The 144,179-nt window shown below is 36.6% G+C and overlaps 3 protein-coding genes, 1 long non-coding RNA gene and 2 other non-coding genes across 7 annotated transcripts; 3 read left to right on the top strand and 3 right to left on the bottom strand.

The window, feature by feature from the left end:
* Positions 1–24,869: 24,869 nt before the first annotated feature.
* Positions 24,870–31,270, top strand: LOC130975260 (uncharacterized). Its single transcript, XM_057900077.1, has 5 exons — positions 24,870–25,727; positions 28,403–28,939; positions 29,844–29,899; positions 30,719–30,803; positions 30,902–31,270. Exons 1-5 carry the CDS (start codon positions 24,870–24,872, stop codon positions 31,268–31,270), a joined length of 1,905 nt encoding a protein of 634 aa, XP_057756060.1.
* Positions 31,271–64,760: 33,490 nt separating this feature from the next.
* LOC130973777 (uncharacterized) lies at positions 64,761–70,120 on the bottom strand. 2 transcript variants are annotated; one of them, XR_009084287.1, is made up of 5 exons: positions 69,731–70,120; positions 68,975–69,110; positions 67,273–67,656; positions 66,937–67,172; positions 64,761–66,257 (listed from the first exon to the last, which is right to left on the bottom strand). It is a non-coding gene; the product is annotated as an uncharacterized LOC130973777 (long non-coding RNA). The 2 variants fall into 2 exon arrangements; XR_009084286.1 differs by having other exon boundaries at positions 68,975–69,043.
* A 12,442-nt stretch (positions 70,121–82,562) lies between these two features.
* On the top strand, positions 82,563–83,332 carry LOC130975259 (uric acid degradation bifunctional protein TTL-like). The gene is made up of 3 exons (XM_057900075.1): positions 82,563–82,643; positions 82,738–82,864; positions 83,010–83,332. The coding sequence occupies exons 1-3, from the start codon at positions 82,563–82,565 to the stop codon at positions 83,330–83,332; spliced, it is 531 nt and encodes a 176-aa protein (XP_057756058.1).
* A 2,033-nt stretch (positions 83,333–85,365) lies between these two features.
* On the bottom strand, positions 85,366–113,523 carry LOC130975258 (uncharacterized). The gene is made up of 6 exons (XM_057900074.1): positions 113,498–113,523; positions 113,362–113,401; positions 112,476–112,849; positions 111,539–111,665; positions 111,416–111,451; positions 85,366–85,488 (listed from the first exon to the last, which is right to left on the bottom strand). The coding sequence occupies exons 1-6, from the start codon at positions 113,521–113,523 to the stop codon at positions 85,366–85,368; spliced, it is 726 nt and encodes a 241-aa protein (XP_057756057.1).
* A 19,356-nt stretch (positions 113,524–132,879) lies between these two features.
* Positions 132,880–132,987, top strand: LOC130977774 (small nucleolar RNA R71). The gene has a single exon (XR_009085450.1). It is a non-coding gene; the product is annotated as a small nucleolar RNA R71 (small nucleolar RNA).
* Positions 132,988–141,622: 8,635 nt separating this feature from the next.
* LOC130978638 (small nucleolar RNA R71) lies at positions 141,623–141,730 on the bottom strand. The gene has a single exon (XR_009086259.1). It is a non-coding gene; the product is annotated as a small nucleolar RNA R71 (small nucleolar RNA).
* Between the last annotated feature and the right edge of the window lie 2,449 nt (positions 141,731–144,179).

The following is a 144,179-nucleotide window of genomic DNA, read 5'->3' as shown; positions in this document are numbered from 1 at the left end:
TCCGCGAGGGCAGGGCAGCATTTGGACTGATGCACAAATCTGGCGCACCACACACAAATCTGGCGCATCACAGCTCGATCCTGGCAGCACCAAGCACGCACCGTGGCACATTCTGGCGCACCAATTTTTCCTGCCCTGCCCTCGGCGCAGGCAGGGCAGCGTTTTGCGCACCAACATGCACCAGGCCGCACCAAAGCCGCACCAACATGCACCAAATCCTGCCCTGCCCTCCACAAGGGCAGGGCAGCCTCCTGGGAGCAACTTCTCATGGGCCGAAAATTCAAATTAAATCCCCATTTTAATTCATTTCTTCACCAATTCAAAAGCCCATCCAAATCCAAAAATCCAAGAATAGAAAGTGTATAAATAGGAGTTAGTTTGGTGTAATTAGGACCTTTACTTTAAGCTTTAAACTTTCACTTTTATTTTGAGCTTTTGAATATTCTTGGTGACTTCACTGAGATTTCTGAGAATTCGGGAGGAGAATTGATCTCTCTTCTCCTCATTCTTGCCTGAGCACTTCTAATCTTCTGTTTCTGAGTTTTGGGTGTGAGAAATTGAGGAAATTCTGTCTCAATTCCCATTCAAATTCTCTTTTAATTCTTTTCTGCATAATTGAATCTATTTACATTCTCTTTACTGCTTCTTCTTCTAATTCTTGTCAATTGCTTTGTGAGCTTGGATCTAGGAAGGCAAATAGAGATCTAGGCTCTGCTACCTAGTCTCTTGAGACCTGAGACCCAATTTTACTTTTGGTTCTTTTGTGAACCTCTGCTACATTTTAATTTCCATCTCTGTTTGAATTTTAGTTTATTCCAATTCATCTTCTACTTAATTAATTGTTGCAATTTACTTTCTCTTTGTTTAGATTCTGCAATCCCAGTCCTCGAAACCCTTTTACATTCAAGCAATTTACATTTCTTGCCATTTAAGTTACTGCAATTTACATTTCTTACACTTTAAGTTTCAGTCATTTACTTTCTTGTTCTTTAAGATTCTGCAAGTTTACTTTTCTGTTCTTTAATTTACTGCAAATTCCCCCTCTCCCTTTACATTCCAAGCAATTTATCTTCTGCTAAATACAACCCACTCAACCAAAACTTGATTCGCTTGACTAAATCAACCACTAAACTAAAATTGCTCAATCCTTCAATCCCTGTGGGATCGACCTCACTCATGTGAGTTATTATTACTTGATGCGACCCAGTACACTTGCCGGTGAGTTTTGTGTTGGATCGTTTTCCACACATCACCCACTGTCAAGCTACTGACATTAAAGAAGCGCTTGTTGGGAGGCAACCCAATGTTATATTTATCTATTTTCCTTTGTTATTTTATGTTTTTTGTAGGTTGATGATCATGGAAAGTCACAAAATCAATTGAAAAAGCAAAAATAGAATGAAAAACAGAAAGAAAAACAGCACACACTGGAGGAAAACCTTGTTGGCGTTTAAACGCCAGTAAGGGCAGCAAATGGGCGTTTAACGCCCAGTCTGGCACCATTCTGGGCGTTTAACGCCAGAAAGGGGCACCAGACTGGCGTTAAACGCCAGGAAAGGGCAAGAAGCTGGCGTTAAACGCCAGAAATGGGCACCAGCCCGGCGTTTAACGCCAGAATTGGCATAAAGAGCATTTTTGCTCGCCACTTGGTGCAGGGATGAATTTTCCTTGACACCTCAGGATCTGTGGACCCCACAGGATCCCCACCTACCCCACCACTCTCTCTCTTCTCCACCCAATCACCTCAACACCTCTTCCCCAAAAACCCCTCACCTATCAAATCCTACTATTCTCTTCACCACTCATATCCATCCTTCATAAAACCCCACCTACCTCACCATTCAAATTCAAACCACTTTCCCTCCCAAACCTACCCATAATGGCCGAACCCTACCCCTCTCTCCACCCCTATATAAACCCATCTTCACTCCTTTATTTTCACATAACCTAAACACTACTTCTCCCCCTTGGCCGAACCACAAAGCCTCCTCCATCTTCTCTATTTCTTCTTCTTCTACTATCTTCTTTCTTCTTTTGCTCAAGGACGAGCAAACCTTCTAAATTTGGCGTGGTAAAAGTATTGCTTTTTGTTTTTCCATAACCATTTATGGCACCTAAGGCCGGAGAAACCTCTAGAAAGAGGAAAGGGAAGGCAAAAGCTTCCACCTCCGAGTCATGGGAGATGGAGAGATTCATCTCAAGGGTGCATCAAGACCACTTCTATGAAGTTGTGGCCATGAAGAAGGTGATCCCCGAGGTCCCTTTCAAACTCAAAAAGAGTGAATATCCGGAGATCCGACATGAGATCCGAAGAAGAGGTTGGGAAGTTCTTACCAACCCCATTCAACAAGTCGGAATCTTAATGGTTCAAGAGTTCTATGCCAATGCATGGATCACCAAGAACCATGATCAAAGTGTAAACCCGGACCTAAAGAGTTGGCTTACAATGGTTCGGGGAAAATGCTTAGATTTTAGTCCGGAAAATGTAAGGTTGGCATTCAACTTGCCCATGATGCAAGGAGATGAACACCCTTACACTAGAAGGGTCAATTTTGATCAAAGGTTGGACCAAGTCCTCATAGATCAAAGGTTGGATCAAGAGGGAAGCCGGTTCAACTGAGAAGGCATGACCTCAAGCCCATGGCTAGGGGATGGTTGGAGTTTATCCAATGCTCAATCATTCCCACTAGCAACTGGTCCGAAGTTACTATAGACTGGGCCATCATGATTCATAGCATCATGATTGGAGAGGAGGTAGAAGTTCATGAGGTTATAGCCCAAGAACTTTATAAGGTGGCGGACAAGTCCTCTACCTTGGCAAGGTTAGCTTTTCCTCATCTCATTTGTCACCTCTGTTATTCAGTTAGAATTGACATAGAGGGAGACATTCTCATTGATGAGGACAAGGCCATCACTAAGAAAAGGATGGAGCAAACAAGAGATCTCACTCATCATGAAATCCCTAAGATACCTCAAGGGATGCACTTTCCTCCACAAAACTATTGGGAGCAAATCAACACCTCCCTAGGAGAATTGAGTTCCAACATAGGACAACTAAGGGTGGAGCACCAAGAACATTCCATCCTCCTCCATGAAATTAGAGAAGATCAAAGAATCATGAGAGCGGAGCAACAAAGGCAAGGAAGAGACATTGAGGAGCTCAAGCACTCCATAAGATCTTCAAGAGGAAGAACAAGCCGCCATCACTAAGGTGGACCCGTTCTTTAATTTCCTTGTCCTTTATTTTCCTGTTTTTCGAATTTTCATGCTTATGTTTATCTATGTCTGTGTCTTATGATCATTAGTGTCTTAGTGTCTATGCCTTAAAGTTATGAATGTCCTATGAATCCATCACCTTTCTTAAATGAAAAATGTTCTTAATTGAAAAAGAGAAGAATTGCATGAATTTTGAATTTTATAACAGATTAATTATTTTGATGTGGTGGCAATATTTTGGTTTCTGAATGTATGCTTGAACAGTGCATATGTCTTTTGAATTTGTTGTTCATGAATGATTGGCTCTTGAAAGAATAATGAAAAAGGAGACATGTTACTGAGGATCTGAAAAATCATAAAAATAATTCTTGAAGCAAGAAAAAGCAGTGAATATTCAAAAAAAAACGAAAAGAAAAAAAAAGGAAGAGAAAGAAATAAAGTTCTGATCCAAGACAAAAAGAGTGTGCTTAAGAACCCTGGACACCTCTAATTGGGGACTCTAGCAAAGCTGAGTCACAATCTGAAAAGGTTCACCCAATTATGTGTCTGTGGCATGTATGTATCCGGTGGTAATACTGGAAGACAGAGTGCTTTGGGCCACGGCCAAGACTCATAAAGTAGCTGTGTTCAAGAATCATCACACTTAACTAGGAGAATCAATAACACGATCTGGATTCTGAGTTCCTATAGAAGCCAATCATTCTGAATTTCAAAGGATAGAGTGAGATGCCAAAACTATTCAGAGGCAAAAAGCTAAAAGTCCCGCTCATCTAATTAATACTGATCTTCATAGATGTTTTTGGAATTCACTGCATATTCTCTTCTTTTTATCTTATTTGATTTTCAGTTGCTTGGGGACAAGCAACAATTTAAGTTTGGTGTTGTGATGAGCGGATAATTTATACGCTTTTTGGCATTGTTTTTAGTATGTTTTTAGTATGTTTTAGTTAGTTTTTATTATATTTTTATTAGTTTTTAGTTAAAATTCACTCTTCTGGATTTTACTATGAGTTTTTGTGTTTTTCTATGATTTCAGATATTTTCTGGCTGAAATTGAGGGATCTGAGCAAAAATCTGATTCAGAGGCTGAAAAGGACTGCAGATGCTGTTGGATTCTGACCTCCCTGCACTCGAAGTGGATTTTCTAGAGCTACAGAAGCCCAATTGGCGCGCTCTAAACTGAGTTGGAAATTAGACATCCTGGGCTTTCCAGCAATGTATAATAGTTCATACTTTGCCCGATATTTGATGGCCCAAACCGGCGTTCCAAATCAGCTCAAAACTGCCCGGCGTTAAACGCCGGAACTGGCACAAGAATGGGAGTTAAACGCCTAAACTGACACAAAAGCTGGCGTTTAACTCCAAGAAAAGTCTCTACACATGAAAGCTTCAATGCTCAGCCCAAGCACACACCAAGTGGGCCCGGAAGTAGATTTTTATGTCATTTACTCATTTCTGTAAACCCTAGGCTACTAGTTCTCTACAAATAGGACCTTTTGCTATTGTATTTGATATCTTTGGATCTTTGATCATCTTTAGATCTTTGAATCCTTTGATCACGTTTTGGGGGCTGGCCTCACGGCCATGTCTAGACCTTGTTCTTATGTATTTTCAACGGTGGAGTTTCTACACACCATAGATTAAGGTGTGGAGCTCTGCTGTACCTCAAGTATTAATGCAATTACTATTGTTCTTCTATTCAATTCAGCTTGTTCTTGTTCTAAGATATCACTTGTTCCTCAACTTGATGAATGTGATGATCCGTGACACTCATCAACATTCTCACCTATGAACGTGTGCCTGACAACCACCTCCGTTCTACCTTAGATTGAGTGGATATCTCTTGGATACCTTAATCGGAATCTTCGTGGTATAAGCTAGAATTGATGGCGGCATTCAAGAGAATCCGGAAGGTCTAAACCTTGTCTATGGTATTCTGAGTAGGATTCAAGGATTGAATGACTGTGACGAGCTTCAAACTCCTGAAGGCTGGGCGTTAGTGACAGACGCAAAAGAATCACTGGATTCTATTCCAACCTGATTAAGAACCGACAGATGATTAGCCGTGCTGTGACAGAGCGCGTTAAACATTTTAACTGAGAGGACGGGACTGTAGCCACTAACAACAGTGATGCCCAACATACAGCTTGCCATGGAAAGGAGTAAGAAGGATTGGAAGAAGACAGTAGGAAAGCAGAGAGATGGAAGGGACAAAGCATCTCCATTCGCTTATCTGAAATTCTCACCAATGAATTACATAAGTATCTCTATCTTTATACTTTATTCATATATCATTCATAACCATTTGAATCTGCCTGACTGAGATTTACAAGGTGACCATAGCTTGCTTCATACCAACAATCTCCGTGGGATCGACCCTTACTCGCATAAGGTTTATTACATGGACGACCCAGTGCACTTGCTGGTTAGTTGTGCGAAGTTGTGAAATTATGTTTAGACCATGGTATTGAGCACCAAGTTTTTGGAGCCATTACTGGGGACTGTTTGAGCTGTGAAAAGAATGGATCACAATTTATACGCCAGAAACACGTCACGAACCAGAGTTGAACGTGATGAGCGGATAATTTATACGCTTTTTGGCATTGTTTTTAGGTAGTTTTTAGTAAGTTCAAGCTACTTTTAGGGATGTTTTCATTAGTTTTTATGTTAAATTCACATTTCTTGACTTTACTATGAGTTTGTGTGTTTTTCTGTGATTTCAGGTAATTTCTGGCTGAAATTGAGGGACTTGAGCAAAACTCTGATAGGAGGCTGACAAAGGACTGCTGATGCTGTTGGAATCTGACCTCCCTGCACTCGAAATGAATTTTCTGGAGCTACAGAACTCCAAATGGCGCGCTCTCAACGGCATTGGAAATTAGACATCCAGAGCTTTCCAGCAATATATAATAGTCTATACTTTATTTGGGAATTGATGACGTAAACTGGCGCTCAACGCCAGTTCCATGCTGCTGTCTGGAGTAAAACGCCAGAAACACGTCACGACCCGGAGTGACGCCCAAAACACGTTATAACTTGGAGTTCAACTCCAAGAAAAGCCTCAGCTCGTGGATAGACCAAGCTCAGCCCAAGCATACACCAAGTGGGCCCCGGAAGTGGATTTATGCATCAATTACTTACTCATGTAAACCCTAGTAGCTAGTTTATTATAAATAGAACTTTTTACTAGTGTATTAGACATCTCTGGACGCCTACTCCTTAGACCTTCATGGGGGCTGGCCATTCGGCCATGCCTGAACCTTTCACTTATATATTTTCAACGGTGGAGTTTCTACACACCATAGATTAAGGGTGTGGAGCTCTGCTGTACCTCAAGTTTCAATACAATTACTACTATTTTCTATTCAATTCTCTTTATTCCTATTCTAAGATATTCGTTGTACTTCAACTTGATGAATGTGATGATCCAAGACACTCATCATCATTCTCACCTATGAACGCGCGTGATTGACAACCACTTCCGTTCTACCTTAGGCCGGGCGCGTATCTCTTGGATTCCTTAATCAGAATCTTCGTGGTATAAGCTAGAATTGATGGCGGCATTCATGGGAATCCGGAAAGTCTAACCTTGTCTGTGGTATTCCGAATAGGATTCCGGGATTGAATGACTATGACGAGCTTCAAACTCCTGAAGGCTGGGGTGGACGAAATTGTGATCCATGTTCTAATTATTTTGAGATGAAGGCTTCTAAGGGGCACCAGCTGAATTCACAACTCCGTTCAACTAACCAGCAAGTGTACTGGGTCGTCCAAGTAATAAACCTTACGTGAGTAAGGGTCGAATCCACAGAGATTGTTGGTATGAAGCAAGCTATGGTCACCTTGTAAATCTCAGTTAGGCGGATTAAAAAGTTATGGGTTTCGAAAATAGAAATAATAAAATAGAAATAATAAAAAGGATAGAATACTTATGTAGATTCATTGGTAGGAATTTCAGTTAAGTATATGAAGATGCTGCATGGCTCAAGGACGCCTGCTTTCCCACTGCTTCAACTCAATCCTTCTTACTCCTTTCCATGGCAAGCTGTGTATAGGGGTTCACCATCAGCGGTGGCTACTTTCAATCCTCTCGGGAAAATGGTCCTTTGCGGCTGTCACTCGCATGGCTAATCGTCTGGAGGCATCACCCATGGTTGATGGCTACATCCCATCCTCGCAGTGAAAACTACGCTCACGCACTCTGTCACAGCACGGCTAATCACTGGTTGGTTCCTGCGCCTACTGGAATAGAATCCCTTGATTCTTTTGCGTTTGTCACTAACGCCCAGCACTTGCAAGTCTGAAGCACGTCACAGTCATTCATTACCGGAATCCTACTCGGAATACCACAGACAAGGTTAGACTTTCCGGATTCCCAGGATCCTACTCGGAATACCACAGACAAGGTGAGACTTTCCGGATCCTCATAAATGCCGCCATTTATCTAGCTTATACCACGAAGATTCTGTTGGGGAATCTAAGAGATACACATTCAAGCTCTGTTGCATGTAGAACGGAAGTGGTTGTCAATCACGTGCGTTCATAAGTGAGAATGATGATGAGGGTTATCTAATCATCACATTCATCATGTTCTTGGGTGCGAATGAATATCTTGGAATAAGAATAAGAGAGATTTGAATAAAAGAAAATAGAATTGCATTAATACTTGAGGTACAGCAGAGCTCCACACCCTTAATCTATGGTGTGCAGAAACTCCACCGTTAAAAATACATAAGTGAAAGGTTCAGGCATGGCCGAATGGCCAGCCCTTTCCATGATCAAGTGACCGAATGATTAAAGACTTCCAATGGTCAAAAGATAAATAATACATTAGTTAAATGTTCTATTTATAATAAACTAGCTCCTAGGGTTTACATGAGTAAGTAATTGATGCATAAATCCACTTCCGGGGCCCACTTGGTGTATGTTTGGGCTGAGCTTGATCAATCCACGAGCTGAGGCTTCTCTTGGAGTTGAACTCCGAGTTATGACGTGTTTTGGGCGTTCAACTCCGGATCATGACGTTTTTCTGGCGTTTAACTCCAGACAGCAGCATGTACTTGGCGTTCAACGCCAAGTTACGTCGTCATTCTTCGAATAAAGTATGAACTATTATATATTGTTGGAAAGCCCTGGATGTCTACTTTCCAACGCCGTTGAGAGCGCGCCATTTGGAGTTCTGTACCTCCAGAAAATCCATTTCGAGTGCAGGGAGGTCAGATTCCAACAGCATCAGCAGTCCTTTTGTCAGCCTTCTTCAGAGTTTTGCTCAAGTCCCTCAATTTCAGCCAGAATTTACCTGAAATCACAGAAAAACACACAAACTCATAGTAAAGTCCAGAAATGTGAATTTAACATAAAAACTAATGAAAACATCCCTAAAAGTAGCTTGAACTTACTAAAACTACCTAAAAACAATGCCAAAAAGCGTATAAATTATCCGCTCATCACAACACCAAACTTAAATTGTTGCTTGTCCCCAAGCAACTGAAAATCAAATAGGATAAAAGAAGAGAATATACTATAAATTCAGAAATATCAATGAATATTAATTATAATTAAATGAGCGGGACTTGTAGCTTTTTGCTTCTGAACAGTTTTGGCATCTCACTTTTTCCTTTGAAGTTCAGAATGATTGGCTTCTCTAGGAACTTAGAATTTTGGATAGTGTTATTGACTTTCCTAGTTAAGCATGTTGATTCTTGAACACAGCTACTTATGAGTCTTGGCTGTGGCCCTAAGCACTTTGTTTTCCAGTATTACCACCGGATACATAAATACCACAGACACATAACTGGGTGAACCTTTTCAGATTGTGACTTAGCTTTGCTAAAGTCCCCAGTTAGTGGTGTCCAGAGCTCTTAAGCACACTCTTTTGCCTTGGATCACGACTTTAACCACTTAGTCTCAAGCTTTTTACTTGGACCTTCATGACACAAGCACATGGTTAGGGACAGCTTGATTTAGCCGCTTAGGCCTGGATTTTATTTCCTTGGGCCCTCCTATCCATTGATGCTCAAAGCCTTGGATCCTTTTTACCCTTGCCTTTTGGTTTTAAGGGCTATTGGCTTTTTCTATTGCTCCTTCTTTTTCTATATACTCTTTTTAGCCATTTTTTTTTTCACTGCTTTTTCTTGCTTCAAGAATCAATTTCATGATTTTTCAGATCCTCAATAACATTTTTTTTTGTTCATCATTCTTTCAAGAGCCAACAATTTTAACACTCATAAACAACAATATCCAAAGACATATGCACTGTTCAATCATTCATTCAGAAAACAAAAAGTATTGTCACCACATCAATATAATTAAATTAAATTCAAGAGCTATTTTCGAAATTTATGTACTTCTTGTTCTTTTGAATTAAAACATTTTTTTTCTTTTAAGAAAGGTGAAGGAGTAATGGATTTTATTCATAGCTTTAAGGCATGGTTACATACTAGTGATCATGAAATAAAGACACAAAACATAAATAAACATAATACTAAAAACCGAAAACAGAAAGAAATAAAGAATCAAGGAATGAATCCACCTGAGTGAGGGTGGCGCCTTTTTGAAGAACCAATGGTGCTCTTTGAGCTCCTCTATGTCTCTTCCTTGCTTCTGTTGAATGATTCCTAGTAATTTTTGTGTTCCTCCCCTTAGTTGCTTCCAATATTTTTTTTGTGGAGGATAACTTATCCCCTGAGGTATCTCAGGGATCTCTTTGATTTGCAGCCACATGTTCTACCACTGAGCTATGACGGCTTATATTTTTAGTCTTTCCATCTTCCAAGACTCAGAGGTGGAAGCTTTTGTCTTCCCTTTGAGGTTTCTCTGGCCTTAGGTGCCATTAATGGTAATGGAAAAAGCAAAAAAGCTATGCTTTTACCACACCAAACTTAAAATATTGCTCGCCCTCGAGCAAGAGAAGAAAGAAGAGAAGAAGAAGAAGAAGAAGAAAAAGGAGGTGAGTGAGGGGAGATGGATTCGGCTATATGGGTGGGATTGGGTGGGAAAGAGAAGTTGAATTGTAAAGGTAGGTGGGGTGTATGGGGAAGAGTGGATAGATGTAGGTGGTGAAGAATGTTGGGAATTGTGACATGGGGAATAGTCATCACAAAAACTAGGATTAGGAGGTAAGGTGGGAATATGGTAGGTGGGGATCCTGTGGGGTCCACAGATCCTGAGGTGATCCTGTGGGGTCCACAGATCCTGAGGTGTCAAGGAATTCCATCCCTGCACTAAATAGGCATGTAAAATGCCTTCATGCATCATTCTGGCGTTCAAACGCCCATTGGTGCACGTCTTGGGCGTTCAACGCCCATGTAATGCATGTTTCTGGCGTTGAACGCCAGTTTCATGCTTGTTTCTGGCGTTCAGCGCCAGTTTGTCCTCTCTGTGCACGTTCCTGGCGTTTAACGCCAGGTTGTTGCTTGTTTCTGGCGTTCAGCGCCAGAATGGTGCTCTGTTCTGGCGTTGAACGCCAGTCTGCGCTACCTCCAGGGTGAAAAATTTTTTCTTCTGTTTTTGACTCTGTTTTTAATTTTTTTGATTTTTTTCGTGACTCCTCATGATCATGTACCTAATTAAACACAAAAATAACAAAGAAACAAAATAAAATAAAATTAGATAAATAAAATTGGGTTGCCTCCCAACAAGCGCTTCTTTAATGTCAATAGCTTGACAGTGGCTCTCATGGAGCCGCCAGATGATCAGGTCAATGTTGTATAGTTGTCCACACCAAACTTAGAGTTTGGATATGGGATTTTAACACCAAACTTAGAGTTTGGTTGTGGCCTCACAACACCAAACTTAGAGTTTGACTGTGTGGGTTCCTTTTGACTCTGAACTGAGAGAAGCTCTTCATGCTTACTCTCTTTTGTCACAGAGGGATGGCCATGTGCCTTAAACACAAGGTAGTCCCCGTTCAATTGAAGGACTAACTCACCTCTGTTGACATCTATCACAGCTCCTGCTGTGGCTAGGAAAGGTCTTCCAAGGATGATGCAATCATCCTCTTCCTTCCTAGTGTCTAAGATTATGAAATCAGCAGGGATGTAAAGGCCTTCAACCTTTACTAGCACGTCCTCTACTAATCCATAAGCTTGTCTCAATGACTTGTCTGCCAGTTGTAATGAGAACAAGGCAGGTTGTACCTCAATGATCCCCAGCTTCTCCATTACAGAGAGTGGCATAAGATTTATCCCTGACCCCAGATCACATAGAGCTTTTTCAAAGCTCATGGTGCCTATGGTACAAGGTATTAGAAACTTGCCAGGATCTTGTCTCTTTTGAGGTAGAGTTTTCTGAATCCAAGTATCTAGTTCACTAATGAGCAAGGGAGGTTCACTTTCCCAGGTCTCATTACCAAACAACTTGGTATTCAGCTTCATGATAGCTCCTAAGTATTGAGCAACTTGCTCTCCAGTTACATCTTCATCCTCTTCAGAGGATGAATAGTCCTCAGAGTTCATGAATGGCAGAAGGAGGTTCAATGGAATCTCTATGATCTCTGTATGAGCCTCAGATTCCTTTTGATCCTTAACAGGAGATTCCTTCTTGCTTGAGGGACGTCCCAGGAGGTCTTTCTCACTAGGATTTTCGTCCTCCTCCTCCCTTGTGCATTCGGCCACATTGACTATGTCAATGGCCTTGCACTCTCCTTTTGGATTCTCTTCTGTATTGCTTGGGAGAGTACTGGGAGGAGTTTCAATGACTTTCTTACTCAGCTGGCCCACTTGTGCCTCCAGATTTCTAATGGAGGATCTTGTTTCATTCATGAAACTGAAAGTGGCCTTTGACAGATCAGAGACTATATTGGCTAAATTAGAATTGTTTTGTTCAGAGTTCTCTGTCTGTTGCTGAGAAGATGATGGATATGGCTTGCTATTATTCAGCCTGTTGCATCCACCATTGCTAAAACCTTGTTGAGGTTTTTGTTGATCCTTCCATGAGAAATGTGGATGATTTCTCCATGATGAGTTATAGGTGTTTCCATAAGGTTCACCCGTGTAATTAACCTCTGCCATGGCAGGGTTCTCAGGATCATAAGCTTCTTCAGAAGCTGCCTCTCTAGTACTGTTGGATGTATGTTGCAATCCATTCAGATTTTGAGAGATTATGTTGACCTGTTGAGTCAACATTTTGTTCTGGGCCAATATGGCATTCAGAGTATCAATTTCAAGAACTCCTTTCTTCTGAGGTATCCCATTGTTCACAGAATTCCTCTCAGAAGTGTACATGAATTGGTTATTTGCAACCATGTCAATGAGTTCTTGGGCCTCTTCGGGCGTTTTCTTCAGGTGAATAGATCCACCTGCAGAATGGTCCAATGACATTTTCGAAAATTCAGAGAGACCATAATAGAATATATCTAATATGGTCCATTCTGAAAACATGTCAGATGGACATCTTTTGGTCAGCTGCTTGTATCTTTCCCAAGCTTCATAGAGGGATTCACCATCTTTTTGTTTGAAGGTTTGAACATCCACTCTCAGCTTGCTCAGCTTTTGAGGAGGAAAGAATTTATCCAGGAAGGCAGTGACCAGCTTATCCCATGAGTCCAGGCTATCCTTGGGCTGTGAATCCAACCATATTCTAGCTCTGTCTCTTACAGCAAAAGGGAAAAGCATGAGTCTGTAGACTTCAGGATCAACTCCATTCGTCTTTACAGTCTCACAGATCTGCAAGAACTCAGTTAAAAACTGATAAGGATCTTCAGATGGAAGTCCATAAAACTTGCAGTTTTGTTGCATTAAAGCAACTAGTTGAGGCTTAAGCTCAAAGTTGTTGGCTCCAATGGCAGGAATGGAGATGCTTCTTCCATCAAACTTGGATGTTGGCTTTGTGAAGTCACCAAGCATTCTCCTTGCATTATTATTATTTTCGGCCATCTCCTTCTCTTGTTCTAATGTTTCTGAAAGGTTACCTTTAGAATAATTTAATTTAGCTTCTCTTAATTTTCTCTTCAGAGTCCTTTCAGGTTCTGGATCAATTTCAACAAGAGTGCCTTTATCCTTGTTCCTGCTCATATGAAAGAGAAGAAAACAAGAAAAGAAGAGGAATCCTCTATGTCACAGTATAGAGATTCCTTTATGTTAGTAGAAAAAGAAGGGGTAGAAGAAAGAAGAGGGAGATTCGGATTTTGGATGAAGAGAGGTGAAGAGAAGTGTTAGTAATTAAATAATTAAATAGAAGAAGAAAAGAGAAGGGAATTTTCGAAATTAATTTTTGAAAAGGGGTTAGTGATTTTCGAAAATTAGAGATAGATTGTAATTAAAGTTAAAACATGAAACAATTAATTAATTAAAAAGAAATTTTTGAAAAAGGGGTGAGATATTTTCGAAAATTAGAGAGGGAAAAGTAGTTAGGTGGTTTTGAAAAAGATAAGAAACAAACAAAAAGTTGGATAGTTGATTGAAAAAGATTTGAAATCAAATTTGAAAAAGATAAGAAGATAGTAAGTTAGATAAGATATTTTTGAAATCAAATTTTGAAAAAGATAAAATTTTTTTGAAAAAGATCAAATAAAAAAAAATTTAATTTAAAAATTTTGAAATTATTTACTTCACTAACAAGAAACTACAAGATAAGATTCTAGAACTTAAAGATTGAACCTTTCTTAACAAGAAAGTAACAAACTTCAAATTTTTGAACCAATCACATTAATTATTAGTGAATTTTCGAAAATTATGATGTAAAGATAAGAAAAAGATTTTGAAAATAATTTGAAAAATGTTTTTGAAATTTTTTCGAAAAAATAGAAAAAATGAAAAAGATATGATTTTTGAAAAAGATTTTGAAAAGATAAGATTTTTAAAATTGAAATTTTGACTTGACTTGTAAGAAACAACTAATTTTGAAAATTTTTGAACAAGTCAACCCAAAATTTCGAAAATTTGGAGGGAGATAAGGAAAAGATATATTTTTTATTTTTGAATTTTTAATTATGAGAGAGAAAAACAACAAAAATACTTTATGCATGAAATTTTTGGATCAAAACAATGAATGCATGCAAGAATGCTATGAATGTCAAGATGAACACCAAGAACACTTTGAAGATCATGATGAACATCAAGAACATAATTTTGAAAAAATCTTTGATGCAAAGAAAACATGCAGACACCAAACTTAGAAATCTTTAATGCATGGAAAATATGAATGCAAAGATGCACATGAAAAACAAGAAAAGACACAAAACAAGAAAACATCAAGATCAAACAAGAGGACTTATCAAGAACAACTTGAAGATCATGAAGAACACTATGAATGCATGGAATTTTCGAAAAAAATGCAAGAAAAATTTTTAAAGCATGCTCTTGACACCAAACTTAAAAACTGACTCAAGATTCAAACAAGAAACACAAAATATTTTTAGTTTTTATGATTTTCTAATTTTTCTGGGATTTTTATTAAATTTTTCGAAAATAAAGTTTAGAAAAACGAAAAATAAAAGAAAAATTTTGAAAAAGATTTTTGAAAAGAAAATTACCTAATCTGAGCAACAAGATGAACCGTCAGTTGTCCATACTCGAACAATCCCCGGCAACGGCGCCAAAAACTTGGTGGACGAAATTGTGATCCATGTTCTAATTATTTTGAGATGAAGGCTTCTAAGGGGCACCAGCTGAATTCACAACTCCGTTCAACTAACCAGCAAGTGTACTGGGTCGTCCAAGTAATAAACCTTACGTGAGTAAAGGTCGAATCCACAGAGATTGTTGGTATGAAGCAAGCTATGGTCACCTTGTAAATCTCAGTTAGGCGGATTAAAAAGTTATGGGTTTCGAAAATAGAAATAATAAAATAGAAATAATAAAAAGGATAGAATACTTATGTAGATTCATTGGTAGGAATTTCAGTTAAGTATATGAAGATGCTGCATGGCTCAAGGACGCCTGCTTTCCCACTGCTTCAACTCAATCCTTCTTACTCCTTTCCATGGCAAGCTGTGTATAGGGGTTCACCATCAGCGGTGGCTACTTTCAATCCTCTCGGGAAAATGGTCCTCTGCGGCTGTCACTCGCATGGCTAATCGTCTGGAGGCATCACCCATGGTTGATGGCTACATCCCATCCTCGCAGTGAAAACTACGCTCACGCACTCTGTCACAGCACGGCTAATCACTGGTTGGTTCCTGCGCCTACTGGAATAGAATCCCTTGATTCTTTTGCGTTTGTCACTAACGCCCAGCACTTGCAAGTCTGAAGCACGTCACAGTCATTCATTACCGGAATCCTACTCGGAATACCACAGACAAGGTTAGACTTTCCGGATCCTCATAAATGCCGCCATCTATCTAGCTTATACCACGAAGATTCTGTTGGGGAATCTAAGAGATACACATTCAAGCTCTGTTGCATGTAGAACGGAAGTGGTTGTCAATCACGTGCGTTCATAAGTGAGAATGATGATGAGGGTTATCTAATCATCACATTCATCATGTTCTTGGGTGCGAATGAATATCTTGGAATAAGAATAAGAGAGATTTGAATAAAAGAAAATAGAATTGCATTAATACTTGAGGTACAGCAGAGCTCCACACCCTTAATCTATGGTGTGCAGAAACTCCACCGTTAAAAATACATAAGTGAAAGGTTCAGGCATGGCCGAATGGCCAGCCCTTTCCATGATCAAGTGACCGAATGATTAAAGACTTCCAATGGTCAAAAGATAAATAATACATTAGTTAAATGTTCTATTTATAATAAACTAGCTCCTAGGGTTTACATGAGTAAGTAATTGATGCATAAATCCACTTCCGGGGCCCACTTGGTGTATGTTTGGGCTGAGCTTGATCAATCCACGAGCTGAGGCTTCTCTTGGAGTTGAACTCCGAGTTATGACGTGTTTTGGGCGTTCAACTCCGGATCATGACGTTTTTCTGGCGTTTAACTCCAGACAGCAGCATGTACTTGGCGTTCAACGCCAAGTTACGTCGTCATTCTTCGAATAAAGTATGGACTATTATATATTGCTGGAAAGCCCTGGATGTCTACTTTCCAACGCCGTTGAGAGCGCGCCATTTGGAGTTCTGTACCTCCAGAAAATCCATTTCGAGTGCAGGGAGGTCAGATTCCAACAGCATCAGCAGTCCTTTTGTCAGCCTTCTTCAGAGTTTTGCTCAAGTCCCTCAATTTCAGCCAGAATTTACCTGAAATCACAGAAAAACACACAAACTCATAGTAAAGTCCAGAAATGTGAATTTAACATAAAAACTAATGAAAACATCCCTAAAAGTAGCTTGAACTTACTAAAACTACCTAAAAACAATGCCAAAAAGCGTATAAATTATCCGCTCATCAGCTGGGCGTTAGTGACATACGCAAAAGAATCAAGGGATTCTATTCCAACCTGATTGAGAACCGACAGATGATTAGCCGTGCTGTGACAGAGCATTTGGACCTTTTTCACTAAGAGGATGGGATGTAGCCCTTAACAACGGTGATACCCTACATACAGCTTTCCATGGAAAGGAGTAAGAAGGATTGAAAGAAGAAGTAGGAAAGTAGAAAAAGAAAGGGCACAGTATCTCCATACGCTTATATGAAATTCTCACTATTAATTTACATAAGTATTTCTATCCGTTTATTTTATTTATCTTTTAAATATCTAATCCAATTACATTTGACTCTAACTGACTGGGATTTACAAGATGACTATAGCTTGCTTTATACGAACAATCTCTGTGGGATCGACCCTTACTCACGTAAGGTATTACTTGGATGACCCAGTACACTTGCTGGTTAAGTTGAACGGAGTTGTGTCCACACATAGTAAAGAGCTATTATCTCGAATTAAATTTCATACAAGTACAAAGAATACGAATCACAATTTCGTCCACCAGAACGCCAAAAACACGTTACAACTTGGCGTTCAATTCCAATAGAAGCCTTAGCTCGTGTGAAGTTCAAGTTCAGCCCAAGCACACACCAAGTGGGCCTTGGAAGTGGATTTCTGCATCAATTACTTACTTCTGTAAACCCTAGTAGCTAGTCTAGTATAAATAGGACTTTTTACTATTATATTTTCATCCTGGATTGTATTTTTGATCGTGTGATCACGTTTTGGGGGCTGGCCTCTCGGCCATGCCTGAACCTTCATCACTTATGTATTTTCAACGGTGAAGTTTCTACACACCATAGATTAAGGGTGTGGAGCTCTGCTGTACCTCAAGTTTTAATGCAATTACTATTATTTTCTATTCAATTACGCTTGTTCTTATTCTAAGATATTCGTTGCACTTCAACATGACGAATGTGATGATCTGTGATACTCATCATCATTCTCACCTATGAACGCGTGACTGACAACCACTTCCGTTCTACTTTAGGCGGGGCGCATATCTCTTGGATTCCATAATCAGAATCTTCGTGGTATAAGCTAGAATTGATGGCGGCATTCATGGGAATCCGGAAAGTCTAACCTTGTCAGTGGTATTCCGAGTAGAATTCCGGGATTGATTGACTGTGACGAGCTTCAAACTTGCGATTGTTGGGAGTGATGACAAACGCAAAAGAATCAAGGGATTCTATTCCAACATGATCGAGAACCGACAGATGATTAGCCGTGCTGTGATAAAACATTTGGACCATTTTCACTGAGAGGATGGGATGTAGCCATTGACAACGGTCATGCCTACATACAGCTTGCCATAGAAAGGAGTAAGAAGGATTGAAGGAAGGCAGTAGGAAAGCAGAGATTCAGAAAGGACACAGCATCTCCTTGCACTTATCTAAAATTTCCACCATTGAATTACATGAGTAACTCTATCTTTATTTCATGTTTATTATTTATTACTATTCGAAAATCCATAACCATCTATTATCCGCCTGACTGAGATTTACAAGGTGATCATAGCTTGCTTCATACCAACAATCTCTGTGGGATCGACCCTTCTTCTATTTTTGTTTACTCTGAAGCTTTTATTGTGTTTGATTGATGTTGCCCAATTGACTGTTGATATTGTCCATGTTAGAATTGACATTTTTATTTAATGATATTTGAGGTATTTCAGTTTATGATTGTTCCTTTTTATTATTCCCAATCTGAAGACATTTTCATTCTTGTAGATTTAATTTCCTTCCTTTTGGTCTTGGTTAAGAAATCAGTGACTCAGGAGTTATCTTAGCTCAACATAATTGATAACTGTTATCTTTGCTAATTGGACTGAACTTCAATAATCCCAACCTTTTCTTAGGAAATAAATAGGGTTCGAATGTCTAACTAATTAGTCCCTTGACTTTCCATTGCTTTAGCAAAGGTTGACTAAGTGGAATTAAGATTCAACTTTCATTATTATTGCTAAGAATAACAAAGTCTGGACTTCCAATTTCTCATACCTTGCCAAAAGTTTTCTTTACAGTATTTATTTATTTTAATTGTCATTTAAATTATTTTCCATATTTATTCCTTATTTCCAAAACCCCCAATTTTACCTTTTTCATAGCCAATAATAAGAACATACCTCCCTGCAATTCCTTGAGAAGACGACCCGAGGTTTAAATACTCGGTTATCAATTTTAAAAGGGGTTTGTTACTTGTGACAACCAAAACGTTTGTATGAAAGGACTCTTGTTGGTTTAGAAGCTATACTTGCAACGGGAATTTATTCTGAATTCTAGACCACGCAAAAGTTCTCTCATCAGCAATCCTAGAACTTCAAACAGATAAATCAAAGCTTATAAACAGGCTAAACCATAAATGGCAACTGACTAAATATCTTCAGTCTAACTAATAGTTTCCTTTCCAATTCCTTCAGACCTCCCAACTACCAGCAGGAGTATAATATGACAAACACAGTTATATCAGACAAGAGATATACAAATAGGAAACAGATACGGCATTTAGACAATTAGCAAGTATTACGCAGTCAATTAGGCAATCTCAAACAAGTCACATAATATGCATATGATGTATGCCTGTCCTAATGGCTGATGATATCATCTGTCGATTATATAGTCAACCCGACAAGTCCTGGTAGCTAACTATTGGACTGTCCCTCTGTCGTACATCCCCAACTCGAGTTATACTCAGTATGATTCATATTCATAATTCATATCCAACACCCTCACTAGTGTATATTCACGGGGGCGAGCTCATCCGAAACTTTCACAACGTCCGGCCACACTTACGACATAGGGTCAGCAGGGTATCGAGTCTCCACCTGGAGCACATGGTGGCTAGCCACTGCTTTTTCCCAGGAAAACTCGTGTCTCAGATAGTGGAAGTGCAACATTCACATTTCATTCAATAGCATATATGCATTTTTACTCGGCCATAATTCAATAATGGCTCCACCGTAACTCGGCAATAACTCAGCCATCCGGCTCATAATTTAATCCATATCCAACCAATGTATTAACAAATACAGCCCTTCAGTTCATGGCACATAAAGCACTTCCACCGCCATCCTCTGTATCTCATATAATCATCTATGATCATCATTGATCATTAATCCTCCCCTTTCTTCTTTCACAAGTTACCACATGCCCTAACTCCTTTCCCATTGCTAGGAATATCATAATAATTTAAGACATAAGGGGTGAGATCAGAGGCTTGGAAATATGAAATTTGGCTTTTAAAACTCAAAAATCAATTTTGGGATGAAAACAGGGTCACGCGTGCGCGTCACCCATGCGCACGCGTGGAACACCAAAAAGTTCATTGATGCGTATCCGTCACCCACGTGCATGCGTGGATGGATAAACAACCGAGCGACGCCTACGCGTCAGCCACGCGTACGCGTGGGTGCGCTTGTGCCCCACGCACAAAACTGGCACAATTCTCGCATAATTCTCGGGAAATTGCCTAGGCATTTAGTGCAGCGCATCGACGCATACGCGTAAGCCACGTGCACGCGTGGATAGTGAAAATGATGCGTACGCATCAATCACACCTACGCGTGGGTGCACGTTCTACCAAAAATTTTTCAAAGTTAAAAGCTGCAGAATTCACAGTTTTAAACCCCAATCTTCCGACGGACATAACTTCTTCGTTTAAAATCATTTTTCGTCCGTTCTTTGAACGGCATGAACATTCCGGATCCAATTTCATTTCTAAACAAGTTTGGTACAAAACGGGGATCCGAAGTCCAAGTTATGCCCTGTCAAAGTATGCCCAAAAACTATATTTTCATACAAAATCACAAAGTGCCATTTTCTAAACAAACCAATTTCAACCCTTTTCAAAATCAACCAAAATATACCAATTTCAATCCCTTTTTAAAATCAACCCAAAACATAACAAAAATCAACCTCAAGCCTCCTCAACTTATACATTGACATTTTTACCAAAATTCATAAAACCACCATCCAACCATTTTAACCCATCTCAATTAAATGGCTAAATTACAAACACATTAACATGTCATACATTCTTCCTCATCCCAAATTCCAACAACACCATTTCCAATCAACTATCATTACACATAACCAATATCATACTCACCATCAACATGGTTTCACCCACAATTATTCATCAAGCATATATCACAACATGCATTTTTCTCATACATCACACCATCAAGGCATCAATATTCATAATCACATAAATGACCACATAATATATCTCAATCATTCAACAACATCAACAATTCAATGCATATCTTAGGGCCTCTAGCCTAAGTTTTCACGCTACATTACATTTTGGATATAGGAAACCGAGACCATACCTTAGTCGATTTCCTCCGCTCAACCGGAGCATTTCCAAATCACTTTTTCACATGCTCTCAAGGTCTCAACACCTCCAAGAACAGATTTTTAGCACACCAAAACCCTTTCCCAATATTTCCAAAATCTCAATCAATCTTCAACATTCACATACACACTACCTAAGCTACAATTATCACATCCAACACAACAACTCAATACCCAAACATTATAGAACAACAAATTCCACTAGGTTAAGAATCTTACCACACCCAAGGTTCAAGGAGACAAGATTAATCTTTTCCTTCAAGAGAGTTGGGTCCTATAACATCAAAGAGCCCAAAATCTCAACACTTTTCTCCATGAAATTCGAAATTAAGGGATGAAGAACTGAAATGATTTTGTGGCTTACCTCAAAAATAAAGTAGTGGGTTTTGTAGAGCTCTAGATCAAAAGTTATGGTGGTTTGAAGATCAACCAAGGGTTAGAACTTGAGAGAGTGTTCTTTCCCCATTCTTTGCAATTTTCAGCGTGTTCTTAGTGTTAGTGAGGAGAGAGAGTGCTGAAATGAGGGTTTTAAGTTTAGATAGGTTGGGCCAAGGGCTTAATATGGGTTCGGTTGGCCCGGTTTGGCCCGTTCGGTCCAATCTTGGTCCGATTTCTACAAAATTGGTATCAAAATTCTCATCTCAATCTCCTCTATCATATTAAGCCATAAAAATCACATTTTTTGCTTTCTAGAATAAATTCTCATTTATGAGTTAATTAGTCATTAATTAACCAAGTTTTATAATGCCCCTCATTAGTTCTTGTGCTAAGATGGGTTGCCTTCAATTTAGGAAGAAGTGTCACGATCAAGCCTTGAAGAATGGGGTTCATGGGGGTGCTACTGGTTCAGAACTCTCTGATTCACATGTATGGGTGTTGTGGTGATGTTGGAGTTGGTTCCATGGGCATGCATGCTCCGCGATGGTGTTGTCGTGACGAGAGTTGTGAGTTTGACTGTGTGAGAGAGTGAGAGGGAGGCAAAATGGAGGAGAGAGGCGTGACGATAGAGATGAGAGGCACGGTAATGGTGAACCGAGGTGAGAGAGCGTCAAATTAAGAAGGAGGAAGAGGAAGAAGAAAGGCCAATTGAGAGTTTGCTTAATGAACGGCGTCATTTTGTTATATTTTAGGTGCCAGAAGTCAACTAAATGTGCCACGTCACTTTTTCAGTGACGAAAATGAATGAAGAAACCAACTTGAGTCACATCTTAAAATTTTAAAGTACAATTTGAGCCAATAAAAAATTGAAAGACTAAATTAAATTGGGATCAAATTTCATCGGGAGCCTATATATATATATATATTGGGTTTTATCATACTAATAAGTATGTATAATATGATCTATATTTGATGCTGGATCATATCTGCCTTCGAATCTAACCAGATAAGATTCGACCCACCCGTGGATTGAATGTAACTTGCAAAATTCAAATCGGAAATTCTGAATAGAGGATTGGACGGATAATGGATGCTAGCCTATGCTTGCTTTTTGTTGGACAAATTAAATATGTGGATTGCATACTACCTCCCTACTTTTAAACATGGTCTTGTACGTATTAAGAAGTATGAAACCCAATTTAAGAGCCGCAAAAGATCCCCCAACTTGTTTGACTTTCCAAACTTTAACTCATAGAGTTCATGAGATTTTTCTATAGGATTCTCATTTTCCACACCTTATTTAAGGACTTAATACAATTGGTAGGAACCCATATTCAATAGTCCCATTCTCGGCTCATACCTAACTCCTATAATTAGGGAAAACGTTCAAGCCACTAATTAACTATAGAAAATATTATTTGTACTTATTTAAATCAACTATCAACTATATATATATATATATATATATATATATATATATATATATATATTTAATTATTTTAATATATATTTATATTTTAATATATATTTTATACTAATAATTAATTTTAATATACATCTAATATATATATATATATACTTTTTGTTGAGATTGTTAATATTCTGAAAATCGAATTAAATTGATCGATTTTACTGGATAATTAAAAATCGATTTTTTAAATAATTCGATTAATATTTAAAATCGTTCTATAAAAATCGATTAAAAAATCGATTGAACCGACGGTTAATCGATGAACTGATAAAATTGGCTCAATTTTTTAAACTTTCGATTCGATATTTCTTCCTCAAAACAACATCGTTTCGATCTTCAAAAAAAAAAAACTCAGCCCAGAACATACCCTCCCCCTTTAATCTCTCACAAATGTCCAAAGCCCCAAACTGACTAACCCTAATCCTACTGAGCAAAATCAACAAAGCAAAACAACCACCATCATTTTTCACTATTATCAGTGCTATTGGTGACAACTAGTGGTTGCCATCCTTGCCTCACGAAAGTCTTCTCTCCTCCTCATGTCATCAACCCTAAGGGTGCCATTGAGCCTAGACCTGTCCTCATCGTCGTCGCCAAAAGGTCGTCAAGCCCAGACCTGTCCTCATCGTTGTCAGCCGTCCTGGACTCGTCGTCTCTGTCCTCCTTGTCTAACCCGAGGATGTTGTTGTTGTCGCTGAACATTTCTGCTGCTCGACGTCGCGAATGTCTACTCAGCTCTATTCTCCTCACCATTGCGAAGGTTCCTGCTTGGTTGTCTTCTCTTTTCCGTCACTTCTGTTCCATTGCTCGGCCATCACTTCCACACAAAAAAATTCTGCTACTCGCCTGTCTTCTCTTCTCTGGTGGTAAGCACTCATCTACTACTTCTTTAGTTGTGTTTTTTTTCATGTTAATTTTTATGATTGTTGTATATATTCTGACTCATGAGTTAATTGTATATGGATATTGAATTTTGAGTTAGTTTTTTGGATACTGGATTCAAACTGGGTTTCTCTTCTGTGCTTATTTTTCAAGTTTTTGTTGTTTCAAGATCATTAATTGGATTTTCAAGTACCTTTTGAGTTTTTGAATCTTTTAATTGCTTAGTAATTTGGTCTTCTTTGTTTATTTAATCTTTCTAGTGATTTCTTAAAAGTTGTAAGATCTTTTTGTGTGAGTTGTTGATTCTAGTTCTGATTTTCTGCATTGTTTATGCTGCTATTATTTTTTTTTAAGTTTTTATAAAACTAAAATAACTAATGATGGTAGAACATACATTATTTCTTTATTTGTCATTTACGTGTATTTTGATTTTTGTTAGTTATGAATGTTGATATTTAAAATTATTTGTGAATTTTTAGTGGACAATTTATTATGTAAAATTGTAAAATTTTAAATTTTACCAATTTAAAAAATATCGAATTTAAATATTTAAAAATATATATTAAATTTTTAATTATTTTATTTTATATTTAATTAAACTGGAACCTATGAACTATTGAACCAGTCACTCCACTAATTCATTGACCGTCGGTTCAATTCTCGCAACTTTAGAGGTTACAAACTTACCAGATTCCGAGACCCTAAATTGGATAATATTAATACTAGATCTAAGAGGGCAACTTGCAAAGATACTTGGATATTTAAGTTCAGTAATATTTTTAGCGTGATTGTAACAAATTGTGTCTTACCTCATGAGTTTTTTTTTCTAGATTACACTTTTCTGGTATAAACGTTAGGGATTTACTATCCTTAATATGTTTTAATATCATAATTTGTCAGTTTTTTGAGATAATAATACTATTTACTTTATTAACATATTAATTGACTATTAATGAATTAGTAATGTGATATTCTTATTTAGTCGGATTTTTGGGGTTTAGAACCATATATATAATTAAAAATATATTTAATATCAAAATCAATCATTAAAATTAATTGCTAATGTATTTATATATAAATGTATATATAATTTAATTTATTTTTAATATATATTTATATTCTAATATATAATTTATACTAATGGCTAATTTTAAGATTTAAGTAACATGATATATATATATATATTACTAGTTCAACTCTCAAATCTCTCCAAAACGAGCCACTTTCCATTCCTTTTATATCAAATGTCGTCTTCCTCAGTAAAATCATATTCATCGGCTCTAGACCCTCTCAACAAGGCATGGAAAACTCCACTCCTCTTCTCCACCGTGAAACCCATCAGCTCCCTAATCTCTCTCTTTCTCAAAGCAGGTCTTGCTCTTTCAACAGTCTTCTTCTTCTCCCTTCTCCTCCGCCTCTCCATTTCCCATTACGGCCAACCCTACAATAGCACCACAACCTTCAACCACATGCTCCATACTCAACGAACACAACATGAGCCGACCAACATCGGCCACATCGTGTTTGGCATTGGCGGCTCAGCCGCCACGTGGCACACTCGGCGCCACTACACCGAGCTCTGGTGGCGTCCAGGAGCCACCAGAGGCTTTGTCTGGCTAGACCAAAATCCGTCAGATACTGACCCGTGGCCAGAGACCTCGCCTCCCTACAAGATCTCTGACAACACGTCATCCTTTAAATACACGTGTCCATACGGAACGCGGTCTGCGATTCGCATGGCAAGGATAGTGAAGGAGAGCTTCGAGCTGGGTTTGGAGAATGTGAGGTGGTTTGTGATGGGTGATGACGACACGGTGTTCTTCCCCGACAACCTCGCAACGGTTTTATCCAAGTACGATCACAATCAAATGTACTACATTGGTGGGAACTCTGAGAGCGTGGAGCAGGATTTGGTACATTTTTATACCATGGCTTATGGTGGTGGCGGCATCGCCATTAGCTACCCTTTGGCGGAGGAGCTTGTGACGATCTTGGACGGGTGCATTGATCGGTATGCGCATCTTTTTGGGTCTGATCAAAAGATTCAGAGTTGCATCAGCGAGATAGGGGTTGAGATTACCAAAGAACCTGGTTTTCATCAGGTATAGTGGTTTAAACTTTCTTTTAAAAAAATAAAGAAATAAAGGAAAATAACGGTACATTGAGTAAGTTACCAAAAAGATTGCGATTTTATCAGGATTTGAATGTTATCTACTCCATAGAGTTTTAAAAGGCGTTTTAAAATTTAAGGCATATAGTAAATTGAGTTGAGAATGTTTAGGAGATTAGTATTTTTATTAAAATTTGGTCAACATTTAATCAATAAAAAAATAGTGAATAATTTTATGTTATTAGATAAAATTTTACATTATTAAAAATATAAATAATGACTAATTGATTGATGGTTATAAATTACAAAACTTAATGACCCAAACACTCCTTAATTGAGTTATTGTTACCGGAGATTTTTTCGGTGTCTATCAATTTTTTTATTAAAATAGTGTAAAAGTAAAAATAGAAGAAAATAAAACTTTCTTTTTATTTTTGAAGTCTATATTTAAAATTTAATCACCATAAAAAGAATTTATTATTATATGCTAAACTATCTATTATTTCTTAAAACAAAAAGATTTTGTACCAAAAAAAAAAACAAATTAACGACCAAATATTGTTCAACTCATTTTTTTATTTTAATTTTATATTCTAATATGTATTTATACAAATAATTAAATTTTTATGTACATATAATATGGTTGTAATTTAAAATTTATATTTAATGTTTAATTAATTTAATCTTTTTAGTTATAAAATTTTTACTTTTTAAAAGATTTAGTGTTTATAGTTTAGAGTTTAAAATAAAAATATAATTTTAGAAATAATTGAGGCTTTTTTTGGTCTTGACTGACGCTCTTTAAACTCAATATATATTTTTGCTATATAGAGTTTAATTTAAGAAATCTTAAAACAATACTAAAACAGGATTTAGCAACTAATTCTTTTTAAAAAATAGTTTTATTCACACTTATTGTGACGTTGTGATCAAATGTCAATATTCTTGTATATAATTCACCGTTTTTGTATATGATTCCACCGTTTTTTAATTTTTGTATAGGATTCCATTTTTTTTAAATAAGTGTATATATTTTAATTTTTACTTAGTAGTTGGAAAAAATTCACTTAGTAATTTGAATGTATTAAAGCTACTGAGACTAAAAATGAATTTATAAAATTATCTTTTAAATTAATACATTAATAATTTTTTCTATAATTACTTTATTCATTTATCCTGGAAGTTATAAATTTATAATAGTATTGATAAGAGGTATAATTTATTTTTAAATTTACATTAATTTGTTGATTCGTTAAGTAAATATTTTTGGAATAAAAAGAAAAATTTAAAAACAACACTTATTTAATAAATTTGAGTTAGTAAAATAATTAGTTCGTTCAAATAAAATAATTAATTAATTAATAATAAATTTTTAAATAGAATAAAACTACAATAAATTAAATTTTGATATGTCAGGTTGAAATAAAATTAAAAATTAAAAATTACACTCATTTTAAAGGAGAAAAATATTTTTTAACATAGGTCAACGTGATCATTCAAAACGACTAACCATGGGTAATAATTAATATAGAGGAGTCCTCTTGTTTATTTATTTATCTTTTTCCCTGTTGAAAGTCAATTTAGAGGAATCACTAGTGTTAGGCATGCCATGCATTAGCATTAATAAGTTTGAGAGGGACGGCCAAACAAAGAAGATAATCATTTGTTCAAATAATAAAATCAAATTTAAGGGTGGCCAGCTATCTCTTGATCCAAGAAATGAAAAGTGAAATCCAGTTAATTTCATGTAAACTTATAATTAAAACTATTAAATAATAAATTAATAAATTTAATTAAATTATTATTTAAAATTTTTTAATTATTAACTTCACTTATACTGATATACACCAGAATTTTTACTATAGGACAAATTCTGTCATAAATTTCCGATTTTTAAAGTTAATTAATTTTTACTTTTTAGTTAAATTATTAATTTTTTTAATGTTTTTATTTTATTCTTTTTATGTATTTTTACTTAACTAATGTTAATAAACTTTTTAATTATTGCAGAAAACTTTTTTAAATTCTTATGGTTTAAAATATTTAGAAATTAGAATATAACTCTAATTTGACTTATTAGTCTTTAGGATAAATGAATAAATGATTAAATTTATCTTTAAAAAATATTTATTTTTTAAATTGGTGTTCAAAAAACTTTTTTAATTAAATTCATTTTTTAAAAAATTTTAATTAATCACGTTAATCATTCAATTTTTTTGTTGACCGCACTAAAATTTGTTAACCTAACATCTTATATGATACAACAACACACATATAAGAGTTTTAATAGACTATTAGCATAATAAATTTATGAAATTAGATCAAATTAAAATTTAATTGAAGAAAAAATTTAAAACATTAAAATTTTTCAATTTAGCATTAATTTAATCTAATTTTATAAATTTATCATATTAACTGTCAATCAAAATGATTAAATATGTGTTGTGGTGTCATTTACTATATCATGTTAACAAATTTTGATGTCGTGAGTAACGAAAGTAACAGAACAACCAAAATGATTAACTTAAAATTTTTTAAGAATAAATTTAATTAAAAAATTTTTTTCAAAAACTAATTTAAAATATGAATAATTTTTTATAGGTTAATTTGACTATTTATTTTTATTTACTAAGTGACCAAAAATTAATCTTATTAAAATATTCTCAGGTTGATATTCGTGGGAACCCATATGGGTTATTGGCAGCACACCCAGTGGCACCATTGGTGTCACTCCACCACCTTGACTACGTAGATCCAATATTCCCAAACATGAACAGATCCGATTCCATTCAAAAGCTTGTGACAACATACAAAGCGGATCCGGGCCGGACTCTCCAAAAGAGCTTCTGTTACGACCCACTTCGAAACTGGTCAGTCTCGGTTTCATGGGGATACAGCGTGGAACTTTATCCTTCTTTGGTTACTACCAAGGTTTTGGAAATGGCGTTTGGGACGTTCAAAACTTGGAGTAGTTGGAGAAGTGGGCCTTTTACATTAAATACCCGACCCGTTATCAACGACCCGTGTGAGATGCCCTTGGTGTATTCTTTGGATAGCGTTGGAAACGCCGGTTTCGGAGAGACCCGGTCAAGGTACAGGAAAAATTTGCTAAGAGAGTGTCAGCGCGAGGAGTACAAGGAGGCTCTGGGTGTTCAACACATTGACGTTTTGGCCTCACGGTTTACACCAGAGATGTGGATAAAGGTATGTAAAATAAGATATAAGACTAGAATTAAGGGTTACTAATTAAATTAGTTTTTATAAAATAAGATATTTTTTAAATTTATATTTAAAATTTTTTTTAATTAAATTAATTTTTTAAAGATTATAAATTAATCATAGTTATTTTTTACTCGTTTTATTAATAATTTTTTTTTAAAAAAATTAATACTTTAAAACATTAATTAATAATATATATAATGCATAATATGTCTAATTAGATATTGATCAAATTAAATATATTTATAAAAATTTATTAATTTAGTTATTTTTTTTAATTATAAAAATTTTATTCTCAATATCATTTAATGACTAAATTAATAGATTTTTTTAATTAATTAACGTTCAATTAAATATGTTATGTGTTATGTGTGTTATCAGTTAACATTTTAGCTCATCAATCGTGATAAAAATTATGAATAGAATAACTGAATGATAGATATGATTAATTCTTAATTTTTGAAGGACTAATTTAATTGAAGAAATCTTTTAAGAACGAATTGAAAGAATGCCTTATCTTTTAGGGACTAATTTGACTATTAATTCGTATAATTAATAAAAAATATATAATTAATTTTTAGTCCGTTAATATTAATTATTTTTAAATAATAATTTTTTAAGAATTAGTATCTATAATTAAAAATTAAATATTAATAATTTATGATTAAAAATTTAAAATAAATAAAAGAATTTTAAAGATTGATTGAAAAAAATTCATTCATTCACATTACTTAATTAATACAAATCATTTTTAAGAACAAAAATATTCCTTCGCACTCTTGGTTGAATTTGTGCGTTAAATGGTTGAAGAGAAGAGTCTTATATTTTTACATTTAATAATGTGTTTTTGCTTTGTGTCGTATTTTTGTTGACGTGGATGAATGATCAGGCACCACGTAGACAATGTTGCGAGGTAATGAATGATGGAGGCAGCAGAACGAAAGAGTCATTCCAGGTCATGATTAGGGAATGCCATCGATTTGAGAGTGTGACTCCTCCATAAAAAGCGAGAAGAATGATACAACAAACCCAGATTATGATTTAAGAAATAAAAGTGGGTATAATAGCCCTATTACATAAATGTCAATAGCTAGTAGATTTTAGGAAAAATTATTGAAATGGAATCTAAAAATTTATATTATTGATAAAAATAATACTAAAAAATATAAATGACAAATAAATTTGTGAAAAATTTTGAAAGGTAACAAAAATAAGTTGATATTAAAATTATATTTTAAAAAAGGATTTTAAAGACAAAATTTTTATTTTATTTTATACAAGTATTATTAGAAAAATATAATCCTTTCATCTTTAAAAATTGGTCATTTTTATCTCAAGTAATTTTTTTTATTGTGAATCACCAGTTGTTTTGAAAATTGAAAAAGATTTTAGAGATTAAGTTTTGTTATGATATTTTGTATATAAATTGTAGATATTTATTCAAATGTTGTCACAAAATATTTGAATTAAATAAATAAGTCGTTTTTTATATACAATTTTTTTTTGTCATTTATAAAAAATATAATATTTATTAGTTATTTTTGTTAAATTTTTAAATTTTTTAAAAATTTATTTGTCATTTGTATCTTTAATATTTATTTTTGTCATCGATATAAACTTTCAGATACTATTTTAGTGTAATCAAAGATGCAAGAAATTAGTTAATTGATATAATTCCTTCTTGAATAATTCTTTTTTATCCAATATTATACTCCTTAGTCCTTACAATGATGCTTTCTTAACCACCATTTTTAATTTCTATAGTGGCTTGCCAGACTCTATTGGAAAACAATCTGGTAAAGTTACTACATATTACGACAATTTGAAGTCTTATGCAAAAAGTGTTAATGTAAGTGACCTTGAATTATTGCTTTTTTGATTCATTAGTGGATTAAAAATTAAGATAACTAGAACTTTAATTTGTTGAAAGCTTGGTTTAATACAAAGATACATGAAATAAAATTTGAAGATGAGAAACAAACAGATTCAGAATTTCAAGCCAAATTAGAATCAAATATAGAACAATTAGAAAGTTCAAAGTCGGAAATTAAAGATCAAGCGTCTGATCAAGTACAAATTCAAATCCATAGTTCCATAGTGGAACTAGCAACAATATTAGTCCATCCAAAACATTCCAAATTTCAAATAAGCAACAACAATCAAGCAAATCAAGAAATGAAAAATCTAGATCTACAATTGGAGCTTCCAAGTCTAGAACCAACTGACCTAGATGCAGGAACAAGATCTCTGAACGACCACAATCCTAATAAGTGGGGAATAGAAGCCGAAGAAGAAGACAACATCCACGGCGGCTGAACAACTTTGAGAGAAGAGGAGGCTGAGGCAGAAGTCAAGGCCATAGAATTGAACTTGTCACGACCTCACTATGCAGCAGTAGTGAGCGAAGCACGGGCAGTAGCGGCATCGAGGACAGTGCCTTTCCAAAGAGAGAACGTAAATCGCGATGGAATGACAACGGTTGAAGATGGAGTAACAACGATGAAAGACAAAGATTGCCAAACTCATGGGTTCTACTGCGTCTTTTCGGTTGTGAGTAACCCACCACCACTCATGGCGGCTGTCTTTGGGATCATGAATGTAAGATTCGAAGTATGAAGCGAGATGAGGTGGCAGTGTCAAGAACAAGTACGAGTGGAAGAAGCGGCGGCCGAGGTGTGTAACATTCCGATATTTTGTATTGAAAAATTTTAGAATTAGCGGTACATCACCTTGATGACATTAGTACACTCCTTTGTACATGTGCTGTTATTTGGCGCAAACCTATCAATAGAAAACTTAAGATTAGTAATTTCCTAAAAAATTATTTAAAGCAATCTATAAACTAAGATTATATTTTGATTTTTTAGACATTTTGGCAGGGTCTTATCTATAACTAGAATGCGCCGCAAACTCTATCCATCAACAATTCACTTAAACAATTCACAAACAAACTAATATGGAATTATATGACTTAAGTAGGAATATGAACATCCATAAACAATCAAAAATTTTCGAACACTTTCAGTAGTTCAAACCTACTAACTTAAATCGAACCTATCTAAATATACTAACACTTAAAAATTGAGTGTAACTAAATTAAACTAACTAACTAAAATAGTATGCATATAAAGACTTACAATAGTGCTTATGCTGTCAAACCATCAGGCCAAATCGTCATTTGTATGATGAGAAGTGGTGGAGGGGCATCTGGTTGGGATTCGTGAGAGGATTCTAGTACCACAGTATCTGTTGCTAGAGGCGTCGTCGTCGAAATAGTAGACTGCTGAGCGGATGGAGGTGGTGGAGGAGTCCAATCTGGTGAAGCAGTTGGACGATTTTTGGTTGCGGGGGTGGCACAGAAGAAGGAGCCATGTAGTTGGGATTAGGGACCATGATGAACGGCTGATCCTATTTCCTATAACATCCCAGAGGTAGTCGGAGTAGAGGGCGAGGACCGAGAAGTCCATGGGTACCAATAGACACCCTCCCTCTACCACGATCACGAGGTCGATTCATGACACCTCTGCCTGTCGTCATATTTACAAAGAGCATACCAATTAAATACAAATTTGCATCTATTAAATTTCACTAAAACTTTTCAAAATATAATTCTTTACTTAGAATTAATCAAATTAAAATTTTATTAACTTTTATAAAATTCAAATTTTCAATAACAATTCTCATTATTCTTATTTTTCAATTTCATTCAAAATCTTATAAAAATTTTGATGAAACCTCCTTAAAATTTGGATTTCTCCATCCTTTAAAGGTTCCATCCAAACTAAATATCTCTCAATTATACTCAACTTTTAAAATATCAAACAATTTACTCAATATAAATTTTCTTGGTTTATTGTCTTTAATTGTATTTAAGTTATTAAATTCTTTCGATCATTAAGACAACAAACAAGAGTTGAAATCCTAGTCCACCCACTAAGAAGCTTAAAGCATTGTTACTAATAGATTTTATTATTAGAGCTATTAATCCCTTTTAATCTTTAATCAAGTTCAACTCAATCATTTAAACAAACTTCAATATTCAAAATTAGATTAATAAAATCTTTAATGAAGATAATCAAGCTATAAAATATTAATTAACTCATAAACCTAAATCATAATACTAATTAATAACTAAAATCTAAATTAATCTTAAATTTAACTAAAATAAAAAGAAAATTAATTAGAAAATAATGATGTTACCGAAAAAGGGAAATAGGTGGCTGGAGGTGGTTGTCAATGATCACCGGAATGTCAATAACTGTTGCTGGAGGCAGAGGGAGCAACGACGACAGCAGCAACAGTGGCGACGGTAGAATGTTAGTGGTGGCCGGCGCTACGGGAGTGCTGGAAGAGGTTGTTGGCGGCAGTGTGGGAGAGAGAGAGAGAAAGAGAGAGAGAGAGAGAGAAAGAGAGAGAGAGAGAGACCAGAGAGATGAACCGATGGACGGCGAGAGGGGGCCGTCAGAGGGGCTGCCGGAGAGAATGTTGAGGGAGATATGAGATTAGAGGGTTAGAGAAAGTGGAATGCGAGAGAGAGAGAGAGAGATTCAAAATGAGGAAAAAATGATTTGCAGTCCAAATTTAGGGCATGATTATCGTCGAATTTACCAACAGATTTGATGGTAAAGCTTTACGGGTACTCCGAAACACAACATTTCATTAATCAAGATTACCGTCAAATTTTTCCATCTGTAAATCTGACGATAATGCTCGTAGCAATTATTTTTTTTCCAGCAAATATTACTGACAAGTTTATCGTCAAAAATTAAAATCTATCAATGAATCCAACGCTAACATCTGATGATAAATCCGTTTGTATTTAACGTTTTTTATAGTGTCTTTCCAACCTTATGTATAATATGGTTATTAATAGATCATGATTGTGTCTTTTGTTTGTAGGTTGCTAACTAATCTTCTTATCCACCTCATGATGCATGATGTCAATCTTTCTTGAAATTACAATCATTTACGTTTAAAGTATAACACACTCATGTCCCGTATATCACATTCATGTCCAATATAAATATATAGATATGTATAGACTTCCATAGGTGGACAAATTGGTAACTCTTGGGATGTTACAAGATGCGTTGTGAAGGGTACACTACAAGAAAAAAAGTTTGTTGGCACACTTTTTTCTTGCACGTTTTAAAAGCGTGCCCAAAAGTAGTCAATGGCCACGCTTTTGCGAGGGTGACCATTGATTTGAGATTTGACCACGCTTTTTTTACAACACTTAACAAGCGTGACCATCGCGAAAAATCGGCACGCTTTTATGAGGGTGGCCATTTATTTGAAATTTTGCCACACTTTTTTACTGCCACGTTTGAAAAGCGTGGCCTTAAAAGGTAAATTGGCACGCTTTTACGAGGGTGGCCACTGATTAAAAATTTGGCGACCTTTTTTTTGTCACGCTTAAAAAGCGTGGCTATAGAAGAAAACTGGCATGCTTGAAAAGCGTGGCTATACCGTGTTTATTTTGGCACCGTAAAAAAAATATGCCAATAGAGTTCCATCCCCTAAAATTTAGTTTCCCACCTATTTCTTCCCACACTTAACAATAATACATGATTATTTCTTTAAAATAAATTTCATTATGATTTTAGGTTTTTTCACAATAATAATTAATATTCAGAATATTGAATTATTCTAATTTTTTATTTTCTATCGTTAGTAGTTAATCCCAAATTAAAAGGATTATGTTGAATTGTTGAATAGTCCAAGTATAACCGGAGTTAATTTAGTTTATTTGTTTATTAATATAATTGATTGAAAGCATAAATGATAAATAAGACAAGCAAATAATTAGAAAAATAGAATGTTTGTAATTACTTAAAATAGATAACAAAATAAGTTATAGAAAATTACTTTATTTAAATTATTAATAATTAAAAGAATAAAGGGTCAGTAATTATTTTTAAAATAGACATTAAAGGTACTAATTTATTTGAGTTGTTAATAAAATTTTATAATTTTCAGATTTATATGTACTCAATTTATGTATTTTATTTTGTTCTACTTTAACAAAAAATTGAGACGTGTCTTTTTAATTATTTATTTATATAGTATAGCGAAATGAATTATATCAATTATAATTAATTATCGATAATTGATATCAATTAATTGATTGTATTAATTTATAAGATGAATAACGTATAATAAATGTCGTGAAATTAATTATAATAAATTAATAATTAATAAATAAAAAACTAAAAGGGACTTTTTTATTACATTTTAATGGCTATACGTTTTTATAATTTCACTTTCTCTTTATCTTTTTCTTTCATATTTATTTTTTTAATTTATTGAACTAAATCAATTATACTAATTATTTGTATTAACTAATTAAGTACTTTTTAACCTGTGCAGTTATATTTCATCTTATAAATAACATTTCTATAATAATTTTTTATAGAAATCACAAGACAATGAAGGTGAAAGAACTAGTAATCTTATATATATATATATATATATATATATATATATATATATATATATATATATATATATATTGACTTTCGGATTTTGGTCTCTAACACATCAAAGTCACCTTTGTAATTTTTTTTTCATAAAAAGAATTGTAATTTTTTTTTCATAAAAAGAATTGTAATTCAACTCTATCAGGAATATAGAAGGTTTTCAAAGAATAAGGAAATGGTCTGAATTTACACGAATTCTAAATGTTTGAACTTACGATGTTGTTTCAGTTGAATCTATACGTGTCTAAGGACTAGAATATATTAAATATTATTTCAGTAATTTATTTCTAATATTGGTATTTGATTAAATTAGTTTTAGAGAAATTTAAATTGTTGGCTCAATTTATATATTACGACTATTCTTTTTGAATATATTATTTTTACATTTTTTAATATAAAGTTTCTTTTTTTTCTGATTTTTAAGTTTATTTTCTCTATTGGAGATGTATCACTTTTTTTTTCATTTTATATTTCAGATTAGTAATGTAATTATTAATAAAAATGTATTTAAAAAAAGAAAAAGAAATATTAAAACATCATTATTTTAAAAAATGAAAGATACGTGAAAAAAGGAAAACGAAAAATTAAAACATCACTATTAAAAAAAACTATTAATATGCATATAAATGGGGCCAAAATTGACGAATATATATATGGATATAAAAAATAAAAAATTATTGCACGATTGTAAAATAAAAAAACATATATATAAAATGAAATAATTATAAAAAATAATTAATATATGTGATTTAAATGTTTTTAATAACCGGTAACATAGAGTTTAACAAAATATAATTCATATATTCTTTTATTTATGTATATATATATATATATATATATATATATATATATATATATATATATATATATATATATATATATATAATATTTAACAAAATTAATATATAAGGTTATGGAAAGTTCCATTCAAATTTGACAAGAATAAGACGACTTACAAAGAAATGGTTCTTATGAATAATAAGGTAAGTTGAATATTTTTCATGATTTTTTCAAGTGATGCTAGGTCCATTTTATAAATATTTTTGGTTTATATTTTAAGTTTATTTGGTAAGTAAACCCTTGCACGAATCAAAGACAGTGCGATTTTATTGATTTATAAGTGCTAATAGCCTTTATATTTAATTTGTTTTATAGTGTGATAATATCCAATATATTTGTTGGTGGATTTAATTATTACTATATTATTTATGATCACATTCAGTATATATGTCTAATTTATTGAAAAAAGTAGATTATTAAAACCGATTAATAATTATTTTAGAGTTAATCCAATTAACATTATATTAAAAAAATAAACAATGTATAACATGTTACTTTTTTAGTTTTTTATTAATCAGATTATTATAATTTAAAATAATTTTAAAAATAATTTAAAATTATAATTTTAATCTTATTACGTGCATGACACGGATAATTATACTGGTTATAATGTTAAAAGTGAGTGGTGGCATATCATAAGTTTTCCCACATTTTTCTCTTTTTCACATATGAATACATTGATCATTATTTGTCCTTACATACGTCATTTATATATTCATGCATTTATTACAATCAAAATTCCATATATGCGTACCTACATCATCATGTATCTTTACATACGTTACTTATACATACATACATTTAGTACAATTAAATGCATATTAATTGCTCTTCACTCTTCTTGAATGAAGATTACATATACTAGTGGACATGCCCGTTCGATGCATGGAACGACACTATTGGTAGCGACAGATAAATATTATATTTGAATTTATAAAAAAAATGTTGAATAGTGATATCTATAAACAATAGCTAAACTTTTTTATAATATATAAGAACTTATATTTTTAAAATGTAATAAAAGTTTTAAAACAAAGTTTTTTGAATATATATCACATATGAAAAGTAACAAATCCACTTGATTAATTTAAGTATAAAAATGATGAGCGGATAATTTATACGCTTTTTGGCATTGTTTTTAGGTAGTTTTTAGTAAGTTTAAGCTACTTTTAGGGATGTTTTCATTAGTTTTTATGTTAAATTCATATTTCTGGACTTTACTATGAGTTTGTGTGTTTTTCTGTGATTTCAGGTAATTTCTGGCTGAAATTGAGGGACTTGAGCAAAACTCTGAAAAAAGGCTGACAAAAGGACTGCTAATGCTGTTGGAATCTGACCTCCCTGCACTCGAAATGGATTTTCTGGAGCTACAGAACCCCAATTGGCGCGCTCTCAACGGCGTTGGAAAGTAGACATCCAGGGCTTTCCAGCAATATTTAATAGTCCATACTTTATTCGGGAATTGACGATGTAACTTGGCGTTGAACGCCAAGTACATGCTGCTGTCTGGAGTTAAACGCCAGAAAAACGTCATGATCCGGAGTTGAACGCCCAAAACACGTCATAACTCGGAGTTCAACTCCAAGAGAAGCCTCAGCTCGTAGATTGATCAAGCTCAGCCCAAGCATACACCAAGTGGGCCCCGGAAGTGGATTTATGCATCAATTACTTACTCATGTAAACCCTAGGAGCTAGTTTATTATAAATAGGATGATTTACTGATGTATTAGACATCTTTGGTCTCAGTTTTGTTTTATTCTTCATCCTAAGAGGCTATTGATCACGTTTTAGGGGGCTGGCCATTCGGCCATGCCTGAACCTTTTTCTTATGTATTTTCAACGGTGGAGTTTCTGCACACCATAGATTAAGGGTGTGGAGCTCTGCTGTACCTCAAGTTTCAATGCAATTCTATTTTCTTTTATTCAATTCTCTCTTATTCTTATTCCAAGATATTCATTCGCACCTAAGAACATGATGAATGTGATGATTAGATAACCCTCATCATCATTCTCACTTATGAACGCGCGTGATTGACAACCACTTCCGTTCTACATGCAACCGAGCTTGAATGTGTATCTCTTAGATTCCCCAACAGAATCTTCGTGGTATAAGCTAGATAGATGGCGGCATTTATGAGGATCCGAAAAGTCTCACCTTGTCTGTGGTATTCCGAGTAGGATCCTGGGAATCCGGAAAGTCTAACCTTGTCTGTGGTATTTCGAGTAGGATTCCGGTAATGAATGACTGTGACGTGCTTCAGACTCGCAAGTGCTGGGCGTTAGTGACAGACGCAAAAGAATCAAGGGATTCTATTCCAGTAGGCGCGGGAACCAACCAGTGATTAGCCGTGCTGTGACAGAGCGCGTGAGCGTAGTTTTCACTGCGAGGATGGGATGTAGCCTTCGGCCAGGTGATGCCTCCAGACGATTAGCCATGCGAGTGACAGCCGCAGAGGACCATTTTCTCGAGAGGATTGAAAGTAGCCATCGTCGAACGGTGAACCCCTATACACAGCTTGCCATGGAAAGGAGTAAGAAGGATTGAGTTGAAGCAGGAGAATGGCAAGCGTCCTTGAGCCATACAGTATCTCCATTCGCTTATCTGAAATTCCCACCAATGAATCTGCATAAGTATTCTATCCCTTTTATTATTTCTATTTTCTTATTTCTATTTTCGAAACCATAAACCAATTTATATCTGCCTAACTGAGATTTACAAGGTGACCATAGCTTGCTTCATACCAACAATCTCTGTGGGATCGACCCTTACTCACGTAAGGTTTATTACTTGGACGACCCAGTACACTTGCTGGTTAGTTGAACGGAGTTGTGAATTCAACCAGTGCCATAATAATGATTCCTCTCACAATAGTTTTTGTGTACATACCAAAGAGCCAATATTGTTGATCACAATTTCGTCCACCAAGTTTTTGGCGCCGTTGCCGGGGAACAATCAATTTCGAACAACAATTCAAACAATTGTTTCCAACCCACAATGGTGCCAAGTTTTAATCCGGCAACAACACCAAGTTTTTGGCGCCGTTGCCGGGGATTGTTCGAGTATGGACAACTGACGGTTCATCTTGTTGCTCAGATTAGGTAATTTTCTTTTCAAAAATCTTTTTCAAAATTTTTCTTTTATTTTTCGTTTTTCTAACCTTTATTTTCGAAAAAAATTAATAAAAATTCAAAAAAAAATTTCATAAAATCATAAAAAAAAATATATTTTGTGTTTCTTGTTTGAGTCTTGAGTCAATTTTTAAGTTTGGTGTCAATTGCATGCTTTTAAAAATTTTTCTTGCATTTTTCGAAAATCCTATGCATTCATAGTGTTCTTCATGATCTTCAAGTTGTTCTTGATAAATCCTCTTGTTTGATCTTGATGATTTCTTGTTTTGTGTCTTTTCTTGTTTTTCATGTGCATCTTTGCATTCATATTTTCCAAGCATTAAAAATTTCTAAAGTTTGGTGTCTTGCATATTTTCTTTGCATCAAAAATTTTTCAAAATTATGTTCTTGATGTTCATCATGATCTTCAAAGTGTTCTCGGTGTTCATCTTGACATTCATAGCATTCTTATTGTTTTGATCTAAAAATTTCATGCATAAAGTATTTTTGTTGTTTTTCTCTCTCATAATTAAAAATTCAAAAATCAAAAAAATATCTTTTCCTTATTTCCCTCCAAATTTTCGAAATTTTGGGTTGACTTGGTCAAAAAATTTTTAAAATTAGTTGTTTCTTACAAGTCAAGTCAAAATTTCAATTTTAAAAATCTTATCTTTTCAAAATCTTTTTCAAAAATCATATCTTGTTCATTTTTTTTCTATTTTTCGAAAATTTCAAAAATATTTTTCAAAATATTTTCAAAATCTTTTTATTATTATCTTTACATCATATTTTCGAGAATTCACTAATAATTAATGTGATTGGTTCAAAAAATTTGAAGTTTGTTACTTTCTTGTTAAGAAAGGTTCAATCTTTAAGTTCTGGAATCTTATCTTGTAGTTTCTTGTTAGTGAAGTAAATAATTTCAAAATTTCTGAATTAAATCTTTTTATCTTTTATTTTGATCTTTTTCAAAAATTTTATCTTTTTAAAATTTGATTTCAAAAAAAAAAATCTTATCTAACTTACTATCTTCTTATCTTTTTCAAATTTGATTCCAAATCTTTTTCAATCAATTAACTAACTTTTTGTCTATTTCTTATCTTTTTCAAAACCACCTAACTACCTCTCCCTCTTCTATTTTCGAAAATATCTCTCTCTTTTTCAAAAATTCTTTTTAATTAACTAAATTATTTTATGTTTTAATTTTAATTACAATTTACCTCTAATTTTCGAAAATCACTAACTCCTTTTCAAAATTATTTTCGAATTTTCTCTTTTCTTCTTCTATTTAATTATTTAATTACTAACACTTCTCTTCACCTCTCTTCATCCATAAATCCGAATCCATTCTTCATTCTTCTACCCCTTTCTTCTTCTACTAACATAAAGGAATCTCTATACTGTGACATAGAGGATTCCTCTTCTTTTCTTGTTTTCTTCTCTTTCATATGAGCAGGAACAAGGATAAAGGCACTCTTGTTGAAATTGATCCAGAACCTGAAAGGACTCTTAAGAGAAAATTAAGAGAAGCTAAATTAAATTATTCTAAAGGTAACCTTTCAGAAACATTAGAACAAGAGAAGGAGATGGCAGCCGAAAATAATAATAATGCAAGGAGAATGCTTGGTGACTTCACAAAGCCAACGTCCAAGTTTGATGGAAGAAGCATCTCCATTCCTGCCATTGGAGCCAATAACTTTGAGCTGAAACCTCAGCTAGTTGCATTAATGCAACAAAACTGCAAGTTTTATGGACTTCTATCTGAAGATCCTTATCAGTTTTTAACTGAGTTCTTGCAGATCTGTGAGACTGTAAAGACGAATGGAGTTGATCCTGAAGTCTACAGACTCATGCTTTTCCCTTTTGCTGTAAGAGACAGAGCTAGAGTGTGGTTGGATTCACAACCCAAGGATAGCCTGGACTCATGGGATAAGCTTGTCACTGCATTCTTAGATAAATTCTTTCCTCCTCAAAAGCTGAGCAAGCTGAGAGTGGATGTTCAAACCTTCAAACAAAAAGATGGTGAATCCCTCTATGAAGCTTGGGAAAGATACAAGCAGCTGACCAAAAGATGTCCATCTGACATGTTTTCAGAATGGACCATTTTAGATATATTCTATTATGGTCTCTCTGAATTTTCGAAAATGTCATTGGACCATTCTGCAGGTGGATCTATTCACCTGAAGAAAACGCCTGAAGAGGCTCAAGAACTCATTGACATGGTTGCAAATAACCAGTTCATGTACACTTCTGAGAGGAATTCCGTGAACAATGGGATACCTCAAAAGAAAGGAGTTCTTGAAATTGATACTCTGAATGCCATATTAGCTCAGAATAAAGTGTTGACTCAATAGGTCAACATGATCTCTCAAAATCTGAATGGATTGCAACATGCATCCAACAGTACTAGAGAGGCAGCTTCTGAAGAAGCTTATGATCCTGAGAACCCTGCCATGGCAGAGGTTAATTACATGGGTGAACCTTATGGAAACACCTATAACTCATCATGGAGAAATCATCCAAATTTCTCATGGAAGGATCAACAAAAATCTCAACAAGGTTTTAACAATGGTGGACGCAACAGGCTGGGCAATAGCAAGCCATATCCATCATCTTCTCAGCAACAGACAGAGAATTCTGAACAAAACACTTCTAATTTAGCCAATGTAGTCTCTGATCTGTCAAAGGCCACTTTTAGTTTCATGAATGAAACAAGATCCTCCATTAGAAATCTGGAGGCACAAGTGGGCCAGCTGAGTAAGAAAGTCATTGAAACTCCTCCCAGTATTCTCCCAAGCAATACAGAAGAGAATCCAAAAGGAGAGTGCAAGGCCATTGACATAGTCAATATGGCCGAATGCACAAGGGAGGAGGAGGACGAGAATCCTAGTGAGGAAGACCTCCTGGGACATCCCTCAAGCAAGAAGGAGTTTCCTATTGAGGATCCAAAGGAATCTGAGGCTCATACAGAGACCATAGAGATTCCATTAAATCTCCTTCTGCCATTCATGAGCTCTGAAGACTATTCTTCCTCAGAAGAGGATGAAGATGTAACTGGAGAGCAAGTTGCTCAATATTTAGGAGCTATCATGAAGTTGAATGCCAAGTTGTTTGGTAATGAGACTTGGGAAAGTGAACCTCCCTTGCTCATTAATGAACTGGACACTTGGATTCAGAAAATTCTACCTCAAAAGAAGCAAGATCCTGGCAAGTTCTTAATACCTTGTACCATAGGCACCATGATCTTTGAAAAAGCTCTGTGTGACCTGGGGTCAGGGATAAATCTAATGCCACTCTCTGTAATGGAGAAGCTGGGGATCATTGAGGTTCAACCTGCCTTGTTCTCATTACAACTGGCAGACAAGTCATTGAGACAAGCCTATGGAATAGTAGAGGACGTGCTAGTAAAGGTTGAAGGCCTTTACATCCCTGCTGATTTCATAATCTTAGACACTAGGAAGGAAGAGGATGATTGCATCATCCTTGGAAGACCTTTCCTAGCCACAGCAGGGGCTGTGATAGATGTCAACAGAGGTGAATTAGTTCTTCAATTAAATGGAGACTACCTTGTGTTTAAGGCACATGGCCATCCCTCTATGACAAAAGAGAGTAAGCATGAAGAGCTTCTCTCAGTTCAGAGTCAAGAAGAGCCCACACAGTCAAACTCTAAGTTTGGTGTTGTGAGGCCACAACCAAACTTTAAGTTTGGTGTTAAGATCCCATATCCAAACTCTAAGTTTGGTGTGGACAACTATACAACATTGACCTGATCACCTTGTGGCTCCATGAGAGCCACTGTCAAGCTATTGACATTAAAGAAGCGCTTGTTGGGAGGCAACCCAATTTTATTTATCTAATTTCTATTTTATACTATTTTATTGTTATTTTGTGTTTTATTAGGTACATGATCATGAGGAGTCACGAAAAAAATCAAAAAAATTAAAAACAGAGTCAAAAATAGAAGAAAAAATTTTTTCACCCTGGAGGACACACAGGCTGGCGTTCAACGCCAGTAAGATGCATCTGGCTGGCGTTCAACGCCAGAACAGAGCACCATTCTGGCGCTGAACGCCAGAAACAAGCAACATCCTGGCGCTGAACGCCAGGAATGTGCCTAGAGGAGACAAGCTGGCGCTGAACGCCAGTAACAAGCATGAAACTGGCGTTCAACGCCAGAAACATGCATTACATGGGCGTTGAACGCCCAGAACATGCACCAATGGGCGTTTGAACGCCAGAATGATGCATGAAGGCATTTTACATGCCTATATGGTGAAGGAATGGTATTTGTTATCACCTCAGGATCTATGGACCCCACAGGATCCCCACCTACCATATTCCCACCTTACCTTTTAATCCTAATCACACTCTCCTAATCCTAAATCTCATTCTTCCTACTCCCCATGTCACACTTCCCAACACCCATCACCAGTCACCTCAATTCCTCTTCCCAATTCTCCCATTCACCATTCACATCACCCCACTCTTCCCCATAAACCCCACCTACCCTCATAAAATTCAAATTCATTTCCCACCCATTCCCACCCAAATTGGCCGAACACCCACCCTCCCCTCTCCCTATAAATACCCTTCCCTTCTACTTCATTTTCACACAACACAACCCCTTCTTCTCCCACATAGCCGAACCTACCTCCCTCCCTCTCTACCTTGTTTTCTTCTTCTTCTACTACTCTTCTTTTCTTTTTTTGCTCGAGGACGAGCAAAATTTTAAGTTTGGTGTGGTAAAAAGCATAAGTTTTTTGTTTTTCCATTACCAATGGCACCTAAGGCCGGAGTATCCTCTAGAAAAGGGAAAGGGAAGACAAAAGCTTCCACCTCCGAGTCATGGGAGATGGAAAGATTCATCTCCAAGAGCCATCAAGACCACTTCTATGATGTTGTGGCAAAGAAGAAGGTGATCCCTGAGGTCCCTTTCAAGCTCAAGAAGAATGAGTATCCGGAGATCCGACATGAAGTTCAAAGAAGAGGTTGGGAAGTCTTAACCAACCCCATGCAACAAGTTGGAATCTTAATGGTTCAAGAGTTCTATGCCAATGCATGGATCACTAGGAACCATGACCAAGGTATGAACCCAAGCCCAAAGAATTATCTCACAATGGTTAGGGGGAAATACTTGGATTTCAGTCCGGAAAATGTATGGTTGACATTCCACTTGCCTATGATGCAAGGTGATGAACGCCCCTACACTAGAAGGGTCAATTTTGATCAAAGATTGGACCAAGTCCTTATGGACATTTGTGTGGAAGGAGCTCAGTGGAGAATAGATTCCAAAGGCAAGCCAGTTCAACTAAGAAGACTGGATCTCAAGCCTGTGGCTAGAGGATGGTTGGAGTTCATTCAACGCTCTATCATTCCTACTAGTAACCGATCCGAAGTTACTGTGGATCGGGCCATCATGATCCATAGCATCATGATTGGAGAGGAAGTAGAAGTTCATGAGGTCATCTCCAATGAACTCTACAAAATAGCCGACAAGCCCTCACCCATGGCACGGCTAGCCTTCCCTCACCTTATTTGCCATCTATGTTACTCAGCTGGAGTTATCATAGAAGGAGATGTCTCTATTGAAGAAGACAAGCCCATCACCAAGAAAATGATGGAGCAAGCAAGAGAAGCTCCTCACGGCCCTCAAGAAGTGCGTGAGGAAGCTCATCATCAACAAATTCCTGAGATGCCTCAAGGAATGCACTTTCCTCCAAACAACTATTGGGAGCAACTCAACACCTCTTTAGAAGGATTGAGTCACAATGTGGAACAATTAAGGGTGGAACATCATGAGCACTCCATCATTCTCCAAGAAATAAGAGAAGATCAAAGAGCAATGAGGGAGGAGCAACAAAGGCAAGGAAGGGACATAGAAGAGCTAAAGAACATCATTGGTCCTTCAAGAAGAAGACGCCACTAGAGGTGGATTCATTCCTTGTTCTTATTTCTTTCTGTTTTCGATTTTTAGTATTATGTTTATCCATGTTTTGTGTCTTTATTTCATGATCATTAGTATGTAACCATGCCTTAAAGCTATGAATAAAATCCATTACTCCTTCACCTCTCTTAAAAGAAAAATGTTTTAATTCAAAAGAACAAGAAGTACATAAATTTCGAAAATAACTCTTGAATTTAGTTTAATTATATTGATGTGGTGACAATACTTTTTGTTTTCTGAATGAATGCTTGAACAGTGCATATGTCTTTTGATCTTGTTGTTTATGAATGTTAAAATTGTTGGCTCTTGAAAGAATGATGAACAAAGAGAAATGTTATTGATGATCTGAAAAATCATGAAATTGATTCTTGAAGCAAGAAAAAGCAGTGAAAAAGAAGAAGCATTCGAAAAAAAAAAAGAGTATATAGAAAAAGAAGGAGCAGTAGAAAAAGCCAATAGCCCTTAAAACCAAAAGGCAAGGGTAAAAAGGATCCAAGGCTTTGAGCATCAATGGATAGGAGGGCCCAAGGAAATAAAATCCAGGCCTAAGCGGCTAAATCAAGCTGTCCCTAACCATGTGCTTGTGTCATGAAGGTCCAAGTAAAAAGCTTGAGACTAAGTGGTTAAAGTCGTGATCCAAGGCAAAAGAGTGTGCTTAAGAGCTCTGGACACCACTAACTGGGGACTTTAGCAAAGCTAAGTCACAATCTGAAAAGGTTCACCCAGTTATGTGTCTGTGGCATTTATGTATCCGGTGGTAATACTGGAAAACAAAATGCTTAGGGCCACAGCCAAGACTCATAAGTAGCTGTGTTCAAGAATCAACATGCTTAACTAGGAAAGTCAATAACACTATCCGAAATTCTAAGTTCCTAGAGAAGCCAATCATTCAAAACTTCAAAGGAAAAAGTGAGATGCCAAAACTGTTCAGAAGCAAAAAGCTACAAGTCCCGCTCATCTAATTATAATTAATATTCATTGATATTTCTGAATTTATAGTATATTCTCTTCTTTTTATCCTATTTGATTTTCAGTTGCTTGGGGACAAGCAACAATTTAAGTTTGGTGTTGTGATGAGCGGATAATTTATACGCTTTTTGGCATTGTTTTTAGGTAGTTTTTAGTAAGTTTAAGCTACTTTTAGGGATGTTTTCATTAGTTTTTATGTTAAATTCACATTTCTGGACTTTACTATGAGTTTGTGTGTTTTTCTATGATTTCAGGTAATTTCTGGCTGAAATTGAGGGACTTGAGCAAAACTCTGAAAAAAGGCTGACAAAAGGACTGCTGATGCTGTTGGAATCTGACCTCCCTGCACTCGAAATGGATTTTCTGGAGTTACAGAACCCCAATTGGCGCGCTCTCAACGGCGTTGGAAAGTAGACATCCAGGGCTTTCCAGCAATATATAATAGTCCATACTTTATTTGGGAATTGACGACGTAACTTGGCGTTGAACGCCAAGTACATGCTGCTGTCTGGAGTTAAACGCCAGAAAAACGTCATGATCCGGAGTTGAACGCCCAAAACACGTCATAACTCGGAGTTCAACTCCAAGAGAAGCCTCAGCTCGTAGATTGATCAAGCTCAGCCCAAGCATACACCAAGTGGGCCCCGGAAGTGGATTTATGCATCAATTACTTACTCATGTAAACCCTAGGAGCTAGTTTATTATAAATAGGATGATTTACTGATGTATTAGACATCTTTGGTCTCAGTTTTGTTTTATTCTTCATCCTAAGAGGCTATTGATCACGTTTTAGGGGGCTGGCCATTCGGCCATGCCTGAACCTTTTTCTTATGTATTTTCAACGGTGGAGTTTCTGCACACCATAGATTAAGGGTGTGGAGCTCTGCTGTACCTCAAGTTTCAATGCAATTCTATTTTCTTTTATTCAATTCTCTCTTATTCTTATTCCAAGATATTCATTCGCACCTAAGAACATGATGAATGTGATGATTAGATAACCCTCATCATCATTCTCACTTATGAACGCGCGTGATTGACAACCACTTCCGTTCTACATGCAACCGAGCTTGAATGTGTATCTCTTAGATTCCCCAACAGAATCTTCGTGGTATAAGCTAGATAGATGGCGGCATTTATGAGGATCCGAAAAGTCTCACCTTGTCTGTGGTATTCCGAGTAGGATCCTGGGAATCCGGAAAGTCTAACCTTGTCTGTGGTATTTCGAGTAGGATTCCGGTAATGAATGACTGTGACGTGCTTCAGACTCGCAAGTGCTGGGCGTTAGTGACAGACGCAAAAGAATCAAGGGATTCTATTCCAGTAGGCGCGGGAACCAACCAGTGATTAGCCGTGCTGTGACAGAGCGCGTGAGCGTAGTTTTCACTGCGAGGATGGGATGTAGCCTTCGGCCAGGTGATGCCTCCAGACGATTAGCCATGCGAGTGACAGCCGCAGAGGACCATTTTCTCGAGAGGATTGAAAGTAGCCATCGTCGAACGGTGAACCCCTATACACAGCTTGCCATGGAAAGGAGTAAGAAGGATTGAGTTGAAGCAGGAGAATGGCAAGCGTCCTTGAGCCATACAGTATCTCCATTCGCTTATCTGAAATTCCCACCAATGAATCTGCATAAGTATTCTATCCCTTTTATTATTTCTATTTTCTTATTTCTATTTTCGAAACCATAAACCAATTTATATCTGCCTAACTGAGATTTACAAGGTGACCATAGCTTGCTTCATACCAACAATCTCTGTGGGATCGACCCTTACTCACGTAAGGTTTATTACTTGGACGACCCAGTACACTTGCTGGTTAGTTGAACGGAGTTGTGAATTCAACCAGTGCCATAATAATGATTCCTCTCACAATAGTTTTTGTGTACATACCAAAGAGCCAATATTGTTGATCACAATTTCGTCCATCAAAAAGTTAGTGATTTTATTTTTAACTAATTAATAAAGCATAATAATAAAAAGGTTAACCACCAAAAACACTCTCGAAATATTCTCGCACCGGCAAAAATGACCCTCAATTTTATTATCGACAAAAATACTTAGTTTAAAAACGTACTAAAAGTGTACACTTATAGAGAACAATTTTTTCGTTAACACATATCTATTCCTCACATTTCTTCCTCTTCCTACAACGTCTTTGGTGCACGAAATTGTGTATGCCAATATTAATGGATTATTTCTCACAGCTTCGCACAACTAACCATCAAGTGCACTGGGTCGTCTAAGTAATACCTTACGTGAGTAAGGGTCGAATCCTACGGAAATTGTTGGCTTGAAGCAAGCTATGGTTATCTTATTATTCTTAGTCAAGATATAATATCAATAATAATTTTTAGTTTCAATTGTAAAAAGTAAAAGAGCATGAAATAAATACTTATTATGCAGTAATGGAGAATATGTTGGAGTTTTGGAGATGCTTTGTCCTCTGAATTTCAGCTTTTCTCTTGTCCTCCTCTTCACACACGCAAGGCTCCTTCCATGGCAAGCTGTATGTAGGGCGTCACCGTTGTCAATGGCTACTTCCCATCCTCTCAGTGAAAATGGTCCAAATGCTCTATCACAGCACGGCTAATCATCTGTTGGTTCTCGATCATGTTGGAATAGAATCCATTGATTCTTTTGCATTTGTCATCACGCCCAACAATCGCGAGTTTGAAGCTCGTCACAGCCTACTCGGAATACCACAGACAAGATTTAGACCTTCCGGATCCTCAAGAGTGGCCGCCAAAATGTCTAGCTTATACCACGAAGATTCTGATTAAGGAATCTAAGAGATACTCATTCAATCTAGTGTAGAACGGAGGTGGTTGTCAGGCACACGTTCATGGATTGAGGAAGGTGATGAGTGTCACGGATCATCACCTTCTTCATAGTGAAGCGCGAATGAACATCTTAGATAGGAACAAGCGTGTTTGAATGGAAAACAGAAATATTTGCATTAATTCATCGAGACGCTGCAGAGCTCCTCACCCCCAACAATGGAGTTTAGAGACTCATGCCGTCAAAGAGTACAAAGTTCAGATCTAAAAATGTCATGAGGTACAAAATAAGTTTCTAAAGGTTGTTTAAATACTAAACTAGTAACATAGGTTTACAGAAAATGAGTAAACTAAGATGGATAGTGCAGAAATCCACTTCTGGGGCCCACTTGGTGTGTGATGGGGCTGAGACTTAAGCTTCTCATGTGCCTGGGCTGTTTCTGGAGTTGAACGCCAGGTTGTAACCTGTTTCTGGCGTTGAACTCTAACTTGCAACCTGTTTCTGGCGCTGAACGCCAGACTGCAGCATGGAACTGGAGTTAAACGCCAGTTTACGTCGTCTATCTTCGTGCAAAGTATGAACTATTATATATTTCTGGAAAGCCCTGGATGTCTACTTTCCAACCCAATTGAGAGCGCGCCAATTAGACTCCTGTAGGTCCAAACAATCCATTCCGAGTGCAGGGAGGTCAGAATCCAACAGCATCAGCAGTCCTTTTTCAGCCTGAATAAGATTTTTGCTCAGCTCCCTCAATTTCAGCCAGAAAATACCTGAAATTACAGAAAAATACACAAACTCATAGTAAAGTCTAGAAATATGAATTTTACCTAAAAATTAATAAAAATATACTAAAAAGTAGCTAGAACCTACTAAAAACTTCCTAAAAACAATGCCAAAAAGCGTATAAATTATCCGCTCATCACAACACCGAACTTAAATTGTTGCTTGTCCCCAAGCAACTGAAAATCAAATAGGATAAAAAGAATAGAATATACTATAAATTCCAAAATATCAATGAAGCTTAGTTCTAATTAGATGAGCGGGACCAGTAGCTTTTTTCTTCTGAGCAGTTTTGGCATCTTATTTTATCCTTTGAAGTTTAGAATGATTGGCATCTATAGGAACTTAGAATTCAGATAGTGTTATTGATTCTCCTAGTTTAGTATGTTGATTCTTGAACACAGCTACGTTATGAGTCTTGGCCGTGGCCCTAAGCACTTTGTTTTCCAATATTATCACCAGATACATAAATGCCACAGACACATAACTGGGTGTACCTTTTCAGATTGTGACTTAGCTTTGCTAAAGTCCCCAATTAGAGGTGTCCAGGGTTCTTAAGCACATTCTTTTGCTTTGGATCACGACTTTAACCACTCAGTGTCAAGCTTTTCACTTGGACCTGCATGCCACAAGCACATGGTTATGGACAGCTTGATTTAGCCGCTTATGTCTGGATTTATTTCCTTGGGCCCTCCTATCCATTGATGCTCAAAGTCTTGGATCCTTTTTACCCTTGCCTTTTGGTTTTAAGGGCTATTGGCATTTTTTGCTTGCTTTTTCTTTTTCTTTTATTTTTTTGTTTTGTTTTTTTTTTGTTTTTTTGTTTTTTTTTTCGCAAGCTTTTTATTCACTGCTTTTTCTTACTTCAAGAATCAATTTCATGATTTTTCAGATTATCAATAACATTTCTCTTTGTTCATCATTCTTTCAAGAGCCAACAATTTTAACATTCATAAACAACAAGATCAAAAATATGCACTGTTCAAGCATTCATTCAGAAAACAAAAAGTATTGCCACCACATTAATATAATTAAACTAATTTCAAGGATGAATTCGAAACTCATGTACTTCTTGTTCTTTGGTATTAGAAATATTTTTTATTTAGGAGAGGTGAAGGATTCCTGGAATTATTCATAGCCTTAAGACATAGTTACTAAATACTAATGATCATGTAGTAAAGACTCAAACATAGACAAACATATAGCATAAAACCGAAAAACAGAGAGATAAGAACAAGGAAGTTAAGGAATGAATCCACCTTAGTGAGGGTGGCACCTTTTTCTTGAAGGACCAATGGTGTTCTTGAGTTCCTCTATGTTTTTGAGCTCCTCTATGTCTCTTCCTTACCTCTGTTGCTTGATCCCTAGTGATTTTGGTGCTCCTATTCTTAGTTGCTCCCAATAATTGTGTGGAGAAAAATGTATCCCTTAAGGTATCTCAGGGATTTCTTGATGAGGGAATTCCTCATGTTCTTGTTGAGATCCATGAGTGGGCTCTCTTGATGTGTAGTCAAATGCTCTACTATTGAGCTTTGGACCCTTGAGATAAATCTTTCCATCTCTCATGACTCGGAGGTGGAAGCTTTTGTCTTCCCTTTCCTCTTTCTAGAGGTTTCTCCGGCCTTAGGTGCCATAAATGGTTATGGAAAAATAAAAAGCTATGCTTTTACCACACCAAACTTAGAATGTTGCTCACCCTCGAGCAAAAGAAGAAAGAATAGAAAAAGAAGAAGAAGATATGGAGGAGAGGGAGAGAGAGGTGTGTATCGGTCATTTAGGGTGGGTTTAGGTGGGAAAGAGATTTTGAATTTGAAGGTAGGTGGGGATCCTGTGAGGTCCACAGATCCTAAGGTGATCTTGTGGGGTCCACAGATCTTGAGGTGTCAAGGATTTCCCATTCATGCACCTTTTAGGCGTGTAAAATGCCCTCTATATGCAATCCTGGCGTTTAACGCCAGACTGATGCTTGTGTCTGGCGTTAAACACCCTACTGTAGCTTGTTTCTGGTGTTCAACGCCAGCCTGATGCTTGTTTCTGGCGTTGAACGCCAGCCTGGTGCTTGTTTCTGGCGTTAAACGCCAAACAGATGCACGTTTCTGGCATTTAAACGCTGGACAGCTCTTCCTCCAGGGTGTGCTTTTTCTTCTGCTCTTTTTTATTCTATTTTTAGTTTTTGCAATTGTTTTGTGACTCCACATGATCATAAACCTAATAAAAACATAAGAGAACAATAGAAATATAAATAAATAAAGATTGGGTTGCCTCCCAATAAGCGCTTCTTTAATGTCTTTAGCTGGACTATTATTGAGCTTCAATCCAGTCTCAGTCTTGAGCTTTCTTGCTCAATATTGCCTTCAAGATAATGCTTGACTCCTTGTCCATTAACAATGAACTTTTTGTCAGAGTCACTATCATGAAGTTCTGCAAACCATGGTGCTTCCTTAATGACAAAAAGTTGCTCATCTGGAAAGGTTTCAGAGATCTCAATAAGAGGGAGGGATGTCCCTTCTACTGGTTCTATTCAGGACAGGTGATCTGCTACTTGGTTTTTTGTCCCTTTTCTGTCTCTTATTTCTATATCAAACTCTTGCAGAAGCAACACCCATCTTATGAGCCTGGGTTTTGAATCCTGCTTTGTGAGTAGATATTTAAGAGCAGCATGGTCAGTGTACACAATCACTTTTGATCCTACTAAATAGGATATGAACTTGTCAATGGCATAAACCACTGCAAGTAATTCCTTTTCTGTGGTTGTGTAGTTCTTCTATGCATCATTTAGAACACGGCTAGCATAATAAATGACGTGCAGAAGCTTGTCATGCCTCTGTCCCAACACTGCACCAATGGCATGATCACTGGCATCACACATTAATTCAAATGGTAATGTCCAGTCTGGTGCAGAGATGACTGGTGCTGTGACCAGCTTAGCTTTCAGAGTCTCAAACGCATGCAGACACTCCTTATCAAAGATAAATGGCGTGTCAGAAGCTAGCAGCTTACTTATAGGTTTTGCAATTTTTGAAAAATCTTTTATAAACCTCCTATAGAATCCTGCATGCCCCAGAAAGCTTTTGATTGCCTTAACATTGGCAGGTGGTGGTAATTTTTCAATTACTTCTACCTTAGCTTGATCCACCTCTATCCCTTGATCGAAATTTTGTGCCCAAGGACAATTCCTTCAGTCACCATAAAGTGACATTTCTCCCAGTTTAAAACCAGGTTAGTCTCTTGGCACCTCCTTAGAACAAGTGCTAGATGGTCAAGACAGGAGCTGAATGAGTCTCCAAATACTGAAAAGTCATCCATGAAGACTTCCAGAATTTTTTCCACCATATCAGAGAAAATAGAGAGCATGCACCTTTGAAAGGTTGCAGGTGCATTGCACATACCAAATGGCATCCTTCTGTATGCAAATACTCCGAATGGACATGTGAATGCTGTTTTCTCTTGATCCTGGGGATCTACTGCAATTTGATTATAACCTGAATATCCATCCAGGAAGCAGTAGTATTCATGACTTGCTAGTCTTTCTAGCATCTGGTCTATGAATGGTAAAGGAAAATGATCCTTTCTGGTAGCTGTATTGAGCCTTCTGTAATCAATACACATACGCCACCCTGTAACTGTTCTTCTAGGAACCAATTCATTTTTTTCATTATGAACCACTGTCATGCCACCCTTCTTAGGGACGACTTGGACAGGGCTTACCCAGGGGCTATCAGAAATAGGATAAATAATCCCAGCCTCTAGTAATTTAGTGACCTCCTTCTGCACCACCTCCTTCATGGCTGGATTTAGCCGCCTCTGTGGTTGAACCACTGGCTTAGCATCATCCTCCAATAGGATCTTGTGCATACATCTGGCTGGGCTAATGCCCTTAAGATCACTGATGGACCACCAAGAGCTGTCTTGTGTGTCCTTAGCACTTGAATTAGTGCTTCCTCTTCCTGTGGCTCTAAGGTAGAGCTTATGATTACAGGAAAAGTGTCACCTTCTCCCAGAAATGCGTATTTCAGGGATGGTGGTAATGGTTTGAACTCGGGTTTAGGAGGTTTCTCCTCTTCCTGAGAGAATTTCAGAGGTTCTATTATTCTCTCTGGTTCCTCCAGATCAGGCTGAGCATCTTTAAAGATATCCTCTATCTCTGATTCGAGACTCTCAGTCATATTGACCTCTTTTACCAGAGAGTCAATAATATCAATGCTCATGCAGTCATTTTGGGTGTCTGGATGCTGCATAGCTTTGACAACATTCAACTTAAACTCGTCCTCATTGACTCTCAGGTTACTTCCCCTTTTTGGATGTCAATGAGGGTTCGTCCAGTTGCTAGAAAAGGTCTTCCTAGAATGAGAGTTGCACTCTTGTGCTCCTCTATTTCCAGCACCACAAAGTCAGTGGAAAAGGTAAATGGCCCAACCTTGACAATCATGTCTTCAATCACACCTGATGGGTATTTAATAGAGCCATCAGCAAGTTGGAGACATATCCGGGTTGGTTTGACTTCTTCAGTTAAACCAAGCTTTCTAATAGTAGATGCAGGTATTAGGTTGATACTTGCCTCAAGATCACATAAAGCTTGCTTGGTACAAGTACCCTCTAATGTGCATGGTTTTGTAAAGCTTCTGGGATCTTTAAGCTTCTCAGGTAAGCTTTTCAGAATGACTGCACTGCATTCTTCAGTGAGGTAAACTTTTTCAGTTTCCCTCCAATCCTTCTTATGACTTAAGATCTCTTTCATGAACTTAGCATAAGAGGGTTGACGTTAAGATTTTTGCTAGTAAAGAATTTTATAAAATTGCGTTGTAAGTTTAGATTCTAAACCAACAAGAATCCCTTCGTACAAACGTTTTGGTGCACGAAATTGTGTATGCCAATATTAATGGACTATTTCTCACAGCTTCGCACAACTAACCAGCAAGTGCACTGGGTCGTCCAAGTAATACCTTACGTGAGTAAGGGTCGAATTCCACGGAGATTGTTGGCTTGAAGCAAGCTATGGTTATCTTATTATTCTTATTCAGGATATAATATCAATAATAATTTTTAGTTTCAATTGTAAAAAGTAAAAGAGCATGAAATAAATACTTATTATGCAGTAATGGAGAATATGTTGGAGTTTTGGAGATGCTTTGTCCTCTGAATTTCAGCTTTTCTCTTGTCCTCCTCTTCACACACGCAAGGCTCCTTCCATGGCAAACTGTATGTAGGGCGTCACCGTTGTCAATGGCTACTTCCCATCCTCTCAGAAAAAATGGCCCAAATGCTCTGTCACAGCACGTCTAATCATCTGTTGGTTCTCGATCATGTTGGAATAGAATCCATTGATTCTTTTGCATTTGTCATCACGCCCAACAATCGCGAGTTTGAAGCTCGTCACAGCCATTCAATCCTTGAATCCTACTCGGAATACCACAGACAAGGTTTAGACCTTCCGGATCCTCAAGAGTGGCCGCCAAAATATCTAGCTTATACCACGAAGATTCTGATTAAGGAATCTAAGAGATACTCATTCAATCTAGTGTAGAACGAAGGTGGTTGTCAGGCACACGTTCATAGATTGAGGAAGGTGATGAGTGTCACGGATCATCACCTTCTTCATAGTGAAGTGCGAATGAACATCTTAGTTAGGAACAAGCATGTTTGAATGGAAAACAGAAATAATTGCATTAATTCACCGAGACGCTGCAGAGCTCCTCACCCCCAACAATGGAGTTTAGAGACTCATGCCATCAAAGAGTACAAAGTTCAGATCTAAAAATGTCATGAGGTACAAAATAAATTTCTAAAGGTTGTTTAAATACTAAACTAGTAACCTAGGTTTACAGAAAATGAGTAAACTAAGATGGATAGTGCAGAAATCCACTTCTGGGGCCCACTTGGTGTGTGTTGGGGCTGAGACTTAAGCTTCTCATGTGTCTGGGCTGTTTCTGGAGTTGAACGCCAGGTTGTAACCTGTTTCTGGCGTTGAACTCTAACTTGCAACCTGTTTCTGGCGCTGAACGCCAGATTGCAGCATGGAACTGGCGTTAAACGCCAATTTACGTCGTCTATCTTCATGCAAAGTATGGACTATTATATATTACTGGAAAGTCCTGGATGTCTACTTTCCAACCCAATTGAGAGCGCGCTAATTGGACTCCTGTAGCTCCAAAAAATCCATTCCGAGTGCAGGGAGGTCAGAATCCAACAGCATCAGCAGTCCTTTTTCAGCCTGAATAAGTTTTTTGCTCAACTCCCTCAATTTCAGCCAGAAAATACTTGAAATTACAGAAAAACACACAAACTCATAGTAAAGTCCAGAAATATGAATTTTGCCTAAAAACTAATAAAAATATACTAAAAAGTAGCTAGAACCTATTAAAAACTTCCTAAAAACAATGCCAAAAAGTGTATAAATTATCTGCTCATCAGTCTTTTTCGTGACAATTTTTTTCATGATCATCTTCATCTTTTATTTAATTTTCTAGAATAAAGTTCAACTTCAACTATAGATCCATAAAAAACTCAACAAACCCACAAAGTAAATAACCCCCGACTCGACCTCTAGGGATCAAAGCTTCATTATTACATAGTTTAAATTTGGAAACAAAAATCATATTTATCAAATCAAAACAAACACAAGAAAAAATAAACAATCAAAACACAAAATTTAAAAAAGTAAACAAAATAAGAACATGTTGGAGGCAGGGAGTTTTTGAAGGCACTGGAAGGCTATGGTGGTACCGACACTTGCGAAGCCACCAATGACACTTGCAAAAACAGGGGACTCAATATTGTTGGCCTTTCGAAGCCAAAAAACCCTCCCACACTTATGGCATTAACGGCAGGCCGTGAAGGCAACATCTGACGCGGTCTTTGATTTGATTTTTAGGTCTTTGATGTCTTTGATTTGGTTTTTGCTTTCGAGTTCTTTGATATGGTTTTTGGTTTCTTTGATTTCTTTGCGTGACACCACATAACCTTCTCCTTCCATTGGTGGTCATAGGAGCCGTTACCAGCCGCTTTCAAGAAGTGATAGCATGGCCATCATTTGCGATAACACTTTTCTTATTGTGTGCGGCGGAGATAATGTTCTTTGTGGCCGCGTTCTTGGTGTAGGAACGCATCGTTCTACGCTCTATGCTATGAACTAGGAATTGAAAATTTAGAATTTTAAGACTACAGATTCTTTTAGGAACGGAAATGTCATTGCTTCTGTTTGCCACATCACTCTAAAACATATGTCCGTTTTCGCGAGTATACACTTTTGGCATGTTTTTAGATTAATTCAGGATATTTTGTTGATAATAAAAATGGGGGCTATTTTTATCAATGCAAGAATATTTCAAGGGTGTTCTTGGTGTTTAACCATAAAAAAAAACAGTTCACACTAACATAAAAAGTGAATAAACCATGTCCAACACCTGTAAAAAGAAAACAATTTTTGGATGTCAAAGATAGTGATCAATTCATGTAACTCATATTTCAACTAAATAAAAATATAGACTATAATTTTACAAGAATGTAGTTAATTTTAAGTCACAAAGTATACTATGGTATATGTTTTCAAAAATTTTGCGATAAACTACATTCATAGTGCACTATGATGCACGGACATTGATATAGACACAGGATACGACACGACATGGGATATGTCGATACGCAAATTTTAAAATCTTACATGATACAGGGACATGCATACATATAAAATATACAGTATATTTTAGATAAATCGTAATAATATTTTGATATTTTATTAATATTAAAATATAAATTAAAAATTTTAATTATGTTTAATGTCTTATTTTAATTATATCAAGTATTTAAAATATTTTTTGTTTTAATAAATAATAATATATACTATATCTAAATTTATTTTAAGAATATATGTTAAGAGTAAGACTAGACACGCAGACATGTGATGGTATTTAGCTGTGTCCAAGCGTGTCCGGAGAAGAATTTTTTATTTTTTATTAAGATACGGTTGGACACAGCAGACTCACGTGTCAGACGAGTGTCAGTGAGTGTTGTATCCAAAATGTGTCCGACACATGAACACAGTAAGTCAGCGAAATATCTGTGCTTTATAGATAGTGCATCATTTTTCAAAATCGACATGATTTTTCAATAATATTGTCAAACCTTACACACTCTAGTCTCTTAAGCGTGCAACATATAATTGTCCATGAGTAAAATTTGATCTATACAAGTACAAACTAATCACAGAAAATATTTGTCTTTACGATTTATTTATTGTCATTACAAATAAAACCATCACAGGAAATTGTGTACGTTAAAATTTTGAGGGCAAAGTCCCATTATTTGGCACCGTGTTGATTCTTGATATCAAGACATGATTTCCCATTTCATAAGGTGACTCATTGTTTTTAAGATATAATATCAAAATAAAATATTTGGACATTAAAATTACGAAAATACAATTTTTGTAATTTAGATACGAAAATGTAACTTTTCACAAAATTTTATAAATTGTTGATGGGGTTTCACGATTTACGTTTAAAGAGAATTTGTGAAGAAACCGTGGCAGGGATTTCACGGTTTTTATGTGAATGATTTTGTGAAAAATTGTGGTAGGGGTTCCACGATTTCTATGTGTATAGCAATATGCATAAACCGTGGAAGAGGTCCAACAGTTTATACTGAGAAGTCTTCAACTATAGGTGTTTTTGGGATTCGTGTTGAGAAAAAGAGAAGTCCGTTTGAGTGTCTTGAACGTCTCATTTTTATGTTTGGCAACTTTTTAAACTCTGAACCCAAAAGTGCTTTCACCTCTGTGAAGCAAAAAATTTAAACTTTTGCATTCACGTTGGGAAAGGTTAATTACCGTTGAGAAATTAGGTGAAAAATTTATTCCATTTCTATCAACTCTACCCTTTATTTTCTTCTATAAAAAAAATGCAAGTAACCATATAACTTTTACAGTAGGTCTTTGTATATGTTCTTGGTTCCAAAATTTTTTTTTCATAAAAAATTTTCAGATTTATTTCAATCATTGCCAATATAAATATTTTTATTTTTTTATTATTTTAGTACTTTTTTTCATATTTTAATTTTTATATTTTTTATTGTATTCTTTTATTTATATGATAAATATTTTTATATTATATTTTTAGTATTCTGATGTTATTTTTTTAGTATTTTGATGATATATTTTTATTGTATTTTTTTATTCATATAACAACTATTGTTGATATAAATTTTTATTTTTATTAATTTTTATGATATTTTTATTATTTTTTGTTTATATAAATTCTTTTTCTCTATCCTTTATTGTACTATATTTATGTTGTGTATAAAATTTTTTATTTTTTATTTGGTTTTATTTAATGAATTTTATTTATTTCTTATTATAATTTTTTTCTTATGATATATGTTATTGGTTATAATTATTATATACTATGTTTGTATAAATTTTTTTCATTTTTTATTTTCGTTTTTATTGTACTTCTCACCGTACTTTATTTTTGTTTTTATTATATACTAAGTATAAATAACAAAAGAGTTATAAATAATAAAAATTTATAGTCTAAAATGATACTAAGTTAAAGAGTACTAACAATACTAAAAAAATTATAGAACATTTTCTTTTTGTTTGACATTAATAAAAACTTGCTTTCTTCGAAATAATATTTCTCTCTGCTGTTAAACTCCCCCTTTTCTTTTCTTTGGCCATTTTTTTCATTTTTTTAATGATTGTCTTTCGTTTAGCATTTATATCTTTTTTTTTTCAATGAAGAATTTGTCCAATTAATAGAGTTTATTCTAGTATTTGATTTGTAAATCGTTGGATTTTTCTTACTCATTGTTGAATCGTTTTGATTTTGACTTAATTTAAATCCAACGATTTTTTGGAATGTAAGTAGCACTAAAGTTGGGAATTGTTTTATTTTTTCGTTTATAAATAGAAAAATTTTGATGATCCATTTTGCTTTCTTTTAAAAAATTTATAAACAATTTTGTTCTTGCATTTAAAATCCCGAGAACCTGAAAAAAATGGGTCCGGACCTCTTGCAGGAATGATTTGGAAGATCCAAAACCAAAAATAGTGGTATTTGCTAGCAACAACATAATGGAGGCAGTCAATCAATATAAATTGATCCGAAATCTGATTCAAATCCAATATAGCACCTATGGGTACATAAGAAATGTATTGAATCGATTCTTAACCGTGCAACCCCTTCCACGGTTTATAACTATTTTTCATCCTCACAAAAACCGTGAAATTCTTACCACAGTTTCTGGCCAAATGCTTCCTCAATGTAAACCGTTAAATCCCACTAGCAAATTATGTGTATTTGAAAACCGTAAAATCTTTCAGCGATTGACATAATTTTATAGAAAGTTGTATTTTCATATCTAATCTGCAAAAGTTATATTTCGATAATTTTTGTATCTAAATATTTTATTTTAGTAATTTACCCTTTTTTTATATACGATTCGTGAATTACATTTTATAGATGTTATTAGAACCGTGAAAAATAGAAAAAAAGAATTATTATAACCAATGATTTTTTAAGTGATAAAAAGGTATAATATTTTCCTACATAGATAGAAAAATGATTATATATTTCTAAAAGGTATTGACCAACTAAATTTAATATATATTATTATTAATTATGTGATATTTTATAGTTAACAGAGTAGCATTTTATTTCCTTTTATTTTACATACATGAATGACCAAAAAAATTTTTTATTCTTTGAAATTTAATATAAATCCTATGCTCCATTTTGTGAATTCTGAAGTTTACATAATTAAGCTAACCACCGTAAATACTAACTACTGAGCAACTCCATTATTTCTTTATCTATGATTTATCACCTACATTTCATAACTATTATTAAAATTGGTGGACTCTAAAATTTATATAATTAAACTAACTATCGTAAATGTTAACCACAGGACGACTCCTTTGTTTCGTTATCTATAATTTATCACCTACCTTCCGTAGATGCTCTGATAAATGTGAAAATGAAAGAAAAAGATTGTTGTAACCAACAAAATTTTTCAATGATAAAAATGTTTAGTATTTTCCTATATAAATAAAAAGATAATGATATAATTCTAAAAAGTATTGTCTAATGTTAGAGCCCGTAAAAATAACAGCCTCGATTACATGATTTTCCATTTCATAAAGTGACTTATTTATTTTCTTATGTATGATTTATCAAATACATTTCATAAATGCTATAAGATAACCGTCAAAAATGGAAGAAAAAGATTGTTGTAACCAATGAATTTTTAAAATAATAAAAATAAAAAAGTATTGTATCTTTCTATATAGATAGAAAACTGGTGATATAATTCTAAAAGGCCTTTACCAACTGAGTATAATATATATTATCATTAATTATGTCTCAATTTACTTTTTAAAAAATAGAATTTTGTTACTTTTATTTTACATAACGAGTGATAAAAAAATGTTAGTCTTTGTAATTTAATATGATCCCTATGTTTCAATTAATGAACTCTAAATTTTACATGATTAAGTTAACCATTGTAAATGCTAACCGCAGGAAAATTTCTTTATTATTTCTTTTTCTACGGTTCATCACTTACATTCTATAGATATTATGCAAACTAGTACGTAAACTCTAAAATTTGCATTAAGCTAACCACCGTGAATGCTAACCATAAGATCACTTGTTTATTTCATTATCTACAATTTATCACCTAATCTACATTCCATAAATGCTCTGAGAATCGTAAATAATGAAAGAAAAGGGTTTTTGTAACAAAAAAAATTTTTAAATGATAAAAATGTTTAATATCACTATACCACATCCGACAAATAGCAGTGGTTATGCGTGATTTTTAACCGTTACAGAATGGATAGCAGCGATTGATAACTCGCTGAAAGATAGCATGCGGCTAAATTTTTCGCAGTAGTTAATAGTAACAATTGGTATAACCGCTGCTAAATGGGATTTTGCGGTGATATAGTTTTGCGGCGGTTCTAACCGCCACTAAAACATAAATAAGGCTGCATGTAGATTGCAGCGATTGTCAACCGCTGCAAATTGCCATCAGTTGTTAACCAGTGCAAATTGCCATCGGTTGAAAGGCTGTCTTAAAATATAGCGGCGGATTTGTAACCAATACCAAAAGTAGAGTTATAGTTTTTTTTTTTTTTTTTTGCAAAACTGAATTCATAATAATATATTCCAATTCTTTAATTCCTACTTATATGTTCTTCCACTAAGTTGCTTTAATTTATTAAAATAACCAACAACCAATCAAACTAAAACTCACAAAATAGAACAAAAATATATATGCAAAAATCAATCATTATAATTGTAATTTGAATTCAGTACATCGATGTCTGTAAACTACAAATAAATATCTCAAAAGTCATTAGGACAGTGAATAGTTAAAAAGTATTCAGATTCCAAGATTTATCATTCAGATCATTAGTGCCAACACATCATCTTGCATGGAATGAGGTCGGTGCACTTCTTAAAGAATCCAGATCTGCAGCTATTTCAGATACCTCCTTGTTGCTGGATTATGTATCTTAACAAATTTTCCATTGTGTGTCTTTTTGCCTTCTCCGCTGCTGCCTCTGCCTCCATTCTCTGTCTCTTTGCCTTGTCCTCTGCTGCCACTACCTTGAGTTCTGCTGCCTTCGCCTTAAGTTTTGTAATCTCCATCTAATACTCCTCAATCTGCACATCGAAGTCAAACTGCTGTGGAATATTATGAAAACACTGAGTGGGACATGGACCGAAACCTAGTCCAGAAACTCGTTCTTTGTGCTCCTTTCCAAGCATTTGTGCAAGGGAATCGTTTTATGAAAGCTCCTTACTGGAGGCGTCTTTTCCCTCAATATGTTCAATTGCTTCTTGCAGACATGTGAGATTCAGATTTACACTAATTTAAATTCAATGTTATAAATTCAAAAACAAATTTGAAAAATTAAAGAACATGATTTACCCCAACAACACGCGCAACTTCATTCATATACGAATCATCTTTTTTTTATGACTCATGGTCTATGTCTCTCCTCTACTAATAGGCCTTCCCTGTCATTGCTCCTATAACATTCATCAAGACACAATCATATAACAAACAACACTATATTACCGAAAACAAGTCAAAATTCTGAAACTAAATTTAAATTGATTACTTCTTCGTGTCTCTTTCTTGCCATTCTTTTAGAACATCCAGTATGTGTGTACAATTGCTTTGAATGATTTATGGTATTTTTTCTACACTTCTTCTATGAACAAAAAGACAAACATAAATGTTAACGGGATAAATTAATACAATGTTAACGGTCTATAACATAGCCATGTACAATTTCAGGAAACACAAAAAAGCATAAGGTAAAGATATTTTGGGTAGAAGTGTTTCCACTATCACAATAAATTTAGCATATTTAGTTGTAATTCATGACGGTTTAAAATTGAAAATAATGAAATACCAACTCAATATTTGTTACCTCTGTGTCCTCCTTCAACCGATATTCAAGAAACCATTTCCAGTGATTTGCATTTATTTCTGATGGTTTACGCTTGATATTTTCCTTAAAAGTCTGTTCGTTGTCATAAACCTTATAAATCAAATGATTTCTTGCGTTCCTCCAGTTTCATCCTATTCTTTGTATAATTCCCAGCTTTATTCTTCCTCTTTGATCGTCCTCATAATGAAAGACTCGCTACAAATAGTTCAGATCATAAGATAACATAATATGCATGATAAAGATCTTCTATCAGTGCTTTCTAACTGTCATTGTAACCACTTAACTTAAACTCCACATCCATACTACATCACATAACTTTATACACGAGTGATCAAATCAACACACAAGCAAATAGATCGAGAGCTTTCGATCATAAAAACTTTATCCAAAAGGCTAAGTTCAAAGAGCAAGTTTCACAACCAATATAACCATATAAAGAGCAAGAAGCACAACCAATATAAGCATGCCTAATCACATAAGGCCACTCACAAATGTATGTAATCTCGTTGGTAGTATAGTTCTACACCAACAAACAATCCTCCGAATAAAAAATTTTGGTTTTGTCACAAGTACAAACTCCAATAAGAACTAACCGAAGTATTTAAACCTCGGGTCGTCTCACAAGGAATTACAATGAAGTAGTCAATTATTAGCTATGAAGATGCAAAGGGAGTTTGATTTTGTAATTGGCAAGGAAATAAATGGGCAACAAAGTAAATTAAACTAGCAATTAAAGGGGTTGATTGATAAAGATGCAAGAGAGTAAAGAGGCAAGAAAAGTAAATCAAGCAAGCAATTAAAGAAAGCAAGTAATAAAGAGAGACATTCATGGCAAGGTTTGAGAATATAGGCTTTCTATACTAGTCATACAATGATTAATTCATCCTATTTAGTCAACTCTGGCAAATGGAAGAAGGTATCATGTTATCTTCACATAGGGAGAACGTCAAACAAGACTAGTTAATCACATCACAATAATAAACAAGAATTTATCTTATTACGTCATCCCCGATGATGGAAGAAGGTATCATATTATCTTCACAATCGAAGAAAGTCTAATAAGACTAGCTAATCTTAATCCAAATGTCCTAATCAACTACCTAAGCGAATTAGAAAGAGATTAGAGTTAATGAAAACAATATTAGCTAACAACTCTAGATCACTAACATGAGTTGGGTTTTCATGGCTCAAGATTGCCTAATTACTCTTTCCAAGCTAAGAATGCTCAAGATCTACTCTAAAGACCAACCAAGCATTTTATCAAATACTTGGTGGGTATGAAATGAAAGCATGGTAAAAGTGCAAGAAATATTAAATCTACCAACTACCAATTGCAAGAAAACAATAATAACAACTCAAATCAACAATTAAATGAACATCAAACATCAAATTGCATTAAAGGAGATCCAAATCCAACATGAGCATTCATGAATATAAAAGAGGTATTTTGAAATAAAATTAACAAGAGAACCAAGAAGAATTGAAGTGTTAAAACAAGAAATTGTAAAGGAAACAAGATGAAATCAAGAAGTTAGACCTAGATCTAAGATGGAAATACCCTAAGAACCCTGATTTTAGAAAGAAGAGGGAGCTTCTCTCTATAAAAACTAAACTACATAATGGAATCCTACAACTAAGTGCTCCCCCCTTGCCCAAGCTTGAATTCTGCATGAAATAGTATCAGAAATGAGTTGGATTGGGCCCAAAATGTTTCAGAAATTGTTGGCCATGAGTTGCCTTTAGTGAGTCACGTGCAGTTTCCCACGTGTACGTGTGATACACGCGTATGCGTCTCTAAATGCCAAGAAACTATAGCAAATTTTATATCATTTTGAATTCCCAGATGTTAACTTTCCAACACAACTAAAACTGCCTCATTTGAATCTCTGTAGCTCAAGTTATGATCGATTAAGTGCGAAGAGGTCAGGATTGACAGCTTTGCTGTTCCTTCATTTCTTCATGAGTTCTCCCACTTTGCATGCTTTTCCTTCATTCCTTCAATTCAATGATTGCCTTCTAAACCTGAAATCACTTAACAACATATCAAGGCATCAAATATAATTAAAGTGAATTAAATTTAGCTATTTTAAGGTCTAAAAAAGTATGTTTTCATACTTAAGCACAAATTTAGGGAGGATTACAAAACCATATAATTTCATTGAATAAATGTGAAAAAAGTTGATAAAATTCCCCGAAATAAATACAAGATAAACCACAAATTGAGATTTATCAGCCACATAACTTGGTCCACATAAAGATTAACAAGAGATTATCATACACACAAAAAATCATAGTGGGTGGACCTTGATCATGAGCTTCAAGAACAAAGAGACCCTTGACAAAGATGGCTCAATATTGAGTATTTGTTTTTCAGTGATTAATGTTAGCTGGGAACAAGCGCATGCTTGCCACTCTTACCCTCTATATTCCCTTATAACATACACCTTATCAGTAATAGGATCAACTCAAATCTTGATGGACCGCTCACCTGATCATACATGCCACAAAAATTCACAATAATGATAATGGAAAAATCTCCTTCAAGATATGAGCAGAATCCCCCTTGCTAGACCAGCTTAGTAGTGATCAAGTATATATCACTTCATTAAATAATGGTATTAGTTACAAATACAATCTGTTAAAACTTTTTGGTAAAGGTACCCATCAAATCCTACAAAGGAATCAAGCTGAATCTCTTCTACAATAGCTTTCTACAGGCAGGGACAAAAATAACAAAGTTGAAAGGTGAAGGAATTTTCGGTCGGGAGGGTTAAGGAGGAGCGGACTAAATATTAACAGAAAAAAAACATATAATAATTAACCACCTTAAACAGACTTACATATTATCAGAAGACACATCATTATTCATGAATAATTCGCAGCAACAAAATTCAAAGCAGTGAACAAAAAGTAACCCAACATGCACTATCCTTCTCTAATTTACCTGACAAAAATAGAAAAATAGAAAAATAGAAAAATAAAAAAATCCACCTACTGATGGAGAATAGCAGAATGGAAAAACAACAGAACAGGAGCTAGTCAATAATCAAATAATCTCTCAATAAAAAAATTAAAACAAAAAAACATTCATATTTTCAAAGTTAGGAGGGTAACGGATTCCACTTGTGCAAATGTGTACCATATTTATTTTCTTCTGACATTTTGATTTAACCAAAAGTCATAAATAATAGCTAGTCACTCTCTAATTGGTTTCTATAAAAGCAACTTTCACAATCTCATAGGTTTACAAGTTTTATTATTATTATTATTATTATTATTATTATTATTGGTTACATTGCTATACACGAAAGACTGGATGATTTGGAACTAAGCTATATAATAAAGTAATGCAATTTCCACTAAACAAAAGAGTCCTTTTATATATATATATATATATATATATATATATATATATATATATATATATATATATATATATATATTTTTTTCATATTCTCTACGAATTTGTATGCTCGATATCATGTGTGTGCATCTTAATCTTTCCATTGTATTGTTCATTTAAGAGAAAAAAGGAGCATTTTATAATTGAAAAACAGTTGAACGACCCAAAACAACTTCAAACATCAGTATATAGTTACTTTATCAACAAACTTAAAAATTACCTTAACCTGGTCAAACGCATGCTCCTTGCAAGCCTTGTTCATTGTTTTCTAACTACTTTCACAAATTGGTAGCTGTTGAAAATCAGCCCCCAAAGTCCCTAAGAACCCGCTTAATAGGCTCGCTGCCTGACCAACTTGTTGCAAAACTTTGTTATGTTGGAGTACGATCTTCCTTCCAGGAGGACGTGCTAATGCCTCCTTAACAGTCAGCTCCATATAAGAAGTCACGCTATTTTCTAACAAAGGAAAAAGCTTTAAACGTTAGTTTACTAAGATAATTAGAATTCAAGGAGAAGATTAATCACAGTTTCTAAGATACAAGCAAAAAAATAATACCGATGACATCAACTTCCCAAAATTCGGTGTCCTTTTTTTTGCTGTTAGCATTGCCTTGACGTTCAACTTCATGCGCGGCAAACAAGTTGTTGACATGGTCATCGAACGACTCAACCTCATCTGCCTCCAGGTCATAGTCTTCATCTTCTAAATAGTCAACTGCAACTTCATGTAAATCCGGATGCTCTTGCGTGTTGCAGGAGCTCGGGTGTCACCCATCTCACATGACGAAGCTAGCCGTGTTTCATTGCACGGTGGTCAAAACAGTACAGCATTAACACGAGATTGTCAAGTACTGTTGCCGAAATGTGGAGGTGGAGGTGCTCTAGCACGTCACTGTGCACTTGAAGTATTTGCTCCCGTATCCTTCGTTCCATCCGTGGGCTAAAAACAAAGCAGTTAGTACATCAACCAATTTTTTTAGTATTCCCACAAAGGATATTGACTAAAAGTCTATCCTAAAAGGAAAGTCAACATTTGAAATATGTTTTGCATTACTTAACTCACCAAAGTAGCATGGGTTTGACTATCAGGGACAGCAACAGTTCTGGCTATAGTACTAACGGTGTATCGAGGTTTCCTAGGCATTTGATTAATCTTTTACACAACATAAGGTTATTAGACAATTAGCAAGACAACGACAATGTAAAAATCAATAGTTCACCAAATTCAAACCTTCACCAACAGAATTCTGTAACAAAAATAATTTTTAAAAAATTACAGAGACTAATTTAATTTTTCTTAAACAAGGAACATTTACTTGGGTACCATTATTTATTTGAAGATCTTTTTCTATATATTTAGCATTTATCCTAAGATCTTTTCAAGTAATGAAATATGCATAATTGAAAATCTAGTTTTTTAATATCCAACTCTAAAATCTGATTTTTAATTTGGCTTTCTGAAATCCAAATTTAAAGTCCAATTTTTTTTTTCGAAAATCCTGGTTTAAAAGCAGATTTTTTAGCCTCAAAAACCAGATGTTTTAACCAACATTCCAATTTTAAAATCAGATTTTAGAAATTCAAGTTTCAAACTAGATTTTTTTAACCAACAATCTAGTTTTAAAACTAGTTTTAAGAAATCCACGTTAGCAACATTTCACTGGAGTATTCTTTCTATCTAATAAGAAAGGAAATGATAAATACTAAGTAGTTGACACCATTTTTGAACTTTGTTTTTGAATTTGGTTGTGACCAATTAATGTGCATGCTAGAAACATGAGTTAGTGTGTATATTAAAGGTTAAAATCATTAACATAAAATCTCGAAATGCATAAATATCACAACCAAAATGAGTTTAAATGCACTAATATCAAAATTCATAAATATCATAACCAAGAAACGAACCAAGAATCAAGAACAAAAACAGATAAAAGATCAACAACAACATACACTCTAGATCCAAGACTCACAACCAAAATCATACTAGTAAAAAATAGATCAAATAATTACATAACAATAGAAAACATGGTCAACCATCAACCTTAACTAGGATCAGAAAATCAGAACCAAGAACAAAAATAAAAAAATTAATCAGTCCATGTATAAACCATAACCACCATCAGATGTGCTCAAGTCCAATAATCCCTAAAAATTATAGACCCGATTTTTATTGGAACAAATTTCTTTAACAACATAAAGAAAAACTCAGAACAGGAAAAAAAAGTAAAGAAGATGAGAAACAATGACAGAAAACAAACCAGAACTCCAGAATACGCGGAAGCAGATGGTGACCCACTGACCCAGAAGCAAGAAGGATATATAGTTGCCTGTGTGACAGTCAGTCGGCAGCAACCCCACAAAAAAAAAGATTTATTAAGTCCGATCCATAGCAAACTACAATAGTTACATAAAAACTCAAATCAGCATCATGAGACTTCAAAAACAATAAATTAGGGTGCAAAAATGATAGAGGATAATTTCAGATTTTATACAATTATTGAAAAAATAGTCGTCAATCAAGATAATATTACTATGACATTCGATGAAGCTATGAGAATGGCATATTATGAATTTAAATGGCTTAATATACCATCAGTCTAGTTAAATTTAGGATGAATTTTACAAAACCAAACAAAATTACTCCAAATAAACAAAAGCATTGGATATCCAGATACATGCAGGTAACAAAGCAAAGTGCATTCCGTTTGAGGATTTGAAAGATGTTTATACTTGCTCTCTTCTAAATCGAACACTTATTTCCAACCCAATAACATGCAAAACCAACGAATTTCAAAGTGTTGTTGCTTCTGAGATAACTGAACCTGACAATATACATTGACCACATTATGAAACATGGATTATTGTGAATTGCAATACTGACACCTGCAGCAACCCTAGCTCAAGACTATCACAGAAAACTGTTTCCAACAAAAATCGAAGGGCCACAAACCCACTCTAACCAACGAATGTATCACAGAAACACCAAAAGCATTATTACAAAATGCATTACATACCTTGACAACGGGGAATACAAGTGGGTTCCGCCAGATAAAGACAGGGGTCTCAAATAACTTGCTTCACAGTGACCTCGGAGGCGATGAAAATAGGAACAACGTTCTAGACGACTCGCTAATCGATGAACACAGGGACGCCATTGCAGATAACGACGGAGGCTGCTACGCCGATCACTCCAAGAATTCCAAACGACGAAGATGGGGGCGACCTTCCAAGGAACAAGGGCCGACGACACGCACGATGTGCAGCGACGGCAATAGAAGGCGGTTCGGCATTAATGGGTGGTGGTGCTCTAGAGGATGAAGCTGACTGGCGTTCTTGCGTTACACTTAGAAGGGTTTGTGATATGGGGTTTAAGCTGCCTTAAGGTTTTTTAGTGTAGGGTGAAGGAGGCGTGAAGTAGGTAAAGCAGATGGGAGAAACGGAAAGCTAAAATCTTGGGTGATTTTTTCATTTCCTATGAATTTCATCTCAATCAAATTATTCACCGGTTAGTTAACTAGCTAACAGATTTAAAATTTAAGAATTTAATTTATCAGATTTTAAAAGCCCGTTTCTTATTATAATTATTTTATCCTTTTATTTATTTAATTATAAAGAAAAGAAATGCCTTCTGTTTAAAAAGTTAGTGATTGAAACTGCGGGGATAGATGACAAATACATTTTTTTATCTTATTTTCAAAACAAACTTGGTTATTAGTTATATTTTAAAGATGTTTGGAAGTCTATATAATAACTTATTTCATCTCGTATAATCACAAACTCAATAGCTCAACTATTCTTCTTTTCAAATGTTAAGAGCCAAGAGTCTTATGTGATTTTCTTGTATTTTTTTAATCAACTACACATTCATCCAGGTACCACATTATCAGTGCTAGATGATCATTTTTTTCCAATGTGTACACTCAAATATTCATTCTGCCCAATCGTGCAACAAAGTGAAAATCTCATTAATAGAATTTTTAAACTCGTTTTTTTTTATTTGGATGACCATTTTTATTGTTTTATTCTATATTTACCATTTTCATTTTTTCTGATTATTTTTATTCTATTTAAGGAGAGACTATTAATTGAGGTTAAAGCCATTTTATATCATTAATCCTTTTGTGGTTTTTTTTTGGATTTTGATTGTTATTTATGATAAATTTTATTATTATTAAATTATTCCTCCATTATTGTAAGGAATACAACATTTTTAAATGATTTTTTAGTGTAAAATTTTTGAAAATGTTTCCTTAAAGCGATAAATTTTTGGAAGACTATTTTTAATTTATTAACTCTTTTACTCATTTTTGTTATCTTTCACCTACATGAATTATGTGAGTAATGATTTATTTGTAAATTTTTTAGTCTCTTTTTTATGTCAACAATTTTTTTGGTTTGTGATAACAATATACCACATGTTTATCCAATTTCTATCTGCACTAACAATATTTATTATTAATTAATAGTCAACTATTAATGCATTTTGATGTTATGTGACATATTGAATTAATATTAATGTGTATATTTTTTAATTAAAAATATAAATCCTAAATAATTCTTATCTTAATACATAGGTAAATAAATTGTCTCATGTTTATATGTGTATTTATTGTGTTCCTCTACTAAATACTCACTCCACCAATATATATATATATATATATATATATATATATATATATATATATATATATATATATATATATATATATATATATAATTAAAAAGAAAATAAGTTGAATTGATTATCCTGAAACAAATTATTGGTAAATTACCTAACCGTTATGATGTTTTTTTTTTACTAAAAATATTAATATTGGCATCCTTTTTTATTTTTTCGCGATAAATTTTTTAAAGTTTATTTTTAGTTTACAAACTCTTTTGTTTCTTTTTATAGACATTTCAAACTTTTGTTTTGGTATCTTGGACCTAAAAAAATAAGATGAGTAATGAATTATTTGTATATTTTTAGTACCGTTTTTAATTCATCGAATCTTTTGGTTTGTGATAACAGTATACCACATGTTTATCCAATTTCTATCTGCACCAACATTTAATGTTCGTTAGTATGCATTTTGATGTTATGTGACATATTGAATTAATATTAATGTGTATAATTTTTAATTAAAAATATAAATCCTAAATAATTCTTATCTTAGTACATAGGTAAATAATTTGTCTCATGTTTATATGTATATTTATTGTGTTCCTCTACTAAATACTAGTTAATACTCACTCCACCATATATATATATAGATATATGTTGAATTGATTATTGTGAAACAAATTTTTGGTAAATTACCAAACCTTTTTGACTTCTTTTTTATTAAAAATATTAGGTCATGGATTCCTTACTCCTACATTTTTGTAGGTTTATCATTAACCATCATAAAAATAATTATAAAATGTACCCCGTTTTTTTTTTAAAAAAATTGACTAATTAGATTTTGACCCCTCAAATTATTAGTTTTTAACTTTTCTTTCTTTCTCTTTCATTTTTAGATTCAAAGACATTTAGAGAAAAGAGGTCTGCTAGGGTTTCCTCTTTTTATCAATTTCTGCTAGAATTTTCAATCTCTGTCTCTCTCTCTTCCTCTTCCCCTACCGAAAATCTCAATATCTTCCTCTTCCCCTTGCTGCCGCAACCTGCGCCCGCCGCCGCGCAAGACGCCGTCGCCGCCGCGCAAGACGAAAAACTGAGAAAGATTACAGTTCTTGGAGAGCATCAACGAGACTGATTAAATCTCCTTCCGAAATAGAGTTCTGAGTGTTCTCCCTAAACCTCTCTACCAGGTTTCTTTCCTTTAGATTCATTCATTTCCTTCTTTGTCATCCTTCTTATGCAAAGTTTCATTAGATTGAACTTGTTCGAATTGGATTAGTCATTAGATTGAAGATCATGCCAAACCCCTTTAAGCTAGCCAAGCAAAGTTTCTTAATTGAATATCTTATTTTTGTTTAAATGAACTATGAACTATGCATATATAATCAATGAGGAAAATGCTATTTCAGATAGAATTTTTAGTTATTAGCAGAGCTAATCTTAACAAATTATTTTGTTATTTGTAAATTATCAGTCTATAATTAGGAGTTTTACTTTATCTTTTTATTAAATATCAAGAAAAAAATGATCTTTATAGTGATTTTTAATTCAAACAAGTACAAATATCAAATTTCCCATTTACTTGTATATAAGAAAAAATCTTTATTCAAATATATGGGTTTAACATTGTCTTTTGATATGAATTAGCAATCTGGTATATCCAAGAAAAAATATGGCCAACAGATTATTATTTTTACCAAAACAAACGAAGGAATCAAGATCTGGAATATCTCTTGGAATCATAAAATCAACGAGGCATTCTGTTATTTGCTTGTTCTTAGTACTGTAATGATGTCTTGATCTCATTATCCAATTATATTTATTTGATTATTGTCTTAGTGATAAGTTGGAATTTCTGATGAGAAACAAACAATTTGCAAACCCAGCAGCTTAGTCAGATCATGGCTTCTCCTTCTCAAACTCACCACAATGTTGCAATGCGGGTCCTTCTCAAACATCCAAAGGTCGATTGTCATTTTGTTTGACAAAAAGTTCAAGCGGGTGTGATGAAATTACTTTCAGTTCCTTCTTCTCGACAATTGATCGACATCCTTATCAAATCTTCCTCCACTCAATCGTTTGATGCTAATAAATCTTCCTAGAGAGGTCTGCTAGGGAGCACAAAATTGGGGCAATTGGTAAATTTTAAATTGCTTTTGTTACTATATTACCCTATTTGGTTGCATGTCATTGTTTTCATGTGTGTTTTATGTAGATATTAGATGTGCTTCTCTTGTAGGTTTAACTCTAATGTTATGTTTTGTGAAGCTGTTTTAGTTTCAATATTTGGAGATTGATTTCCCCATCATCAGGTAGCTTTTTCTTGCCTTGTAATGATTCAACTCTTAACCTGCAGAGAGCTTTTTTAAATTATCCTCGTTTTAGCTTTTTATTGTTATATTTCAATCTCTCTTGTCCATCCTCTCATTTCTGGATTCTTTTTCTTCTAATGTTTCTTGTATTCAGTCTTCATTAGAACTTGATCATTATTTGTATCCCGGATAAAGGTGATGAATCAGGGCTAATCATACTTTATCTAAATTTTTATATGCGGTAAGTTTATTTGTACTTTTCCTCCATTTTTCCAAATAGGTTATTAGTATTAATTTTTTTTCTTTGTTATTTTGAAGTGAAATATGTAGTTTGTGTTTTCTTTCTCTTGTTAACCTATATTCATAGGATGTGATTTGGTGGGGATGTATATGGATAGAGCAAAATCGTTGCATATTTGATAGGATAAATTATAGTTCTTTTTACTACTGAAACTATTTAGTCTTTAAGTTCAGTTGTCTGTCTGTGTGTGTAGCCAAATATAATACCCAGAAATTTGATATTGCTCCACTAGTTTTTCCTACCAGAGTTGTCTGCCTGTCATTACTATTGCTTTGATTCCTAAACCAATGTGCTGTTTTTTGACCTTTTGTGTGTGTGTGTGTGTGTGTGTGGCTATGCTTAGCCAAATATAACACCAAGAAATTTGATATTGCTCCACTAGTTTTTCCTACTGGAGTTTTCTACCTGTCATTACTATGGCTTTGATTCGTAAACCAATGTGCTGTCTTTGACCTTTTGGATGACTCTAGCTGAAAACTTGAACCACACTGCAGTATGATGTTAGCTTTTAATATCTCTACTTATGACATTTTCACTTTGCTAGATATTTGAAGCAACAAGCATCTTTGGCAAATAGATCGTTATCCAAGTATAATTTTTTTAATACATATTTCTACAAGAAGCTTCAGGATTCTGTTTTGGTTAAGATAATATATTATCTTTATGCACATGCATAGCTGTATATTTAATTCAATCTTTGGAAAGAGCTCAAGAAGGGCAAACGAAGCATAGAAGTGCACATCATATGTGCACCATATGATATATTCAACACCTTCCAAGTACAGAAACCTTCCAACATCATCTCTGTCATATTGCTGGTCCATCATTGCCAGAGTAACACTAGCATCACTTTCTTGGGAGAGATCACCACGATGTTTTTCATCCACGCCATCTACCATACAATCAACATCACTGGCACTATCTGTTGTATACTCAACATCATAGGTGCTATCTGTTGTACGCCCAGCATCTGCACCTTATCTACGACTCACTTTGGCTTCAGTCACTTTGACTTCTGTATTTTCCAGTTCTTTTACCTGATCCTGATTTTTTTCCTCATATTTGAAGATGGCAAATGCGAGTCTGGAAGACAGATCAAAGAGTCTTCATTTATTAGACTAATCTGACAATAGCAAGATCTACCAAAAAGCTAGATTTTATGCAGGTTACTCGATCACAAAACAATATACTTAAATGAATACATACCAATCCAAATTGTTCCTCCAGCAACAATTAAACAATGTGAACTTGTACCTGTAAATGAAAATTTAGTTATATTATCTAAACCAACAGAAGCTTCAAAAGTAAGAGTTGATCAAATGGAGAACAGTTTGATAAATATGGGGAGAGGATGATCTAGGAAAGATTGAGAGAAACCTTTCTTAGTTAAAATAAATAACAAAAATTTACAGACAGAAGAGCTAGTCATGAACTAGCAAAGAAAAAAAAGAAAAGTTCTGTTTTATGTTTTTTGCACATACTGCAGAGGCTCTAAGCTAATATATACCTGGCAATTATCCATAACAAACAAATACACAAGTTGATGCTTAAAAATTAAAATGTCTTCATGCTTAAACAGAGAATTACCATTCTAGTAGTGACTCATCCTGAAGAATAGGATTTTGTCATTTCTCAATGTCTTCTTCCCACCGTTTGTATTCTGTTTGGAATTTAAAACATAACAAGGTTTGTAAATATTACTGACAGAATCTAAAACCACTTAGAAACATTACTTTAGAAGCATTCATATCTTTTATCCCTTTTACGGTGTGTGTAGATCATAACATATAATACTAATGCAGATAAACCATAGTAAGGAAGAATATCAACTTCAATCCAATCAGACAACATACGAGTTAATGCATTATGGGCCAAGTCCTTTGCGGCTCTCTCAGAAGTCCCATAAAATTTTGTGTATCTCCTGCAGAGTAAAAGAATTGAAATTATTCAAACAAAAGCGCACCACAAAAAAAAGGTCGGCATACTACGTTTACTGAAAGTAATTTCATCACACCCACTTGAACTTTTTGTCAAACAAAATGACAATTGACCTTTGGATGTTTGAGAAGGACCCGCATTGCAACATTGTGGTGAGTTTGAGAAGGAGAAGCCATGATCTGACTAAGCTGCTGGGTTTGCAAATTGTTTGTTTCTCATCAGAAATTCCAACTTATCACTAAGACAATAATCAAATAAATATAATTGGATAATGAGATCAAGACATCATTACAGTACTAAGAACAAGCAAATAACAGAATGCCTCGTTGATTTTATGATTCCAAGAGATATTCCAGATCTTGATTCCTTCGTTTGTTTTGGTAAAAATAATAATCTGTTGGCCATATTTTTTCTTGGATATACCAGATTGCTAATTCATATCAAAAGACAATGTTAAACCCATATATTTGAATAAAGATTTTTTCTTATATACAAGTCAATGGGAAATTTGATATTTGTACTTGTTTGAATTAAAAATCACTATAAAGATCATTTTTTTCTTGATATTTAATAAAAAGATAAATTAAAACTCCTAATTATATACTGATAATTTACAAATAACAAAATAATTTGTTAAGATTAGCTCTGCTAATAACTAAAAATTCTATCTGAAATAGCATTTTCCTCATTGATTATATATGCATAGTTCATAGTTCATTTAAACAAGAATAAGATATTCAATTAAGAAACTTTGCTTGGCTAGCTTAAAGGGGTTTGGCATGATCTTCAATCTAATGACTAATCCAATTCGAACAAGTTCAATCTAATGAAACTTTGCATAAGAAGGATGACAAAGAAGGAAATGAATGAATCTAAAGGAAAGAAACCTGGTAGAGAGGTTTAGGGAGAACACTCAGAACTCTATTTCGGAAGGAGATTTAATCAGTCTCGTTGATGCTCTCCAAGAACTGTAATCTTTCTCAGTTTTTCGTCTTGCGCGGCGGCGACGGCGTCTTGCGCGGCGGCGGTATGTTGCGCGGCGGCGGGCGCAGGTTGCGGCAGCAAGGGGAAGAGGAAGATATTGAGATTTCCGGTAGGGGAAGAGGAAGAGAGAGAGACAGAGATTGAAAATTCTAGCAGAAATTGATAAAGAGAGGAAACCTTAGCAGACCTCTTTTCTCTAAATGTCTTTGAATCTGAAAATGAAAGAGAAAGAAAGAAAAGTTAAAAACTAATAATTTGAGGGGTCAAAATCTAATTAGTCAATTTTTCAAAAAAAAAAAACGGGGTACATTTTATAATTATTTTTATGATGGTTAATGATAAACCTACAAAAATGTAGGAGTAAGGAATCCATGGCCAAAATATTAATATTAACATCTCTTTTTATTTTTTCGCTTATTTATGTTCTATTTAAGGAGAATCAATAAATTGATTTTGTGGCTATTTTATATCATCGAACCTTTTGTTTTTTGTTTATTATTATGTTTGTTGTTTTTGAAATATTTTATTCATGTTCAATTGTTTCTAAATTATTGTTTTGAATATAATTATAGTAAATTATTTTTTATTATAGAACTTTTTGGAAATGTCTCGTTAAAGCGATACATTTTTTAAAGCTTACTTTTAGTTTACTAACTCTTTTGCTTCTTTTTATAGACATTTCAGACTTTTGTTTTGCTATCTTGCACCTACCAAAATAAGTTGAGTAATGAGTTATTTGTATATTACATAATGTTAAAGAATTTTTTTTATTACAACTATTAATAAAGAATTTACTCTATTTTAAGATATCCCATATTTTAGTCCCTTTTATTTTTTTGATGATTCATGTTGTATTTAAGATGAAAATAGGGATTGGTTTTAATTTCTTCTTATATCATTGACCTTCTTAAACCTTTTTTCTCGATTATTTATGTTTTTAAAATATTAATCATAAATTATAATTGTATTCCTCATAGTTAAATTATACCTAATAGTAAACTATGTTTTAAATTTGATTGTACATGTTTAGAATACATTGTAACTCTCTGGAAAAATGAAAATAAATAACAAAGTTCAGATATTGTAACCCTTTTTTATTTACTAAAATAATAATCAAAGTAATTAGTTATTCCTTTGAATTGAATATAATTTTGTATTATAACCATAACATACACGAAATGCTCATACACTATTCCTTAAAAAGTCTAACAACAACATAAAATATAAATTACACAACATATATTTTAATTCCAAGTAAAATTGTATAAATTATATCATGCAGATAAAATACCCTAAGCTATTTAACATTATTTTAGTGTTGAACAAGTTGTATCATATTAATTGTTAAACCATATCTTCGGTGTATAATAGATATGGACAAAACCTAGATTCTTAAGCCACGAGATAGCATAGAATATAAACGAAGACTTAATAAGTTCCTAGACTTTGTATTTGCAAATGCATCATCAGATGATATGATAAAGTGTCCATGTCCACAATGTGGGTTTCAATATATGCAAACAAGAGAGGATGCGTACGACCTCCGGTTGATAAAGCCCTTTCCCCTGGATATATTATGTGGTTGCGTCATGGTGAGAAACCAGCTGAAGAGAGCTCTAGTTGCACATCGATAGTTGAGAAACCTGCAACCGAGGTGAATCCGTATTTTCAAATGGTGCATGAGGCATTTAACTTCACAATCCCTCATGGAAGTGAGGAGACCACAGTGGGCAAACATGTAGAAGACGATGATCTGGAGTTGCTGTACTTGTACGATGGTCCAAGCCACGAGGCCCGGGATTTTACCTATCTTCTTGTGGATGGAGTGGAGGAATTATATCCCGGCTGCTCGAAATACTCAAAGTTGTCTTTCCTAGTGAAGATTTATCACATTTAGTGTGTGCGCGGTGTGAGTGACAAGGCTATGTCGATGATTTTGGACTTATTGCGGGATGTATTTGAGCAAGCCAAACTCCTGTCCACATTGTATGAAGCCAAAAAATATCCGAAAGTTAGTGATTAAAAACCAAAAGGTAAATGCATGCCCGAATGATTGCACACTATATCGTGGTAATGATGAGGACACGACCAAGTGCAAACAATGTGGGACTTCACGATGGAAGCAAGAGACACGAAAGGGTTCCATTACAAAACTCAAAATACCTGTCAAGAAAAATGGAAAGCCTCAACCAGCAAAGACTTTCCGTTACTTTTCTTTGATACCACAACTACAACGGTTATTCATGTGTAGCAAAAATTCAACTGACATGTTATGTCATCAAGAGGCTAATAATAATGATGGGTTATTGAGGCATCCAAGGGACGCTGAAGCATGGAAAGAATTTGATGCAAAGTATCCATTTTTTCTAACGATCTGCGCAGTGTTCGTTTAGCTTTATCTAGTGACGGATTTAATCCTTTTGGAAATATGAGTACGAAGTATTCCATTTGGCCTGTGATTCTTATTCCGTATAATCTTCCTCCATGGCTTTGAATGAAACAGCCATCCTTTATACCATCTATGATTATTTCCGTTCCTAAAATCCCTGGTAATGACATAGATGTTTATTTAGAGCCCTTGGTGGATGAGTTGAAGCAACTGTGGGATGGCATTGAAACTTATGATGCTAACAAGGGGACCACTTTCACGATGTGTACGATGCTAATGTGGACTATTAGCGATTTTCCAGGGTTGGAAACTTTATCTGGGTGGAACACGTACAGTTGGTTAGCATGTCCTACGTGTAACGTAGACGCTAAGACTCAGCGACTAACATTCAGTCGAAAATGGTGTTACATGGGCCATCGCCACTTCTTGAATCAGGACCATAAATATAGAATATACCGGAATAGATTTGATGGACAAGTTGAAAGTAGAGATCCATCGAAGAAGTATTCTGAAACAGATGTCTTAAGGCAACAGTCTAAAATGCAAGTTTCATTTGGGAAGAACTCAACTGCGACAGCCAAAAGAAGACGCATTGGTCAAGATGAAGATCAAGATGACTCGTAATGGAAAAAGACGAGTGTGTTCTTTGAACTTCGATACTAGAAGGATCACATGTTGCATCATAACCTTGACGTGATGCATATAGAGAAAAATATTTGTGACAATGTGTTCTTCACTATCTTAAACGATAGCGCCAAATCAAAAGACAATCTTAAAGCTCTCAAGGATTTACAAAGCATGGGCATAAGGCCTGAATTATGGATAGACGAAGGTGGTAAATATCCTTTGACAATTTTCACAATGTCGAATCTATAGAAGGATGTATTCCTGAAGACTCTACAGAACATGGATTTTCCAAATGGTTACTCAGGCAATATTGCTCATTGTGTTGACTTTCGACAGCGCAAGTTGTCTGGATTGAAAAGTCACAACTACCACATTCTAATGGAACAATTACTTCCGATTTTGGTGAAAAATGCATTGCCGAGTCCGGTGTCGACTATGATTATGAATTTGTCTTCATTTTTCTGAGAACTCTGTGAGAAAGCTATAAACCCTATGTAGCTTGGTGGTCTTCAGAATCATATTGTGCAAACTCTGTGTCAGATGGAAATAATTTTTCCTCCATCCTTTTTCACTGTCATAGTTCACCTTACGGTGCATCTCGTTGATGAACTAAAACTTGGTGGCCCGGTACATTATCGGTGGATGTATTCAATAGAAAGGTTAGCTTGTTACTAAACGCCTTTAATACATTTATTTCATCTCATTACGTAGATACTAAGCGTTATGCCCTATTTATACGTGCATAACAAGGCACAAGCAAAAGGCTCAATTGCGGAGGGCTATTTATTTGAGGAGATTTTGACATTTTGTTCTAGATATTGGATAATATTGAGATTAGAATCAACCGACCAGCGCGAGTTGATGATCAACCTGTTAATATTACACACAATATAGGAAAAACTATGTTCCCAGAAATTGGAAAGGTTTCAGGGGCTGTTTCACATTTTGGACTGACTCCGATGGAAAAAGATCAAGCACATCGTCATGTGCTAGTGGATTGCGAGGCCGTCGTTCCTTTTATTGAGTAAGTATGCACATGTATTGTTGAAGCACGATTATAACTCATTTCACACGCTCAGTCGTTTGACTAATTTGATGTTGTGTCATAAAGTACATTTAGGGCAGAAACAAAGCAAAAATTACAGCATCAAACAAGGTCACAATTTAAGATAGACCATGTTGTGCATGCAGAATTTTCTCGCTGGTTCAAGCATGGGGTTCGTAGAAATTTAACCTGACTAATATATTTGTGCCCTAGAATTATAATTTATGAATTCCAATGTTTTTTATGAACGAAATCTAATTTATGGTGCCAGGTTTCACTGGACAGTACTATACATTCGAAAGAAATGAAGTTGCTAGCATATGGTCTCATACTTTAGGCAAGACGTTTTGGTGCGTACAATGTCAATGGGTACAAGTTTAAAACTATCACAAAGGAAGATGGGCTAAAAACTCAAAATAGTGAAGTTTATGTCTCATCCAATACAAGAAGTTATGCAAGCATGCGTGACAATAGAGTGACTGTTGGTAGTGTTCCATATTATGGAAAAATTGTGGACATAATCGAATTGAACTACAGTAGCTATTTCACAGTGGTTTTGCTCAGATGTATTTTGGCTGATATAACTACGAGCAGCAGCATCAAACAAGACCATCTGGGTCTTACCAGCGTTAATTTCACTCGTCCGATACACACCGGTGATCGTGAAGAGGATGAGTCGTACATATTGGCATTAAAAGCTCATCTCATATACTATTTACGTGATGAAGTAGATCAAGAATGGAGTATAGTAGTTCATGTAAAACCACGAGACTTGTATGACATGGAAGGAGAGAATGAAGAAGTTGAAGCTACTTTTTCTCCACAGCCTGGGTTAAACATGTCAGCGGTAGGTGACATCGGTGATTTACAGTTGACAAGAGATAATGATATAGAAGACCCAATAGACGATGTTTCTGATAACATCGATGATGTCACATAATGAAAATATGGAAAACGTGAACATCATTTATAGAGGATCTGTGTGTGTTTAATAAGTTTAACAGTGTTTATGATGTACGCAGTTTGCTGGTTACATTACTATCTGTGTTTTCGTATTTGAATTAACTTTTCATTTCTTGTTGGTTTTCATGAATACTATTAGTTTCTCATTTCTTCCAACAATTGTTGCTAGCAAAAGTCAATTTTCATGTAATTGTTGTTGTCATAATCATTGTTGTTGTTCTGAATCTCCAATGAAGAAAATTATGATATCGAGTAAATTTCCTTGAATTACAATATTGTTATCATTGACCAATATTGTCAACATAAAATGGTGGTGTAACAGGAGAAATGAAAACGGAGAATTTCTCATCATACTGTGCAGGTACAACATTCGCTAACGAAATGGCTATGGCCTCATCATTCTCTCCATTAGAACATGCAATTATGGTTGCTAGAGACATCTGGTTCCGTAAGTTGAATGTTAGGTCTTGGTTGGAGGCTATATCAGGACGATCTTGTTCTAATGAATACTTAGAAATGACGAACGAAGCTGCTGTGCAGGTTTGTTCATTAGCCATACCCTTAAAAACTTGAGTTAAACTATATTTGAATAATTAGTATTTTAAGTTGATATATGCTTACAACATTTAACTAATAATAGTTGTTATGTTCATGCTAAAATTTTTCGGAACTTCATGAATGGGATCAATGTATGAGGAGAAATTTGGGTATGTTTTTGTGACATTTGTAGCTGGTAGGACCTCTGAAGACATACTTGCAGAATTAAAGGTTAGAAATAAATCTCTTGCATAGAAAGTGAATCACAGAGACACAATATGCTTTACAAGAAAGACCATGAACTATGCATTTTATTATGATGCAGATGCGTTTTAGAAACACGTATGTTGTTGAGTTGGATATTGCTTCAAAAGAGGATTTAAAGTATATAGAACTTTATATTACAGAGCTTCTTTCCAAGAAATCTGTCCAAACTACCGACGAAGGAGATGGTAATTGTTAATTTTGTTTTCTTTATTTTTTAAAGTCCTCTTACCATTTTAACACAATTTTTTCTTAATTACTAGCTAATGACCTAGGAGTTATCATTTTCTTTTAAGTAGACTTAAGTTGTTGTTTGCATGTTCATATTTTCAGTGTCAGCTGAATATTCAGGCGAAATAGTTGATAACACTCTAGATGGGGCATACACTGATTTAGAAGACGATTTAGATGCTATTTTCTCCGGTGGATATGACATCTCCAGGAATGTTGAGCTCAATAAGGTTCCAGAAGAAGACAATGAAACTTTAGACACCCAATATAGAGAAAATGACGTACATGCTGCAACAAGGGGCTTCGATCTAAACAAAAAGCCATGGTTTGGAGATGACTTATCAGATCCATTATCATGTGACTGTAGTAGATTTTTGACAGAGTATTTCTGGCTAGGTCAATATGATGTTGAAGAGAAATTTTGACTTAATACTTATTTGTCTACTTTAGTAATTCTGATTTTTATGCTCTATTGAACATTTTTTTCACTTTATGAATTCAGACGTTCACTTGATTTTTTTTTACCGTTTATGCTTGAATGCAAACCCAAAAGAAAAAGTCTAGGGCCAGCACTTTTTTAACAATGTGGCCAGCACTTAGCCATCAAAAGAAAAGTGAGTGATCTCTCACCATTGGATGTAATCTCACACTATTAAAAATACTATTGATGGCCAATTGATGGTTACAAAATACAAATTTACTGGCCTCCTAGCACTCCTCAACTCAAAATGCGCTGATAGTACACAAGAAAACCTAATTTGTAAATTTGTGCACATTATTAAGTAATTCTTTTTTTAATTTATAAATTATTTTTTACGTAATACAAAATCGAAAACAATATAATGTATTAACAAGGCAAAGTTTAAACAAAAAAATTCAAGTTAAAAATATATTGCATCGGTTGGCAGAAACTCGCTGCAAAAAAAGTATCTAAGTATATTTGCCAACTCGACATTTTGTGGCGTTTAGAGCAAAACTGCTGCAAAATGAGACGCTTTTAGTAGCCTCTTTCAAATCCATCATAGTTACCGTACCAAAATCTATTTAACGGCAGATTTTAAAAACCGCCGCTAAATGTCCGCCGCTATCTTTCGATTTTCTTTGAGTGATGATTAAACTTTACTTTTTAATTAGCAAAACCTAAAGTTTACATGATTAAACAAACTAACATAAATGCTATCCACAGGATGACTCTTTTTTTCTTTATCTATGATTCATCATCTACATTCTATAAATACTATGAAAATTGATAAACTCTAAAGTTTACTTGATGAAGCTAACTACCATAAATGCTAATCGCAATTTCGTTATCCACAATTCATCACTTGACCTACATTTCTTAGATGTTCTAAACACCATAAAAATAAAAGAAAAGGGTTGTTGTAATCAATGGATTTTTTAAATGATAAAAATGTATAGTATTTTTCTATATAGATAGAAAAATGATGATATAATTATAAAAGGTCTTGGACCAACTAAATCTATCTAATATATATTATTATTTATTATGTCCCATTTAAGTGTTAAAAAAATAGCACTTTATTTCTTTTTATTTTACGTACATGAAGGATTAAAGAATTTTGTAGTCTTTGTAATTTAATGTATACCCTACGTCTCAATTGATGAACCATAAAATTTCCATGTTTAAAGTTCTCTAAGAATCGGTGAATTTTAAAGTTTACATGATTAAGATAACTACTGAAAATTCTAACCATAAGGCAACTTCTTTATTTTGTTATCTACATATCATCACCTACATTAGGTAGATGCTATGAGAATCGTGGAACATGGAAGAGAAAGGTTATTGTGACTAAGGAATTTTCAAACGATAAAAGGGTATATATATTATGATTAATTATGTCATATTTTACTTTTTTACACAACTAAAAAATAGATTAATACAGACAGATTTACAGACAGATTTAGTCTTTATTACAGACGGATTTTTGGTTACCGACGAAATTACCGACAGATTTTGTCCCTCTTTAAAAGCCCCATCAGAAATTATTTACCGATGGATTTTTACCAGTTACCGACGGATTTTTCCTCTGTAAATTCTCCATCCATTTCCCAAACGCGGCGAACTTTGCGACAGATTTTCCATCTGTAATTACAGACGGATTTTCCGTCTGTAATTTGAACTTTGGAAAATCATCTCACTTTGATTACAGACAGAAAATCCGTCTGTAAATCTGTCATTAAGGTAAAATAGATTTTTTTATTTTTCTAATTACAAAATAAACTTGTTTTCATACAAAATAAATATAAATTTAATACAAATTTTTATCTAATTTATATTCGAATATTTATAATATTTCAAAAAATAAACAAATTCATCGTATTATCAAACCAAAAGAAAAGTACTATAAAAAGCAAGTCAATATAATTCAAAATATAAACAAAATGTATTGATCATCAACTATAATTCCTAGTATATTGTTCAACCATACTAAAACTATCAGCTATAGTATTCAGTGTCATCTTCATCCTCATCATCATCATAGTCCTCATCCGAAGATATTGAGGGTGGGGACGGTGGCGGTGGTAGTGGAACTGCACTAGAACTACTTGACGCTCTAACCTTCTCATAATAACGGGAAAAAGAAAGGAAAAAGGTCATTGAAATTGCAATTAAATTTAGCTTCACCCTGTCCCCACCTAATTAAATAAAGCAATTGTGAGAGGGAAGTATAATCCGTGGAAAACATGACCAAAAAAACAAAAGGGCATATAAATATTCAAGTGCCAGCATGTACATTAATTTAACATTTATGCTATCGATGAGTGGATATTTTATACGCTTTTTGGGGGTATTTTCACATAGTTTTTAATAGGGTCTAGCTACTTTTTAGTACATTTTTATTAGTTTTTATGCAAAAATTATATTTCTGGACTTTACTATAAGTTTGTGTGTTTTTCTATGATTTCAGGTATTTTCTAGCTGAAATTGAGGGACCTGAGCAAAAATCTGATTCAGAGGCTGAAAAAGGACTGTAGATGCTGTTGGATTCTGACCTTCCTGAACTCGAAATAGAATTTTTGGAGCTACAAAAATCCAAATGGCGCACTCTTAATTGCGTTGGAAAGTAGACATCCAGGGCTTTCCAGAAATATATAATAGTCCATACTTTTCCCAAGTTTAGATGACGCAAACTGGCGTTCAACGCCAGCTTTCTGCCCTATTCTGGCATTAAACGCCAGAAACAAGTTACAAACTAGAGTTAAACGCCAAAAACAAGTTACAAACTGGAGTTTAACTCCAAGAATAGCCTATGCACGTGAAAGCTTCAGTGCTCAGTCCCAGCACACACCAAGTGGGCCCCAGAAGTGGATTTCTGCACTATCTATCTTAGTTTACTCATTTTCCGTAAACCTATGTTACTAGTTGAGTATAAAAACTACTTTTAGAGATTTATTTTGTACCTCACGACATTTTACATCTGAATTTGTATCTTTGACGGCATGAGTCTCTAAACCCCATGGTTAGGGGTGAGGAACTTTATTGTGTCTCGATGAATTAATGCAATTATTTCTGTTTTCTATTCAATCACGCTTGTTTCTATTCTAAGATGTTCATTTGCATTTCAACATGATGAATGTGATGATCCGTAACAATCATCACCATTCTCGACCTATGAACCCGTGCCTGACAACCACTTCCATTCTACCTTAGATTGAATGTATATCTCTTGGGTTTTTGGTTCACGAGTTTGATTGCCTCTCCTGACAACAGAGCGTTCAATCCGTAAGTCTAGAGTCTTCGTGGTATAAGCTAGAACCAATTGGCAGAATTCCTGAGATCCAGAAAGTCTAAACCTTGTCTGTGGTATTCCGAGTAGGATCTGGGAGGGGATGTCTGTGACGAGCTTCAAACTCACGAATGTTGGGCATAGTGACAGACGCAAAAGGATCACTGGATCCTATTCCAACACAAGTGAGAACCAACAGATGATTAGCCATGTACATGGACCCTTTTCACTGAGAGGACGGCTGGTAGCCATTGACAACGGTGATCCACCAACATACAGCTTGCCATGGAAGGATACCTGCGTGCGTGAAGAAGAAAACAGTAGGAAAGCAGAAATTCAAGGGACAGAGCATCTCCAAAACTCCAACCCATTTTCTATTACTGCATAACAAGTAATTATTTAATGTTCTTTTATTTTTCGCAATTAAAACTAAGAACCCTATTGATATCCTGACTAAGAATAATAAGATAACCATAGCTTGCTTCAAGCCGGCAATCTCCGTGGGATCGACCCTTACTCACGTAAAGTATTACTTGGACGACCCAGTGCACTTGCTGGTTAGTTGTGCGGAATTACATAGTGTGAGTGTAATTTTTGTGCACCAAGTTTTTGGCGCCGTTGCCGGGGATTGTTCGAATTTGAACAATTGACAGTTTATTTTGTTACTTAGATTAGGAAAAAAATTTATCTTTTTGGTTTAGAGTCACTAGGATTGCATCTTTTATTATTCCTTTTAAAAATCTTTCAAAAAAATATTATTTTTCTTCATTAGTTTTTAATTTTTCTTTGAGTCTTTTGTTTGAGTCTAGTTGCATGTTTTAAGTTTGGTGTCCTTAGTTTTTGTCATCTAAAAAAAATTAATTTTTTATCTGTTTAATCCTTGCATTTGTTGAATGTGTCTATTTTCATGGTAATAGTTTCCCCTTTGAGTCTTCCTTTCTAAAATCTTTTTAAAAATAATTTTTCTTTGATTAAATCTTGCGCCAAATTTTAAGTTTGGTGTTCTCTTATTAATTTTTCTTTAGTTTTTGAAAATTTTATTTTGGTTTTTCTAAAAATTTTAAGTTTGATGTTCTTTCTTTTGTTATTGTTGTTCTTGTGAGTCTTCAAAGTGTTCTTGAGTCTTCTTTGTGTCTTGATCTTAAAATTTTTAAGTTTGGTGTGCCTTGGTGTTTTCCTTCCAAAATTTTCGAAAACAAGGAGCACTGGATCTAAAAATTTTAAGTCTTGTATTTTTTTGTGTGTTTTTCTCTTTCATAATAAAATTCAAAAATAAAAAATAACTTTTTCTTTAATTGCTCATAATTTTCGAATCCCTTGGGTTGACTTGGTCAACATTTTTCAAATCCTCACTTTTTCGAAAATCCTCATAAAATATTTTCAAATCTTTTGTTTTATTCATTTTAGTTATTTTATTTTATTTTATTATTTCGAAAAAAAAGGTTTTTAATAAATAAATATAATAAAATTTTTATCTACATCATCTCCCTTACTCCATCATGGACCTAAGTGGAAATGAACAGTCTAGAAGGACTCTGGGGTCATATGCTAACCCCACTACTGCTTCATATGGGAGTAGTATCTATATACCCTCCATCGGAGTCAGTAGTTTTGAGTTGAATCCTCAGCTCATTATCATGGTGCAGCAAAATTGCCAGTATTTTGGTCTTCCACAGGAAGAACCTACTAAGTTTCTGGCATAATTTTTACAAATTACTGACACAGTACATGATAAGGAAGTAGATCAGGATGTCTATAAATTATCACTGTTTCCATTTGCTGTAAAAGACCAAGATAAGAGGTGGTTAAATAACCAACCTAAAGCTAGCATAAGAACATAGAAACAGTTGTCAGACAAATTCCTGAATCAATATTTCCCTCCTAAGAGGATGACACAACTAAGGCTGGACATCCAAGGCTTTAAACAAGAGGATAATGAATCCCTTTACAACGCCTGGGAGAGGTACAGAGAGATGCTAAGAAAATGCCCCTCTGAAATATTTTTAGAATGGGTGCAGTTAGACATCTTCTACTGCGGGCTTACAGCAAAAGCTCAGATATCTCTAGACCACTCAGCTGGTGGATCTATACACAAGAGAAAAATAATTGAAAAGGCTCAAGACCTCATTGATACAATTGCTAGGAATCAGCATTTGTACTTAAGTAGTGAGTCCTCCCTAAAAGAAGAGGCTAAGGCAGTATCCACTAAACTTAGTCCTTTAGAACAAGTTGCTGAAATTAATCAGCATTCATGTTATCTGACAGAACAGTTGGCAGAATTTAAAGAGATGTTACAAGACACTAAGGATGCTAACAGGAACATGGAAGCACAACTTGACCAAACAAGACGACAGTTATCAAAACAGATAACAGAAGATTGCCAAGTAGTTCAGTTAAGGAGTGGAAAAACATTGAATACCTCAACTCAAGGCAGCAGAAAGCCAAGAAAAGAACAATTAATAGAGGATGAGCAGACTGCTAACCAAAATCCCTCTAAGGACAGTAAGAGCCCAGAGAGGAATGATTATGGCGTTCAAACACCAGAAAAAGGTGAAAAACTGGCGTTAAACACCCAGTGGACGCCCAGTTCTGGCGTTCAAACGCCAGAAAAGGGAGAAAATTAGCGTTAAACGCCCAAACCATGTTCAGTTCTGGCGTTCAAATGCCAGAAAAGGGAGGGAATCTGGCGTTAAACGCCAATCCAGCCCCCTATCCTGGCGTTCAAATGCCTATGAGAGGTCAGACACTTGAAAGTGCTGATAATAACTCCCTCAAGAAGGCTTCTCAACCTACCTCTGTAGGAAATAAACCTGTAGCAACCAAGGTTAAAGAATACAAAGCCAAAATACCTTATCTTTAGAAACTCCGCCAAGCGGAACAGGATAAACAATTTGCCCGCTTTGCAGACTATCTCAGGACTCTTGAAATTAAGATTCTGTTTGTAGAGGCACTTGAGTAAATACCCTCTTATGCTAAGTTCATGAAAGAGATCTTAAGTTATAAGAAGGATTGGAGAGAAACTGAAAAAGTTCTTCTCACTGAAGAATGCAGTGCAATCATTTTAAAGAGCTTACCAGAGAAGCTTAAGGATTCAGGAAGCTTTATGATACCATGCACATTAGAGGGTACCTGTACCAAGACAGCTCTATGTGATATTGGGGTAAGTATCAACCTAATCCCTGCATCCACTATCAGAAAACTTGGGTTGACTGAAGAGGTCAAACCAACTCGGATTTGCCTTCAACTTGCTAATGGCTCCACTAAATACCCATCAGGCGTAATTGAAGATATGATTGTCACAGTTGGGCCATTTGCCTTTTCCACTGACTTTGTAGTGATGGAAATAGAGGAGCACAAGAGTGCAACTCTCATTCTAGGAAGACCTTTCCTAGCAACTGGACGAACCCTCATTAACGTCCAAAAAGGGGAAGTAACCCTGAGAGTCAATGAGGATGAGTTTAGGCTGAATGCTATTGAAGCAATGAAGCACCCAGACACATCAAAAGACTGTATGCGTGTTGATATTATTGATTCCCTGGTACAAGAGATCAATATGGCTGAGAGTCTCGAATCAGAGCTAGAGAATATCTTTAAAGATGTTCAGCCTAATCTGGAGGAACCAGAGGAAATAAAAGAACTTCTAAAAATTCGTCAGGAAGAGGAGAAACCTCCTAAACCCGAGCTCAAACCATTACCACCATCCCTAAAATATGCTTTTCTGGGAGAAGGTAAAACTTTTCCTATAATCATAAGCTCTGCCTTAAAGCCACAGGAAGAGAAAGTACCAATTCAGGTGCTAAGGATACACAAGACAGCTCTTGGGTGGTCCATTAGTGATCTCAAGGGCATTAGCCCAGCCAGATGCATGCACAAGATCCTATTGGAGGATAATGCCAAATCAGTGGTTCAACCACAAAGGAGGCTGAATCCAGCCATGAAGGAGGTGGTGCAGAAAGAGGTCACTAAATTACTACAGACTGGGATTATTTATCCCATTTCTGATAGCCCCTGGGTGAGCGCTATCCAAGTTGTACCCAAAAAGGGAGGCATGACAGTGGTTCATAATGAAAAAATGAACTGGTTCCTACAAGAACAGTTACAGGGTGGCGTATATGTATTGACAATAGAAGACTCAATACAGCCACCAGAAAGGATCATTTTCATTTACCCTTCATAGACCAAATGCTAGAAAGGCTAGCAGGTCATGACTATTACTGCTTTCTGGATGGCTACTCAGGCTACAACCAGATTGTAGTAGATCACCAGGATCAAGAGAAAACAGCATTCACATGTCCATCTGGAGTATTTGCCTACAGAAGGATGCCATTTGGTCTGTGTAATGCACTAGCAACCTTTCAGAGATGTATGCTCTCTATTTTCTCTGATATGGTGGAAAAATTTTTAGAAGTCTTCATGGACGACTTCTCAGTATTTGGAGATTCATTCAGCTCCTGTCTTGACCATCTAGCACTTGTTCTGAAAAGGTGCCAAGAGACCAACCTGGTTTTAAACTGGGAGAAATGTCACTTTATGGTGATTGAAGGAATTGTCCTTGGGCACAAAATTTTGAACAAAGGCATAAAGGTGGATCAAGCTAAGGTGGAGGTAATCGAAAAACTACCACCACCCACTAATATTAAGGCAATCAGAAGTTTTCTGAGACATGCAGGATTCTACAGGAGGTTTATAAAGGATTTTTCAAAAATCACAAAACCTCTGAGTAACCTGCTAGCTACTGATACACCATTTCTCTTTGACACAGAGTGTTTGCAGGCCTTTGAGACTTTGAAGACTAAGCTGGTCACAGCGCCTATCATTTCTGCACCGGACTGGACATTACCATTTGAACTAATGTGTGGTGCCAGTGACCATGCTATTGGTGCAGTATTAGGACAGAGTCATGACAAACTTCTGCACGTCATTTACTACGCTAGCCGTGTTCTAAATGATGCGCAGAAAAATTACACAACCACAGAAAAGGAATTGCTTGCAGTGGTTTATGCCATTGACAAGTTCAGATCCTATTTGGTAGGATCAAAAGTGATTGTGTACACTGACCATGCTGCTCTTAAATATCTACTTACAAAGCAAGATTCAAAACCCAAGCTCATAAGATGGGTGTTGCTTCTGCAAGAGTTTGATATAGAAATAAGAGACGGAAAAGGGACAGAGAATCAAGTAGCAGATCACCTGTCTCAGATAGAACCAGTAGAAGGAATGTCTCTACCCCTCACTGAGATCTCTGAAATCTTTTCGGATGAGCAACTCTTTGCCATTCAAGAGGTGGCATGGTTTGCAGACATTGCAAACTATAAAGCTGCAAGATTCATTCCCAAGGAGTTCAGTAGGCAGCAAAAGAAAAAACTGCTTTCTGATGTAAAGTACTACTTGTAGGATGAACCATATCTCTTCAAGAGATGCGCAAACGGACTAATCCATAGGTGCGTGCCTAGAGAAGAGGCACAGAAGATCCTATGGCATTGTCATGGATCACAATATGGATGATATTTCGGAGGTGAGCGAACAGCCACCAAAGTACTCCAATGTGGCTTTTACTGGCCTACAATCTATAGAGACTCCCGAGAGTTTGTACGTAACTGTGACAGTTGCCAGCGAGCTGGTAATCTACCTCATGGTTACGCCATGACTCAACAAGGGATCCTAGAGATTGAGTTGTTTGATGTATGGGGTATTGACTTCATGGGTCATTTTCCACCATCATACTCAAATAGTTACATTCTGGTGGCAGTAGACTATGTATCTAAATGGGTGGAGGCAATTGCAACACCCACTAACAATACTAAGACAATACTGAAGTTCCTCCAGAAATATATCTTTAGCAGATTTGGTGTCCCTAGAGCACTGATCAGTGATGGAGGCACTCATTTCTGCAATAAACAACTTTATACTGCCATGGTCCGATATGGAATAAGCCATAAGGTGGCAACTCCATATCATCCACAGACCAATGGGCAAGCTGAAGTCTCTAACAGAGAACTAAAAAGAATCCTGAAATGGACTGTAATTGCCCATAGAAAGGATTGGGCAAAGAGTTTGGATGATGCTCTATGGGCATACAGAACAGCATTCAAGACTCTTATAGGAACCTTATCCATACCAGCTTGTGTATAGGAAGGCCTGTCACCTGCCCATGGAACTGGAGCATAAAGCCTACTGGGTAACCAAATTCCTAAACCTTGATGCCAAATTAGTTGGAGAGAAAAGATTGCTCGAGCTGAATGAGCTAGAGGAATTCAGACTCAATGCTTTTGAAAATGCCAAAATTTACAAGGAGAAAGCAAAGAGATGGCATGATAAGAACCTGTCATCCAAAGTCTTTGAGCCAGGACAAAAGGTTCTGCTGTTTAACTCTAGGCTCAGGCTATTCCCTGGGAAACTAAAATCCCGGTGGAGAGGACCATATGTGATTACAGGCATGTCACCATATGGATATATAGAGCTTCAGGATATTGATTCTGACAAAAAGTTCATTGTTAATGGACAGAGAGTCAAACATTATCTTGAAAGCAATTTCGAGCAAGAATGCTCAAAACTGAGACTAGATTAAAGCTCAGTAAGGTCCAGCTAAAGACAATAAAGAAGCGCTTACTGGGAGGCAACCCAGCCATTACTATAGTTTACTTGTTATTTAAATAATAATTATAGGAGTTAAATAAATTATCATCAGAACTAATTCTTATTTCTAGGAGTTCACAAAGTTACAGAAGGATTCAGAGTAGAAAGCAAAGAAAAGAAGCTCACTGGCACTAAAACGTCAGTAAGAGGCACTTTCTGGCGTTTAACGCCAGCCAGGGTACCTGGCCCTAAACGCCCATAACAAGCAACTTCTGGGCGTTAAACGCCAAAACTACAGCATCCTGGGCGTTTAGAAAAATACCCGTGATAAAGACTTTCTGGCGTTTAACGCCAGGCAGGGTACCTGGCTAAGCATTAAACGCCCAAAACAAGCAGCAATTGGGCGTTAAACGCCCAAAACAAGCAGCGTTTGGGCGTTTAACGCCAGGAACGTGGAGGGGAGGTGATTTTGTTTTCCAACCCAGTTTTTTTATTTTTTATGTTTTCATCCATAATTTCTTCAATAAACATATTACAAATCCTCATCTTTTAATGTCAAATTTCAAAAAATAAAACTCTTAATCCTAAAAATCTTTTCTTCTTTTCAAATCTTTTTCAAAATGCATATATCTTTTTAATTTTTTTTCAAATCTTTTTCAAAATTCATATATCTTTCTAATATCTTTTCAAATTTTTTTTTTCAACTCATCATACTATCTTTTCAAATTTAGATTTATCTTTTTTTTCAAAACTCTCATCTTTTCAATTTTAAAATTTCATCTTTTGCATATCATAATTATCTTTTTTACAAATCATATCTTCTATCATATCTTTTTCAAAAATTTTCAAACCCACCCCTTCCCTTTTAAATCAACATTCGGCCACCCCCTCTCCTCCACAATTTGAATTTGGCTCTCCTCCTTCTCCTCTCTTTTCCTTTCTTTTGCTTGAGGACAAGCAAACCTCTAAGTTTAGTGTGCTGTGCGTGATCACTGAGCTAAGACTCACTGAGATCATAGCTCCTAAGGAAAAAAAACCACTTCAAGAGGCAAGAAAGAGAATAATCCAAGACCACTTTGGAATCAAGGGAGGTTCTTAACCAAGGAACATTCGGACCATTACCACAAAATAATGGGTTTATGGTCAGTGATCCCGGAAGTCAAATTCGATATGAAAGAAGACGAATATCCAAAGATCCAAGAGGAAATTCGAAACAGAGGCTGGGAAATTTTAGCTAATCCTGAGACAAAGGTGGGTAGAAATATAGTTCAGGAATTCTACTTAAATCTGTGGCAAACAGAGAGGCAGAGAATGACTGGAACCGCTTTCTATACCTTTAATAGGAGAATGGTGTGTGATGATAAACGCTTGGACCAAATTCTAGAGGACATATGCATCCCTGGAACCTAGTGGACAACCAGCACAAAAGGTGTTCCGAATCAACTCAAGAGAGGGGGATCTCAAACCAATTGCTAGGGGCTGGCTGGATTTCATTGGGCGTTCCATACTGCCTACCAGCAACCGCTCTGAAGTCACTATTAAGAGAGCAGTGATGATCCATTGTATTATGTAAGGAAACGAAGTGGAGGTTCATCAACTGATTTCTTGTGAGCTCTACACAATTACAAATAAGAACTCTAAGGACGCCAAATTGGCTTACCCAAACTTGATTTCTCTGCTATGTAAAGAGGCTGGGGTGAAGATGGGAGTAGATGAGTTCATCCCAGTCGAACATCTAATCACCAAGAAGTCAAGGAAGAACAGCAAAATCAAATTTTTATGATCTGCAAACTGCTTAAGGAACAGGAGAAGCAAGGGCGTGAACTACAGGAGCTGAAGCACCAGAAGCTTTCTCTTGAAGGTCCAGACAACCCACAAATTGAAGGAGCATCCATCTCCCAAAATAAAGGTTGTTGAGTCCTAATCTTAATTCTGTGATAACTTCTGCTATTAGAAATCTATCTTAGGAGTCATATGAGTAGTAGTAATTAGTATTTTTATTTTTATTTTTATCATCTCCAAGTAAGCTATAATTTATTTTTCTCATCATCATTAAACATGAATAAAATAGCAGATATTTTTAGAATAAGGAGGCAATTTTTTTGAGTTCTTAATAAGAAAAATTCAAATTATTTATATATGGTGGCAACACTTTTTGTCTTCTGAATGAATGCTTAAACAGTGCATATTTTTGATCGTGTTGTTTATGAATATTAAAACTGTTGGCTCTTGAAAGAATGATGAAAAAGAGAAATGTTATTGATAATCTGAAAAATCATAAAATTGATTCTTGAAGCAAGAAAAAGCAGTGAAAAAAAAGAAGAAAAAGAAAAAGCCAATAGCCCTTAAAACCAAAAGGCAAGGGTAAAAAGGATCAAAGACTTTGAGAATCAATGGATAGGAGGGCCTAAAGGAATAAAATCCTGGCCTAAGCGGCTGAACCCAGCTGTCCCTAACCATGTGCTTGTGGCATGCAGGTCCAAGTGAAAAGCTTGAGACTGAGTGGTTAAAGTCGTGATCCAAAAGAGTGTGCTTAAGAACTCTGGACACCTATAATTGGGGACTTTAGCAAAGCTGAGTCACAACCTGAAAAGGTTCACCCAGTTATGTGTCTGTGGCATTTATGTATCCGGTGGTAATACTAGAAGACAAAGTGCTTAGGGCCACGGTCAAGACTCATAAAGTAGCTGTGTTCAAGAATCAACATACTAAACTAGGAGAATCAATAACACTATCTGAATCCTGAATTCCTATGGATGCTGGTGCACGAAATTGCAATAACACTTTTGCAATCCCGCACAACTAACCAGCAAGTGCACTGGGTCGTCCAAGTAATACCTTGCGTGAGCAAGGGTCGATCCCACGGAGATTGTCGGCTTGAAGCAAGCTATGGTTATTTTGTAAATCTTAGTCAGGATATCAGAAATTATCAGGATTGATTGTAAAAAGCAAAAGAACATGTAATGGTTACTTGTACTGCAGTAATGGAGAATGGGTTGAGGTTTGGAGATGCTCCATCTTCCGAATCTCTGCTTTCCTACTGTCCTCTTCATCAAACACGCATGTCTCCTTCCATGGCAAGCTCGTGTAGGGTCTCACTGTTGTCAGCAGCTACCTCCCATCCGCGCAGTGAAAGCTAATGCAAAGCACTCTGTCACAGTGCCGCCAATCACCGGTTTGGTTCCCTCCCCTACCGGAATAGAATCACTCTTTTGCGTCTGTCACTAACGCCCAGTAGGTTACAGGTTTGAAGCACATCACAGTCATTCAATCATTGAATCCTACTCAGAATACCACAGACAAGGTTTAGACCTTCCGGATTCTCTTGAATGCTGCCATCAGGTCCTGCCTATACCACGAAGATTCCGATTAAAGAACCCAAGAGATAACTACTCAATCTAAGATAGAACAGAGGTGCTTGTCAGGCACGTGTTCATGGTTGAGAATGATGATGATTGTCACGGATCATCACATTCATCCGGATTAAGAACAAGTGTTATCTTAGAACGGAAGCAAGCATGATTGAATAAGAAACAGTAGTAATTGCATTAATCCATCAAGACACAGCAGAGCTCCTCACCCCCAACCATGGGGTTTAGAGGCTCATACTGTGGAAAGAACGTGTATGAAATGTTATGAGGTCATAAGGTTCTGATTACAATGTCAAAAGGTCCTATAAGTAGTAAACTAGTATCCTAAGGTTTACAGAAATGAGTAAATGACAGAAAAATCCACTTCCGGGCCCACTTGGTGTGTGCTTGGGCTGAGCATTGAAGCTTTTATGTGTAGAGACGTTTTCTGGAGTTAAACGCCAGTTCTCATGCCAGTTTGGGCGTTTAACTCCAACTTTTAATCCAGTTCCGGCGTTTAACGCTGGAATTTCTGAGGCCGGATTGCTACGCGGGTTTGGGCCATCAAATCTTGGACAAAGTATGGACTATTATATATTGCTGGAAAGCCCAGGATGTCTACTTTCCAACGCCGTTGAGAGCGCGCAAATTGGGCTTCTGTAGCTCCAGAAAATCCACTTCGAGTGCAGGGAGGTCAGAATCCAACAGCATCTGCAGTCCTTTTCAGTCTCTGGATCAGATTTTTGCTCAGGACCCTCAATTTCAGTCAGAAAATACCTGAAATTACAGAAAAACACACAAACCCATAGTAAAGTCCAGAAAAGTGAATTTTAATTAAAAACTAATAAAATATACTAAAACTAACTAAAAGATACTAAAAACATACTAAAAACAATGCCAAAAAGCATACAAATTATCCGCTCATCACAACACCAAACTTAAATTGTTGCTTGTCCCCAAGCAACTGAGAATCAAAATAGGATAAAAAGAAGAGAATATACTATAGACTCCAAAATATCAAAGAAACATAGCTCCAATTAGATGAGCGGAACTAGTTGCTTTTTGCCTCCGAACAGTTTTGGCATCTCACTCTATCCTTTGAAGTTCAGAATGATTGGCATCTATAAGAACTCAGAACTCAGATAGTGTTATTGATTCTCCTAGTTAAGTATATTGATTCTTGAACATAGCTAATGTATGAGTCTTGGCTGTGGCCCAAAGCACTCTGTCTTCCAGTATTACCACCGGATACATACATGCCACAGACACATAATTGGGTGAACCTTCTTAGATTGTGACTCAGCTTTGCTAAAGTCCCCAATTAGAGGTGTCCAGGGTTCTTAAGCACACTCTTGTTGCCTTGGATCACAACTTTATTTCCTTCTTTTTTTTTTTTTTTTTTTTTTTCTTTTCTCTTTTTTTTTCGAAATATATTTTTTTTTTTCACTGCTTTTCTTGCTTCAAGAATCAATTTGATGATTTTTCAGATCCTCAATAACAGTTCTCTTTCTCCTCATTCTTTCAAGAGCCAACAATTTTAACATTCTTAAAACAACAAATTCAAAAGACATATGCACTGTTCAAGCATTCATTCAGAAAACAAAAAGTATTGCCACCACATCAAACTAATTCAACTAGTTTCAGAGATAAATTTCGGAATCCTGTACTTCTTGTTCTTTTGTGATTAAAGCATTTTTCTTTTAAGAGAGGTGATGGATTCATAGGACATTCATAGCTTTAAGGCATAAACTTTATTAATTTTATTAATTAAGAACAAGACTCAATTATAGATATAAGATGAGACTAAAAATAAAGGAAAGAGATAAAAAAAACGAAAAACAGAGGCCTCTAATGATAGAGGTTTCACAGAGTTAGGACTCAACAACCTTGATTTTGAGAAGTGGATGCTCCCCCAGCTTGAGAGGAGAGCTTTTGGCGTTTCAGTTCCTTGATATCACGCCCCTGCTTCTCTTGTTCCTTCAGCAATTTGCAGATCATGCAGTTCTGATTCTGCTGTTCTTCCTTCAGTTGCTCCATAGTCTCTTGCAGCTTGTTGATGGATGCTTCTAGGCTGGCCCAGTAGCCAATTTCAGGGAATTCAGGGAGGAACTCACGCGCCCTCCTTTTGATGGAGTTGTCTTGCACTTGTCCTTCCATTGACTTCTTGGTGATTGGGTGTTCAATGGGTATGAACTCATCTACTCCCATCTTTACCCCAGCCTCTTTACAGAGCAAGGAGATCAAGCTTGGGTAAGCCAGCTTGGCTTCAGTGGAATTCTTGTTTGCAATTGTGTAGATCTCACAAGCAATCACATGATGCACCTCCACTGCTTTTCCAAGCATAATACAGTGAATCATCACTGCTCTCTTGATGGTGACCTCAGAACGGTTGCTAGTGGGCAATATGGAACGCCCAATAAAGTCTAGCCAACCTCTTGCAATTGGCTTGAGGTCTCCCCTCTTGAGTTGGTTTGGGACACCCTTAGAATTGGTTATCCACTTAGTTCCAGGGAGGCATATGTCCTCTAGAACTTGATCCAACCCCTTATCTACTCTCACCATCCTCCTATTGAAGGAATCAGGATCATCTTGTAGTTGAGGTAACTTGAAGATTTCTCTTATTTTGTCCAGATGGAAGTACATAACTTTCCCTCTGACCATGGTTCTGTGGGTAGGAAAAGCGGTTCCAGTCATTCTTTGCTTATCTGTGAGCCACAGATTTGAGTAGAATTCCTGAACCATGTTCCTTCCAACCTTTGTCTCAGGATTGGTCAGAACTTCCCAACCTCTGTTTCGAATTTGCTCTTGGATCTCCGGATATTCATCTTCTTTCAGATCAAATTTAACTTCCGGGATCACTGACCTCAGTCCCATTATTTTGTGATAATGGTCCTCATGTTCTTTGGTTAAGAACTTCTCTTCATTCCAAAGATTCTTTGGATTGGTCTCTTTCCTTCCTCTTGAGTTGGTTTGTTTTCCCTTGGGAGCCATGATATTGATGAATCTTGGCTTAGTGATCACGGAAAGGCACACCAAACTTAGAGGTTTTGCTTGTCCTCAAGCAAAAAGAAAAGAAATAAGAGAAGAGAGAGAGAGGGAGAGAAAATTCGAATGGTGTGAGGAAGGAGGGGTGAGGAACGTTCATTTATAGAGTGGGGGGAGGAGAATTTCGAAAACAAAAGAGAGATTTGAAAGGAAATTTGAAAAGATATGAAAGATTTTTGAGAAAAGGGTGAGTTTTTGAAGAAGAATTGGGATTATTTTGAAATAGATTTGAAAAGATTGTTTTGATTTTTGAAGATTTGAAAGTGTATAATGAATGATTGAAGTGTGATTTTGTAGAAAAGTATGGGTGAGAAAAGGAAAGTTTGAAAAAATCTGAGTTGAAAACAAAAATGTGGTCCCCCCACCAAGCTGGCGTTAAACGCCCAGAATGGCACCCATTCTGGCGTTTAACGCCCATTTGTTGCCCCTTTTGGGCGTTTAACGCCCAGCCAGGTACCCTGGCTGGCGTTAAACGCCAGAAAACCTTCCTCACTGGGCGTTTTTCTGAACGCCCAGTGATGCTGCACACCTGGCGTTAAACGCCCAGAATGGTGCCCATTCTGGCGTTTAACGCCCAGAATGGTACCATTACTGGCGTTAAACGCCCAGAATGGTGCCCATTCTGGCGTTTAACGCCCAAAATGCCCCTTACTGGCGTTTTTTCGCCAGTAAGCTCATTTTCTCTGCTTTTTGAGCTGAATCCTTCTGTAACTCTGTGAATTCCTTCATTTTTGATACTTGCCTCTGTAAGAACTAATCATACAACTTCCTAATGACTGGGTTGCCTCCCAGCAAGCGCTTCTTTACTGTCTTTAGCTGGACTTTCACTGAGAATCACTCAAGTCTCAGTTCTGAGCATTCCTGCTCAAAATTTCCTTCAAGATAGTGTTTGATCCTCTGTCCATTAACAATGAACTTACTGTCAGAATCAATATCCTGAAGCTCAACATACCCATATGGTGACACTTTTGTAATCACATATGGACCCCTCCAACGGGATTTGAGTTTTCCTGGAAACAGTCTGAGCCTAGAGTTGAAGAGGAGAACTTTTTGTCCTGGCTCAAAGACTCTGGTTGACAATCTCTTGTCGTGCCACTTCTTTGCCTTTTCCTTATAGATCTTAGCATTTTCAAAGGCATTGAGTCTGAACTCTTCTAGCTCATTTAGCTGGAGCAATCTTTTTTCACCAGCTAACTGTGCATCCATGTTTAGGAATCTGGTTGCCCAGTAGGCTTTATGTTCCAGTTCCACAGGCAAATGACAGGCCTTTCCATACACCAATTGGTATGGGGAGGTCCCTATAGGAGTCTTGAATGCTGTTCTGTATGCCCACAGAGCATCATCCAAGCTCTTTGCCCAATCCTTTCTTCGGGACATCACAGTCCGTTCCAGGATTCTTTTTAGCTCTCTGTTAGAGACTTCAGCTTGCCCATTTGTCTGTGGATGATACGGAGTTGCCACTTTATGGCTGATTCCATATCTAACCATAGCAGAGTATAGCTGTTTATTGCAGAAATGAGTACCCCCATCACTGATTAGTACTCTAGGGACGCCAAACCTGCTGAAAATGTTTTTCTGGAGGAATTTCAGCACGGTTTTGGTATCATTAGTGGGTGTAGCAATTGCTTCTACCCACTTAGATACATAGTCCACTGCCACCAGAATGTAAGTGTTTGAGTATGATGGTGGGAATGGCCCCATGAAGTCAATTCCCCATACATCAAACAGCTCTATCTCTAATATCCCTTGTTGAGGCATGGCATATCCATGAGGCAGGTTACCAGCTCTTTGGCAACTGTCACAGTTACGCACAAACTCTCGGGAATCTTTATAGAGAGTAGGCCAGTAGAAGCCGCACTGGAGAACTTTAGTGGCTGTTCGCTCACTTCCAAAGTGTCCTCCATACTGTGATCCATGGCAGTGCCATAGGATCCTTCGTGCTTCCTCTCTGGGTATACACCTGCGGATCACTCCGTCAGCACATCTCTTAAAGAGATATGGTTCATCCCAAAGGTAGTACTTGGCATCTGAAATTAGTTTCTTTCTTTGCACATAACTGTACTCCTTGGGTATGAACCTCACAGCTTTATAATTTGCAATGTCTGCAAACCATGGAGCTTCCTGAATGGCAAAGAGTTGCTCATCTGGGAAGGTCTCAGAGATCTCAGTAGAAGGGAGGGACGCCCCAGCTACTGGCTCTATTCTGGACAGATGATCTGCCACTTGGTTCTCTGTCCCTTTTCTGTCTCTTATTTCTATATCAAACTCTTGCAGAAGCAACACCCATCTGATAAGCCTGGGTTTTGAATCCTGCTTTGTGAGTAAGTATTTAAGAGCAGCATGGTCAGTGTACACAATCACTTTGGATCCCACTAGGTAGGATCTAAACTTGTCAATGGCATAAACCACTGCAAGTAATTCTTTTTCTGTGGTTGTGTAATTCTTCTGTGCATCATTTAGAACACGGCTCGCATAATAAATGACATGCAGAAGTTTGTTATGCCTCTGTCCCAACACTGCACCAATGGCATGATCACTGGCATCACACATTAATTCAAATGGTAATGCCCAATCTGGTGCAGAGATGACTGGTGCTGTGACCAGCTTAGCTTTCAGGGTCTCAAATGCCTGCAAACACTGTGTGTCAAACACAAATGGTGTGTCAGCAGCTAGCAGGTTACTCAGAGGTTTAGCAATTTTCGAAAAATCCTTGATAAACCTTCTGTAGAATCCTGCATGCCCCAGAAAGCTTCTGATTGCCTTAACATTGGCAGGTGGTGGTAATTTTTCAATTACTTCCACCTTTGCCTTATCCACCTCTATTCCCCTGCTTGAAATTTTGTGCCCAAGGACAATTCCTTCAGTCACCATAAAGTGACATTTCTCCCAGTTTAAAACCAGGTTGGTCTCTTGGCATCTTTTCAGGACAAGTGATAGGTGGTTAAGACAGGAGCTAAATGAGTCTCCATATACTGAAAAGTCATCCATGAAGACTTCCAGAAATTTCTCTACCATATCTGAGAAGATAGAGAGCATGCACCTCTGAAAGGTTGCAGGTGCATTGCACAGACCAAAAGGCATTCTCCTATAGGCAAACACGCCTGAAGGGCAGGTGAATGCTGTCTTCTCTTGGTCCTGAGGGTCTACTGCAATTTGGTTGTAGCCTGAATAGCCATCCAAAAAGCAGTAATAATCATGGCCAGCTAGTCTTTCTAGCATTTGGTCTATGAATGGTAAAGGAAAATGATCCTTTCTGGTGGCTGTATTGAGCCTTCTGTAGTCAATACACATGCGCCACCCTGTGACTGTCCTTGTAGGAACCAGTTCATTTTTTTCATTATGAACCACTGTCATGCCTCCCTTTTTGGGAACAACTTGGACAGGGCTCACCCATGGGCTGTCAGAAATAGGATAAATAATCCCAGCCTCCAGTAATTTAGTGACCTCTTTCTGCACCACCTCCTTCATGGCAGGATTTAGCCTCCTCTGTGGTTGAACCACTGGTTTGGCATTATCCTCCAACAGGATCTTGTGCATGCATCTGGCTGGGCTAATGCCCTTGAGATCACTTATGGACCACCCAAGAGCTGTCTTGTGTGTCCTTAGCACTTTAATCAGTGCTTCCTCTTCCTGTGAATTTAAAGCAGAGCTTATAATCACTGGAAAAGTATCACCCTCTCCCAGAAATGCATATTTCAGGGATGGTGGTAATGGCTTGAGTTCAGGCTTAGGAGGCTTATCTTCCTCCTGAGGAATTTTCGAAAATTCCTTTGCCTCTTCTGGCTCTTCCTGATCAGTTGGAGCATCTTTGAAGACGTCCTCAAGCTCTGATTCTAGGCTTTCAGCCATATTGATCTCTTCTACCAGAGAGTCAATAATGTCAGCGCCCATGCAGTCCTCTGGTGTGTCTGGATGCTGCATAGCTTTTACAGCATTCAACTTGAACTCATCCTCATTGACTCTCAAGGTTACTTCCCCCTTTTGTACATCAATGAGAGTTCGTCCAGTTGCTAGGAAAGGTCTTCCTAGAATGAGAGTTGCACTTTTGTGCTCCTCCATTTCCAGCACCACAAAGTCAGTTGGAAAGGCAAATGGCCCAACCTTGACAATCATGTCCTCTATTATGCCTGATGGGTGTTTAATGGAGCCATCAGCAAGTTGGAGGCATATCCTGGTTGGTTTGACTTCTCCAATCAACCCAAGCTTTCTGATAGTGGATGCAGGTATTAAGTTAATACTTGCTCCAAGATCACATAAGGCTACCTTGGTGTAAGTGCCTTCCAATGTGCATGGTATCAGAAAGCTTCCAGGATCTTGAAGCTTTTCTGGTAAGCTTTTTAGAATGACTGCACTGCATTCTTCAGTGAGAAATACTTTTTCAGTTTCTCTCCAATCCTTCTTATGACTTAAGATCTCTTTCATGAACTTAGCATAAGAGGGTATTTGCTCAAGTGCCTCTGCAAAAGGAATCTTTATTTCAAGAGTCCTTAAATAGTCTGCAAAGCGGGCAAATTGCTTATCCTGTTCCGCTTTGCGGAGTTTCTGAGGATAAGGCATCTTGGCTTGATATTCTTCAACCTTAGATGCTGCAGGTTTATTCCTTACAGAAGTGGTTGAAGAAGCCTTGTTAGAGGGATTACTGTCAGCACTCTCAGGTGTCTGATTCTCCTGGGGCGTTTGAACGCCAGGAGTGGATGAAGTTTGGGCGTTAAACGCCAACTTCTCCCCCTTTTCTGGCGTTTGAACGCCAGAACTGGGCAGGGAATGGGCGTTTAACGCCAGCTTTCCTCCCTGTTCTGGCGTTTGAACGCCAATAATATTCCTCTCTGGGCTCTTACTGTCCTCAGAGGGATTTTGAACAGTGGCTTGGTCATCCTCTGTCAACTGTTCCTTAATTGACTTCTTGCTCTTTGAGCAGTGGCATTCAGTGTTTTCCCACTCCTCAGTTGAACTGCTTGACATTCTTCTGTTAATTGTTTAGATATTTGCTGTTTTGCTTGATTCAACTGCAGTTCTATGCTCTTGTTAGCAACCTTAGTATCATGGAGCATTTCTTTAAATTCTGCTAACTGTTCAGTCATCAGGAGTAGTTGTTGATTAAGCTCATTCATCTGTTCTTGAGGATCAGGATCAGTGACTACTGCCATGACCTCTTCTTGTGGAACGAATTCCTTGCTAGAATATAAGTATTGGTTTCTAGCAACAATGTCTATAAGCTCTTGAGCTTCTTCAATTGTCTTCCTCATGTGTATAGATCCACCAGCTGAGTGGTCTAAAGACATCTGAGCTTTTTCTGTGAGCCCATAGTAGAAAATGTCTAACTGTACCCACTCTGAAAACATTTCAGAGGGACATTTTCTTAGCATACCTCTATACCTCTCCCAGGCATCATAAAGGGATTCATTATCCTCTTGTTTAAAGCCTTGGATGTCCAGCCTTAGCTGTGTCATCCTTTTTGGAGGGTAAAAATGATTCAGGAATTTTTCTGATAACTGTTTCCATGTCTTTATGCTTGCTGTAGGTTGGTTATTTAACCACCTTTTTGCTTGATCTTTTACAGCAAATGGAAACAGTAACAGTCTGTAGACATCCTGATCTACCTCTTTATCATGTATTGTGTCAGCAATTTGTAAGAACTGTGCCAGAAACTCAGTAGGTTCTTCCTCTGGAAGACCGGAATACTGGCAATTTTGCTGCACTATGATAATGAGTTGAGGGTTTAGCTCAAAGCTGCTTGCTTTGATGGGAGGTACACAGATGCTACTCCCATATGCAGCTGTACTGGGGTTGGCATAGGACCCCAGAGTCCTTCTGGACTGATTAATTCCACTTAAGTCCATAATAGACAAAAGGGAAATGAGAATAATTGCAAAGAGATGAATTTTGTTTATTTTTTATTATTATTATTATTATTTTTTTGAAATAACCGAAAAATTAAAATAAAATAAAATAAAACAAAAGGAAAATAAAATAAAATTCGAAAATTAAGAATAGAATAAGATCAAAGCAAATTGGGAACTGAATCAATTAGTAAAGAAAAAGATTTTGAAAACAGCAATTAAGAAGATATGATTGAAAAATTTTTTTGAAAAAGATTTGATTCTTAAAAAGAGGAAAGAGAAAAACACAAAAAGACACCAAACTTAAAATTTTAGAAAATCAAACACTAATTTTTTTCGAAAATTTTAAAGGAAAAACACAAAGAGGACACCAAACTTAGAACTTTTATGAATCAAAAAGGGCTAAGAACATGCAAGAACGAAAATTTTAAAAGAAAAACAAACGCATGCAATTGACACCAAACTTAGAATATGAAACTAGACTCAACTAAAAAGACTCTAAACCAACAAAAATAAAAAAAATCCTAATCTAAGCAACAAAATAAACCGTCAGTTGTCCAAACTCGAACAATCCCCGGCAACGGCGCCAAAAACTGGTGCACGAAATTGCAATAACACTTTTGCAATCCCGCACAACTAACCAGCAAGTGCACTGGGTCGTCCAAGTAATACCTTGCGTGAGCAAGGGTCGATCCCACGGAGATTGTCGGCTTGAAGCAAGCTATGGTTATTTTGTAAATCTTAGTCAGGATATCAGAAATTATCAGGATTGATTGTAAAAAGCAAAAGAACATGTAATGGTTACTTGTACTGCAGTAATGGAGAATGGGTTGAGGTTTGGAGATGCTCCATCTTCCGAATCTCTGCTTTCCTACTGTCCTCTTCATCAAACACGCATGTCTCCTTCCATGGCAAGCTCGTGTAGGGTCTCACTGTTGTCAGCAGCTACCTCCCATCCGCGCAGTGAAAGCTAATGCAAAGCACTCTGTCACAGTGCCGCCAATCACCGGTTTGGTTCCCTCCCCTACCGGAATAGAATCACTCTTTTGCGTCTGTCACTAACGCCCAGTAGGTTACAGGTTTGAAGCACATCACAGTCATTCAATCATTGAATCCTACTCAGAATACCACAGACAAGGTTTAGACCTTCCGGATTCTCTTGAATGCTGCCATCAGGTCCTGCCTATACCACGAAGATTCCGATTAAAGAACCCAAGAGATAACTACTCAATCTAAGATAGAACAGAGGTGCTTGTCAGGCACGTGTTCATGGTTGAGAATGATGATGATTGTCACGGATCATCACATTCATCCGGATTAAGAACAAGTGTTATCTTAGAACGGAAGCAAGCATGATTGAATAAGAAACAGTAGTAATTGCATTAATCCATCAAGACACAGCAGAGCTCCTCACCCCCAACCATGGGGTTTAGAGGCTCATACTGTGGAAAGAACGTGTATGAAATGTTATGAGGTCATAAGGTTCTGATTACAATGTCAAAAGGTCCTATAAGTAGTAAACTAGTATCCTAAGGTTTACAGAAATGAGTAAATGACAGAAAAATCCACTTCCGGGCCCACTTGGTGTGTGCTTGGGCTGAGCATTGAAGCTTTTATGTGTAGAGACGTTTTCTGGAGTTAAACGCCAGTTCTCATGCCAGTTTGGGCGTTTAACTCCAACTTTTAATCCAGTTCCGGCGTTTAACGCTGGAATTTCTGAGGCCGGATTGCTACGCGGGTTTGGGCCATCAAATCTTGGACAAAGTATGGACTATTATATATTGCTGGAAAGCCCAGGATGTCTACTTTCCAACGCCGTTGAGAGCGCGCAAATTGGGCTTCTGTAGCTCCAGAAAATCCACTTCGAGTGCAGGGAGGTCAGAATCCAACAGCATCTGCAGTCCTTTTCAGTCTCTGGATCAGATTTTTGCTCAGGACCCTCAATTTCAGTCAGAAAATACCTGAAATTACAGAAAAACACACAAACCCATAGTAAAGTCCAGAAAAGTGAATTTTAATTAAAAACTAATAAAAATATATTAAAAACTAACTAAAAGATACTAAAAACATACTAAAAACAATGCCAAAAAGCATACAAATTATCCGCTCATCAGATGCCAATCATTCTAAACTTCAAGGGATGAAGTGAGATGCCAAAACTGTTCAGAAGCAAAAAGTTACTAGTCTCGCTCATCTAATTAGAATTGAGCTTCATGTAAAACTCTAAGATTGCCTCTTGATCTTTGTGCTATCCTATTTTATTTATCTAGTTGCTTGGGGACAAGCAATAGTTTAAGTTTGGTGTTGTGATGAGCGGATATTTTATACGCTTTTTGGGGGTGTTTTCACATAGTTTTTAGTAGGATCTAGCTACTTTTTAGTACATTTTTATTAGTTTTTATGCAAAAATCACATTTCTGGACTTTACTATGAGTTTGTGTGTTTTTCTGTGATTTCAAGTATTTTCTGGCTGAAATTGAGGGACCTGAGAAAAAATTTGATTCAGAGGCTGATAAAGGACTGCATATGCTGTTGGATTTTGACATCCCTGCAATCGAAATGAAATTTTTGGAGCTACAGAAGTCCAAATGGCTCGCTCTCAATTGCGTTGGAAAGTAGACATCTACGGCTTTCCAGCAATATATAATAGTCCATACTTTGCCCAAGTTTAGATGACGCAAACTGGCGTTCAACGCTAGCTTTCTGCCCTATTCTGGCGTTAAACGCCAGAAACAAGTTACAAACCAGAGTTAAACGCCAAAACAGGTTACAAACTGGTGTTTAACTCCAAGAATAGCCTATGCACATGAAAGCTTCAATGCTCAGCCCCAGCACACACCAAGTGGGCCCCAGAAGTGGATTTCTGCACTATCTATCTTAGTTTACTCATTTTCCGTAAACCTATGTTACTAGTTGAGTGTAAAAACTACTTTTAGAGATTTATTTCGTACCTCATGACATTTTACATCTGAATTTGTATCTTTGACGGCATGAGTATTTAAACCCCATGGTAGGGGCTGAGGAGCTCTGCTGTGTCTCGATGAATTAATGCAATTATTTCTGTTTTATATTCAATCACGCTTGTTTCTATTCTAAGATGTTCATTCGCATTTCAACATGATGAATGTGATGATCCGTGACAATTATCACCATTCTCAACCTATAAATGCGTGCCTGACAATCACTTCCGTTCTACCTTAGATTGAATATATATCTCTTGGGTTTCTGGTTCACGAGTTTGACTGCCTCTCCTGACAACAGAGCGTTCAATCCGTGAGTCTAGAGTCTTTGTGGTATAAGCTAGAACCAATTGGCAGCATTCCTGAGATCCAAAAAGTCTAAACCTTGTCTGTGATATTCCGAGTAGTGATACGTAAAAATTAGATTTCACGTAATTACCGGCAAGTATACCGGGTCGTATCAAGTAGTAAAACTCACTTAGGGTGAGGTCGATCCCACGAGGATTAATGGATTAAGCAAGCAATAGTTAATTAATTGTTCTAGTTAGACGATTCATGTTTGAGTGATAAGCAACAAGAAATGTAAATGACTTGAAATTAAATAAAAGCAATAAAGTGCAAGAAAAATAAATGACAAGAAATTAAAGTGCTAAAAATTAAAGTGCAAGAATGTAAATTGCAAGGAATAGAAAGTACAAGAAAGTAAAGTGCAAGAAAGTAAATGACTAGAAAGTAAAACCAAGTGAAGTATTTCTACAAACACTTGGAAGGCATAAATGTACCAAAGTAAAGAAAGCCATAAATGTGCATAAGTAAATGACAAGAATTTAAAGAGAACAATTAAATGACAAGAATTAAAGACAAGAAGTAAATAACAAGAATTAAGAATGAAATTAACATTGGGATCAAGAGATATTGCATTCTCAAGATCAACAATTTTCATCTCCACTTCAATCATGCAATCATTGATCTCTTGGCAAATCATAAGTAATCAAACCCCAATCTCTTGGTGATTTGATTTCTCTTAACTTGATCAATTGCCAATCTCTTGATCTAATTGCTCATGAGAAGAGATGAAGAATGGTCTCTAATTTAGAGCCACACAACCCTCAAGATTTCAATTCAAAGTGATTACATCTCACATATCAAGCTAAGAATTATCAATCAAGAGAGTTGTGAGAGAAGAGCCTCAAACTAAATTCTATGACTCCTTTCTCAAGTTCATCATAGAATTTAAATAGATATAATCCCTCTCTCGATAGTAATTAGATCTTTGAAGCACAAAGACTCTCTCTAAAGAAACAATGAAAAAAGAATTGAAGATGAAGAATGAAAATAAATCAACCCATTAAATTGCAATAGAGCTCTCTTTCCCAAATGTTGGAAATTAGAAACTCATCATAACAAAAATATTTACAAAAGTGTGAATGAAAGAAAATGGAAGAAGAGAAGAGAATGAGAGTGAAAGGGGAGTGGAGTCACCTCCACCCCTCCATGGTGTGTCTCAAATGATGAATCTAAGGCCCTATTTATAAGCTACCTAAATTACAAATTCAAATGAAATTACAATCAAATGCAAATTTCCTAATTACTTCTAGATGATTCTTGTGGCCTTGATTGATTGTTACTTGTGGCTTGACTTGGACTTGTGAACTTTTAACTCCCTTCATAGAAGCTTGAAACATTGAAGAATAAATGAAGGGATTGGAGTATTTGGAAGTGGCCCAATGTGGAGTGTCATTGAAGTGGCATTTTGGGCTTTTGAAGGTTTGGAAAAACCTTACACGCTGAAGTATTGGTCTGTTTGGGTCTCCAAATTGAATGTCTACTATAGACTATTATATATCTTTGAAAAGCCCTAGATCTCAGCTTTCCAACGCCGCTGGAAGCATGTCAATTGGACTTCTCTAGCCCAAGTTATGATCTTTTGAAGGTGAAGAGGTCAGTCTGGCGAACTGCAGGGACTTGTTTTACGCTGAAATTGTGAAGCTAAACGAATAGCAATTTGTCCCCTCAAATCAGTGTCAACTATAAAGTGTTATATATGGTTGGAAAGCTCTAGAAGTCTACTTTCTAATGACACTGAGATCACTTCATTTGGAGCTTTGTAGCTCGAGTTATTCTTGTTGGAGTGTGAAGAGGTCAGGGTTGCAAATCCTCTTTGCTTCTCTTTGAGTTTGTTTCCAACTTTTTGCCACCTTGGGAGTGTGCTTCCTCTATTAGTGCTTTTATTGCTTCATTTTCCATAATTTCCTACAAAATTTATTAACTCAAGCAATCAAAGCAATATTCAATTTAATCACCAAAACACTCCCATAATTAAGCATTATGAATTGATTTTTATATGAAAAAGCATAGAAAAACATAACATGATGCGTAGTCATCAAGTAGGATCTGGGAGGGGATGTCTGTGACGAGCTTCAAACTCACGAACGTTAGACGTAATGACAGACGCAAAAGGATCACTGGATCCTATTCCAACACAAGTGAGAACCAACAGATGATTAGCCATGTACATGGACCCTTTTTACTGAGAGGACAGCTGGTAGCCATTGACAACGGTGATCCACCAACTTACAGCTTGCCATGAAAGGAGACCTGCGTGCGTGAAGAAGAAGACAGTAGGAAAGCAGAAATTCAAGGGACAGAGCATCTCCAAAACTCCAACCCATTCTACATTACTGCATAACAAGTAATTATTTAATGTTCTTTTATTTTTCGCAATTAAAACTAAGAACCCTATTAATATCCTGACTTAAGAATAATAAGATAACCATAGCTTGCTTCAAGCCGGCAATCTCCGTGGGATCGACCCTTACTCATATAAAGTATTACATGGACGACCCAGTGTACTTGCTGGTTAGTTGTGTGGAATTACATAGTGTGAGTGTAATTTTCGTGCACCAGCTATATCTCACATGAGTGTCTTGAGAGTGCTTGTCCACCCATTTAGACTTGTCACTTTTAAGTGTGGGTTTCTTTGAAGACCTCCTCGTGGGTTGGTGTACGGCCCAACTGCTTCTTCTGTTCCACATAAAACACAAAATAAGAAAACTTTTACATAAATAGATGTCTATTAAATAAGATCTAAAGCCAGTCAAATTATGTTACCATCCTCTTTATAGTTGAGCTCAATTGAATAGAACCACCGCAATGGACAGAACCACCTAAGAGTGACGCTCGATTCTCCCTTGCTTTTTTCCTTATATTTTTCCATTTCTCATTTGTTTCCCAGTACCTTTCCAACACATTTTTTAAGCAGGAATTAGCCATTCGTGGGCTGTATCCACACCTTCACGGATATCTGATATTATTTGGCTAAATCACTTACTTGTCCTATACTTGAAAGCCCTCCACCAAAACTCATCATCATCATCATCAATAAGAAAGTGGCTCTGCACATACTCATTAAGTTGCTACTTATAAGATTCAAATCACATGAACAATATTCAATCAAGTTATGATTAAAGACAAGTTATGATTAAAAAAGAAAGAACAAAGAAAACAAAGAGCACGTTACTCTCTCACTTTGACTATATTACTACAAATAGAAATTGGTGCTGTTATTGAAAACTAGGGCCTGTGTTAAGCCAAATTTAAAATAGTTTCTCACTTGTTCTATAAATCAAAATAACAATCAACTATCAACTAATCACCTACTATATTTCAATCCAAAATAATTTTATTCAATCCAACACTTTTACCTTCCACTCATTAAACCAAAGCTTCTTTGTCGAAAGAGGGACATCTCCAAACTTTTTGTACGGTTTATCATATAGTTTCTTGATGATCTCTGTAATCTTCTAAGAATCAGGAGGGAAAGATAACCAACTGATAATTTCATAAAGAATTGACAAGTTAGGAAACTAAAAAAAACAGTTTTAAGTCATTAGCACTTTAATCTGAAATTAAAATATAGTAGTAAACACATATCTTTAGTCTATTAGCACTTTAATCATAATCAGGAAGCATATAACTAGTGAAAATATATACAAACAAAATTCAAATAGATGTTACTATTTTAGTTATGGAGATATCCAAAATTTACCTTGTTTTTCCATCAGGAACCAATCTTTCTTTTGTGACACTATTAGGAACCGATGCAGTCTTTGATGGAGGAGATGTACTAGAGCTTCCAGGTGTCTCTGAATCAACTAATAGACTAAAATTGCAAAGCGAAGGAGGAATCGAAATTGGAGGAGGGGGTGGAGGAGGGAGACCCATACATCTTGGACTAGGCCAACTTGGTGGAGGAAGACCCGTGTAGCCTGGATTAGGTACCATCAAATACGGTTGCTGGCTAAGTGGTCCTGACTGAAAATCTGGCACAACTGAAGTCCCAAAAGAAGTGGAGGTGGTTGAAATAGCGGCTGCGGCAGTAGTGTGAGAACCTCTATGACCCTTGACCCGAGGAGCCATGACCTACATATATATTAAAGACAATATTAAAATAATATTAAAGACAAATAAATACTTTATTATCTGATATTTATTTCTGAGCAACCCAGCAATGATTTCTGTGCGTGGCTGCACACCATACAGTGTAATGTGTTGTAGATCTGGTTGGAGAATGAGTGAGAGACTCAGGATATGGCTGTCTCCAATTTTTAGTCCTTATCCTCTACCTATCTCCTAATAACAAGTGTGCCACAAGCATAAATTTTATGCACAAAACTCAAAAGGTTGATAGAATACAATTGACAGCAAGATAAACTTTCATCTGATTCTGTTCTGAGAGGAAAACAAACTCAATTTAAGAAATAGGTCATGACTAACATATTAATGAACTTAATTTTCAGAAATAAACCAAACAACTTCTCAATTTATTTTGTCCTATTTCCTTCCTTCACAAGTCTCTGGCTAACCCTCACCTCATACCAGTGATACAAGATGAAAGGAAGAAAAAAAAGTAAAAAAGCACAATGCAGATGCACCGGTTCACCTGTATTCTCTTCTATGCGAAGAACAAAATATCTGTAGAATATAAGTAAAAATATTAAGCATTTGGATATACAAAATTGTATAATAACAAATTAACAAGCAAACGCTATCAACAGTCTAAAAAATGACCTGCTGCTGTCAATAACTGGTTCCATAAATACAGGATTTCACGACACTCAGTGACTCGAATAGAACTATAATTAGTTTTTAAAGTAACTAAACAATTCTATAGTACGTGGTCTGTTTTGAAAGTTATGATCAAGTTAATAGTTACCTTGTCAGTCTCACGTTGTAATGTCAATATGTGAAGGGAAGTCTTAATTTGCATTGAATTCAATTGTGCATGTTAATGATTTAATTTCATTGATTTTCAGAGACTATACACAATGAAAGATAAGGCTGACAGTTGAGAATATTACAAGATTTAATCAACTTGTTTAAAATATCAAAGTCTCACATCAGGATGTATAAACAAATTAAGAACAATATATGTAAAGAACAATATAAGCTAAAACAATACAAGCTAAAAAATGATTGCCCTATTAAAAATCAATATCATCATCAAAGTCTGCAACATCATCATATTCATTTTTATTAGCCCCAGAACTAGAGCCAATGGACAATTCGACAATGTGGTCCTTTCCAAATGGAGACTTAAGACTGATAGGAGGCTCGGTGTCAGAAATCCTAGAAGGATTGCTCTCATTCGCTTGATAAGCTACATCATTCTCTTCCTCGTTTTCCTCTACATGTACATGACTGATTTCAATTCGACCTCTTGGTTTAGTGTTTACAACAACACGCCACATAGACTTGCAATTTCCAGGATAAGGTAAGTAGTAAACTTGTTTAGCTTTTTGGGGCGACAATGAAAGGATCATAGTGGTGATATCTTTTACTATGGTTGACTTCAGTTATTTTGTAGTCATTATGAATACGTGTTCTATTTGGACGACTTGGATCATACCATTAACATTTGAACAAACAACTCGATTAGAGTCACTACCAGTGTATTCAAGCTCGAGTATATCTTCTAATACTCCAAACCAATCACTTTTCCCGTTGCCTTGGTCACCTTTAACAAATACACCGGTGTTATTGATTTTTCTCCTTTTGCCCTTGCAAGGGTATGAAATGTATATCCATTTACTTTATAAATTGGATAACTTGTTGCTTTGTTTGAAGGACTCCAAGAAAGTGATTGCAAACCAGGATCAATAATTTCATTGCATTGATTTTGAACCCAGTTAGAAACATGCAACAAATTATTTAATAGAAGTGATATGTGATGCAAATCTTTAGTTAGAAACCTTTACAATAAATAATATGAATTTATGCACTTACATATGATGCAAACCAAGGGGGAAATTGGTCATCGCTTTCTCCAGGACAAGTTTCTTTCCAAAACCTTGATGAAAGTAGGACTAGAGTTTATAAGCTATGGGATTCGTTAGTAGAACAAGTGTAATTAACTGTTTAATAAAAGATTTGGGCACTTACATATAGAAAGGGCTAACTTTTCTTTCATTGAGTAGAATATGCAAATGAGCTGCGGCCTTGTCTCGTTCATCTAACCAATGATCTTTAGATTTTCCAACCTTTGACTAGGTCTATTAAATATTGATAAAGAAGTTTTAATTGTGTCTCCACCGTCATCATTTCTTCCCGCACGGGTTTGCCTCAATAAGATATGTGGTTCAAAGTAGAAAGAAACAAAACTTGAAGTCTCCTTTGCCAAGAAAGCCTCACAAATCGAACCTTTAACCCTTGCTATATTTTTCACTATTCGCTTGAATGCTCCTATCACCCGTTCAAACGGATACATCCACCTATATTGGATAGGTCCACACGCACGTGCCTCATATGCTAGATGAATTGGCAAATGCTCCATCACATTAAAGAATCCCGGGGAAAATATCCTTTCTAACTTGCAAAGAATAATGGGAATATTCTTCTCCATAACCTCTAAATCATGAACCTTGAGGGTGGTTGAGCACAAGTCTTTGAAAAACTGGCTTAACTTGGTAAGAGGCTTCCATATATTTGTAGGTAGTTCTCTGAATGCAGTTGGAAGCAAGCACTGCATAAAAATGTGACAATCATGGCTCTTCATACCAATAAACCTCCCCTGGGAAACACTTACATATCTAACAAGGTTAGATGCATAACCATCCGGAAATCTAAGTTGTTTCACCCACCTATACATGTCTTGTTGTTGTTCAGAAGTTAAAATATAAGCTGCCTTAGTTTGGACCAACAATTATCACCGACATGCTGCAAATGTAAATCTGGACGCTTGCACAGTTCAGTCAGGTCTAACCTAGCCTTTTCACTGTCTTTAGTTCTATCTGTGTTCATAACAGTATTCATTATGTTATCAAGCACATTCTTCTCTATGTGCATTACATCAAGACAGTGACGAACCAGGTTATCCTTCCAATAAGGTAACTCCCAAAACACACTTTGCTTAGTCCAATTGTGAGTAATACCATACTCTCGCAATTTGATCCACTTTCCATTATCTGATATCTTCCCAAGTCCTTTAACCCTTTGCCAAATTTCCAAACCACTTAATCTGGTAGGAGCCTCTTCACTTTCTATTTTATTCTTCCTGAAGTCATTCTTATTGCGCCTATAAGGGTGGTTTATCGGCAAAAACCTCCGATGACAATCAAACCATGATGCCTTGCCTCCATGTGATAGTGTAAAAGACTTGGTATCGTCCATGCAAATAGGACATGACAATCTTCCTTGTGTCATCCACCTAGACAACATCCCATAAGCCAGAAAATCATTGATAGTCTACATCAATGCTGCCTTTAAGACAAAATTCTTCTTTTCTACAATATCATATGTCAAAACACCAGGATCCCACAACTCATTTAATTCGTCAATCAAGGTCCCAAGAATACATCAATGTTGGCTTTAGGGTTATTAGGACCAGGTATTAAGCAAGTCAAGAACAAATAAGGATCTTTCATACACATTCCAGGATGTAAATTGTATGGAATTACAATTACGGGCCAACAAGAATAAGGCTTGCTAAATTGGATATTTGGGGTAAACCCATCAGAGCAAAGACCTAACCTAATGTTTCTAGGTTCCAAAGCAAAATCAGAGTGGATACAGTCAAAGCTTTTCCATGCCTCCCCTTGTGACAGATGGGTCATCATGCCATCATCACGTTGGTTTTTTATATGCCACATCATGTGCGGAGCTGAACTCATTGACGCATAAAGCCTTCGAAGTTGGTGCACGAAATTGTGATCTCAATGGCACCAACAACTTGGTACGCACAATTGTAATATCACTCTTCTTCACAACTTCACACAACTAACCAGCAAGTGCACTGGGTCGTCCAAGTAATAAACCCTACGTGAGTAAGGGTCTATCCCACGGAGATTGTCGGCTTGAAGCAAGCTGTGGTCATCTTGTAAATCTCAGTCAGGCGGATTCAAATGGTTATGGAGTTTTGATAATTGAAAGATAAATAAACATAAAATAAAGATAGAGATACTTATGTAATTCATTGGTGGGAATTTCAGATAAGCGTATGGAGAGGCGTTATTCCTTCTGAATCTCTGCTTTCCTACTTCATTCATCCAATCCTTCATACTCCTTTCCATGGCAAGCTGTATGTTGGGGGATCACCATTGTCAATGGCTACCGTCCGTCCTCTCAGTGAAAATGGTCCAAATGCGCTGTCACCGCATGGCTAATCATCTGTCGGTCCTCACTCATGTTAGAATAGGATCCATTGATCTTTTTGCGTTTGTCACTATGCCCAACACTTGCGAGTTTGAAGCTCGTCACAGTCATCCCATCCCAGATCCTCCTCGGAATACCACAGACAAGGTTTAGACTTTCCGGATCTCAAGAATGCTGCCAATTGATTCTAGCTTATACCACGAAGACTCTGATCGTGAACCAGAAGGCTAAGAGATATGCATTCAAGCTTGTTTGCATGTAGAACGGGAGTGTTTGTCAAGCACGTGTTCATAAGTGAGAATGGTGATGAACGTCACATAATCATCACATTCATCATGTTCTTGTGTTTGAATGGATATCTTAGAACATGAATAAGCATGAATTAAATAGAAAACAGTAGTACTTTGCATTAAAACTCGAGGAACAGCAGAGCTCCACACCTTAATCTATGGTGTGTAGAAACTCCACCGTTTAAGATACATAAGTGATAAAGGTGCAGGCATGGCCGAGAGGCCAGCCCCCAATGTCTAAGATCGCATAAACTGATCAAAGATAGATACCAAGATGAAAAATACAATAGTAAAAAGTTCTATTTATACTAAACTAGTTACTAGGGTTTACAGAAATAAGTAAGTGATGCAGAAATCCACTTCCAGGCCCACTTGGTGTGTGCTTGGGCTGAGCATTGAAGCTTTCACGTGTAGAGGTCTTTCTTGGAGTTAAACACTAGCTTTGGTGCCAGTTTGGACGTTTAACTCCAACTTTTATGCCAGTTCTGTCGTTTTGATGCCATTTTATGTCATCAAAACTCGTGAAAAGTATGGACTATTATATATTGTTGGAAAGCTCTGGATGTCTAATTTCCAATGCAATTGAGAGCGCGCCATTTGGAGTTCTTTAGCTCCAGAAACTCTATTTCGAATACAGGGAGGAAAGAATCCAACAGCATCTGCAGTCCTTTGTCAGCCTCTGAATCAATTTTTTGCTCAGGTCCCTCAATTTCACCCAAAAAATACCTAAAATCATAGAAAAACATAAAAAATCATAGTAAAGTCCAGAAATATGAATTTTGCTTAGAAACTAATAAAAATATACTAAAAACTAACTAAATCATACTAAAAACTATATAAAAACAATGCCAAAAAGCGTATAAATTATCCGCTCATCACAACACTAAACTTAAATTGTTGCTTGCCCCCAAGCAACTGAAAACAAAATAGAATAAAAAGAAGAGAATATACAATGAATCCCACAGTATCAATGAAACATAGTTCTAATTAGATGAGCGGGGCTTGTAGCTTTTTGCTTTTGAACAGTTTTGGCATCTCACTTTTTCCTTTGAAATTCAGAATGATTTGCATCTATTTAGAATTTTAGATAGTGTTATTGATTCTCCTAGTTCAGTACGTTGATTCTTGAACACAGCTACTTTATGAGTCTTAGCTGTGACCCTAAGCACTTTGTTTTCCAATATTACCACCGGATACATAAATGCCACAGACACATAACTGGGTGAACCTTTTCAGATTGTGACTCAGCTTTGCTAAAGTCCCCAGTTAGAGGTGTCCAGAGTTCTTAAGCACACTCTTTTGCTTTGGATCACGACTTTAACCACTCAGTCTCAAACTTTTCACTTGGACCTGCATGCCACAAGCACATGGTTAGGGACAGCTTGATTTAGCCGCTTAGGCCTGGATTTTATTTCCTTGGGCCCTCCTATCCATTAATGCTCAAAGCCTTGGATCCTTTTTACCCTTGCCTTTTGGTTTAAAGGGCTATTGGCTTTTTCTGCTTGCTTTTTCTTTTTCTTTTCTCTTTTTTTTTGCCATTTTTTTCACTGCTTTTTCTTGCTTCAAGAATCAATTTCATGATTTTTCAGATTATCAATAACATTTCTCTTTGTTCATCATTCTTTCAAGAGCCAACAACTTTAACATTCATAAACAACAAGATAAAAAATATGCACTGTTCAAGCATTCATTCAGAGAACAAAAAGTATTGCCACCACATCAAAATAATTAAACTAGTTTCAAGATAAAATTTGAAATCAAAGTACTTCTTGTTCTTTTGTAATTAAGCACATTTTTCATTTAAGAGAGGTGATGGATTCATGGAGTTATTCATAGCTTTAAGACATAGACACTAGACACTAATGATCATGTAGTGAAGATACAAACATAGATAGAACCAACAGCATAATGCCGAAAAATAGAAAAACAAATAGACAAGGAGATTGAGGAATGAGTCCACCTTAGTGAGGGTGGCGTCTTCCTTCACTTGAAGAACCAATGGTGCTCTTGAGCTCCTCTATGTCTCTTCCTTGCCTTTGTTGCTCCTCCCTCATAGCTCTTTGATCTTCTCTAATCTCATGGAGAATGATGGAGTGCTCTTGGTGTTCCACCCTTAATTGGTCCATGTTATAACTCAAGCTTTCCAAAGAAGTGTTGAGTTGCTCCCAATAATTGTATGGAGGAAATTGCATCCCTTGAGGCATCTCAAGGATTTCTTGATGAGGGACTTCCTCATGCTCTTGTTGACTGCCATGAATGGGCTCTCTAGTTTGCTCCATCCTCTTCTTAGTGATGGGCTTGTCCTCTCTAATGAGGATGTCTCCCTCTATGACAATCCCAGCTGAATAGCAAAGGTGACATATGAGATGAGGAAAGGCTAATCTTGCCAAAGGTGAGGACTTGTCAGCCACATTGTAGAGTTCTAGAGGTATGATTTCATGAACTTCTACTTCCTTTCCAATCATGATACTATGGATCATGATGGCCCGATCCACAGTTACCTCAGATCGGTTGCTAGTGGGAATAATAGAGCGTTGGATGAACTCTAACCATCCTCTAGCCACAGGCTTAAGATTTGGTCATCTCAATTGAACCGGGTTGCCTCTTGAGTCTTTTTTCCGTTGAGCTCCTTCTACACAACTAACCAGCAAGTGCACTGGGTCGTCCAAGTAATAAACCTTACGCGAGTAAGGGTCGATCCCACGGAGATTGTTGGTATGAAGCAAGCTATGGTCATCTTGTAAATCTCAGTCAGGCGGATTCAAATGGTTATGGAGGATTAATGACTAAAAGATGAATAAAACATAAAATAAAGATAGAGATACTTATGCAATTCATTGGTGAGAACTTCAGATAAGCATATGGAAATGCTCTGTCCCTTCCGTCTCTCTGCTTTCCTACTGTCTTCATTCAATCCTTCTTACTCCTTTCCATGGCAAGCTGTATGTTGGGCATCACCATTGTCAATGGCTACAGTCCCGTCCTCTCAGTGAAAATGTTCAACGCGCTCTGTCACAGCACGGCTAATCAGCTGTCGGTTCTCGATCATGTCGGAATAGAATCCAATGATTCTTTTGCATCTATCACTAGCGCCCCACAATCACGAGTTTGAAGCTCGTCACAGTCATTCAATCCTTGAATCCTACTCAGAATACCACAGACAAGGTTTAGACCTTCCAGATTCTCTTGAATGCCGCCATCAATTCTAGCTTATACCACGAAGATTCTGATTAAGGAATCCAAGAGATAAACATTCAAGCCTTGTTTGCTTGTAGAACGGAAGTGGTTGTTAGGCACGCGTTCATAAGTGAGAATGATGATGAGCGTCACATAATCATCACATTCATCATGTTCTTGGGTGCGAATGAATATCTTAGAACAAGAATAAGCTGAATTGAATAGAAGAACAATAGTAATTGCATTAATACTCGAGGTACAGCAGAGCTCCACACCTTAATCTATGGTGTGTAAAAACTCCACCATTGAAAATACATAAGTGATAATGGTGATCATTGGCTTTGGCCCCAGAGAGGGAACCAGAAGAACCAAGATGAAAATACAATAGCAAAAGGACTTATTTATAGAGAACTAGTAGCTTAGGATTTACAGAAATGAGTAAATGACATAAAAATCCACTTCCGGGCCCACTTGGAGTGTGCTTGGGCTGAACATTGAAGCTTTCATATGTAGAGACTTTTTTTGGAGTTAAACGCCAGCTTTTGTGCCAGTTTGGGCGTTTAACTCCCATTCTTGTGCCAGTTCCGGCGTTAAACGCCAAAATTCTTGAGCTGACTTAGAACGCCTGTTTGGGCTATCAAATCTCGGGCAAAGTATGAACTATTATACATTTCTGAAAAGCCCAGGATGTCTACTTTCCAACGCAATTGAGAGCGCGCCAATTGGGCTTCTGTAACTCCAGAAAATTCACTTTGAGTGCAGGGAGGTCAGAATCCAACAGCATCTGCAGTCCTTTTCAGCCTCTGAATCAGATTTTTGCTCAGGTCCCTCAATTTCAGCCAGAAAATATCTGAAATCACAGAAAAACACACAAACTCATAGTAAAGTCCAGAAAATTAAATTTTAACTAAAAACTAATAAAAATATAATAAAAACTAACTAAAACATACTAAAAACATACTAAGAACAATGCCAAAAAGCGTATAAATTATCCGCTCATCACAACACCAAACTTAAATTGTTGCTTGTCCCCAAGCAACTGAAAATCAAATAAGATAAAAAGAAGAGAATATGCAATGAATTCCAAAAACATCTATGAAGATCAGTATTAATTAGATGAGCGGGGCTTTTAGCTTTTTGCCTCTGAACAGTTTTGGCATCTCACTCTATCCTTTGAAATTCAGAATGATTGGCTTCTATAGGAACTCAGAATCCAGATAGTGTTATTGATTCTCCTAGTTAAGTATGATGATTCTTGAACACAGCTACTTTATGAGTCTTGGCCGTGGCCCAAAGCACTCTGTCTTCCAGTATTACCACCGGATACATACATGCCACTAGGGGTGGCAAAATGGGTCGAGCCCGCCGGGCCGATCCGCAAAACCCGCTAAAAAAGGCGGGTCGGGCTAGGATTTCGAGCCCGCCAAATTAAAAAAACCCGCCAAACCCGCACCGCAAAATTGGCGGGTTTTGGCGGGGCGGGGCGGGCCGGTCCGCCGGGCCGAAGCTTTATATTTTTCTTTTTTTTTATTAAATAAAATAGTGGTTACTATTATAAAATTAATAATTATAGAATTTTTAAACACTTTTTTTTCATTTTTTGTTTTTATTCTTCTTTTAGTTATTAACTTTATTTATTTTATTTTATAATTTTGTATATATGCTCAAATTATGTGACTTATTTTTTAAAATAAAGATGATTTTATTGACAAATATTATTTTGAACAATTTTATTGAAGTTAAAAATTAAAAAAAATAGTAAACAAATTATATTATAATTTGACTATTTTTTATTTGTATTTTATTTTTTAATTATTATTTTTTGGTTAATTTTAATGAATTTTATTTTTCAAAAAAAAAAAAGTCAAGCGGGCTAGCCCGCCAACCCGCCAATCCGCCATAAAGCGGGGCGGGCTAGCATTTTGAACCCATTTTAGTTGGCGGGGCGGGCCGGTCCGTCCCGTTTATGAGGCGGGCCTAGGCGGGGCGGAGCGGGTTGGGGCGGGCCGGCCCGCTTTGCCACCCCTACATGCCACAGACACATAACTGGGTAAACCTTTTCAGATTGTGACTCAGCTTTGCTAGAGTCCCCAATTAGAGGTGTCCAGGGTTCTTAAGCACACTCTTTTTTTTTTGGATCATGACTTTATTTTTACCCTTGCCTTTTGGTTTTCTTTTTCCGCACATAATCTCTCTTTTTTTTTGTATTCACTGCTTTTTTCTTGCTTCAAGAATCATTTTTATGATTTTTCAGATCCTCAGTAACATGTCTCCTTTTTTCATCATTCTTTCAAGAGCCAACATTCATGAACAACAAATTCAAAAGACATATGGACTGTTTAAGCATACATTCAGAAGTCAAAGTATTGCCACCACATCAAAATAATTAATCTGTTATAAAATTCAAAATTCATGCAATTCTTCTCTTTTTCAATTAAGAACATTTTTCATTTAAGAAAGGTGATGGATTCATAGGACATTCATAACTTTAAGGCATAGACACTAACATACTAATGATCATAAGACACAAGTATAGATAAACATAAGCATGAAAATTTGAAAAACAGAAAAATAAAGAACAAGGAGATTAAAGAACGGGTCCACCTTAGTGATGGCGGCTTGTTCTTCCTCTTGAAGATCTTATAGAGTGCTTGAGCTCCTCAATGTCTCTTCCTTGCCTTTGTTGCTCCTCTCTCATGATTCTTTGATCTTCTCTAATTTCATGGAGGAGAATGGAATGTTCTTGGTGCTCCACCCTTAGTTGTCCTATGTTGGAACTCAATTCTCCTAGGGAGGTGTTGATTTGATCCCAATAGTTTTGTGGAGGAAAGTGCATCCCTTGAGACATCTCAGGGATTTCATGATGAGTGGGATCTCTTGTTTGCTCCATCCTTTTCTTAGTGATGGGCTTGTCCTCATCAATGAGGATGTCTCCCTCTATGTTAACTTCAACTGAATTACAGAGGTGACAAATGAGATGAGGGAAGGCTAACCTTGCCAAGGTAGAGGACTTGTCCGCCACCTTATAAAGTTCTTGGGATATAACCTCATGAACTTCTACTTCCTCTCCAATCATGATGCTATGGATCATGATGGCCCGGTCTATAGTAACTTCGGACCAGTTGCTAGTGGGAATGATTGAGCGTTGGATAAACTCCAACCATCCCCTAGTTACGGGCTTGAGGTCATGCATTCTCAGTTGAACCGGCTTCCCTCTTGAATCTCTCTTCCATTGAGCGCCCTCTTCACAAATGTCTATGAGGACTTGGTCCAACCTTTGATCAAAGTTGACCCTTCTAGTGTAGGGGTGTTCATCTCCTTGCATCATGGGCAAGTTGAATGCCAACCTTATATTTTCCAGACTAAAATCTAAACATTTCGCCCGAACCATTGTAAACCAATTCTTTGGGTCCGGGTTCACACTTTGATCATGGTTCTTGGTGATCCATGCATTGGCATAGAACTCTTGAACCATTAAGATTCTGACTTGTTGAATGGGGTTGGTAAGAACTTCCCAACCTCTTCTTTGGATCTCATGTCAGATCTTCGGATATTCACTCTTTTTGAGTTTGAAAGGGACCTCGGGGATCACCTTCTTCATGGCCACAACTTCATAGAAGTGGTCTTGATGCACCCTTGAGATGAATCTCTCCATCTCCCATGACTCGGAGGTAGAAGCTTTTGCCTTCCCTTTCCTCTTTCTAGAAGTTTCTCCGGCCTTAGATGCCATAAATGGTTATGGAAAAACAAAAAGCAATGCTTTTACCACACTAAACTTAGAAGGTTTGCTCGTCCTCGAGCAAAAGAAGAAAGAAGAGAGTAGAAGAAGAAGAGATAGAGGAGATGGATGTGGCTTTGTTTTTCGGCTAAGGGGGAGAAGTGGTGTGTAGGTTGTGTGAAAATGAAGGAGTGAAGATGGGTTTATATAGGAGTGGAGAGGGGTTGTATAGTTCGGCCAGTATAGGTGGGTTTGGGAGGGAAAGTGGTTTGAATTTGAATGGTGAGGTAGGTGGGGTTTTATGAAGGATGGATGTGAGTGGTGAAGAGAATGGTGGGATTTGATAGGTGAGGGGTTTTTGGGGAAGAGGTGTTGAGGTGATTGGTGAATGGGTGAAGAAGAGAGAGAGTGGTGGGGTAGGTGGGGATCCTGTGGGGTCCACAGATCCTGAGGTGTCAAGGATAATTCATCCCTGCACCAAGTGGCGAGCAAAAATGCTCCTTCTGCCAATCCTGGTGTTAAACACCGGGCTGGTGCCCATTTCTGGCGTTTAACGCCAGCTGCTTGCCCATTCCTGGCGTTAAACACCAGTCTGGTGCCCCTTTCTGGCGTTAAACGCCCAGAATGGTGCCAGACTAAGCGTTAAACACACATTTGCTGCCCTTGTTGGCGTTTAAACGCCAGCAAGTTTTTCCTCCAGGGTGTGCTATTTTTCTTTCTGTTTTTCATTCTATTTTTGCTTTTTCAATTATTTTTGTGACTTCACATGATCATGAACCTACAGAAAACCTAAAATAACAATGGAAAATAGATAAATATAACATTGTGTTGCCTCCCAACAAGCGCTTCTTTAATGTCAGTAGCTTGACAGTGGGCTCTCATGGAGCCTCACAGATGTTCAGAGCAATGTTGGAATCTCCCAACACCAAACTTAGAGTTTGAATGTGGGGGTTCAACACCAAACTTAGAAGTTGGTTGTGGCCTCCCAACACCAAACTTAGAGTTTGACTGTGGGGGCTCTGTTTGACTCTGTTTTGAGAGACGCTCTTCATGCTTCCTCTCCATGGTTACAGAGGGATATCCTTGAGCCTTAAACACAAAGGATTCTTTATTCACTTGAATGATCAATTCTCCTCTGTCAACATCAATCATAGCCTTTACTGTGGCTAGGAAGGGTCTGCCAAGGATGATGGATTCATCCATGCACTTCCTAGTCTCTAGGACTATGAAATCAGTAGGGATGTAATGGTCTTCAACCTTTACCAGAACATCCTCTACAAGTCCATAAGCTTGTTTTCTTGAATTGTCTGCCATCTCTAGTGAGATTCTTGCAGCTTGCACCTCAAAGATCCCTAGCTTCTCCATTACAGAGAGAGGCATGAGGTTTATGCTTGACCCTAGGTCACACAGAGCCTTCTCAAAGGCCATGGTGCCTATGGTACATGGTATTGAGAACTTCCCAGGGTCCTGTCTTTTTTGAGGTAATCTCTACCTAGTCAAGTCATCCAGTTCTTTGGTGAGCAAAGGGGATTCATCCTCTCAAGTCTCATTACCAAATAACTTGTCATTTAGCTTCATGATTGCTCTAAGGTACTTAGCAACTTCCTCTTCAGTGACATATTCGTCCTCTTCAGAGGAAGAATACTCATCAGAGCTCATGAATGGCAGAAGTAATTCTAATGGAATCTCTATGGTCTCAGTGTGAGCCTCAGATTCCCATGGTTCTTCATTAGGGAACTCATTGGAGGCTAGTGGACGTCCATTGAGGTCTTCCTTAGTGGCGCTCACTGCCTCTTCCTCCTCTCCAATTTCGGCCATGTTGATGGCCTTACACTCTCCTTTTGGATTCTCTTCTGTATTGCTTGGAAGAGTGCTAGGAGGGAGTTCAGTAACTTTCTTACTCAGCTGACCCACTTGTGCCTCCAAGTTTCTAATGGAGGACCTTGTTTCAGTCATAAAACTTTGAGTGGTTTTGATTAGATCAGATACCATAGTTGCTAAGTCAGAGTGGCTCTGCTTAGAATTCTCTGTCTGTTGCTGAGAAGATGATGGAAAAGGCTTGCCATTGCTAAACCTGTTTCTTCCACCATTATTGTTGTTGAAACCTTGTTGAGGTCTCTGTTGATCCTTCCATGAGAGATTTGGATGATTTCTCCATGAAGGATTATAGGTGTTTCCATAGGGTTCTCCCATGTAATTCACCTCTTCCATTGATGGGTTCTCAGGATCATAAGCTTCTTCTTTATATGAAGCGTCCTTAGTACTGCCTGGTGCAGCTTGCATTCCAGATAGACTTTGAAAAATCATATTGACTTGTTGAGTCAATATTTTGTTCTGAGCCAATATGGCATTCAGAGTATCAATCTCAAGAACTCCTTTCTTCTGATTCGTCCCATTGTTCACAGGATTCCTTTCAGAAGTGTACATGAATTGGTTATTTGCAACCATTTCAATGAGTTCTTGAGCTTCTGCAGGCGTCTTCTTCAGATGAAGAGATCCTCCAGCAGAGCTATCCAATGACATCTTGGATAGTTCAGACAGACCATCATAGAAGATACCTATGATGCTCCATTCAGAAAGCATGTCAGAAGGACACTTTCTGATCATTTGTTTGTATCTTTCCCAAGCTTCATAGAGGGATTCACCTTCCTTCTGTCTGAAGGTTTGGACTTCCACTCTAAGCTTACTCAATTTTTGAGGTGGAAAGAACTTTGCCAAGAAGGCATTGACTAGCTTTTCCCAAGAGTTAAGGCTTTCTTTAGGTTGTGAGTCCAACCATATCCTAGCTCTGTCTCTTACAGCAAAAGGGAATAGCATAAGTCTGTAGACCTCAGGGTCAACCCCATTAGTCTTGACAGTGTCACAGATTTGCAAGAATTCAGCTAAAAACTGATGAGGATCTTCCAATGAAAGTCCATGGAACTTGCAATTCTGTTGCATTAGAGAAACTAATTGAGGCTTAAGCTCAAAGTTGTTTGCTCCAATGGCAGGGATAGAAATGCTTCTCCCATAGAAGTTGGGAGTAGGTGCAGTAAAGTCACCCAGCACTTTCCTTGCATTATTGGCTTTGTTGTTATTTTCGGCTGCCATGTCTTCTTCTTATTTGAAGATTTCTGTTAGGTCCTCTACAGAGAGTAGTGCTTTAGCTTCTCTTAGCTTTCGCTTCAAGGTCCTTTCAGGTTCAGGATCAGCCTCAACAAGAATGCTTTTGTCTTTGTTCCTGCTCATATGAAAGAGAAGAGAACAAGAAAATATGGAATCCTCTATGTCACAGTATAGAGATTCTTTGAGATGTCAGAGGAAAAGAAGAATAGAAGGAGGAGGTAGAAGAAGAAGAATTCGAACTTATCAAGAGAGATATAGTTCAAATTGTGCATTTGAGGAGGAGTGTTAGTCCTTAAATAGAAGGATGTGAGAAGAGGGGAAGGATTTTCGAAAATTAAGGTGAATTAATTAAAAGAAATTTTAAGAAATGGTAAATGATTTTCGAAAAATAAGATTGGGAAAGAAATAAAGTGATTTTTGAAAAAGATTTTGAAATTAGAAATCAAAAAGATATGCTTGAAAAATTAATTTTGAAAAAAAATGTGATAAAAAGATATGATTGAAAATATATAGTTTTAAAAAGATATGATTGAGAAGATATGATTTGAAAAATAATTAAAAGAATTTGATTTTGAAAATTAATGACTTGGCTAACAAGAAATTTAAAGATATGATTCAGACATTAAACCTTTCTCAATAGAAAAGGCAACATACTTGAAATGTTGAATCAAATCATTAATTGTTAGCAAGTATTTTTGAAAATGGAAAGAAATTGATTTTGAAAATATATGATTGAAAAGATATGATTTGAAAAAGATTTGATTTTGAAAAATTATGAAAACTTGAAAAAAATCTGAATTAAAAAAAATCTTCCCTCTTATGCCATCCTGGCATTAAACGCCCAGAATGGTATACATTCTGGCGTTTAACGCGCAAAATGCTACCCTTTTGGGTGTTAAACGCCTAGCCAGGTACCCTGGCTGGCGTTTAAACGCCAGTTTTCCTTCCTCACTGGGCGTTTTGAACGCCAGCTTTTTCTGTATAATTCCTCTGCTGTATGTTCTGAATCTTCAATTCTCTGTATTATTGACTTGAAAAGACACAAATTAAAAATTTTTTGGATTTTTAATAATGAGGAATAATCAAAATGAAACTAAGATCAAATAAACAATGCATGCAAGACACCAAACTTAGAAGTTTGTATACTATTGACACTAACAAATTGAGAATGCATATGAGAAACAACAAAACACTCAAGACAAGAGAATTTAAAGATCAGAGTAAGGAAATCATCAAGAACAACTTGAGGATCAATGAAGACACATGAATGGATTCGAAAAATGCAAGAAGAATAGAAATATGCAATTGACACCAAACTTAAAATGAGACAATAGACTCAACAAGAAACATAAAATATTTTTTTGGTTTTTATGATTTGTAATTTTTTTGGTTTTTTTTTTGAATTTTTCGAAAATAAGAAGTAAAAAGCTTTAACATAAAATAAAATTACCTAATCTGAGCAACAAGATGAACCGTCAATTGTCCAAACTCGAACAATCCCCGGCAACGGCGCCAAAAACTTGGTGCACGAAATTGTGATCATCAATGGCGCCATCAACATGGTACGCTCAATTGCAATCTCAACTCTTTATCACAACTTCGCACAACTAACCAGCAAGTGCACTGGGTCGTCCAAGTAATAAACTTTACGCGAGTAAGGGTCGATCCCACGGAGATTGTTGGTATGAAGCAAGTTATGGTCATCTTGTAAATCTCAGTCAGGCGGATTCAAATGGTTATGGAGGATTAATGACTAAAAGATGAATAAAACATAAAATAAAGATTGAGATACTTATGCAATTCATTGGTGAGAACTTCAGATAAGCGTATGGAGATGCTCTGTCCCTTCCGTTTCTCTGCTTTCCTACTGTCTTCATTCAATCCTTCTTACTCCTTTCCATGGCAAGCTGTATGTTGGGCATCACCGTTGTCAATGGCTACAGTCCTGTCCTCTCAGTAAAAATGTTCAACGCGCTCTGTCACAGCACGGCTAATCAGCTGTCGGTTCTCGATCATGTCGGAATAGAATCCAGTGATTCTTTTGCATCTGTCACTAACGCCCCACAATCGCGAGTTTGAAGCTCGTCACAGTCATTCAATCCTTGAATCCTACTCAGAATACCACAGACAAGTTTTAGACCTTCCGGATTCCCTTGAATGCCGCCATCAATTCTAGCTTATACCACGAAGATTCTGATTAAGGAATCCAAGAGATAAACATTCAAGCCTTGTTTGCTTGTAGAACGGAAGTGGTTGTTAGGCACGCGTTCATAAGTGAGAATGATGATGAGCGTCACATAATCATCACATTCATCATGTTCTTGGGTGCGAATGAATATCTTAGGACAAGAATAAGCTGAATTGAATAGAAGAACAGTAGTAATTGCATTAATACTCGAGGTACAGCAGAGCTCCACACCTTAATCTATGGTGTGTAGAAACTCCACCGTTGAAAATACATAAGTGATAATGGTGATCATTGGCTTCGGCCCCAGAGAGGGAACCAGAAGAACCAAGATGAAAATTCAATAGCAAAAGGTCTTATTTATAGAGAACTAGTAGCTTAGGGTTTACAGAAATGAGTAAATGACATAAAAATCCACTTCCGGGCCCACTTGGAGTGTGCTTGGACTGAGCATTAAAGCTTTCATGTGTAGAGACTTTTCTTGGAGTTAAACGCCAACTTTTGTGCCAGTTTAGGCGTTTAACTCCCATTCTTGTGCCAATTCCGGTGTTAAACGCCAGAATTCTTGAGCTGACTTGGAACGCCTATTTGGGCCATCAAATCTCGGGCAAAGTATGAACTATTATACAATGCTGGAAAGCCCAGGATGTCTACTTTCTAACGCAGTTGAGAGCGCGCCAATTGGGCTTCTGTAGCTCCAGAAAATTCACTTCGAGTGCAGGGAGGTCAGAATCCAACAGCATCTGCAGTCCTTTTCAGCCTCTGAATTAGATTTTTGCTCAGGTCCCTCAATTTCAGCCAGAAAATACCTGAAATCATAGAAAAACACATAAACTCATAGTAAAGTCCAGAAAAGTGAATTTTAACTAAAAACTAATAAAAATATAATAAAAACTAACTAAAACATACTAAGAACAATGCCAAAAAGCGTATAAATTATCCGCTCATCAGGGGTATTTATAGGGAAAAGGGGGGAGTGGCCGAAAGGTTTGGGTGGGTTTGGGAGGGAAATGGTTTTGAATTTTGAAGGTGGGTGGGGGTTTTTGGGGAAGAGTTAAGGAAGTGATTGGTGAAGGGTATTTGGGGAAGAGTTATGGATGTGATTGGTGAAAGGTATTTAGGGAAGAGTGTTGTAGAAAGGTTTGAAGAGGAGAGAGAGTGAGTTGAGGTTGGTGGGGATCTTGTGGCGTCCACAGATCCTAAGGGGTCAAGGAATTCTCATCCCTGCTCCAATTGGGCATTCAAAACGCCTTAGAGTGCAATTCTGGCATTTAAACGCCAGTTTGCTGCCCTGTTTTGGCGTTTAAACGCCAGCTTTTCTTCCTGTTCTGGCATTTAAACGCCAGTTTATTGTCCTATTTTGGCATTTAAATGCCAGTCTGGTGCCCTATTTTGGCGTTTAAACGCCCAGAAAGGTGCCAGATTGGGCGTTTAAATGCCCATTTTACTACCCTTACTGGCGTTTAAACGCCAGTAAATCCTTCCTCCAGGGTGTGCTATTTTCGATGCTGTTTTTGATTTTTTTCTTTATTTTGTAATTGTCTTTGTGACTTCACATGATCATCAACCTAAAAGAAAACAAAATAATATAGATAAAATTAAAATAAAATTGGGTTGCCTCCCAATAAGCGTTTCTTTAATGTCAATAGCTTGACAGTGAACTCTCATGGAGCCTCACAGATGATCAGAGTATGGTTGAGATCTCTCAACACCAAACTTAGAGTTTGGCTGTGGCCTCCTAACACCAAACTTAGAATTTGAATGTGGGGGCTCTGTTTGACTCTGTATTGGGAGAAGCTCTTCATGCTTACTCTCCATGGTTATAGATGGAGAACCTTGAGTCTTTACTACAAGGCATTCTTCATTCACATAAAGGATCAAATCTCCTCTGTCAAAATCAATTACAGCTCTTGCTGTGGCTAGGAAGGGTCTTCCAAGGATGATGGATTCATCCTCATCCCTCCTAGTGTCTAGGATTATGAAATCAGCAGGGAAGTAAAGGCCTTCAACCTTCACTAGCACGTCCTCTACTAGTCCATAAGCCTTTTTCATAGATTTATCTGCCATCTCCAATGAGAATTTAGCAGCCTATACCTCATAGATTCCCAGTCTCTCCATTACAGAAAGGGGCATCATGTTTATCCCTAACCCTAGGTCACACAGAGCTTTTTCAAAGGTCATGGTGCCTATGGTACAGGATATTAAGAATTTACCAGGATCCTTTTTTTTTGAGGTAAATTTTGTTGAACCAATGTATTCAGTTCATTGGTGAGCAAGGGAGGTTCCTCCCAAGTCTCATTACCAAACAGCTTGGCATTCAGCTTCATGATTGCTCCTAAATATTGGGCAACTTGCCCTTCAACAATGTCTTCATCCTCTTCAGAAGATGAATAGTCATCAGAGCTCATGAATGCTAAAAGGAGGTCCAAGGGAATCTCTATGGTCTCTGTATGAGCCTTAGATTCCTTTGGTTCCTCATTAGGGGATTCTGTACTGACCATTGGACGTCCCCTGAGGTCTTCCTCATTGGGATTCACGTCCTCCTCCTCCTCGAAGGTTTCGGCCATGTTGATTATATCAATGGCCTTGCACTCTCCTTTGGGATTCTCTTCTATATTGCTTGGGAGAGTGCTAGGAGGAGTTTTAGTAACCCTTTTACTCAGCTGGCCACTTGTGCCTCCAAATTTCTAATGGAAGATCTTGTTTCAGTCATGAAACTAAGAGTGGCCTTAGATAGATCAGAGACTATGTTTGCTAAGCTAGAAGGATTCTGCTCAGAATGCTCTGTCTGTTGCTGAGATGATGATGGGAAAGGTTTGCTATTGCTAAACCTGTTTCTTCCACCTTTGTTATTATTGAAGCTTTGCTTCTGTTTATCCTTCCATGAAAAATTTGGATGATTTTTCCATGAAGGATTATAGGTGTTGCCAAAGGCTTCACCCATGTAATTCACCTCTGCCATTGTAGGGTTCTCAGGATCATAAGCTTCTTCTTCAGAAGATGCTTCTTTAGTACTGTTGGATTCATTTTGTAATCCATTCAGACTCTGAGAGATCATATTGACTTGTTGGGTCAATATTTTGTTCTGAGCCAGTATGGCATTCAGAGCATCAATTTCAAGAACTCCTCTCTCTTGAGGCGTCCCATTACTCACAGGATTCCTCTCTGAGGTATACATGAACTGGTTATTTGCAACCATTTCAATAAGTTCCTGAGCTTCTGTAGGCGTTTTCTTTTGGTGAATGGATTCTCCTGCAGAGTGGTCCAGTGACATCTTGGAAAATTCAGACAGACCATCATAGAATATATCTAATGTGGTCCATTCTGAAAGCATGTCAGAAGGACACTTTTTGGTCAGCTGCTTGTATCTTTCCCAAGCTTCATAGAGGGACTCACCATCTTTTTGTCTGAAGGTCTGAATGTCCACTCTAAGCTTGCTCAGCTTTTGAGGAGGAAAGAACTTGGCTAAGAAAGTCGTGACCAGCTTATCCCAAGAGTCCAGGCTATCTCTAGGTTGTGAGTCCAACCATGTTCTAGCTCTGTCTCTTACAGCAAAAGGGAAAAAGCATAAGCTTGTAGACTTCAGGATCAACTCCATTGGTCTTGACAGTATCACAGATCTGCAAGAACTCAGTTAAAAACTGATAAGGGTCTTCTGATGGAAGTCCATGAAACTTGCAGTTCTGTTGCAGTAGAGAAACTCATTGAGGCTTTAGCTCAAAATTGTTTGCTCCTATGGCAGGGATTGAGATGCTTCTTCCATAGAAGTTGGAAGTTGGTGTTGTAAAATCACCAAGCATATTCCTTGCATTGTTGTTTGGTTCGGCCATAATTGTTTCTTTTGTTGCTTCCTTTTCGAAAATTTTAGTGAGGTCTTCTTCAGAGTTTTGTGCTTTAGCTGCTCTTAGCTTCCTCTTTAGAGTCCTTTCAAGTTCAGGATCAGCTTCAACAAGTATGCCTTTATCTTTGTTCCTGCTCATATGAAAGAGAAGAAAACAAAGAAAATATGGAATCCTCTATGTCACAGTATAGAGATTCCTTGAGGTGTCAGAGGAAAACAAGAATAGAAGGATGAGGTAGGTAAGGAAGAATTCAAGCACACAAAGAGAGATAGAGTTCAAATTGACAATGGAGGAGGAATATTAGTGTTTAAATAGAAAAAGATAAGAGAGGGGTGATTTTCGAAAATAAAAAGAATAAAATTTAAAATAAATTTCTGAAAAATTGGTTGTGGTTTTGAAAAAGATAAGAAATAAAGTAAAAAAAGATAAGAAGTTATAAAAAGATTTTGAAATTAGAATTTAAAAAAATGTGATTTGAAAAAGATATGATTTAAAAAGATATGGTTGAAAAGATAAAATTAACAAGATTTGACTTTAAAAAAAATTAATGACTTGATTAACAAGAAAGTAAAAGATATGATTCTAAATTTCAAATATTGAATCTCTCTTAACAAGAAAGTAACAAACTTGAAATTTTTTGAATCAAGATTTTTTAAAATATGAGGAAAAGATTTGATTTTTGAAAAAGATATGTTTGAAAAGATATGATTTTGAAAAAGATGTGATTGAAAATATTTGATTCGAAAAAGATTTGATTTTTGAAAAAAAAAATATGAAGATTTGAAAAAGATTTGATTTGAAAACAATATTCCTCTCCTTGTGTCATCCTGGCGTTAAACGCCCAGGAGCTGCATGTTTTGGGTGTTTAACGCCCAATTGCTGTATGGTTTGGGCGTTTAAATGCCCAGCCACCTTGGCTGGCGTTTAAACGCCAGTTTTCCTTCTTCACTGGGCGTTTTGAACGCCTAGCTTTTTCTCTGTAATTCCTCTGCTTTATGTTCTTGGATCTTCATTTTGCTAAATCCTTTATTCAAGAAGATATGTTTTCAATTTTGAAAAACAACAAAATGAGTCGAAACATATAATTCTTGGATCAAAACACAAGATATATGCAAGAACATTGTGAACGTCAATATGAACACCAAGAACAATCTTGAAGATCAAGATGAACATCAAGAACTCAGTTTTCTTAATAAAAGAAAACATGGAGGATACCAAACTTAGAACTTTCTCATGTTTAGGCCATATGAATGCAAGAATGCATATGTAGAATATCATGCAGTGCAAATCAATAAATCATGAAGATCAAACAAGGCAATTCATCAAGAACGACTTGAAGATCATCAAGAACACAAAGCATGTGTTTCGAAAATTGCAAGACAATTAAAATCATGCAATTGACACCAAACTTAAAATTTGGCCCTAGATTCAAACAAGAACCATGAAATATTTATGAGTTTTTATGATTTTATGATTTTTTTGGGTTTTTTTTCCGAAAATAATTATTTTTTGGAAAAACGAAAACAAAGAAAAAAATTTTTTGAAAAATTTTTGAAAACTTTTTGAAAATAAAATAAAGGTTGAAACAAGAAGAAAATTACCTAATCTAAGCAACAAGATGAATCGTCAGTTGTCCAAACTCGAACAATCCCCGGCAACGGCGCCAAAAACTTGGTGCACGAAATTGTGATCTCAATGGCGCCAACAACTTGGTACGCACAATTGTAATATCACTCTTCTTCACAACTTCGCACAACTAACCAGAAAGTGCACTGGGTCGTACAAGTAAGAAACCTTACGTGAGTAAGGGTCGATCCCACGGAGATTGTCGGCTTGAAGCAAGCTATGGTCATCTTGTAAATCTCAGTCAGGCGGATTCAAATGGTTATGGAGTTTTGATAATTGAAAGATAAATAAATATAAAATAAAGATAGAGATACTTATGTAATTCATTGGTGGGAATTTCAGATAAGCGTATGGAGATGCGTTATTCCTTCTGATTCTTTGCTTTCCTACTTCATTCATCCAATCCTTCATACTCCTTTCCATGGCAAGCTGTATGTTAGAGGATCACCGTTGTCAATGGCTACCGTCTGTCCTCTTAGTGAAAATGGTCCAAATGCGCTGTCGCCACACGGCTAATCATCTGTCGGTTCTCACTCATGTTGGAATAGGATCCATTGATCCTTTTGCGTCTGTCACTACGCCCAATACTTGCGAGTTTGAAGCTCGTCTCAGTCATCCCATCCCAGATCCTACTCGGAATACCACAGACAAGGTTTAGACTTTTTGGATCTCAAGAATGCTGCCAATTGATTCTAGCTTATACCACGAAGACTCTAATTGTGAACCAGAAGGCTAAGAGATATGCATTCAAGCTTGTTTGCATGTAGAACGAGAGTGTTTGTCAGGCACGCGTTCATAAGTGAGAATGGTGATGAGCGTCACATAATCATCACATTCATCATGTTCTTGTATGCGAATGGATATCTTAGAACAGGAATAAGCATCAATTGAATAGAAAACAGTAGTACTTTGCATTAATACTCGAGAAACAGTAGAGCTCCACACCTTAATCTATGGTGTGTAGAAACTCCACCGTTGAAGATACATAAGTGATAAAGGTCCAGGCATGGCCAAGAGGCCAGCCCCCAATGTCTAAGATCGCATAAACTGATCAAAGATAGATACCAAGATGAAAATACAATAGTAAAAAGTTCTATTTATACTAAACTAGTTACTAGGGTTTACAAAAATAAGTAAGTAATGCAAAAATCCACTTCTGGGCCCACTTGGTGTGTGCTTGGGCTGAGCATTGAAGCTTTCACATGTAGAGCTCTTCCTTGGAGTTAAACACCTGCTTTGGTGCCAGTTTGGGCGTTTAACTCCAACTCTTATGCCAGTTCTGGCGTTTTGACGCCAGAAAAGGGCAGAGAGCTGGCATTTTGATGCCATTTTGCATCGTCAAAACCCGCGCAAAGTATGAACTATTATATATTGCTGGAAAGCCCTGGATGTCTACTTTCCAACGCAATTCAGAGCGCGTCATTTGAAGTTCGGTAGCTCCAGAAAATTCACCTCGAATTCAGGGAGGTCAGAATCCAACAGCATTTGCAGTCCTTTATCAGCCTCTGAATCAAATTTTTGCTCAGGTCCTTCAATTTTAGCCAGAAAATACCTAAAATCATAGAAAAACTCAGAAACTCATAGTAAAGTCCAGAAATGTGAATTTTGCTTAGAAACTAATAAAAATATACTAAAAACTAACTAAATCATACTAAAAACTATATAAAAACAATGCCAAAAAGCGTATAAATTATCCGCTCATCAGAAGTCTAGAGATTAAGGGTAAGTAGTGCATCTATCTGACAGAAACTCTCTTGGACTTACAACCACGATCGGAAATAGGCTTGAATCTAGGTGCTTCACAAAACTTGCAACTAGTTAGAGCAGCATCGTCTTTTCGATACAACATACAATTGTTTGAGCAACAATCTATTTTGATTGCCTTCAATCCAAGCTTTTGCACTAACTTCTTAGCCTCATAGTAATCCCTAGGTATGGCACTACCCTCAGGAGCAATTTCCCTAATTAAGGTGGCCCACTGCTTAAATGACTCCTGTGATTGGTTTCCCTCGGCCTTAATGCATAGCATTCTAACGGCTATCGATAGTTAAGAGTGCACACAACCTTCCCACAAAGGCTTTTGAGCTGCCTCAAGAAGATCAAAAAAGTTTTTAGCCTCTACATGAGGATCCTCTAGACCAGCAGAATTGAAAACCATTTCATGATACCTTCTGGAGTTGTCTTCCCAGCTAATGTCATACATATCACATTCTTCCATATTTTCACCACTTCCTGAACCACTTTCCCCACAATTATTGAATCCCGTCTGATTAATGCCTATGTCATCAATCTCTCCATGTTCTGTCCGAATCCAATAATTTGGCATAAACCCTTTTTCCCACAAATGCATCTTAATAATGTTCATCTCTTTATAGTTTGTGCATCTACACTTAACACATGGGCATCTACACTTTCCTTCCGACTTCACAACATCTACACTTTCCTTCCGACATTTCTTACAAATTCGATATTTATCTATTGACATTAGGTAGCAAATTTAGCATTCTTATCTAATAATCCAGTAAATATAGTAGTTTTTAATGCAGAATTCCAATTCTGTTCATAACATATATTTCATTGAGAATTACCATGATAAATTACAAATGATCAGACAGGAATAAACAAATGGACTGACTTTGAAAAACAACAAGATCATATCATCTTATAAGCTCTCGCTTCAACGGCTAATAATAATATTCACAGGTTCTATTGGCCACAGATTAGAGGCACTGCTATACAAAAGCACTCATCTTTGTAGCATTGACTCCACAAATGGAAGTATTTACCAGTATCAATTTCAATCATCAACTGGTAAAATGAAAGAATTGTTAAAGAGTAAAGACATAAGTGAGTTTTAATTCAAAGCATGCTAGTACACCACAAAAATACAAAACTAACAAGCGGACCAAAAAATAAAAATAACCCGAATAACCCCATGAATCTGAACTCTTCAAATACAATTACTGCAACCAACTACTAATAAATATCTGTCCAAAAAAATTTAGCCAAAATTGAAATGAGACGTTTGGGTTCAAGGTTACATTAAAGGAGACTAGAAGTCAAAACAAAAGGCACATTGATGAGCGGATAATTTGTACGCTTTTTGGCATTGTTTTTAGTATGTTTTTAGTATGATCTAGTTAGTTTTTAGTATATTTTTATTAGTTTTTAATTAAAATTTACTTTTCTGGACTTTACTATGAGTTTGTGTGTTTTTCTGAGATTTCAGGTATTTTCTGGCTGAAATTGAGGGACCTGAGCAAAAATCTGATTCACAGACTGAAAAGGACTGCAGATGCTGTTGGATTCTGACCTCCCTCCACTCGAAGTGGATTTTCTGGAGCTACCGAAGCCCAATTGGCGCGCTCTCAATGGCGTTGGAAAGTAGACATCCTGGGCTTTCCAGCAATATATGATAGTCCATACTTTGCCCAAGATTTGATGGCCCAAACCGGCGTTCAAAGTCACCTTCAGAATTCCCAGCGTTAAACGCCGGAACTGGCACCAAAGTGGGAGTTAAACGCCCAAACTGGCACAAAAACTGGCGTTTAACTCCAAGAAGAGTATCTACACGAAAATGCTTCATTGCTCAGCCCAAGCACACACCAAGTGGGCCCAGAAGTGGATTTTTATGTCATTTACTCATCTTTGTAATTCTTAAGCTACTAGTTCCCTATAAGTAGGACCTTTTACTATTGTATTTTCATCTTGGCTCTTCTGGTTCCCTCTTTGGGACCAAAGCCAATGATCACTCTTGTTCTTATGTATTTTCAACGGTGGAGTTTCTACACACCATAGATTAAGGTGTGGAGCTCTGCTGTACCTCGAGTATTAATGCAATTACTATTGTTCTTCTATTCAATTCCGCTTGTTCTTGTTCCAAGATATCACTTGTTCTTCAACTTGATGAATGTGATGATCCGTGACACTCATCATCATTCTCACCTATGAACGTGTGACTGACAACCACCTCCGTTCTACCTTAGATTGAGTGAATATCTCTTGGATTCCTGATACACGATGCATGGTTGATCGCCTGACAACCGAGCGCTCGCCTGACAAACGAGCCAGCCATTCCGTGAGATCAGAGTCTTCGTGGTATAGGCAAGAACTGATGGCGGCATTCAAGAGAATCCGGAAGGTCTAACCTTGTCTGTGGTATTCTTAGTAGGATTCAATGATTGAATGACTGTGACGTGCTTCAAACTCCTGAGGGCGGGGCGTTAGTGACAGACGCAAAAGAATAACTGGATTCTATTCCGGCCTGATTGAGAACCAACAGATGGATAGCCGTGCCGTGACAGGGTGCGTTGAACATTTCCACTGAGAGGATGGGAGGTAGCCACTGACAACGGTGAAACCCTTGCATAAGCTTGCCATGGAAAGGAGTAATAAGGATTGGATGAAGACAGTAGGAAAGCAGAGAGACGGAAGGGACAAAGCATCTCCATTCGCTTATCTGAAGTTCTCACCAATGAATTGCATAAGTATCTTTATCTTTATCTTTATGTTTTATTCATATATCACCCATACCAATTTGAGTCTGCCTGACTAAGATTTACAAGGTGACCATAGCTTGCTTCATACCAACATTCTCCGTGGGATCGACCCTTACTCGCGTAAGGTTTATTACTTGGACGACCCAGTGCACTTGCTGGTTAGTTGTGCGGAGTTGTGATAGAGAGTTGAGATTGCAATGAGCGTACCATGTTGATGGCGCCATTGATGATCACAACTTCGTGCACCAAGTTTTTGGCGCCGTTGCCGGGGATTGTTTCGTGTATGGACAACTGACGGTTCATCTTGTTGCTTAGATTAGGTATTCTTCAGAGTTCTTAAGAATGAATTCTAGTGTTTCAAGGTGATGTTCTTATCATCACCAAAGTTGATTGATTATCATCAATTTAGCTCTTGAATGCAATGTCCTGCTGAAGCTTGGCTATTCATGTCTAATTCCTTTAGACTGAAGCTTTAGACTGACATTGCATGATTCCTGGAATTCTCAATAAGAATTTTGATACCTTTATTTTCTTTTTCACTTAATTTTCAAAAAAAAAAAACAAAAAAAAAATATTACAAAATCATAAAAGAAAAACTAAAAATATTTTATGTTTCTTGTTTGAGTCTAGTGTCTTATTTTAAGTTTGGTGTCTTGCATGTATTGTTTATTTGATCTTGGTTCTATTTTCAAGTCAATAGTAGAGGGAACTGAAGATTCAGAACATGCAGCAGAGGAATTACACAGAAAAAGCTGGGCGTTCAAAACGCCCAGTGAAGAAGGACAGACTGGCGTTTAAACGCCAGCCAGGGTGCCTGGTTGGGCGTTTAACGCCCAAAAAGGTAGTGCATTGGGCGTTAAACGCCAGAATGTGCACCATTCTGGGCGTTTAACGCCAGGATGGCACAAGAGGGAAGATTCTGTTTTTAATTCAGATTTTTTTTTTCAAGTTTTCAAAGTTTTTCAAAATCAAATCTTTTTCAAATCAAATCTTTTCAATCAAATCTTTTTCAAAATCAATTTCTTTCCTTTTTCAAAGATACTTGCTAACAATTAATGATTTGATTGAACATTTCAAGTATGTTGCCTTTTCTGTTGAGAGAGGTTTAATGTTTGAATCATATCTTTTCTTGTTAGGCAAGTCATTAATTTTTAAAAATCAAATCTTTTTAAATTGTTTTTCAAATCATATCTTTCAATCATATCTTTTTAATCACATCTTTTTCAAAAATAGTTTTCAATCATATCTTTTTGATTTCTAATTTCAAAATCTTTTTCAAAAATTACTTGGTTTCTTTTCCACTCTTGGTTTTCGAAAATCAATTAAAGTTTTTCAAAATGTTTTTAAAATCTTTTTAATCTAATTTTCGAAAATTTCTTCCTCTCTTCTCACATCCTTCTATTTATCGAGTACCACTCCTTCTCAATGCACAATTCGAACTCTATCTGATTAAGTTCGAATTCTTCTACCTCTTCCTTCTAATTTTCTTCTTCTCTGACACCTCAAGGAATCTCTATACTGTGACATAGAGGATTCCACATTTTCTTATTCTCTTCTCTTTCATATGAGCAGGAACAAAGACAAAAGCATTCTTGTTGAAGCTGACCCTGAACCTGAAAGGACCTTGAAGCGAAAGCTAAGAGAAGCTAAGGCACAACTCTCTGTAGAGGACCTAACAGAAATCTTCAAAGAAGAAGACATGGCAGCCGAAAACAACAACAATGCAAACAATGCAAGGAAGGTGCTGGGTGACTTTATTGCACCTACTCCCGACTTCTATGGGAGAAGCATCTCTACCCCTGCCATTGGAGCAAACAACTTTGAGCTTAAGCCTCAAGTAGTTTCTCTAATGCAATAGAATTACAAGGTCCATAGACTTCCATTGGAAGATCCTCATCAGTTCTTAGCTGAATTCTTGCAAATCTGTGACACTGTCAAGACTAATGGGGTTGACCCTGAGGTCTACAGACTTATGCTATTCCCTTTTGCTGTAAGAGACGGAGCTAGAATATGGTTGGACTTACAACCTAAAGACAGCCTGAACTCTTGGGAAAAGCTAGTCAATGCCTTCTTGGCAAAGTTCTTTCCACCTCAAAAGTTGAGTAAGCTTAGAGTGGAAGTCCAAACCTTCAGACAGAAGGAAGGTGAATCCCTCTATGAAGCTTGGGAAAGATACAAACAATTGATCAGAAAATGTCCTTCTAACATGCTTTCTGAATGGAGCATCATAGGTATTTTCTATGATGGTCTGTCTGAACTATCCAAGATGTCTTTGGATAGCTCTGCTGGAGGATCTCTTCATCTGAAGAAGACGCCTGCAGAAGCTCAAGAACTAATTGAAATGGTTGCAAATAACCAATTCATGTACACTTCTGAAAGGAATCCTGTGAACAATGGGACAAATCAGAAGAAAGGAGTTATTGAGATTGATACTCTGAATGCCATACTAGCTCAGAATAAAATATTGACTCAGCAAGTCAATTTGATTTCTCAAAGTCTGTCTGGAATGCAAGCTGCACCAAGCAGTACTAAGGATGCTTCATATGAAGAAGAAGCTTATGATCCTGAGAACCCTTCAATGGAAGAGGTGAATTACATGGGAGAACCCTATGGAAACACCTATAATTCTTCATGGAGAAATCATCCAAATTTCTCATGGAAGGATCAAGAGAGACCTCAACAAGGTTTCAAGAACAATAATGGTGGAAGAAACAGGTTTAGCAATGGCAAGCCTTTTCCATCATCTTCTCAGCAACAGACAGAGAATTCTAAGCAGAGCCACTCTGACTTAGCAACCATGGTCTCTGATCTAATCAAAACCACTCAAAGTTTTATAACTAAAACAAGGTCCTCCATTAGGAATTTGGAGGCACAAGTGGGACAGCTGAGCAAGAAAATTACTGAACTCCCTCTTAGTACTCTTCCAAGCAATACAGAAGAAAATCTAAAAGGAGAGTGCAAGGCCATCAACATGGCCGAATTTGGAGAGGAGGAAGAGGCAGTGAACGCCACTGAGGAAGACCTCAATGGGCGTCCACTGGCCTCCAATGAGTTCCCTAATGAGGAACCATGGGAATCTGAGGCTCAAAATGAGACCATAGAGATTCCATTGGACTTACTTCTGCCTTTCATGAGCTCTGATGAGTATTCCTCCTCTGAAGAGGATGAGTATGTCACTGAAGAGCAAGTTGCTAAATACCTTGGAGCAATCATGAAGCTAAATGACAAGTTATTTGGAAATGAGACTTGGGAGAACAAACCTCCTTTGCTCACCAAAGAACTGGATGACTTGTCTAGGCAGAAATTACCTCAAAAGAGACAAGATCCTGGGAAGTTTTCAATACCTTGTACCATAGGCACCATGACCTTCAAGAAGGCTCTGTGTGACTTAGGATCAAGTGTAAACCTCATGCCTCTCTCTGTAATGGAGAAGCTAGGGATCTTTGAGGTGCAAGCTGCAAGAATCTCACTAGAGATGGCAAACAATTCAAGAAAACAAGCTTATGGACTTGTAGAAGATGTTCTGGTGAAAATTGAAGACCATTACATCCCTACTGATTTCATAGTCCTAGAGATTGGGAAATGCATGGATGAATCCATCATCCTTGGCAGACCCTTCCTAGCCACAGCTAAGGCTGTGATTGATGTTGATGGAGGTGAACTGATCATTCAAGTGAATGAAGAATCCTTTGTGTTTAAGGCTCAAGGATATCCCTCTATCACCATGGAGAGGAAGCATGAAGAGCTTCTCTCAAAACAGTGTCAAACAGAGCCCCCACAGTCAAACTCTAAGTTTGGTGTTGGGAGGCCACAACCAAACTCTAAGTTTGGTGTTGAACCCCCACATTCAAACTCTAAGTTTGGTGTTGGGAGGTTCCAACATTGCTCTGAGCATTTGTGAGGCTCCATGAGAGCCCTCTGTCAAGCTACTGACATTAAAGAAGCGCTTGTTGGGAGGCAACCCAATGCTATATTTTATCTATTTTCTTTTGTTATTTCATGTTTTCTGTAGGTTGATGATCATGAGAAGTCACAAAATCAATTGAAAAAGTAAAAACAGAATGAAAAATAGGAAGAAAAATAGCACACCCTGGAGGAAGAACCTACTGGCGTTTAAACGCCAGTAAGGCTAGCAGATGGGCGTTTAACGCCCAGTCTGGCACCATTCTGGGCGTTTAACGCCAGAAAGGAGCACCAGACTGGCGTTAAACGCCAGGAAAGGGCAAGAACCTGGCGTTAAACGCCAGAAATGGGCACCAGCCCGGCGTTTAACGCCAGAATTGGCTCAAAACACATTTTTGCATGCCATTTGGTGCAGGGATGACTTTTCCTTGACACCTCAGGATTTGTGGACCCCACAGGATCCCCACCAACCCCACCGCCCTCTTTCTTCTTCACCCATTCACCAATCACCTCACTACCTCTTCCCCAAAAACCCTTCACCTATCAAATCCCATCTTTCTCTTCACCACTCACATCCATCCTTCATAAAAACCCACCCATAATGGTCGAACCCTGCCCCTCCCTTCACCCCTATATAAACCCATCTTCACTCCTTCATTTTCACACACCCTAAACACTACTTCTTCCCCCTTTTGGCCGAACCACACAACCTCCTCCATCTCCTCTATTTTCTTCTTCTTCTCCTCTATTCTTTCTTC

Source organism: Arachis stenosperma, chromosome 4, assembly GCF_014773155.1.
Source record: "Arachis stenosperma cultivar V10309 chromosome 4, arast.V10309.gnm1.PFL2, whole genome shotgun sequence".
Taxonomy (NCBI): domain Eukaryota; kingdom Viridiplantae; phylum Streptophyta; class Magnoliopsida; order Fabales; family Fabaceae; genus Arachis; species Arachis stenosperma.
The sequence above is the reverse complement of the archived record's forward strand: the minus strand, read 5'-3'. Positions and strand labels throughout refer to the sequence as shown.

Bases quoted from the DNA above. Each gene is read 5' to 3' on its own strand.
- LOC130975260 (XM_057900077.1), top strand. From the start codon at position 24,870: ATGTCGTCTTCCTCAGTAAAATCATATTCATCGGCTCTAGACCCTCTC. The intron at 29,900-30,718 runs GTCATTCCAGGT...TAATTTCTATAG, and splicing joins GGAGGCAGCAGAACGAAAGA to TGGCTTGCCAGACTCTATTG. The intron at 30,804-30,901 runs GTAAGTGACCTT...TTTAATACAAAG, and splicing joins CTTATGCAAAAAGTGTTAAT to ATACATGAAATAAAATTTGA.
- LOC130975259 (XM_057900075.1), top strand. From the start codon at position 82,563: ATGTATGAGGAGAAATTTGGGTATGTTTTTGTGACATTTGTAGCTGGT. The intron at 82,644-82,737 runs GTTAGAAATAAA...ATTATGATGCAG, and splicing joins ACATACTTGCAGAATTAAAG to ATGCGTTTTAGAAACACGTA. The intron at 82,865-83,009 runs GTAATTGTTAAT...TCATATTTTCAG, and splicing joins AACTACCGACGAAGGAGATG to TGTCAGCTGAATATTCAGGC.
- LOC130975258 (XM_057900074.1), bottom strand. From the start codon at position 113,523: ATGGAACCAGTTATTGACAGCAGCAG. The intron at 111,452-111,538 runs GTAACATAATTT...TATGTGGAACAG, and splicing joins GCTCAACTATAAAGAGGATG to AAGAAGCAGTTGGGCCGTAC. The intron at 85,489-111,415 runs GTCTTCAAAGAA...TATTATGAGAAG, and splicing joins GTACACCAACCCACGAGGAG to GTTAGAGCGTCAAGTAGTTC.